This window comes from Phaenicophaeus curvirostris, chromosome 1, assembly GCF_032191515.1.
Source record: "Phaenicophaeus curvirostris isolate KB17595 chromosome 1, BPBGC_Pcur_1.0, whole genome shotgun sequence".
In the NCBI taxonomy this organism is placed as follows: Eukaryota; Metazoa; Chordata; class Aves; order Cuculiformes; family Cuculidae; genus Phaenicophaeus; species Phaenicophaeus curvirostris.
The window spans coordinates 84,048,038-84,186,978 of record NC_091392.1 but is presented as its reverse complement, the minus strand read 5'-3'; the positions used below and the strand labels follow the sequence as shown (position 1 = coordinate 84,186,978).

Genomic DNA, 138,941 nt, shown 5'->3' with positions numbered 1-138,941 from the left:
CTCAGAGGGAGGAAGTTTTTCCTTAAATCCAGTCTCAATCTCCATTTCAATTTATGACCATTGGGTCTCATTTTTCTGCCCCTCTGTAAAAATCCTGGCTTCTTGTAGACACTGGAAAGCTCTCCTCAAAGCCTCCTCTTCTGCAGGCTGAGCAAGCTCATTTTCTTTCTCTGCTCACAGCGCAGGTGCTTCAGCCATATGACCTGATGGTGGCCCTCCAGTGAGCTTGCTACATTTTATTAACATCTTTCTTGCATTGGGAGCCCAAAACTGGACACAGTATGGAATCATTAAGGTTGGAAAAGACCTCTGAGATCATCAGGTCCAGCTGTCAGCCCAATACCACAGTGCCTACTAAACCTTGTCCTGAAGTGACACATCTACGTGCTTTTTTAACACCTCCAGGGATGCACCACTGCCCTGGGCAGCCTGTTCCAATGCTTCACCACTCTTCCAGTAAAGAGATTTTACCTGATATCGAATCTGAATCTCCACTGGTGCAACTCGAGGCCATTTCCTCTATCTAACAAGTGCCAATTAAAGGGCAGTAATCACATCTCTCTTCTGGCTGGGCTCCTCCTGGTGCAGCCCAGTATGCTGTTACCTTTGTTACTACCAGGACGCAGTGCTGGCTTGTATTTAGCACACTGCCCACCAGGACCCCCAGATCTAGACCATGATCATGAACTAGCAGGGTGGGCTGGTAGCAGCCAGAGAGCATCACTGCAGAGAGCAGCACTCCCTGTGCCGTCCCTCCCTATACTGAATCAGGATACCCATTTGTCACATGCCGGGGTGAGTCATTGGCACAATGCACCCTGACTAACTTGCAGCCACATGTGGCACTGAGCTGTCTGCAGTCTTGGAGCACAGTGTTCAGCCTTCTGGTAGAAATTCAAAATGTACTGAGCCAGCGTGATGTTGAGACCTAAGAAACCAACCTTGCACAACTTCTGATAGGGTCAGTGGGATGCTTATGTCCGCCCTTTCCCCCAGTTCTTAAAATTTGTAAGAGTGCTGAAAACTGAAACCACTTGCTCCATCCTCTGACTCAGGAGAAGGGGAGGAGGGAGGACTGCATCCCTGCACTTTTGGCGCTCTGCCGTTCCTTGCATTGTACCATACAAAGTTGTTTGGTGTGCTTTGATTTCCATATGGCAAAACACATCTGTACAAAACATCCAAACATTGTTATCTTACTGTCTTACTGGTCACAGCACAGAATAAGCCTAGAGGTAGCACCTCTGAGAGAAGATGTACAGTATGGTCAAAGCTCCCAGGGACAGGATGGTCACTGATCAGCTATCTTGGAAAGGCACCAAAGTTTGGTTCTGCACCTTCTCGGTTCTGGAGTGGGAGAACATACCCTGTCGGAGAGATTGCTTCTGTTCCTACTTCACCTAGAGCAGCTGAGCAGCAGCAAACTGGCACCTGTTTTCCCCCAAGGAAGCTGGGGGATTTAAGGCAGGATAGCCAATATATTCATTCCCATTGTATTTTGGAAGAAAGGGAAGTTCACCGTATAGCTGGAAAATCTACTCAATGCTGGTATTGTTGCACTGAGACTGGAGGGTGGGCTACACAATGATGTAGTGCAGGAGGTAAGGCCTGCGTAGAACTGCGCTTACAGCAAGGACTACCAAGATTAATTCATACTGCCCTGTAAACAAAGCCTGTACTGTACAGCTGTGATGTTCTGGAGAGCCAAGTGTAGGAAATACGAGCTGCAGCTCCTGTAAGTTCATGCCCTCCCTCTAGGGTATTGGGCAAGTTATTCTGACTTCTTGAGCACTGGCTTTACACTCTGGAAACTGGGATGATAGCTCAGAAGGCTTTATGGTTTACTTAGTTTTTGGAAAATATTTGCAGTTTGAAAACATAGACTCCAGCAGATGTGCTGGAAGAACTGTCAAACAAATGTTGTAAATCCTCGGACTTGGGTAATTTGCTTTCAAAGCTTGATTTTTGGATGTCTGTCTGTTCTGTGGTGCCGGGTCTGTAATAACTTGTTCTGGATTTTAAAAGGTATCTAATGCTGAAGGTTGTTAGAATGATGCATATTAAAACCTTCTCTTTAAAAAGACCTGTAGCCTTGTGTATGTAGATACTGAACCACTTTGCGTTTGGCTTGGAGTATACAGGATGGAAAGGGAAGCTGAGACAATGATATAAGAAATCATTTGTCAAAATAAGTTTTCTAGTTTTTCACGCAGTTCTGTGTTGGAAGCTCCAGACGTGGTGTCAGTCTTTGGTGGCTGAATCACATCGCTGTCCTGGCTTTGCTGCTTGTCTAGGTTTCTGGTCTTTCTGTAACAGAAAAATTAACAATATTCATTTTGATCTTTTAATAACTTAGAAAAGCAGGAACTCTGTGGGTACTGAGCAGCAGTGACCTGAGGGGTACTGAGGCACGCTGAAAATGTGGGCCTTAAGTCCTAAATACTTGAATGTTGCATCAGTCTCAAATAACCTGTTGTTTCCTTAAGGTGAAACCTCAGCTAGAAGAAAAAGAAGGGAAAACATTTGATGTCTTCACTGCGGTGGAGTTTAAAACTCAAGTGGTTGCTGGAACAAACTACTTCATCAAGGTAGAGGACACTGGCAATTGGGATTTGGGTTTTTTTAAATTCAAATGCATAATAGTTGGAATGTGAGGTTTTTTTCTGTGCTTAACTACAGAGGGATGCTTATGATTTGAACTTAATAAAAAAAAACCTGGACATTAGAAAACAAAAATCCACTCCCAACCTCCCTGACTATCTCCCTGTCTGTATTAAATGCAGATAAGAGCGCTTCTCTATTTTCATAATGATTTTTGTCAGTTACTTTGTGAAATTTACTTTTGGGGATGATTACGTATTTGTGATGTTGAGCACTAATGTTCCGTTAAGCAAAGTCACAAGTGTAAAGACACAGTGAAGTGCCAAACCTGTAGTGGTAGCACACACAGAAGAAAGCAATGGTGATCAAAGCATTGAAGAGCTGCTTGTGCCAGATAAGATTGGACCATTTTTAATGTATTTAATATATTAATCACTTCTCTGCAACTCAGATTGCCTACCTGTATGTTCCCCATCCAAGAGATAGGGAAAGTTAAAAAGCATAGAAGGATTAGATGATATTTTCTTGCTGCTTTGCTGCTTCCCCGTCCTCAAAACATGCCAACCTACACCATCCTTCCCGCTGAAGGCTGTAGTGACTCCGTGGAACTCACTGGTTTTCATGCTTTGCAGGTCCATGTTGGCAATGACGAGTTCCTGCACCTGCGGGTGTTCAGAAGCCTCCCTCACGAGAACAAGCCGCTGAGTCTCCACAGTTACCAGAGCAGCAAGACCAAGGATGATGAACTGGCTTATTTCTAGCAAGCTGATCTTGGGGCCTTTTTCTAATTGTTTCTTACGTGCAATTTCTGTAGGCTGCAAAATGTTGATTCCTGTGCCAACAGAATAGAAAATAAAATGTCTTTTTTTAAACTTAATGCTGGGAAAAATCAATTGCTTTTCTGCCATTCCCTTCCTGTGCGATAGCTAAACTGTAGGCTCACACAGCTTTCCTTTTGCCTGCACTAACACAAACCCAAGTGTCAGCACTGACTTCAGTGCAACTGAACAGGAATTCCATTGTCTGAGTCCTGTTGGTGGATTCCTTGGTCTGGAAATTGAAAGAGGAGCGACACTGGCACTCCTGTTTGCAGGAAGGAGGGAGAGGAAACCTGAATCTTTTCTGTGCTGTTCTGCAGCTTTGAATCCATCTGAAGATTTAAATTGTAAGGCGTATCGCATGGGCAAAGACCTGAACAGAGACTTGAGCTGAAGCAGTTTTGAAAGCAAGAGAAAGAGGAAGATTATTGTCTTTGAAAGAAAAATTCCCGTCATCATGCTCATCCTCTTGCAGCAGCAGGACAGAGTGTCCAGTAGAGGGTGTACAAGTTAAAAAAAAAAAAACAACAAATCAACAGCTTGCTTATTTCCTCAGTCCTAAGGAAAGTTCCTGGAAAGGAACTCAAGCTGGACAAGCATGTCTGCATTAACAACAATAAACATTTCTCTTAACCTGAGATGGCAGATATGAGTGGTGTTTTGCTGTTCTCTTTACTGGTTCTCAATATCGGTTGTGTTGCTTAGAGGTTTTTTCCATGAGTGTTTTTCATATTCCAGATAACTTCACGTGTTTTCTATGTTATAGTTATAAATATTTTATTGTAGGCCTGTGAGAGACATGAAAGGCAGCCTTTACAGGTAAGACTTGCCTTTAGGAGCACGAGGTCCCTACGATGAGCAGGAAAGTCTGGAAACAGGAAGACTTCCCTCAGCAGAGCTGGATCAGACTGAAGGAATACTTAACAAAACTGGACTTAGACAATGCCATGGGACTTGAGGGGATGAATCCATGGATGCTTAGGGAGTTGCCCAATGTCATAGCAAGGCAACACTCAATACCCTTTGAAAGCTCATGGGCACTGGTGGGCACTGGTGGAGGTTCCCAAGGACTGAAGGAATCATAGAATCATAGAATCACCAGGTTGGAAGAGACCCACCGGATCATCGAGTCCAACCATTCCTATCAACCACTAAACCATGTCCCTCAGCACCTCATCCCCCCGTGACTTCAACACCTCCAGGGAAGGTGAATCAACCACCTCCCTAGGTAGCCTGTTCCAGTGCCCAATGACCCTTTCTGTGAAAAATTTTTTCCTAACGTCCAGCCTAAACCTCCCCTGGCGGGGCTTGAGGCCATTCCCTCTTGTCCTGTCCCCTGTCACTTGGGAGAAGAGGCCAGCACCCTCCTCTCTACAACCTCCTTTCAGGTAGTTATAGAGAGCACTGATGTCTCCCCTCAGCCTCCTCCAGGCTAAACAACCCCAGCTCTCTCAGCTGCTCCTGATAAGGCCTGTTCTCCAGCCCCTTCACCAGCTTCATTGCTCTTCTCTGGACTTGCTCCAGAGCCTCAACATCCTTCTTGTGGTGAGGGGCCCAGAACTGAACACAGGATTCGAGGAGCGGTCTCACCAGTGCCGAGTACAGAGGGAGAATAACCTCCCTGGACCTGCTGGTCACGCCGTTTCTGATACAAGCCACGATGCCATTGGCCTTCTTGGCCACCTGGGCACACTGCTGGTTCATGTTCAGTCGCTGTCAACCAACACCCCCAGGTCCCTCTCCTCCAGGCAGCTTTCCAGCCAGACTTCTCCTAGTCTGTAGCACTGCACGGGGTTGTTGTGCCCCAAGTGCAGGACCCGGCATTTGGCCTTGTTAAACCTCATCCCATTGGTCTCAGCCCAGCGGTCCAGCCTGTTCAGATCCCTTTGCAGAGCCTCCCTACCCTCCAGCAGATCAACACTTCCACCCAGCGTAGTGTCATCCGCAAACTTGCTAAGGGTGCACTCGATGCCTTCATCCAGGTCATTGATAAAGACATTGAACAGGGCTGGACCCAGCATTGAGCCCTGGGGAACCCCACTTGTCACTGGCCTCCAGCTGGATTTAACTCCATTTACCCCCACTCTCTGGGCCCGGCCATCCAACCAGTTTTCCACCCAGTGTGGAAAGTGTGCGCCTGTCCAGGCCAGAGGCTGACAGTTTCCAAAGCAGAATACTGTGAGAAACTGTGTCAAAGGCTTTACTGAAGTCCAGGAAGACCACATCCACAGCCTTTCCCTCATCCAGCAGCCGAGTCACTTTGTCATAGAAGGCGATCAGGTTAGTTTGGCAAGACCTGCCTTTTGTGAACCTGTGTTGACTGGGCCTGATCACCTGGTTCTCTTGCATGTGCTTCATGATAGCACTCAAGATCACCTGTTCCATGACTTTCCCTGGCACTGAGGTCAGACTGACAGGCCTGTAGTTCCCTGGATCCTCCCTGCGACCCTTCTTGTAGATGGGCACAACATCAGCCAGCCTCCAGTCCAGTGGGACTTCCACAGTCTTCCAGGACTGTTGGAAGATGATGGAAAGGGGTTTGTCCAGCACATCCGCCAGCTCCTTCTGTACCCTTGGGTGAATTCCATCTGGCCCCATAGACTTGTGGGTGTCTAGTCGGGCTAGCAAGGCTCTGACCACCTCCTCTTGGATCACGGGAGCCTCATTATGCTCCTCTAGCTCCTGGGTTTGTACACAGACGGAACGACCCTCCTTACGACTAAAGACTGAGGCAAAGAAGGCATTAAGTACCTCAGCCTTTTCCTCATCCCCTGTCACTGTTGTTCCTTCTGTGTCCAATAGGGACTGTATGGTCTCCCTAGTCCTCCTTTTATTATTTATATATTTATAGAAAGATTTTTTGTTATCTTTCACAGACTTTGCCAATCTGATTTCTAGTTGAGCCTTAGCCCTTCTGATTTTTTCTATACACAATCTCACTTCCCTCCTGTAGTCCACCCAAGAGGCCTGTCCCCTCTTCCAGAGCCCATAAACGTTTCTCTTCTTGATATCACTTAAGATCTCTCTGTTAAACCAAGCTGGCTTTTTCCCCTGCCGGCTTTTTTTCTGGAACATGGGGATGGCTTTCTCCTGAGCTGCTAGGATTTCCTTTTTGAAGAGCTCCCAGCCCTCATGGGCTCCCTTGCCCTTAAGTACTGTCTCCCATGAGACTTTGCCAACCAGCCTTCTGAAGAGTTCAAAGTCTGCCCTCTGGAAATTTAATGCTACTGTCCTGCTAACCACCCTCTTCACCTAGAACAGAAAACCTTATCATCTCATGATCGCTTTGCCCTAGGCGTCCACCTACTGCCACATCCCCCACAAGGCCTTCTCTGTTCACAAGGAGCAGGTCCAGGAGGGCACCTTCCCTTGTTGGTTCATTCACCAGCTGTGCAAGGAAGTTGTCTTCCACGCACTCCAGGAACCTCCTAGACTGCTTTCTTTCTGCTCTATTGTACTTCCAGCAGATATCGGGAAGATTGAAGTCTCCCACAAGAACAAGAGGTATTGATCTAGAGATTAACCCCAGCTGTTTATAGAAGAGCTCATCAGCTGCTTCTCCTTGGCTGGGTGGTCTGTAACAGACTCCCATCACAAAATCTACCTTCTTGTGTGGCCCCTCTGATTTTAACCCACAGGCACTCAATCTCCTCATCACCACAATCCATCTCAATGGAGTCCAAGTCCTCCCTTACAAAGAGGGCTACCCCGCCTCCTCTCCTACCCTTCCTATCCCGCCTGAAGAGTTTGTACCCCACCATAGCTGCACGCCAGTTATATGAGTCATCCCACCACGTTTCTGTGATGGCAACGACATCATAGGCTCCTTGCCCTATGACAGCTTCCAGGTCTTCCTTCTTATTACCCATGCTGCGTGCATTGGTGTAAATGCACTTCAGCTGAGCTGCTGAGCCTTCAGCCCACTAGATGGGAACAGAGTTCGTTCCCAATTGCCTGATAACTGGAGTAGCTAGCCCCAGATTGCCCGTATCTTGCCCATATCTCCCTTAGCACCCCCAGGTGTGTTCTCCCCCACTTTCTGTGTGGTGAGGTACTGGTGGTCCTCACCAGCACACCCTCTCCAAATCACCAGTGCCCCATGTCCAGGCTCGCTCCTGTCTAGCCTGGTCTCAATCCCCTCCCCCTTCACATCTAGTTTAAAGCTCGATTTATGAGCTTAGCTAGGTTTTTAGCGAGGGCTTTAGCCCCCCTAGGAGACACCCGTGTCCCATCCTTAGCAACAAAGTCTGGGGGTGCATGAGCCACCCCATGATCGAAGAAGCCAAAGCCCCTCTCCTCACACCAGGCTCGGAGCCAGGCATTAATCAAATTCTTCTTCCTGACTTCCAGCTCCTCTCTACTTAGCCTGGGGATGGAGCAGAACACTATTTGTGCCCCAGAGCCCTCTATCACTTTCCCAATGGCCCTGAAGTCTTTCTTGATGGCTTTGGTCTTTCTGTTTACTAGATCATCATTACCAGCTTGGACTGCTATCAGAGGATAGTAGTCTGTCTTGTGGACCCGGGAAGGAAGTTTCCTAGCTGCCTCCTTCACTGAGGAAAACCTCACTCCACTGTTCAAGAAGGGCAAGAAGGAGCATCTGTATCTCTACAGGCTCATCAGCCTCACTTCCGTCCCTGGAAAGGTGATGGAGCAAATTATGCTGCAAGCCAATTCCATGCATACTAAGGACAAAAAGGGTGCTTGGAAAGAGTCAGCATGGATTTAGAAAGGGAAAATCATGCTTACTCAACCTGATTGATATCCTGCTATGACTCAATATATGTCCTGATAGAGGAGAGAAGATGGACCTTATTGATCTTGAGTTTAGTAAGGCTGATTCTCTTCCATAACCTCCTCAAGGAGAAACTGATGATGTGCTAGATAAGTGGACTGCAAACAAGCTGAACTGCTGCACTCAAAGGTTTCATCGGCACAGAGTCTAGTTACAGCTCAGCCCCTAGCGGTGAACCCTAGGGATCAGTCCTGGGACCAATCCTGTCTAACACAATCACTGACCTGGATGATGGGACTGAGCACGCCCTCAGCACATTTGCAGTTATTAAAACGGAGAGGAGTGGCTGATAACAGCGTGTGGCTGTGCTGCCCTTCAGAGGAAGGCCAACAGGCTGGAGAAACAGGCAGAGAGTCATCTCACAAGCGTGAGCAAATGGGGATGCCAAGTGCTGCATCCTGGGAAAGACTAACTGGTAGGGGCTGGGCCTGCCTGGCTGGAGAGCAGCTCTGCAGAGGAGGACCTGGGAGACACCTTGTGGCAAAGGTGCCCTCTGGCACCCATGGGCTGCATTAGGAAGAGCTCTGCTGGCAGGGCCATTCCTCCCCTCCCTGCTATTCCACACTGATATCTACACCAGGGTCGCTGCCCCTGTCCTGGGCTCCCCAGTAAAAGTCCGGCATGGATGTACCAGGGCAAACCCAGCTAAGGGCCAGAGATTTGCTCTTCTCAGGTGTGCTCAGTGCAGTGAAGGGGCAAAAGAGGCAGCAGCCACAAACTGAAAGACACAAATTCCATGTAGATGTAGGGATTCTTTTTCCCCTTTAGCAATTGCAGGGATGGTCAAGCAGGGGGCTAGGCTGCCCAGAGATTTTGGTGGCTCCATCGATGGAGAATGCCAAAATTTAGGCTACATGCGGTCCTTAGCTACCTGGTTTAGTTAACCTCCCTTTTAGCCAAAGGGTTGGATGCTGTGCGGAATCTTCCAACGACTACCAGCCTGTGATTTGTGCATTTGTTTGCTTGTGTCAATATTGCTGGTTTTAACTGCTCAGAAAATGTTGTTACCAGGCTGAGCAGCTGCTAAGTGGAAAGCTCTTCAGAGCTGCCGGACAGAAAGCTGGAATGCATGTGCTCTGTCTTACAGCTCTAGTACCTCAGGTGGCAGGAACAGCCTTGAACAGTATTTCAGAGCCTACCTGAGCCTTAGCTAGGCAGCAAACCTAGATGTGACATACAACAGAAGGAGAAATAGCTTTCAAAATTTATTTTATTGTCCTGCATTTAGTGATGCAGGCAGAATCCACATGCAGTTTGCACAACTGAGGCACCACTCCCTGTGATCTCTCAGCACTCCAGAGGATCATCTCTGGTTTTGCCAGTCCAATACCTGACAAGTTTGGGATCTTGGTTCTCCACAGGAAGGGCCTGAAATACCCGTAAGTGGACACATTCGTCATCAGAAACTTGGACCTAGAAATAAAAACAGCAGGAAAGTGAGGAAGTGAGTGAAGCAGGTTCAAACAAAAGGATGTTCTTACATACTAGGAAAAATATCTTCTCTCAGGAGCAAAATTTTAGGTACGTCTCCATTTTTAACTTCAACACCTCTTAACAGTCCTGGACAGTGCCTGGTGACAGAAACTGTCTAGCACTGTAGAAAACAGTAATAACCTTCAGACTCCTGTGAACAGAAAAGAAGTAGGACTGCTTGGGTGTGGAAGCACTAGAAGGCACAACAGCAGAAAGGTTTCAATGGTGTTCTCTTTTAGTCGTCAAGATCCCAGCACATCAACTCATAGTTCCTTGTGACACTCCGTGTAGCAGAGAAGAGGCAATGAGGAAGTCTTGATGACTCAAAGTGGGGCAAGATGCAGACCATGTCAGCTCCCAGAAGGTAGAGAAAGAAGTATCCAAAACCTGCTTATGATCCTAAGAAGCAAGGACAACCTGAAAGCCAAGACTCCTTGTCTGTGAACATCCTCATAGAAAGACTTGCTACAAAGCTGTGCATAATTTGGTACTTGAAGAGTCAAGCACAAGAGATGCTAAGCTCTTCTGTTTGAGGCTTATGGTATTAAGGGAAAGTTTCATGCCTTGCACTCTAAGAGGTCTTTACACATTTTCTGGTGGCTGCAACGTGGCACTATGTCTGTATCAGACTGGATTACATCTCAGCTGTGAGTCTGTGAGTAAAATATCGGTGATGTGGAAAATTCAGAAGTACAAAAGAATCTTGTGATAGAGCTAAAATGAATACCTGTCTCCTGCCACTTGCAAGTCTGGGAACGAAGAGACAAACCATCTCTTTTCAGTGTTAGAAGTGGTTTTCTCCCAAGCTCAGTAACATGTTGATCTTGATTCCTAAGTAGTTTGGTCATGAGGGTTAGCACGAACTACAGGCAAGTATTTTACACTGCCTTGGTCAGCAATAAAATGGCATGAAGGGAACAAATGCAACTGGGTGTGACTTCTGGCTTTAGTGCAACCTCCTGTAAACTGTTCCGCTTCTTACTCAGTGCTTTGTCTGCAAAGTGACAGCATGCCTCACAGGAGCAAAGGAAGGAAACCACCTCTCATGTAAGAAATCCCTGGTGCCCAGAGAGCAGAAATATCTGTTAATAAGCATTACTTGAAGGAAGGACCCAGGAAAGAAGGTTTGGCAGTGTCTGTCCTTCCTGCGATCAATCAAGTATGAGAAGCACAGAGCAAATGTTCACAATGCCTCTCTGCAGAAATACTATCCCCCAAAACCTACCTGTGTCTTTTAATAAAAAGATCTTGACCCTTGTAAAGTGAACATATCCTACCAGGCAAACCTCTGCACACCTGTGTGGTTAAGATACAGTAGTCACATGTAACGTTTGCCCTGCTGCCACAAAGCCAGCCTGCCACTGAGCAAAGCCTTCTGGCATTCACTTGCAAAATATGCACAGCAACTTCTTAAATGTTCCTTCACAGAAAGCTGCTCAAATCCATGGGGCAGGTTTTCTAGGAGTAGAGGGATGGCATGACCAGAAGGCTCCAAATCAAGCATTACCCGTTCTTCCTACTCAACACAAAGAGGGTTTTGAAAATATAGAAAGAACTGGCAGGCAGGCTGTACCTCTGCCAAACTGGAATTTTAGAACCATCAGCAGATAGCCCAAAGCTCCAGTAGTCACTTCAGGTGGTTTCCCACAACAGCTGCTTCTCTTGCCTGCCCCTGTGCAAGTCACCTAGGTTCTTGAACTACAGAACACCCCCTCCTATAATGCATACAAACCTTAATCAAGTAGTTGGTCCCAACAAACATCTGACACCTATATAGCACAGCAAAAAAAAGGTGGGAAATGTCTTGCAGACCTCCCTTTCAAGTTGCCCCTGTGCAACCCACTTAGGTTCTTGAACTACAACACACCCCCTCCTATAATGTAAACAAACCTTAATACAGTAGTTGGTCCCAGCAACCACCTGAGACTTATATTCTAAGGCATTAAAGGTGGCATATGTCCTGTCCTCCTCCTTTTCAAGTACTGGCTTCACCTGTAAAAAGAAAGGGGAAAACGGTTGGCAGGTTCATACACAGACTTTTCTTTCACATCTACCATTCCAACTTTCATCCTTTCAAACAACACGCCCTTAAAGGAAAGAAATGCAAACCCCCTAAAAGAATTCCTTGTACACCTCCAGCCCTCGTTCCTAGCATTGCCTCCGGCATTCTTTAAAACTCTGTTAGAACTGGACTTCCCAGGCACCTGCCCCCTGCCCCAAAAGCTGCCCAGCTATGCTGTCTCCTGCTCAGCAGAGGGAAACTGCTACTTCTGGCCTTTCACCTTTTCATCAAAGCAGCAAGGTACCAAGCCGTGCTCCCTAGCAGGGTCCACCCCATGTCAACCACGCTGTTACGCAGCCGTGCAAGGCAGCCCCTTGCCCTTGCAACACCTGCGCCTGTGCCCATCAGCCTGCAACCCTGTTGTGTTTCACAGCCTTGGAGCTGCACTTCATCTCTTTAATGTTTTTCTTTAAGGATTGGCAAGAAACAGGGCTGTTTGGGAGTATCAAGACAACTACCTGATCAAGTAGTTCCTGAAAGTTATACTAGTGTCAGTGGAAGCTCTGCAGCTAAAGCTGTAATTTAAACTCAGCAGGCCCCCGGGCATCTAGAACTGTAACCATGAGTGGACACAGTTCAGCCAGATAGGTTTATGCACAGTACTCCATTTAAGCCTTTGTCACGGATTAGCCCTGGCCCAGCCTCAGCAGCAGCCACCTACAAACAGTTAAAGTCACTAATCCACAGCTCACAACCCAGAGAAAGGGGAAAGGGAAATGAAAGAGAATTGTGAGTTGGAAAATAAAATAAAAAGTGCTGTAGTGAAACTATTATTATTGTTGTTGTTGTTGTTATTGTTATTATTATTATGTACAAATATGCAAAATTGCAGCACTATTCAATGTCTCCGTCACCACAGATGCTGCAGAGGCATGGAGAAAAGGTCCTGGCAGCAGGAGGGAACTGGACTTAGGAACTGGATTTGGGGATACAGGGACCAGGGGCAAAAAGGAGCTTGCCCCTTATGATCCCTCAGTATATAGCATGTTTTCTGTTCTAGAGAGAAACCCAGCCTGAAAAGCATGCAGTTAACTTTCAGAGAATGAAGTTACTTAAACAAGGCTAGGCTGCAAAGTTAGAAAACTGATTCTACTTCAGCCCAAACCAGAACAGCCCTGTGGATCTTAACACCTGCAGACAGCTACCTTTCATGAACAGAGTTGAATTACAATAAAAACCTGCAGCAGCTTTCCCTGAAACCCACAAAGTGTAGGGAGAGTTTGAAATTCATTAGCAATCGCCATGGTACAGTCTAGGCTGAAAGGACAAGGAGGGAGCGAGGGAGACAGCAGTGATCAGCGGTGGAAGTCAGGCCAGTCGTCGGAGGCACCATGATTTATGGACCAGCTCCTGTTTGACTGCAGTTGTTTGCATCAGATGACACCAGTTCTCTACAGAAATGCAGCTGCAGTGAATGTAAACCAAAATCTTATTTGTAAGATGAGGAGACTGAATAAATAACATTCACAGCTTATGAAGAATGACTACAGACAAGGCACAGGCATAAGCAAATAATCATGTAATCCCAGGATCACATAGACCTTGGGACACCCAAGGCCTGCAGATGTTCTTCACAGCTTCACTCAAATCATAGGGATTGTTCCACCTCAAAGCAGAGCTTAAAATCCCACAGAATTGCATCATACAAGGGTCACACCATCATCCAGCTGGAGGCAGAGCTTGATTGCTCCAATGTAAGGTTTGACTCCACAAGACTGTTTCCTAGAAAACTACACCAAAGCCTCTGCAGTGGAGTGTGAGCCATTTCCAAGGAAAAGGACCAGGGAGAGCGCTCTCTCTCGTTCTCAGCACAACGGAAAAATGTCATACTGCAGACAATAAAGAGCAAAGATTTGTGCCCATACATAAAAGAGGATTTCTGATCTTTGCAAGTGCTGCTCCTTCCAGCCCTTGTGCCACTGCAGGAGGAACAGTGATACTGCTCCTAAGCAGTGTAGCCAGTGTCACTCAAAACAATTGTGAAGAATCCCTTTCAGTTCTGCAGTAAATGATCTCCTCTCTGATTGACCTGGTGTCACGTTCTCCAGCCCTCCTCCACGCACCTATGCCCTGCTCTGGCAATTCCAGCTGTGACTAACCAGGAAGGTTCTACAATGGAAAAAGGCGCAGAGGAGCTGAGCAAGAGGGATGAACCTGCGAAACTCAGAAGATAATGCAGGGTGTGACTGACTACAGCTTTTGCAAAGAACCTGACTTTATCTCAACAAAAAGTGGATAAGAGTAGGGTTGGTTTAGAAAAACAGCTGTTTCAGTGGAGTGGCTCATCTGGTGCTAGAAAAATGTGAACACCTCCCAGAACTGGCCTGACAGGCGTGGGGAGAGAGAATACACGGCCCCACCCAACACAGAGCACAAAAAGAGAACAAAATAAGTTCAAAGGAAACAGCAGGTTTGAACTGGCTTCAACTCACCTGCTCTCTGAGGACACCCGGTGTCGTGACAGTGAAACAGTGTAGGGCCAATAATGGAGATGACAGTGGTATTGTGACTGAACCATGTCTGGCAACTGCGGTGTTTTCGTAAGAGTAACCTACATCTGTATCCTGTTCCCACTGTATTTACAGAATCACAGAATAACCAGGTTGGAAGAGACCCACCGGATCACCGAGTCCAACTGTTCCTACCAAACACTAAACCATATCCCTCAGCACCTCGTCCACCCGTGCCTTAAACACCTCCAGGGAAGGTGACTCAACCACCTCCCTGGGCAGCCTGTTCCAGTGCCCAATGACCCTTTCTGTAAAGAATTTTTTCCTAACGTCTAGCCTAAACCTCCCCTGGCGGAGCTTGAAGCCATTCCCTCTTGTCCTGTCCCCTGTCACTTGGGAGAAGAGGCCAGCACCCTCCTCTCTACAACGTCCTTTCAAGTAGTTGTAGAGAGCAATGAGGTCACCCCTCAGCCTCCTCTTCTCCAGGCTAAACAACCCCAGCTCTCTCAGCCGCTCCTCATAAGGCCTGTTCTCCAGCCCTTTCACCAGCTTTGTTGCTCTTCTCTGGACTCTCTCCAGAGCCTCAACATCCTTCTTGTGGTGAGGGGCCCAGAACTGAACACAGTATTCGAGGAGCGGTCTCACCAGTGCCGAGTACAGAGGGAGGATAACCTCCCTGGACCTGCTGGTCACGCCGTTTCTGATACAAGCCAAGATGCCATTGGCCTTCTTGGCCACCTGGGCACACTGCTGGCTCATATTCAGTCGGCTGTCAACCAACACACCCAGGTCCCTCTCCTCCAGGCAGCTTTCTAGACAGACTTCTCCCAGTCTGTAGCACTGCATAGGGTTGTTGTGCCCCAAGTGCAGGACCCGGCATTTGGCCTTGTTAAACCTCATGCCATTGGACTCTGCCCAGCGGTCCAGCCTGTTCAGATCCCTTTGCAGAGCCTCCCGACCCTCCAGCAGATCGACACTTCCACCCAGCTTAGTGTCGTCCGCAAACTTGCTCAGGGTGCACTCGATGCCTTCATCCAGATCATTGATGAAGACATTGAACAGGGCTGGACCCAGCACTGAGCCCTGGGGAACCCCACTTGTCACTGGCCTCCAGCTGGATTTCACACCATTTACCACCACTCTCTGGGCTCGGCCATCCAACCAGTTTTCCACCCAGGAGAGTGTGTGCCTGTCCAGCCCAGAGGCTGACAGTTTCTCAAGCAGAACGCTGTGAGAAACTGTGTCAAAGGCTTTGCTGAAGTCCAGGAAGACCACATCCACAGCCTTTCCCTCATCCAGTAGCCGGGTCACTTTGTCATAGAAGGCGATCAGGTTAGTTTGGCAAGACCTGCCTTTTGTGAACCCATGTTGACTGGGCCTGATCACCCGGTTCTCTTGCATGTGCTTCATGATAGCACTCAAGATCACCTGTTCCATGACTTTCCCTGGCACTGAGGTCAGACTGACAGGCCTGTAGTTTCCTGGGTCCTCCCTGCGGCCCTTTTTGTAGATGGGCACAACATCAGCCAGCCTCCAGTCCAGTGGGACTTCCCCAGTCTTCCAGGACTGTTGGAAGATGATGGAAAGGGGTTTGGCCAGCACATCCGCCAGCTCCTTCTGTACCCTAGGGTGAATCCCGTCCGGCCCCATAGACTTGTGACTGTCCAGTCGGGCTAGCAAGGCTCTGACCACCTCCTCTTGGATCACGGGAGCCTCATTATGCTCCTCTAGCTCCTGGGTTTGTACACAGACGGAACGACCCTCCTTACGACTAAAGACTGAGGCAAAGAAGGCATTAAGTACCTCAGCCTTTTCCTCATCCCCTGTTACTGTTGTCCCTTCTGTGTCCAATAGGGACTGTATGGTCTCCCTAGTCCGCCTTTTATTATTTATATATTTGTAGAAAGATTTTTTGTTATCTTTCACTGACTTGGCCAATCCAATTTCTAGCTGAGCCTTAGCCCTTCTGATTTTTTCCCTACACAATCTCACTTCCCTCCTGTAGTCCACCCAAGAGGCCTGTCCCTTCTTCCAGAGGCCATAAACATTTCTTTTTTGTATCTATTTGTATCACTCTGCCTAACCAGCAACCTCCTGTAACATTAAGTAAGTCTGATAGCAAACATTATACCCTCCACATGTGGGCTATCTACAAGAAACTGGTCAGAGAGCACTGGGCTATGGCATTATCCTACACAGCCTGTTTATAGATCTCCTCTGGTGGCCCTGACCCTGTGTGGGCACAGCCCAGCTCACCTCAGTCAGCTTTAACCAATGCCTGGGCTCAACCTGCAAGCTCACAGGACATGTGAGTTGGTACCAGTGCACCCAGGAGGGTGCAGCACTACGAGGCAACATGGTCAGCCCCTCTTCTTCCTCTTTTGGTGTTTGCATAGCTGCTTCCAGGAGAGGATCACTGCCTGGAACCAAACACCATGGCAACTGGACTCACCTCTCTGCCTTGCAAGGACCTCACCTTACTCTGCTGGCTCGCCAGCAGCCCCTGCAGCACAGCTAGAACTGTGACGCCTGAAAACACTGGGTGCCGGCAGAGAATATGCCGTTTATCCGTAGCCTTTTCCTGTATGGATCTTTCCTTAGTGCATACTACTAGATGGTTTGTCCCATCCATGTCCTCCAGAGAGTTCATTCTACCAGGTAGGATTGCCTCTACTTCAAATACACCACCTTTAATTCAAAACAAGCAACCTACTGTCAGTCCAGGGGATTCCCATGTTCAGCCCTAGCCTCAGCATCACCACCTGGACTCCCAGCCTTTGCACAAGCTTCAAACTCAGCCCTTTGCACAGAGTGTTCATCTTCAGAGAGGCTGCAACTCACCTTCTTAGCAGTCTCCTGGATTTCTGGAGTAGCAGGCGCAGGATCAGTGCAGTGGTCAGACATGATGGTGACAGGTAATGTCTCTGCAATGAGGGATGTTTCTGAAGACAGGCCTTCAGCGCAGTCTGAGCAGAGGCACAGGGCACCTGGTATATACACAGGTGTCATGGGATCATATGACTTGTAACATAAGGAGCCAATATCTGTGTTTAGGAAATGGATTAACGTCACACCTAATATTTCCCTACACCATTTTGATTTGAATATCAGAAGCAAGCATGCAGTCATTTCCACAGTGCAGGTCCCATTCCAGTTGCAATTGCACTCTCTCCATAGCCTTCCAAGTGGGAAAGAGAAGCTGACTGTATTTCCCTCTGAGTGACTTTGCTTCCCTCTGCCTGACCAAAAAGGTGCCAAGGGAAACACCAGAACCAGAGGGGAAACCAAAAAGTACATCCTAGGTTCAGGTAAGTACTGCCAATAAGTTATTCCTGTTTCTTTCCCATCAAACCTACAGCTGCCTCCTGGCAAGCGCAGGAACAACTGAACATGCAGTACCAGTGGCATTGTCATTGCAACGCTAGTGCCCATTTCCCAGGGAACAAAGCACAATCCCTCTCACTCCAGGAGCTGCGTGTGCACAAGAGCTGTTCTCATTGCAAGACACTGCTCAAATCCCTAACGTGCAGAAAGTATAGTCAGGAGCATTCATTCTGCTGTTACAGTCACACACACTCATATTCATGACCATGTATGAAATCAGAGAGCCTAAAACATACTCAACCTGTTGAGGAAAGGCTCACAACTCCTAGCAGCCCTGCCTGCTAAGGGAGAACTCCCACTTCAGGAGCACAGGAAAGCGACTTTCAGTGTTCCTGCCATCCACCTCTGCAGCAAATGGGAGGAATGTTATTCTAGAGCCTAGATGACAGAATCAGCAACAGACCCGACAATCTGAAGTCCATAGATGGTTGGTTCAAGGAGAGGGCGTGAAATGAGAATGTGTGCGGCACAGGGGAAATGGGAAAGGTTACAGCTGCAAGTCTGCCATTTTCTCCAAATTCATCCCTACAGATGAGGAGCCCCTCACAGCCCAATTTGTGGAGGAACTGAATGACTGGAAGTGACAGCTCATCTCCCTGAGGCCACACGATGCACCCAGCACCCATGCAGCACCTGTGACAGACCAGGATATTTGATAAACTCCTCCACTCACTGCATGCAAATCTCACTGACTGCCCTAGGAAGGGACGCTGATGAGATCCCCAAGGCAGCACTGCCCCTCTGCACAACTCTGGATTCTGATGAGTAAGAAATGCAATGAGCACAATGACTCGCAGGGTTCATTTCTAACCCTGGTAAAACTCTACGTGTGAAACTCAAGCAATTAGAGCTGTGTGGATTCCATGTTTTCTGGGTTTTGACTTCAAAAGAGTAGAACTGGAAGGGAAATCAACACGAACTGTCAGCAAGCCGATGCTCGAGTTTACACCGGCAAATCAGCCTCTTTGCTTTCCAAGGGACTGGCAATGGCTGCCCCAAACCCCAGTGCTATTTCTAAGACTGGCACGCAGTACTCATCCTGCACACAGACTTCATCAAGTTGCTTGGATACCTGGATATATCAGAGACCTGCCACCAATGATGACCAGTGGCAACAGACTGTCCTAGGCAACGCTCACCTATACGTCTCTCCATTAGGGTTTGGATGCAATGAAACAGCACTCGGCTTGCTGCCTTGCAGAGAAGAGCTGTCCCCATTCCATCTCCTGCACCACATCCACAAGCTAGTGGGTGTCTCCATGTCAGTATTCCAGATGCGTTTGATGTCACACACTATTCCAGCTGCACTTACTATTTGCAAAAGTGGCCGTTTCTCCTTATGTATCCGTACTGCTGTTAACTTGATGGATCTGTGCTGGGAGAACAGGAGTGGGATTCTGTACACTGTGCACTATTCCAATAGTGAAGAAACAAATCTTTGCAGCTTGAAGGCCGATCTCTGGTCTTGCATATGCTTACTTCGTGAAATTGCTCAAGGCAATAAATGACGAGGGCAGGCACTGAAAAAAAATAAAGCTACTTCTGTTGCGGAAGTCAAGAGATTAATCTTCTACCAATCGAGGATCTTATCATCATCAAAGTAACAGCCCTGACTTTCAACATGCTGACCTGCAAAACATATTTCACTTCCTGCTCCCTACCTTAATTCCACAGAATTTCCAACACTGCCCATCACCTAGGATTAACAGAAACCTGAACTTCAGCAGAAATGGACTGTGTCCTATTTCATCAGTCGTGAGCACCTGCGGCCTGAAGAAGAACTCAGCATTCATCAGAAAAACCTCCCCCTTCCTATTTTACAGGAGGAAATAAGATGCACAGACTTGACAAGATGTTCCAAGGAACCAGGATCTTCCCACCTATAATCACCACTCCCAAGCAATGGAAAAGCCCAGGAGAGGAGAAAGCCACCCAAAGGAGATCCATGCTCTGGACAGGGGCTTCTGATAGGCTTTTGGTTCTAGTATCCTCACCTGCAGGAATAAAGTTAGAATCAGGAAAAGGATGGAAACCTGGTATTTGTGAGGTCCATTATTTGATGCACGTACATCAAGCAGCCCAGTAATTGTCTAACTACCTTGATGGTAAAGTTGAAACAGAAGTCAATCACAGAACAGACATGATCCTATGATGTGCAGGGGTCAGCGCACTAGAGACTTGACTTGCCTTTCTTTAGTACGGTGTGGTAGCCATTCCCAGCCCCATAGAAAGCAAAGAGGCTGAATTGCCCCTGTAAACTCGAGCATCAGCTTGCTGACAGTTGATTTCCCCAGTGTTGATTTCCCTTCCATTCTGCATAACCCAGTGCATGCTGGGGGGAAAAAAAGCTGTTCTTCTGCTTTGAAGTCAAAACCCAGAAAACATGGAATCCACACATCATTAACTGCTTGAGTCACCATCCCTGGAGGTGTTTAAAAGAAGGGTGGATGACATGCTCAGGGGCATGGTTTAGTGGTTGATAGGAATGGTTGGACTCGATGACCCTGTGGGGCTTTTCCAACCTAGTGATTCTGTGATTTTGTGATAACACTGATGTCCAAGTTAGGGACTGTTGACTTTAGGTGCCAGTGCAGTCCCAGTTTCTCCATCTCGGGTCCTTTGTGCCCGGAACAGGCCTTGAAGTTAGTCGTGAAGTACTTGTTTACAGGCTTGTTGCATCACTTGTCTCCTGTCAGGAGGGCCAGTGGGCTGGTTAGGACACTGACCAGCCCGTGCTGTGCAGTCAGTGCTGCACTGGCCAGGGACAGGTTTGTTTCCAGCAGATTCCCTGATGCTGATTCCAGCAGAAAAGCCCATTCCCCCTGTACAGCACATTCTCATTTCATGTCCTCTGCCAGAACCCACTGTCTACGGACTTCAGATTGTTTGGTCTGTTGCTGATTCTGTGGCCCAGGCTCTGGAACAACATTCCTCCCATTTGCTGGAGAGGCGGATGGCAGGAACATCAAAGGCTGGTTTGCTGTGCTCTTTTTCTGGAAGTTGATTTCCTGAACTCTAAGAGGGAGTTCTCCCTTAGAAGGCAGGACGGCTGAGAGTTCCAGGCCTTTCCTCAGCAGGTTGTGTGTGTTTTAGGCTCTCTGATTTCATACATGGTCATGAATATGACTGTGTGTGTGACTGCAACAGCAGAATGAGTGCTCCTGACTACACTTTCTGCAAATTACGGATTTGAGCAGTGTGTGAGCTGCAAGCACCTTGCAATGAGAGTAGCTCTTGTGCACACGCAGCTCCTGTAGTGAGAGAGATTGTGCTTTGTCCGCTGGGAAATGGGCACTAGCGTTGCCATGACAATGCCACTGGTACTGCATGTTCAGTTGTTCCTGTGCTTGCCAGGAGGCAGCTGTAGGTTTGATGGGGAAGAAGCAGGAATAACTTATTGGCAGTACTTACCTGAACCTAGGATGTACTTTTTGGTTTCCCCTCTGGTTCTGGTGTTTCCCTTGGCACCTTTTTGGTCAGGCAGAGGGAAGCAAAGTCACTCAGAGGGAAATACAGTCAGCTTCTCTTTCCCACTTGGAAGGCTATGGAGAGAGTGCAATTGCAACTGGAATGGGACCTGCATTGAGGAAATGACTGTGTGCTTGCTTCTGATATGCAAATCAAAATGGTGTTGGGAAATCCTGGGTGCCACTCTGATGTGCTGCCAAAACACAGAGACTGGCTCCTTATGTTACAAGTCATATGATGCCATGACACCTGTATATATACCAGGTGCCCGGTGCCTCTGCTCAGACTGCGCTGAAGGCCTGTCTTCAGAAACATCCCTCATTGCAGAGACATTACCTGTCACCATCATGTCTAACGACTGTTCTGATCCTGCGCCTGCTACTCCAGAAATCCAGGAGATTGCTAACAAGGTGAGTTGCAGCCTCTCTGAAGGTGAAGTCTCTGTGCAAAGGGCTGAGTTTGAAGCTTGTGCAAAGGCTGGGAGTCCAGGTGGTGATGCTGAGGCTAGGGCTGAACATGGGAATCCCCTGGACTGACAGTAGGTTGCTTGTTTTGAATTAAAGGTGGTGTATTTGAAGTAGAGACAATCCTACCTGGTAGAATGAACTCTCTGGAGGACATGGATGGGACAAACCATCTAGTAGTATGCACTAAGGAAAGATCCATACAGGATAAGGCTATGAATAAATGGCATATTCTCTGCCGGCACCCAGTGTTTTCAGGTGTCACAGTTCTAGCTGTGCTGCAGGGGTGCTGGTGAGCCAGCAGGGTAAGGTGAGGTCCTTGCAAGGCAGAGAGGTGAGTCCAGTTGCCATGGTGTTTGGTTCCAGGCAGTGATCCTGTCCTGGATGCAGCTATGTGACCAACACCTCTACAGACCCTCTAATGCCCTGTGGTGCAGCAGCTCTTCCAAGGGTATAAAGTGCATCCAGAGGAGAGGGAGGGAGACAACATGGCATAGGAAAGCTCCCTCATCCCTCTTGCCCAGCTCCTTGGAGCCTTCTTCCATTGGAGGACTTTCCAGGTCAGTCAAAGCTGGAATTGCCAGAGCTGGGCATAGGAGCGTGGAGGAGGGATGGAGTATATGATAAGAGGTCAGTCAGAGAGGAGATCATTTACAGCAGAACAGAAAGGGAAAGGGATTCTCTACAATTGTTTGTGGTGACCCCAACTGCATTGCTGAGGAGCAGTATCACTGTTCCCCCTGCGCTGGCACAAGGGGTGGAATGAGCAGCACTTGGCTCACACTCCACTGCAAGGGCTCTGGTACAGCTTTCTAGGGAGAATATTCTTGTGGACAGGAAGCTTACATTGGGGCAATCCTGCTCTGCCTCCAGCTGGATAACGGCCTGACCCTTACATGATGCAATTCTCTGGTATTTTAAGCTCTGCTTTGAGGTGGAGCAATCCCTAAGATTTGAGTGAAGCTGTGAAGAACATCTGCAGGCCTTGGGCATCCCAAGCTCTATCTGATCTTGGGATTACATGATTATTTCCTAATGCCTGTGCCTTTCCTGGAGTCATCCTTCATAAGCTGGGGAATGTTATTTCTTCAGTCTCCTTGTCCTACAGCTGTTCTATGGCTTTTTAGGTGACAGAAATAAGATCTTGGTTTACATTCACTGCAGCTGTGTTTCTGTAGAGAATTGCTGACATCAGATGAAAACAACTGTAATAAATCAAGTGCTGATCCATGAATCATGGTGCTTCAGTTTAGCTGGGCAGCTTCTGGGTCAGGGGGCAGGTGCCTGGGAAGTCCAGTTCTAACAGAGTTTTAAAGAATGCTGGAGGCAGTGCTAGGAACGAGGGCTGGAGGTGTTGATGGAATTCTTTTGGGGGGTCTGGGTTTCTTTCCTTTATGGGTGTGTTGTTTGAGAGGATGAAAATTGGAATGGTAGATGTGAAAGAAAAGTCTGTGTATGAACCTGCCAACCATTTTCGTGTTTCTTTTTACAGGTGAAGCCACAGTTTGAACAGCATAGCAGGAGGACATATCCCACCTTTTTTGCTGTGCTATATAGGTCTCAGGCAGTTGTTGGGACCAACTACTTGATTAAGGTTTGTATTCATTATAGGAGGGGGTGTTCTGTAGTTCAAGAACCTAGGTGACTTGCACAGGGGCTTACAGCAAGCAAGAGAAGCAGCTGTTGTGGAAAACCACCTCAAGTGACTAATGGAGCTTTGGGCTATCTGCAGATGCTTCTAAAATTCCTCTGCTTTGCACTACAGGTACAGAAAATCTTAATAGCGTGTGCACAGTGCTTGTCAGATATGAATATTCATTTCCTTAGGGCCATCAAAGTCATAAGTCTACTTCCCTGCTTCAAGGCCCAGTAGCTTTCCTGTCACTTTTAAGTCCTCCAAGTGTGTTTCTCATGCCAAATTGGACCTCAGCCTGAGGACCTGATGCAGAGTTAGAGTGATTTTTTTCATTTCCTTCAAGCATGTCGTACCTGAGGTGATGTGTATCGATGTTTGGTTCTGTGTCATGTGCTGCAGAGTTACAGCCTCCCTGATGGTTATTTCTCTATTTTCAAACCCCTCTTTTCTTTGTTTGGTTTGGCTGGTTGGTTTGGAGGTTTCTGACAGCGTCATTCCTCTTCTCCTAGAAAAGCTTATCGATGTACTTGAACAGCTTCCTGTGAAGCAAGGTTGAAGAAATTGCTGGGTCTGTTTTGCAAGTGAAGGCCAGAAAGCCTTGCTCAGTGGCAGGCCGGCTTTGTGTCAGCAGAGCAAACATTGCATGTCACTGCTGTATCTTAACCACACTGGTGTGCAGACATTTGCCTGGTCACCCATGATCCTCACTTTCCTCCTGTTTTCATTTCTAGGTCGAAGTTGCTGATGGCGATTATGTCCACTTGCTGGTGTTTCAGGCCCCTCCGGAGAGGAAACAAGGTCCTGAACTTGTCCAATATTGGACAGGCAAAACCAGAGATGATCCTCTGGAATGGTGAGAGACCATGGGAATGTTACCTCATTTGTGCAAACTGTACATGGATTCTGCCTGTGTCGGTAAATGCAGCACAATAAAATAAGTTTTGAAAGCTATTTGTCCTCCTGCTGCATGCCACGTATAGGTCTGCTGCCCAGCTAAGGCTCAGGTAGGCTCTGAAATGCTGTTCAAGGCTGTTTCTGCCACCCGAGGTACTAGAGCTGTAAGACAGGGCATATTCATTCCAGCTGCTCTGTCTGGCAGCTCTGAAGACAAAGCTTGGGCCTCCTCAGTCTCCTTTAGGTGTTATCAGGCTGCCTACTTCAGCGTGTGGCTTCTTGTGTTTGTTTACATGTGTTAAATACAGACCATTGGCCATTCCCCAGAAAGTGCTAGAATTTGTGGCAAGGCTGGGCTGAGAAGCCCAACTGTGTTCCCCTGTGGAAGTTCAGCTTCAGTGATGGGAGCAGGGCAGGGGTTAGGAATGAGCTCCTTGAAGAAGCTGAGACAGTGGAATGCCAGCACTCAGCCCTGGGAGCAGGGAGTGACTGCCCTGCCATCAAGGCTCTGCTTCAAGGGAAACTTGTGAAGCTCATGCCTTTTTTTGTAGTAGCAAACACCTTCAGTGTGAGCATTCTTCAGGTGAGGTCTGCAGTGACAAAGATGGAGCGCAGGTCCAATTCACAACAGAAATAACTTTCCTCTTAGCAGCTGATCAGTTGTGGCCTTTGCATCAGTTCCAGGCAGCTGGGACCCAGCTACAATATACGAAATAAGTAACAGGGTTTGAGGCCATGCTTTGCTTCTATTCCTGTTTTGGTGCTGTAGTGAAGGATAGGTATGTAGCTGTCACAGCAAAGAGTGCCTGGAAAGTTGTGGCATCTGCCCCTTCCTCTCTATGCCAAGCTCCTACATCAGATGTTTTAATTCCTCAAAGTGGGAAGACAGTCTATGGCTTCTTGTGACACTGATCCTTCCACTGTGCATCCTCCACAGGAGCTCACTCCTGCGGTGTAACATTACAAACCTTTGAGAAGTAGCAAGTCTCACATTAGCACCAGTAATGAACATCCTCTCGCAGAGGAGCACTTGGACATAAAGCTCAGCTTTCTGAGCCATGAAAACTCTCTGTGGTGAGAAGTTACCAGCACCAAAAAAGACGTTGTGGCTCCAAACTAATTTTATTTTAACAAAGCACCAATTGGTCTAATGCACCAGACTTACTCTCTCCCTTTATTTCATCTTGGGGAAATGGGGATGGGACTCTAGGGGCTGATAGGAGCAAAGGCATGTAAATCCTCCGTAGCAATCAGGAGGTAGAACATGCTCCTGCTAAGCAGTGCTGGTTCTACACTCAGAACACGCCTGCAACGAGAAGCCTGATAACACCCATAAGTTCACCGTGCCCTCTCCTCTCAAAGCTGCTTGGCCTTTCTTCAGGCTGTGGCCGAGAACACACAGCAGAGTCATCTCAGAGTGGGCTCTGTTGAGATTGTGCATCCCCTGTGCGACTCACAAATTAATGATACAAGGCAAACATCAACATTTCCAAGGCTGGTAACAGCATTTTCTGAGCAGTTAAAACCAGGAATACTGACACCACAAACAAACAAAAGAACAAATCACAGACTGGTGGTAGCTGGAGGATTGTGCACAGCATCCAACCTTTCTGCTCACAGCAAGATCAGCTAAACCAGTTGCCCACAACCTCTCTGGGCAGCCTGGCCCTCTGGGTGACCACCAATGCAATGGTCAAAGGGGCTGGGGGAACCCCTACGTGGCTGTTGCCTTTTTTCCCTTTCCCTGCACGGAACACCACTGAGAGGAGCCTGGCTCTTCACTGCCTCACCTTTCACTTGGCTTTCCCAGGGCTGAAGAAGCCCAGGTTTCCCAGCCTCTCCTTTGAAGTCACCTGCTCCAAGCAGTTGTCGGGCTGGCTGGATTTGCTCTGGTACATCCATGTCTGGCCAGGACAGGGGCAGTGGCCCTGGTGTGGATATCAGCGTGGAATAGCAGGGAGGGGAGGAATGGCCCTGCCGGCAGAGCTCTCCCTAATGCAGCCCATGGGTGCCAGAGGGCACCTTTGCCACAAGGTGTCTCCCAGGTCCTCCTCTGCAGAGCTGCTCTCCAGCCAGGCAGGCCCAGCCCCTACCAGTTCTTCTTTCCCAGGATGCAGCACTTGGCATCCCCATTTGCTCACACTTGTGAGATGACTCTCTGCCTGTTTCTCCAGCCTGTTGGCCTTCCTCTGAAGGGCAGCACAGCCACACGCTGTTATCAGCCACTCCTCTCCGTTTTAATAACTGCAAATGTGCTGAGGGCGTGCTCAGTCCCATCATCCAGGTCAGTGATTGTGTTAGACGCATATCGAGTCATAGCAGGATATCAATCGGGTTGAGCAAGCATGATTTCCCCTTTCTAAATCCATGCTGACTCTTTCCAATCACCCTTTTTGTCCTTAGTGTGCATGGAACTGGCTTCCAGCATAATTGGCTCCATCACCTTTCCAGGGACGGAGGTGAGGCTGATGAGCCTGTAGAGATGCTGATGCTCCTTCTTGCCCTTCTTGAACAGTGGAGTGAGGTTTTCCTTTCTTCAGACCTTGGGAACCTCCAGCAGTGCCCATGAGCTTTCAAAGGATAGTGAGTGTTGCCTTGCAATGACATTGGGCATCTCCCTAAGCATCCATGCATTCATCCCCTCAAGTCCCATGGCATTGTCTAAGTCCAGTTTTGCTAAATGTTCCCTTAGCCCGACCCGGCTCTGCTGAGGGAAGTCTTTGTGTTTCCAGACTTTCCTACTCATCGTAGGGACCTTGTATTTCTGAAGGCAAGTCCTCCCTGTAAAGGTTGCCTTTCATGTTCCTTACTGGCTTACAATAAAGTATTTCGAATTAAAATATAAAACACAAGTAAGTTTGTCTGGAATATGAAAAACGCACATGGAAAAAAACTCTGAGCATCATAAATGATACTGAGAACCAGTACAGACAAGAGCAAAACACCAGTCAGATCCGCCATATCAATTCCAGAGGAATGTTTATTGTTGTTAATGCAAACGTGGTTGTCCAGCTTGAGTTCCTTTCCAGGAACTTTCCTTAGGACTGAGGAAACAAGCATGGTGTTTGTATTTTTTAACTTGTACACCCTCTACTGGACATTCTGTCCTGCTGCTGCAAGAGGATTAGTGACATTGCAGGGGAAAGTTTTTTTCAAAATACTACAATCTTCCTCTTTCTCTTGCTTTCAAAACTGCTGCAGCTCAAGTCTCTGTTCCAGTCTTTGCCCATGCCATACGCCTTACAATTTAAATCTTTAGCTGGATTCAAAGTTGCAAAGCAGCACAGAAAAGATTCAGGCTTTCCTCTCCCTCCTTGTGGCAAACACATGAGTGCCAGTGTCGCTCCTCTTTCAATTTCCAGACCAAGGAATCCACCAACAGGACTCAGACAATGGAATTCCTGTTCAGTTGCACTGAAGTCAGTGCTGACACTTGGGTTTATGTTAGTGTAGGCGAAAGCGTATATATACTGGTATATATACAGGTGTCATGGGATCATATGACTTGTAACATAAGGAGCCAGTCTCTGTGTTTTGGCAGCACATCAGAGTGGCACCCAGGATTTCCCAACACCATTTTGATTTGCATATCAGAAGCAAGCATGCAGTCATTTCCTCAATGCAGGTCCCATTCCAGTTGCAATTGCACTCTCTCCATAGCCTTCCAAGTGGGAAAGAGAAGCTGACTGTATTTCCCTCTGAGTGACTTTGCTTCCCTCTGCCTGACCAAAAAGGTGCCAAGGGAAACACCAGAACCAGAGGGGAAACCAAAAAGTACATCCTAGGTTCAGGTAAGTCCTGCCAATAAGTTATTCCTGTTTCTTCCCCATCAAACCTACAGCTGCCTCCTGGCAAGCGCAGGAACAACTGAACATGCAGTACCAGTGGCATTGTCATTGCAACGCTAGTGCCCATTTCCCAGCGGACAAAGCACAATCTCTCTCACTACAGGAGCTGCGTGTGCACGAGAGCTACTCTCATTGCAAGGTGCTTGCAGCTCACACACTGCTCAAATCCGTAATTTGCAGAAAGTGTAGTCAGGAGCACTCATTCTGCTGTTGCAGTCACACACACAGTCATATTCATGACCATGTATGAAATCAGAGAGCCTAAAACACACACAACCTGTTGAGGAAAGGCCTGGAACTCTCAGCCGTCCTGCCTTCTAAGGGAGAACTCCCTCTTAGAGTTCAGGAAATCAACTTCCAGAAAAAGAGCACAGCAAACCAGCCTTTGATGTTCCTGCCATCCACCTCTCCAGCAAATGGGAGGAATGTTGTTCCAGAGCCTGGGCCACAGAATCAGCAACAGACCAAACAATCTGAAGTCCATAGACAGTGGGTTCTGGCAGAGGACATGAAATGAGAATGTGCTGCACAGGGGGAATGGGCTTTTCTGCTGGAATCAGCATCAGGGAATCTGCTGGAAACAAACCTGTCCCTGGCCAGTGCAGCACTGACTGCACAGCACGGGCTGGTCAGTGTCCTAACCAGCCCACTGGCCCTCCTGACAGGAGACAAGTGATGCAACAAGCCTGTAAACAAGTACTTCACGACTAACTTCAAGGCCTGTTCCGGCCACAAAGGACCCGAGATGGAGAAACTGGGACTGCACTGGCACCTAAAGTCAACAGTCCCTAACTTGGACATCAGTGTTATCACAAAATCACAGAATCACTAGGTTGGAAAAGCCCCACAGGGTCATCGAGTCCAACCATTCCTATCAACCACTAAACCATGCCCCTGAGCATGTCATCCACCCTTCTTTTAAACACCTCCAGGGATGGTGACTCAAGCAGTTAATGATGTGTGGATTCCATGTTTTCTGGGTTTTGACTTCAAAGCAGAAGAACAGCTTTTTTTCCCCCAGCATGCACTGGGTTACGCAGAATGGAAGGGAAATCAACACTGGGGAAATCAACTGTCAGCAAGCTGATGCTCGAGTTTACAGGGGCAATTCAGCCTCTTTGCTTTCTATGGGGCTGGGAATGGCTACCACACCGTACTAAAGAAAGGCAAGTCAAGTCTCTAGTGTGCTGACCCCTGCACATCATAGGATCATGTCTGTTCTGTGATTGACTTCTGTTTCAACTTTACCATCAAGGTAGTTAGACAATTACTGGGCTGCTTGATGTACGTGCATCAAATAATGGACCTCACAAATACCAGGTTTCCATCCTTTTCCTGATTCTAACTTTATTCCTGCAGGTGAGGATACTAGAACCAAAAGCCTATCAGAAGCCCCTGTCCAGAGCATGGATCTCCTTTGGGTGGCTTTCTCCTCTCCTGGGCTTTTCCATTGCTTGGGAGTGGTGATTATAGGTGGGAAGATCCTGGTTCCTTGGAACATCTTGTCAAGTCTGTGCATCTTATTTCCTCCTGTAAAATAGGAAGGGGGAGGTTTTTCTGATGAATGCTGAGTTCTTCTTCAGGCCGCAGGTGCTCACGACTGATGAAATAGGACACAGTCCATTTCTGCTGAAGTTCAGGTTTCTGTTAATCCTAGGTGATGGGCAGTATTGGAAATTCTGTGGAATTAAGGTAGGGAGCAGGAAGTGAAATATGTTTTGCAGGTCAGCATGTTGAAAGTCAGGGCTGTTACTTTGATGATGATGATAAGATCCTCGATTGGTAGAAGATTAATCTCTTGACTTCCGCAACAGAAGTAGCTTTATTTTTTTTCAGTGCCTGCCCTCGTCATTTATTGCCTTGAGCAATTTCACGAAGTAAGCATATGCAAGACCAGAGATCGGCCTTCAAGCTGCAAAGATTTGTTTCTTCACTATTGGAATAGTGCACAGTGTACAGAATCCCACTCCTGTTCTCCCAGCACAGATCCATCAAGTTAACAGCAGTACGGATACATAAGGAGAAACGGCCACTTTTGCAAATAGTAAGTGCAGCTGGAATAGTGTGTGACATCAAACGCATCTGGAATACTGACATGGAGACACCCACTAGCTTGTGGATGTGGTGCAGGAGATGGAATGGGGACAGCTCTTCTCTGCAAGGCAGCAAGCCGAGTGCTGTTTCATTGCATCCAAACCCTAATGGAGAGACGTATAGGTGAGCGTTTCCGAGGACAGTCTGTTGCCGCTGGTCATCGTTGGCAGCAGGTCTCTGAAATATCCAGGTATCCAAGCAACTTGATGAAGTCTGTGTGCAGGATGAGTACTGCGTGCCAGTCTTAGAAATAGCACTGGGGTTTGGGGCAGCCATTGCCAGTCCCTTGGAAAGCAAAGAGGCTGATTTGCCGGTGTAAACTCGAGCATTGGCTTGCTGACAGTTCGTGTTGATTTCCCTTCCAGTTCTACTCTTTTGAAGTCAAAACCCAGAAAACATGGAATCCACACAGCTCTAATTGCTTGAGTTTCACACGTAGAGTTTTACCAGGGTTAGAAATGAACCCTGCGAGTCTTTGTGCTCATTGCATTTCTTTCTCATCAGAATCGAGAGTTGTGCAGAGGGGCAGTGCTGCCTTGGGGATCTCATCAGCATCCCTTCCTAGGGCAGTCAGTGAGATTTGCATGCAGTGAGTGGAGGAGTTTATCAAATATCCTGGTCTGTCACAGGTGCTGCATGGGTGCTGGGTGCATCGTGTGGCCTCAGGGAGATGAGCTGGCACTTCCAGTCATTCAGTTCCTCCACAAATTGGGCTGTGAGGGGCTCCTCATCTGTAGGGATGAATTTGGAGAAAATGGCAGACTTGCAGCTGTAACCTTTCCCATTTCCCCTGTGCCGCACACATTCTCATTTCACGCCCTCTCCTTGAACCAACCATCTATGGACTTCAGATTGTCGGGTCTGTTGCTGATTCTGTCATCTAGGCTCTAGAATAACATTCCTCCCATTTGCTGCAGAGGTGGATGGCAGGAACACTGAAAGTCGCTTTCCTGTACTCCTGAAGTGGGAGTTCTCCCTTAGCAGGCAGGGCTGCTAGGAGTTGTGAGCCTTTCCTCAACAGGTTGAGTATGTTTTAGGCTCTCTGATTTCATACATGGTCATGAATATGAGTGTGTGTGACTGTAACAGCAGAATGAATGCTCCTGACTATACTTTCTGCACGTTAGGGATTTGAGCAGTGTCTTGCAATGAGAACAGCTCTTGTGCACACGCAGCTCCTGGAGTGAGAGGGATTGTGCTTTGTTCCCTGGGAAATGGGCACTAGCGTTGCAATGACAATGCCACTGGTACTGCATGTTCAGTTGTTCCTGCGCTTGCCAGGAGGCAGCTGTAGGTTTGATGGGAAAGAAACAGGAATAACTTATTGGCAGTACTTACCTGAACCTAGGATGTACTTTTTGGTTTCCCCTCTGGTTCTGGTGTTTCCCTTGGCACCGTTTTAGTCAGGCAGAAGGAAGCAAAGTCACTCAGAGGGAAATACAGTCAGCTTCTCTTTCGCACATGGAAGGCTATGGAGAGAGTGCTATTGCAACTGGAGTTGGACTTGCACTGAGGAAATGACTGCATGCTTGCTTCTGATATTCAAATCAAAATGGTGTTGGGAAATGCTGGGTGCGACTCTGATGTGCTTCCTAAGCACAGAAACTGGTCACCTGCACGTGGGTAGAGAGGCAAGAGGTTCTGGTTTCAGCTGAAACCAACTCTCTTTATTTGTGTGTGTCTGGGGCTGTTGTGTGATTTATTTTTATTAACGCAGTGCCTATATACATCTAAGATTTTTAAGTGATTTTTATATTTACTGTTAACATTATCCGTGCTCTGCATTGCTTTACCCCCCTTCTTTCCCATTGTCTCCTTCTCCAGTTCAGTAATGGTAGGCTCCATACATTACAAGTCATATGATCCCATGACACGTGTATATATATACCAGGTGACTGGTGACTCTTCTCAGACTGTGCTGAAAGCTTGTCTTCAGAAACACCCCTCATTGCAGAGACATTACCTGCCACTATGATACCCGGGGGCTTCACCGATCCCAGGCCTGCTACTCCAGAAATCCAGGAGATTGCTAACAAGGTGAGTTGCAGCCTCTCTGAAGATGAACACTCTGTGCAAAGGGCTGAGTTTGGAGCTTGTGCCAAGGCTGGGAGACCAGGTGGTGATGCTGAAGCTAGGGCTGAACATGGGAATCCCCTGGATTGACAGTAGGTTGCTTGTTTTGAATTAAAGGTGGTTTATTTGAAGTGAGACGATCCAACCCGATAGAATGAACTCTCTGGAGGACATGGATGGGACAAACCATCTAGTAGTATGTGCTAAGGGAAGATCCATACAGGACAAGGCTATGGATAAATGGCATATTCTCTGCCGGCACCCAGTGTTTTCAGGCGTCACAGTTCTAGCTGTGCTGCAGGGGCTGCTGGTGAGCCAGCAGGGTAAGGTGAGGTCCTTGCAAGGCAGAGAGGTGAGTCCAGTTGCCATGGTGTTTGGTTCCAGGCAGTGATCCTCTCCTGGAAGGAGCTATGCAAACACCAAAAGAGGAAGAAGAGGGGCTGACCATGTTGGCTCGTAGTGCTGCACCCTCCTGGGTGCACTGGTACCAACTCACATGTCCTGTGAGCTTGCAGGTTGAGCCCAGGCATTGGTTAAAGCTGACTGAGGTGAGCTGGGCTGTGCCCACACAGGGTCAGGGCCACCAGAGGAGATCTATAAACAGGCTGTGTAGGATAATGCCAGAGCCCAGTGCTCTCTGACCAGTTTCTTGTAGATAGCCCACATGTGGAGGGTGTAATGTTTGCTATCAGACTTACTTAATGTTACAGGAGGTTGCTGGTTAGGCAGAGTGATACAAATACAGTGGGAACAGGATACAGATGTAGGTTACTCTTACGAAAACACCGCAGTTGCCAGACATGGTTCAGTCACAATACCACTGTTATCTCCATTATTGGCCCTACACTGTTTCACTGTCACGACACCGGGTGTCCTCAGAGAGCAGGTGAGTTGAAGCCAGTTCAAGCCTGCTGTTTCCTTTGAACTTATTTTGTTCTCTTTTTGTGCTCTGTGTTGGGTGGGGCCGTGTATTCTCTCTCCCCACGCCTGTCAGGCCAGTTCTGGGAGGTGTTCACATTTTTCTAGCACCAGATGAGCCACTCCACTGAAACAGCTGTTTTTCTAAACCAACCCTGCTCTTATCCACTTTTTGTTGAGATAAAGTCAGGTTCTCTGCAAAAGCTGTGGTCAGTCACACCCTGCATTATCTTCTGAGTTTCGTAGGTTCATCCCTCTTGCTCAGCTCCTCTGCGCCTTTTTCCATTGTAGAACCTTCCTGGTTAGTCACAGCTGGAATTGCCAGAGCAGGGCATAGGTGCGTGGAGGAGGGCTGGAGAACGTGACACCAGGTCAATCAGAGAGGAGATCATTTACTGCAGAACTGAAAGGGATTCTTCACAATTGTTTTGAGTGACACTGGCTACACTGCTTAGGAGCAGTATCACTGTTCCTCCTGCAGTGGCACAAGGGCTGGAAGGAGCAGCACTTGCAAAGATCAGAAATCCTCTTTTATGTATGAGCACAAATCTTTGCTCTTTATTGTCTGCAGTATGACATTTTTCCGTTGTGCTGAGAACGAGAGAGAGCGCTCTCCCTGGTCCTTTTCCTTGGAAATGGCTCACGCTCCACTGCAGAGGCTTTGGTGTAGTTTTCTAGGAAACAGTCTTGTGGAGTCAAACCTTACATTGGAGCAATCAAGCTCTGCCTCCAGCTGGATGATGGTGTGACCCTTGTATGATGCAATTCTGTGGGATTTTAAGCTCTGCTTTGAGGTGGAACAATCCCTATGATTTGAGTGAAGCTGTGAAGAACATCTGCAGGCCTTGGGTGTCCCAAGGTCTATGTGATCCTGGGATTACATGATTATTTGCTTATGCTTGTGCCTTGTCTGTAGTCATTCTTCATAAGCTGTGAATGTTATTTAGTCTCCTCATCTTACAAATAAGATTTTGGTTTACATTCACTGCAGCTGCATTTCTGTAGAGAACTGGTGTCATCTGATGCAAACAACTGCAGTCAAACAGGAGCTGGTCCATAAATCATGGTGCCTCCGACGACTGGCCTGACTTCCACCGCTGATCACTGCTGTCTCCCTCGCTCCCTCCTTGTCCTTTCAGCCTAGACTGTACCATGGCGATTGCTAATGAATTTCAAACTCTCCCTACACTTTGTGGGTTTCAGGGAAAGCTGCTGCAGGTTTTTATTGTAATTCAACTCTGTTCATGAAAGGTAGCTGTCTGCAGGTGTTAAGATCCACAGGGCTGTTCTGGTTTGGGCTGAAGTAGAATCAGTTTTCTAACTTTGCAGCCTAGCCTTGTTTAAGTAACTTCATTCTCTGAAAGTTAACTGCATGCTTTTCAGGCTGGGTTTCTCTCTAGAACAGAAAACATGCTATATACTGAGGGATCATAAGGGGCAAGCCCCTTTTTGCCCCTGGTCCCTGTATCCCCAAATCCAGTTCCTAAGTCCAGTTCCCTCCTGCTGCCAGGACCTTTTCTCCATGCCTCTGCAGCATCTGTGGTGACGGAGACATTGAATAGTGCTGCAATTTTGCATATTTGTACATAATAATAATAACAATAACAACAACAACAACAATAATAATAGTTTCACTACAGCACTTTTTATTTTATTTTCCAACTCACAATTCTCTTTCATTTCCCTTTCCCCTTTCTCTGGGTTGTGAGCTGTGGATTAGTGACTTTAACTGTTTGTAGGTGGCTGCTGATGAGGCTGGGCCAGGGCTAATCTGTGACAAAGGCTTAAATGGAGTACTGTGCATAAACCTATCTGGCTGAACTGTGTCCACTCATGGTTACAGTTCTAGATGCCCGGGGGCCTGCTGAGTTTAAATTACAGCTTTAGCTGCAGAGCTTCCACTGACACTAGTATAACTTTCAGGAACTACTTGATCAGGTAGTTGTCTTGATACTCCCAAACAGCCCTGTTTCTTGCCAATCCTTAAAGAAAAACATTAAAGAGATGAAGTGCAGCTCCAAGGCTGTGAAACACAACAGGGTTGCAGGCTGATGGGCACAGGCGCAGGTGTTGCAAGGGCAAGGGGCTGCCTTGCACGGCTGCGTAACAGCGTGGTTGACATGGGGTGGACCCTGCTAGGGAGCACGGCTTGGTACCTTGCTGCTTTGATGAAAAGGTGAAAGGCCAGAAGTAGCAGTTTCCCTCTGCTGAGCAGGAGACAGCATAGCTGGGCAGCTTTTGGGGCAGGTGGCAGGTGCCTGGGAAGTCCAGTTCTAATAGAGTTTTAAAGAATGCCGGAGGCAGTGCTAGGAACGAGGGCTGGAGGTGTACAAGGAATTCTTTTAGGGGGTTTGCATTTCTTTCCTTTAAGGGCGTGTTGTTTGAAAGGATGAAAGTTGGAATGGTAGATGTGAAAGAAAAGTCTGTGTATGAACCTGCCAACCGTTTTCCCCTTTCTTTTTACAGGTGAAGCCAGTACTTGAAAAGGAGGAGAACAGGACATATGCCACCTTTAATGCCTTAGAATATAAGTCTCAGGTGGTTGCTGGGACCAACTACTGTATTAAGGTTTGTTTACATTATAGGAGGGGGTGTGTTGTAGTTCAAGAACCTAAGTGGGTTGCACAGGGGCAACTTGAAAGGGAGGTCTGCAAGACATTTCCCACCTTTTTTTTGCTGTGCTATATAGGTGTCAGATGTTTGTTGGGACCAACTACTTGATTAAGGTTTGTATGCATTATAGGAGGGGGTGTTCTGTAGTTCAAGAACCTAGGTGACTTGCACAGGGGCAGGCAAGAGAAGCAGCTGTTGTGGAAAACCACCTGAAGTGACTACTGGAGCTTTGGGCTATCTGCTGATGGTTCTAAAATTCCAGTTTGGCAGAGGTACAGCCTGCCTGCCAGTTCTTTCTATATTTTCAAAACCCTCTTTGTGTTGAGTAGGAAGAACGGGTAATGCTTGATTTGGAGCCTTCTGGTCATGCCATCCCTCTACTCCTAGAAAACCTGCCCCATGGATTTGAGCAGCTTTCTGTGAAGGAACACTTAAGAAGTTGCTGTGCATATTTTGCAAGTGAATGCCAGTTTACAGGAGGTTGCACTAAAGCCAGAAGTCACACCCAGTTGCATTTGTTCCCTTCATGCCATTTTATTGCTGACCAAGGCAGTGTAAAATACTTGCCTGTAGTCCATGCCAAACCTCATGACCAAACTACTCAGGAATGAATATCAACCTGTTACTGAACTTGGGAGAAAACCACTTCTAACACTGAAAAGAGATGGTTTGTCTCTTCGTTCCCAGACTTGCAAGTGGCAGGAGACAGGTATTCATTTTAGCATTAACTGGAATGAGCTCTATCACAAGATTCTATTGTACTTCGGAATTTTCCACATCACCGATATTTTACTCACAGACTCACAGCTGAGATGTAATCCAGTCTGATACAGACATAGTGCCACGTTGCAGCCACCAGAAAACGTGTAAAGACCTCTTAGAGTGCAAGGCATGAAACTTTCCCTTAATACCATAAGCCTCAAACAGAAGAGCTTAGCATCTCTTGTGCTTGACTCTTCAAGTACCAAATTATGCACAGCTTTGTAGCAAGTCTTTCTATGAGGATGTTCACAGACAAGGAGTCTTGGCTTTCAGGTTGTCCTTGCTTCTTAGGATCATAAGCAGGTTTTGGATACTTCTTTCTCTACCTTCTGGGAGCTGACATGGTCTGCATCTTGCCCCACTTTGAGTCATCAAGACTTCCTCATTGCCTCTTCTCTGCTACACGGAGTGTCACAAGGAACTATGAGTTGATGTGCTGGGATCTTGACGACTAAAAGAGAACACCATTGAAACCTTTCTGCTGTTGTGCCTTCTAGTGCTTCCACACCCAAGCAGTCCTACTTCTTTTCTGTTCACAGGAGTCTGAAGGTTATTACTGTTTTCTACAGTGCTAGACAGTTTCTGTCACCAGGCACTGTCCAGGACTGTTAAGAGGTGTTGAAGTTAAAAATGGAGACGTACCTAAAATTTTGCTCCTGAGAGAAGATATTTTTCCTAGTATGTAAGAGCATCCTTTTGTTTGAACCTGCTTCACTCACTTCCTCACTTTCCTGCTGTTTTTATTTCTAGGTCCAAGTTTCTGATGACGAATGTGTCCACTTACGGGTATTTCAGCCCCTTCCTGTGGAGAACCAAGATCCCAAACTTGTCAGGTATTGGACTGGCAAAACCAGAGATGATCCTCTGGAGTGCTGAGAGATCACAGGGAGTGGTGCCTCAGTTGTGCAAACTGCATGTGGATTCTGCCTGCATCACTAAATGCAGGACAATAAAATAAATTTTGAAAGCTATTTCTCCTTCTGTTGTATGTCACATCTAGGTTTGCTGCCTAGCTAAGGCTCAGGTAGGCTCTGAAATACTGTTCAAGGCTGTTCCTGCCACCTGAGGTACTAGAGCTGTAAGACAGAGCACATGCATTCCAGCTTTCTGTCCGGCAGCTCTGAAGAGCTTTCCACTTAGCAGCTGCTCAGCCTGGTAACAACATTTTCTGAGCAGTTAAAACCAGCAATATTGACACAAGCAAACAAATGCACAAATCACAGGCTGGTAGTCGTTGGAAGATACCGCACAGCATCCAACCCTTTGGCTCAAAGCGAGGTTAACTAAACCAGGTAGCTAAGGACTGCATGTAGCCTAAATATTGGCATTCTCCATCGATGGAGCCACCAAAATCTCTGGGCAGCCTAGCCCCCTGCTTGACCATCCCTGCAATTGCTAAAGGGGAAAAAGAATCCCTACATCTACATGGAATTTGTGTCTTTCAGTTTGTGGCTGCTGCCTCTTTTGCCCCTTCACTGCACTGAGCACACCTGAGAAGAGCAAATCTCTGGCCCTTAGCTGGGTTTGCCCTGGTACATCCATGCCGGACTTTTACTGGGGAGCCCAGGACAGGGGCAGCGACCCTGGTGTAGATATCAGTGTGGAATAGCAGGGAGGGGAGGAATGGCCCTGCCAGCAGAGCTCTTCCTAATGCAGCCCATGGGTGCCAGAGGGCACCTTTGCCACAAGGTGTCTCCCAGGTCCTCCTCTGCAGAGCTGCTCTCCAGCCAGGCAGGCCCAGCCCCTACCAGTTAGTCTTTCCCAGGATGCAGCACTTGGCATCCCCATTTGCTCACACTTCTGAGATGACTCTCTGCCTGTTTCTCCAGCCTGTTGGCCTTCCTCTGAAGGGCAGCACAGCCACACGCTGTTATCAGCCACTCCTCTCAGTTTTAATAACTGCAAATGTGCTGAGGGCGTGCTCAGTCCCATCATCCAGGTCAGTGATTGTGTTAGACAGGATTGGTCCCAGGACTGATCCCTAGGGTTCACCGCTAGGGGCTGAGCTGTAACTAGACTCTGTGCCGATGAAACCTTTGAGTGCAGCAGTTCAGCTTGTTTGCAGTCCACTTATCTAGCACATCATCAGTTTCTCCTTGAGGAGGTTATGGAAGAGAATCAGCCTTACTAAACTCAAGATCAATAAGGTCCATCTTCTCTCCTCTATCAGGACATATATTGAGTCATAGCAGGATATCAATCAGGTTGAGTAAGCATGATTTTCCCTTTCTAAACCCATGCTGACTCTTTCCAATCACCCTTTTTGTCCTTAGTATGCATGGAATTGGCTTGCAGCATAATTTGCTCCATCACCTTTCCAGGGACGGAAGTGAGGCTGATGAGCCTGTAGAGATACAGTTGCTAAGGATGGGACACGGGTGTCTCCTAGGGGGGCTAAAGCCCTTGCTAAAAACCTAGCTAAGCTCATAAATCGAGCTTTAAACTAGATGTGAAGGGGGAGGGGATTGAGACCAGGCTAGACAGGAGCGAGCCTGGACGTGGGGCACTGGTGATTTGGAGAGGGTGTGCTGGTGAGGACCACCAGTACCTCACCACACAGAAAGTGGGGGAGAACACACCTGGGGGTGCTAAGGGAGATATGGGCAAGATACGGGCAATCTGGGGCTAGCTACTCCAGTTATCAGGCAATTGGGAATGAACTCTGTTCCCATCTAGTGGGCTGAAGGCTCAGCAGCTCAGCTGAAGTGCATTTACACCAATGCACGCAGCATGGGTAATAAGAAGGAAGACCTGGAAGCTGTCATAGGGCAAGGAGCCTATGATGTCGTTGCCATCACAGAAACGTGGTGGGATGACTCATATAACTGGAGTGCAGCTATGGTGGGGTACAAACTCTTCAGGTGGGATAGGAAGGGTAGGAGAGGCGGCAGGGTAGCCCTCTTTGTAAGGGAGGACTTGGACTCCGTTGAGATGGATTGTGGTGATGAGGAGATTGACTTCCTGTGGGTTAAAATCAGAGGGGCCACACAAGAAGGTAGATTTTGTGATGGGAGTCTGTTACAGACCACCCAGCCAAGGAGAAGCAGCTGATGAGCTCTTCTATAAACAGCTGGGGTTAATCTCTAGACGACAACTTCCTTGCACAGCTGGTCAATGAACCAACAAGGGAGGATGCCCTCCTGGACCTGCTCCTTGTGAACAGAGAAGGCTTTGTGGGGGATGTGGCAGTAGGTGGACGCCTAGGACAAAGCGATCATGAGATGATAGGGTTTTCTGTTCTAGGTGAAGTGAAGAGGGTGGTTAGCAGGACAGTAGCATTAAATTTCCAGAGGGCAGACTTTGAACTCTTCAGAAGGCTGGTTGGCAAAGTCTCATGGGAGACAGTACTTAAGGGCAAGGGAGCCCATGAGGCTGGGAGCTCTTCAAAAAGGAAATTCTAGCAGCTCAGGAGAAAGCCATCCCCATGTTCCAGAAAAAAAGCCGGCAGGGGAAAAAGCCAGCTTGGTTGAACAGAGGGATCTTAAGTGATATCAAGAAGAGAAACGTTTATGGGCTCTGGAAGAGGGGACAGGCCTCTTGGGTGGACTACAGGAGGGAAGTGAGATTGTGCAGAGAAAAAATCAGAAGGGCTAAGGCTCAACTAGAAATCAGATTGGCAAAGTCTGTGAAAGATAACAAAAAATCCTTCTATAAATATATAAATAATAAAAGGAACTAGGGAGACCATACAGTCCCTATTGGATGCAGAAGGAACAACAGTGTCAGGGGATGAGGAAAAGGCTGAGGTACTTAATGCCTTCTTTGCCTCAGTCTTTAATTGTAAAGAAAGTCGTTCCCTCTGTGTACAAACCCAGGAGCTAGAGGAGCAAAATGAGGCTCCCATGATCCAAGAGGAGGTGGTCAGAGCCTTGCGAGCCTGAATAGACACCCACAAGTCTATGGGGTCAGATGGGATTCATCCAAGGGTACAGAAGGAGCTGGCGGATGTGCTGGCCAAACCCCTTTCTATCATCTTCCAGCAGTCCTGGAAGACTGGGGAAGTCCCACTGGACTGGAGGCTGGCTGATGTTGTGCCCATCTACAAGAAGGGCCGCAGGGAGGATCCAGGGAACTACAGGCCTGTCAGGCTCACCTCAGTGCCAGGGAAAGTCATGGAACAGGTGATCTTGAGTGCTATCATGAAGCACATGCAAGAGAACTAGGTGATCAGGCCCAGTCAACACGGGTTCACAAAAGGCAGGTCTTGCCAAACTAACCTGATCGCCTTCTATGACAAAGTGACTCGGCTGCTGGATGAGGGAAAGGCTGTGGATGTGTTCTTCTTGGACTTCAGTAAAGCCTTTGACACAGTTTCTCACAGCATTCTGCTTTGGAAACTGTCAGCCTCTGGCCTGGACAGACGCACACTCTCCTGCGTGGAAAACTGGTTGGATGGCCGGGCCCAGAGAGTGGGGGTAAATGGAGTTAAATCCAGCTGGAGGCCAGTGACAAGTGGGGTTCCCCAGGGCTCAGTGCTGGGTCCAGCCCTGTTCAATGTCTTTATCAATGACCTGGATGAAGGCATTGGCTGCACCCTTAGCAAGTTTGAAGATGACACTAAGCTGGGTGGAAGTGTGGATCTGCTGGAGGGTAGGGAGGCTCTGCAAAGGGATCTGAACAGGCTGGACCGCTGGGCAGAGTCCAATGGGATGAGGTTTAACAAGGCCAAATGCCGGGTCCTGCACTTGGGGCACAACAACCCTATGCAGTGCTACAGACTAGGAGAAGTCTGGCTGGAGAGCTGCCTGAAAGATAGGGACCTGGGGGTGTTGGTTGACAGCCGACTGAACATGAGCCAGCAGTGTGCCCAGGTGGCCAAGAAGGCCAATGGCATCTTGGCTTGTATCAGAAATGGCGTGACCAGCAGGTCCAGGGAGGTTATTCTCCCTCTGTACTCGGCACTGGTGAGACTGCTCCTCGAGTACTGTGTTCAGTTCTGGGCCCCTCACCACAAGAAGGATGTTGAGGCTCTGGAGCAAGTCCAGAGAAGAGCAATGAAGCTGGTGAAGGGGCTGGAGAACAGGCCTTATCAGGAGCAGCTGAGAGAGCTGGAGTTGTTTAGCCTGGAGGAGGCTGAGGGGAGACATCAGTGCTCTCTATAACTACCTGAAAGGAGGTTGTAGAGAGGAGGGTGCTGGCCTCTTCTCCCAAGTGACAGGGGACAGGACAAGAGGGAATGGCCTCAAGCTCCACCAGGGGAGGTTTAGGCTGGAAAAAATTTTTCGCAGGAAGGGTCATTGGGCACTGGAACAGGCTACCCAGGGTGGTGGTCGATTCACCTTCCCTGGAGGTGATTAAGGCAGGGGTGGACGAGGTTTTAAGGGGCACGGTTTAGTGTTTGATAGGAATGGTTGGACTCGATGATCCGGTGGGTCTCTTCCAACCTGGTGATTCTATGATTCTATGATTCCTTCAGTCCTTGGGAACCTCCACCAGTGCCCATGAGCTTTCAAAGTGTATTGAGTGTTGCCTTGCAATGACATTGGGCATCTTCCTAAGCATCCATGGATTCATCCCCTCAAGTCCCATGGCATTGCCTAAGTCCAGTTTTGCTAAGTATTCCCTCAGCCTGATCCAGCTCTGCTGAGGGAAGTCTTCCTGTTTCCAGACTTTCCTGCTCATCGTAGGGACCTCATGTTCCTAAAGGCAAGTCCTACCTGTAAAGGCTGCCTTTCATGTCTCTCACGGGCCTACAATAAAGTATTTCTAATTATAACATAGAAAACACGTGAAGTTATCTGGAATATGAAAATCACTCATGGAAAAAACCTTTAAGCAACACAACCAATATTGAGAACCAGTAAAGAGAACAGCAAAACACCACTCATATCTGCCATCTCAATTTAAGAGAAATGTTTATTGTTGTTAATGCAGACATGCTTGTCCAGCTTGAGTTCCTTTCCAGGAACTTTCCTTAGGACTGAGGAAATAAGCAAGCTGTTGATTTGTTGGGTTTTTTTTAACTTGTACACCCTCTACTGGACACTCTGTCCTGCTGCTGCAAGAGGATGAGCATGATGACAGGGGAATTTTTCTTTCAAAGACAATAATCTTCCTCTTTCTCTTGTTTTCAAAACTGCTTCAGCTCAAGTCTCTGTTCAGGTCTTTGCCCATGTGATACGCCTTACAATTTAAATCTTCAGATGGATTCAAAGTTGCAAAACAGCACAGAAAAGATTCAGCCTTTCCTCTCCCTCCTTTCTGCAAACAGGAGTGCCAGTGTCGCTCCTCTTTCAATTTCCAGACCAAGGAATCCACCAACAGGACTCAGACAATGGAATTCCTGTTCAGTTGCACTGAAGTCAGTGCTGACACTTGGGTTTGTGTTAGTGCAGGCAAAAGGAAAGCTGTGTGAGCCTACAGTTTAGCTATCGCACAGGAAGGGAATGGCAGAAAAGCAATTCATTTTTCCCAACATTAAGTTTAAAAAAAGACATTTTATTTTCTATTCTGTTGGCACAGGAATCAACATTTTGCAGCCTACAGAAATTGCACGTAAGAAACAATTAGAAAAAGGCCCCAAGATCAGCTTGCTAGAAGTAAGCCAGTTCATCATCCTTGGTCTTGCTGCTCTGGTAACTGTGGAGACTCAGCGGCTTGTTCTCGTGAGGGAGGCTTCTGAACACCCGCAGGTGCAGGAACTCGTCATTGCCAACATGGACCTGCAAAGCATGAAAACCAGTGAGTTCCACGGAGTCACTACAGCCTTCAGCGGGAAGGATGGTGTAGGTTGGCATGTTTTGAGGACAGGGAAGCAGCAAAGCAGCAAGAAAATATCATCTAATCCTTCTATGCTTTTTAACTTTCCCTGTCTCTTGGATGGGGAACATACAGGTAGGCAATCTGAGTTGCAGAGAAGTGATTAATATATTAAATACATTAAAAATGGTCCAATCTTATCTGGCACAAGCAGCTCTTCAATGCTTTGATCACCATTGCTTTCTTCTGTGTGTGCTACCACTACAGGTTTGGCACTTCACTGTGTCTTTACACTTGTGACTTTGCTTAACGGAACATTAGTGCTCAACATCACAAATGTGTAATCATCCCCAAAAGTAAATTTCACAAAGTAACTGACAAGTAAAAATCATTATGAAAATAGAGAAGCGCTCTTATCTGTATTTAATACAGACAGGGAGATAGTCAGGGAGGTTGGGAGTGGATTTTTGTTTTCTAATGTCCAGGGGTTTTTTTATTAAGTTCAAATCATAAGCATCCCTCTGTAGTTAAGCACAGAAAAAAACCTCACATTCCAACTATTATGCATTTGAATTTAAAAAAACCCAAATCCCAATTGCCAGTGTCCTCTACCTTGATGAAGTAGTTTGTTCCAGCAACCACTTGAGTTTTAAACTCCACCGCAGTGAAGACATCAAATGTTTTCCCTTCTTTTTCTTCTAGCTGAGGTTTCACCTTAAGGAAACAACAGGTTATTTGAGACTGATGCAACATTCAAGTATTTAGGACTTAAGGCCCACATTTTCAGCGTGCCTCAGTACCCCTCAGGTCACTGCTGCTCAGTACCCACAGAGTTCCTGCTTTTCTAAGTTATTAGAAGATCAAAATGAATAATGTTAATTTTTCTGTTACAGAAAGACCAGAAACCTAGACAGGCAGCAAAGCCAGGACAGCGATGTGATTCAGCCACCAAAGACTGACACCACGTCTGGAGCTTCCAACACAGAACTGCGTGAAAAACTAGAAAACTTATTTTGACAAATGATTTCTTATATCATTGTCTCAGCTTCCCTTTCCATCCTGTATACCCCAAACCAAACGCAAAGTGGTTCAGTATCTACGTGCACAAGGCTACAGGTCTTTTTAAAGAGAAGGTTTTAATATGCATCATTCTAACAGCCTGCAGCATTAGATACCTTTTAAAATCCAGAACAAGTTATTACAGACCCGGCACCACAGAACAGACAGACATCCAAAAATCAAGCTTTGAAAGCAAATTACCCAAGTCCGAGGATTTACAACATTTGTTTGACAGTTCTTCCAGCACATCTGCTGGAGTCTATGTTTTCAAACTGCAAATATTTTCCAAAAACTAAGTAAACCATAAAGCCTTCTGAGCTATCATCCCAGTTTCCAGAGTGTAAAGCCAGTGCTCAAGAAGTCAGAATAACTTGCCCGATACCCTAGAGGGAGGGCGTGAACTTACAGGAGCTGCAGCTCGTATTTCCTACACTTGGCTCTCCAGAACATCACAGCTGTACAGTACAGGCTTTGTTTACAGGGCAGTATGAATTAATCTTGGTAGTCCTTGCTGTAAGCGCAGTTCTACCCAGGCCTTACCTCCTGCACTACATCATTGTGTAGCCCACCCTCCAGTCTCAGTGCAACAATACCAGCATTGAGTAGATTTTCCAGCTATACGGTGAACTTCCCTTTCTTCCGAAATACAATGGGAATGAATATATTGGCTATCCTGCCTTAAATCCCCCAGCTTCCTTGGGGGAAAACAGGTGCCACTTTGCTGCTGCTCAGCTGCTCTAGGTGAAGTAGGAACAGAAGCAATCTCTCCGACAGGGTATGTTCTCCCACTCCAGAACCGAGAAGGTGCAGAACCAAACTTTGGTGCCTTTCCAAGATAGCTGATCAGTGACCATCCTGTCCCTGGGAGCTTTGACCATACTGTACATCTTCTCTCAGAGGTGCTACCTCTAGGCTTATTCTGTGCTGTGACCAGTAAGACAGTAAGATAACAATGTTTGGATGTTTTGTACAGATGTGTTTTGCCATATGGAAATCAAAGCACACCAAACAACTTTGTATGGTACAATGCAAGGAATGGCAGAGCGCCAAAAGTGCAGGGATGCAGTCCTCCCTCCTCCCCTTCTCCTGAGTCAGAGGATGGAGCAAGTGGTTTCAGTTTTCAGCACTCTTACAAATTTTAAGAACTGGGGGAAAGGGCGGACATAAGCATCCCACTGACCCTATCAGAAGTTGTGCAAGGTTGGTTTCTTAGGTCTCAACATCACGCTGGCTCAGTACATTTTGAATTTCTACCAGAAGGCTGAACACTGTGCTCCAAGACTGCAGACAGCTCAGTGCCACATGTGGCTGCAAGTTAGTCAGGGTGCATTGTGCCAATGACTCACCCCGGCATGTGACAAATGGGTATCCTGATTCAGTATAGGGAGGGACGGCACAGGGACTGATGCTCTCTGCAGTGATGCTCTCTGGCTGCTACCAGCCCACCCTGCTAGTTCATGATCATGGTCTAGATCATGATCAAGGTAACAGCATACTGGGCTGCACCAGGAGGAGCCCAGCCAGAAGAGAGACGTGATTACTGCCCTTTAATTGGCACTTGTTAGATAGAGGAAATGGCCTCGAGTTGCACCAGTGGAGATTCAGATTCGATATCAGGTAAAATCTCTTTACTGGAAGAGTGGTGAAGCATTGGAACAGGCTGCCCAGGGCAGTGGTGCATCCCTGGAGGTGTTAAAAAAGCACGTAGATGTGTCACTTCAGGACAAGGTTTAGTAGGCACCGTGGTATTGGGCTGACAGCTGGACCTGATGATCTCAGAGGTCTTTTCCAACCTTAATGATTCCATACTGTGTCCAGTTTTGGGCTCCCAATACAAGAAAGATGTTAATAAAATGTAGCAAGCTCACTGGAGGGCCACCATCAGGTCATATGGCTGGAGCACCTGCGCTGTGAGCAGAGAAAGAAAATGAGCTTGCTCAGCCTGCAGAAGAGGAGGCTTTGAGGAGAGCTTTCCAGTGCCTACAAGAAGCCAGGATTTTTACAGAGGGGCAGAAAAATGAGACCCAATGGTCATAAATTGAAATGGAGATTGAGACTGGATTTAAGGAAAAACTTCCTCCCTCTGAGGGCACTCTGGCAGTAGAGCAGGTTGCCCAGAGAAACTGTGCAGTTTCCATCCTCAGAGGTTTAAGACCTGGCTGGACAAAGCCCAGCGCAGCCTGGGGGTGCTGACCATGTGCTCAGCAGGAGGTGCGGTCCCTTCTCACCCAAACAATCCGTGATTCAGTCACCGCGCTGATAATTCTCATGACCTGAAGGCTCTTTGCTGTTCTGCACAGCCTGTAGCTTACTCCCAGAGCAGCTAATAAAAAGCAGATGGTTCCAAAATCACCCTGACTAATCTCTGCCACAGCTGCCCCTGAGAAGCCAAAGGCTGAACAGGCCAGGGTGTAAATCCTTGCCATGTGACATACCCCTACCCAATCTTGAAGCTGCTGAAGAGGGCTGCTGCTTTGCTGAGCCACGGGGAGGAGAGGAACGAGACAAAGGTCTGGTGGCCGCTCGATATCAGTGGCCCCATCAAAGCCCATGTGTGCAGCAAGGATGAGTCGGGGGGAATGAGCTAGCCATTATGTCTCTACCACTCGTTTGCCTATCAGGATGACCATACTGGCCGCTGGTCACTCCCTCCTGCATATAAACGCAGGTATGCAGAGTTACACCACAGCCACAGAACAAAGAATCAGAGGTCATCATGAAAACAAAAGTATTAATAAGATTTATGAATAGAAACCAATATATGTTGTACTTGGATGACTTATGGATGTGGAAACAGTGAGTTTTGTGTGTTTGAAATGGCTTGATGTATGACCCTGGAGTTTTTCGGATCCCTACACATTGGTGGGGGTTGCACTGGCAGGGGGGCCAAAGCAACCCACCATGTCCCTTACGAGTAGCGCCACTGGCCAAAGGTAAAGAAGATAAGGAGCTGGGCTGACTGATAACCCAGATGTTATCACTCCAGAAGGGACTATAGGAGGATTAGAGGAGTGGGTCATTACTGGAGCTCCCTCTCAGTTAATCTGAGACCCCCCAGCGATGTCAACATAACATCATGGATCCAATCCCTCCGAGCAGCGGAGCGTCTGGAAAACTTCACCTGCAGCAATCTCATGGAAACATCTAGAAAGACTTTATCACTGAACTCCAGACAGGTCATAGAGTCCCTCAGAAACCCTTCTAAAATGCTAACATTGGTCTAGACTTAAGCTTATATTCTTGACTTAGAATTGTAACATTATAGGTAATAAACTAAATGTTTAAGTGCAGTTCTGGGTCCTCCAGCTACTGTCTTTCTCGGTGTGATATCATGGAGAGGCAGCTCCTATGGAACTCCTGAGCCAGAGACACTGACAAATAGAAGCTGTCCTGCTCTGTCTCATGCTGTACCTGCTCTGGGTGAGTAGCACTACTTGCCAGGACCATGAAACTGAACAACATTCAGCTGTCACGGCAACTCTTATGAAGCAATACAAGAGATGAGAACTGGAAAAGCAGGAACAGGAAATGTGGCAAGCAAACTGGCAGGCTCTAACAAATCTCCACAAAGACTTGATTTTAAGCAAACAAAACAATTTGAGAAGTTCTATCTTGATTTAACAAAACTAATGTTTCCTTCACAGTCTGTATCCAAATGAGGATATGACTACATGGGCAAAAATATTCAGTTTGAGGTTTTCCTGCTTGTATTTCAGTAAATAATGCAACTTAAACTGGCATTCAAAACAAGCTGGACAAACTCTGAAATATTTATGTGACTTAAATGAAAATGCCAAAGTTTTGGTTAATTCTGTTCACTTCTGAATCCAACTGGGTTTCATTTTTCATGCTCTTCATCTTATTTTTGGTTTACCAGACCACTGTATTCTACCACAGAACAGACAGCCAGGATTTCAAAACTAGTTTTCAGTCCATCTGCAATGTTAATTGCATATTTGCATTATCTTTAACACGACACACAGACCTTCTCAGGTCAAAAGAATCCCTGAGACTCTCTCTACAATTCTCATTACTGCAAACTCAGGTTGGAGGTTAGGTGATGCACATGATGATGACTCATCAGGTTCTACAAGCTAAACGGTCATTTCAATGACTGCTGTGCTTTTGGGTGCTCTGTATGTGTTTAGAAACTGCTGCAGCCTGGGGAACAAATCCAGACAGTGACAAAGAGCAGAAGAAGCTGGAGCTTGTCCTTCATCTTTTTTTCACTGGCTTGACATACTCTAGCTGCTAAAACCAAAAAGCAGAAGGAACTTGAGCTCCCATGCCTGAACAAGACCACGTGCTTTGAGAGAATGTAGTTGTACATTGGCATTTTTAGAACAAAAGTCTGTGCTTCATTGACATGGACGTTAATTTAAGGAAGTAGTGTCAGGATTTGGAGCTGGCAGTGGTTAGAGTTGAATTCTGTGTCAGGGAACAGCAGAAACAGCAGAGAAATGTGCTTGCTTATTTCCCCAGCAAAAAAAAAAAAAAGTCTTAGTTATAAGATTCACTTTGCAAGAACCATCTGAGCTCCTTCCTCAAGTTCAAGAAAACGTGAGGCACAGGGGTTGTGGGGTGGCTCTGTACTGAAGCAGGCAGGTAGCACATCACCTGCACAGACAGGTAGCACATCACCTGCACAGACAGGAACCCTGGCTCCCTCTCAGCAGTCAATGCTGCCAACGGCTCCTCCCGAAGTCCCTCAAAAACATCCACTTAAAACCCTCAACCTGCTCCACTCAATCAAACTGTGCCAAGCCAAGCAGGCACAGAGAGGGTTCTGGAGAGCCAGTGACTGCTGAGTACATCTCCACAGTTTGTCAGGCTTCCTGCTTTTCTTCCAAAGAGGGAGGAAGGGCAGCCCTGCCGTCAGTGCACAGAAATGTAGAATGGATACCACTGGCTACCTTTGCTGCAAGGTGTCCTACAGGACCACTCCCAAGTTGTTCTCTGCAGACCTGCTTTCCAGCCATGCAGACCCACCCTGTACTGGATGTTCATAGAATGACCTGAGTTGGAAGGGACCCACAAGCATCACCAAGTCTAACTCCTGTGCCTGCATAGGAGAACCCAAACATTCACACCATATCTCTGAGGCTGTTGTCTAAAAGCTTCTGGAATATTGTCAGGGTTGGGACTATGACTGCTTCTCTGGGGAGCTGTTCCAGTGCTCCTCCACCCTCTCAGTGAAGAGACTTTTCCTGATGTCCAACCTAAACCTCTCCTCACACATCTCGGCTCCTATCATTGGTCACCAGAGAGAAGAGATCAGTGCCTGCTCCTCCTCCGCTTCCCCTCATGAGGAAGCAGCAAACTGTGATGAGGTCTCCCCTCAATCTTCTCTTCTCCAGGCTGAACAGACCAGGTGACTTCAGCCGCTTCCTCTCCAAACCCTTCATCAACTCTGTGGCCTCCTCTGGACACTGTCCAGTAGCTTGATATCCTTTTTATAGTGGGAAACCCAGGACCTGAGAAGGGGCCACACCAGTACAGAGTAGAGCGGGACAACCCCCTCCCTTGACCCACTGGCAATGCAGTGCTTGATGCACCCCAGGACACGGTTGGCTCTCTTGGCTGCCAGGGCGCTGCTGGCTCAAGCTCAACTTGTTCAACCAGAACCCCCAGATCCCTTCTATCATCCTTCTGTGATATTTAAGGAACGAGACAAGGAAGGCCGCAGAAGACAGACGCCGGGCCAGCCCTTCAGGAGCCAAAAGAAGACGGGAGATCAAGATAACCCTTATTTTGAACCTGACGTGGAGGCTTCAAAGGGGGAGGCAGATGCCAAAGGAACAGGGGAGGGGGTTGCTTTGCAGAAGCAGAGAATCGCCAGGTTGGAAAAGACCTCCCGGAGCATCCCGTCCAACCATTCCTATCGGGCATGCGCGAGGGGGCGGGCACCTATTATAATAAGCACTGCGAAACGCGACTAATAAGCGCGGCTCTGAGGAGAAATACAACGCGTACGTGCAAATTCACCGCATAAAACCCCGCTACTTGTAGTCCCCGGTAGAAAGACCGACCTCGCGGTGCCGAATAAAGAGAACGCTTGCTTCTTAAGACCCCCCAGACGGTGTTAAGGAGGTTTTTTCCCCAGCCCGATCTCGGCCGCTGCGTTCGCTCCGCCCCCCCCCATCTCCCCAGCCCGGGGTCCCTGCGGGCGCAGCCACCGCAGATGCCGGGGGGCCCTTCCCTCACCTCCTCCGCTATCTGCTGCGTCTCCTGGGTGGCGGCCCGGGCAGCCGAGGGTCCCCCGCACATCATGGCGCCGCGGCTGAGCTCGGCTTCGCTCCGCCCGCACAGGCGGGGCGGGAGAGGGGGATGCGGAGGGAGGGGGAGAGGGGCGGGTCTCGGGGCAGGGAGAGGGTGGGGAGGGGGACGTGCCGTGACACTTGGGGTTCAGCTAAAGTGGGGTTCGCTTTATCCGAATATCTGTATTTACAAAGCCATCCTGGGCTGCATCCAAAGAAGCGTGGCCAGCAGGGCGAGGGAGGGGATTCTGCCCCTCTACTCCTCTCTTGTGAGACCTCACCTGGAGGATTGTGTCCAGTTCTGGAATCCTCAACATAAGAAGGATATGGAGCTGTTGGAACGGGTCCAGAGGAGGGTTACAAGGATGATCCCAGGGCTGGAGCACCTCCCGTACGAGGACAGGCTGAGAGAGTTTGGGTTGTTCAGCCTGGAGAAGAGAAGGCTCCAAGGAGACCTTATAGCGACTTTCCAGTACCTGAAGGGGTTACAGGAAAGCTGGGGAGGGACTGTTTACAAAGGCTTGTGGTGACAGGACTGGGGGCAATGGGTATAAACTGGAGAGGGGCAGATTTAGACTAGACACAAGGAGGAACTTCACAATGAGAGTGCCGAGGCTCTGGCACAGGTTGCCCAGGGAAGCTGTGGCTGCCCCATCCCTGGAGGTGTTCAAGGCCACGTTGGATGAGGTTTTGAACAGCCTGATCTAGTGGGAGGTGTCCCTGCCCACAGCAGAGGGGTTGGAGCTGGATGATCTTTAAGGTCCCTTCCAACCCAAACTGTCCTATGATTCTATAATTTCTCAAAAGTGAGACAGAATGTCCCTCTGATAGCATGTTTTTTTTAAATATAAAGTGGGTTTTCTTACAGTATTTTTAATAGCACTTTTAATAGCATGTTTCTTATAGCATGTTTTTCTTATAGCATGGTGGTTTTTTTTGAAATAGTGATTTCCAGCCACTGTTATTTTTATGCTTGGTGTGATCTGTGCTGAACAGGTGTCTCTCCCTCTGCAGTCCCTGCTCGCAGCCTTTCCCTAGCTCAAAAGCAAGGTCAGGCAGAACTGGCTCCAAAGCTCCAAATTAGCAAGAGATTTGGCTGATGTGAAGTTCATAATAACATTAAAATGAGTCCTTGGAAAGTAATAGAATATGCATAAGATTTCTGGGAAAGTTTATCCACGTGCCTGTCAGTGGGAAATCTGTTCTGTCCCAGCTCCCGTCTGGCTGCAAACGAATGATGGAGATCGCTGCCTTGTGTTGCCTAGCCCTGATAAAGGGTGCTTGCTTTGTAAAACTCCAAAATGAGTCTTAGAGTTTATTTGCTGGCATTTTTGTTATCACTTTGACTCTTCAGAAGCACGGCAAGAAGGCCAACTGTGTCCTGGGGTGCATCCAGCACAGCTTTGCCAGCTGGTTGAGGGAGGTGATTGTCCTGCTCTGCTCCACACTGATGCGGCCCCACCTTGAGCACTGGGTGCAGTTTTGGATTTCAGAGTATAAAAAGTATAGAAAGCTACTGGAGAGTGTCCAGAGGAGGCCACAATGTTGGTAAAGTGTTTAGAGGGGAAGCTGTATGAGGAGCACCTAAAGTCACTTGGTTTGTTCATCCGAGAGGAGAGGGGACTGAGGGGAGACCTCGTCACAGTCTACAGCTTCCTCACAAGGGGAGGAGGAGGAGTAGGCACTGATCTCTTCTCTTTGGTCACCAGTGGTAGGACCTAAGGGAATGGCAAGAAGATGTGCCAGGTTTAGGCTGGATACTAGGAAAAGGTTCTTCGCCCAGAGGGTGGTGGAGCACTGGAACAGCTCTGCAGGGAAGCAGTAATGGCACCAAGCCTTACGATGTTCCAGAAGCACTTGGACAGCACTCTCAGACACATGGTGTGAATGTTGGGGTTGTTCCATGCATGAATAGGAGTCTTTGTGGGTCCCTTCCAACTCAGGACATTCTATGAATCTATTATTCTTTAGCAGCACAGCAATTTTCCCTCTATGTTCACTGTATTCCTCATTCCCTCTACCAGGCTCATTTTGCTGTTCCTCAGCCAGCACACTGAAGGTTGTGATGAATTACACAGCCTTTGGGAAATACCCTGGTGAGACTTCAGTCTGAATGTTCAGGCCCTTAGCAAAATTTCCCCCCAGTTTGAACATCCAGATTCTTTGGAAAAATAAAAAAAACCCAGAAACCTACCTTCCTCCCACTACTTCCTAGCACCCCTTGGTACATGTGTCAAATGCAACCCTAACTTTAACACCAGCAGGTATTTCCTACTGAATGGGCCTTCTGCACTGGCATGGAGGACATGATAAGAAGCATGAAACAGAATGGGGAAGGTGGATTTCTTTCTCTTGGTATCATCTCTCTCCTCTGTGGAGAGCAAATGAATGCTCTGCCTGGGCTCTGGACAGACAGAACTCAGCTGGGTTTTGAGCAGAGTGAGAGTAAAGTACTGAGCGGTTCACTAAAATCGCTCCCTGCCCATCAGCAAAGTTTGCCAATGGAAATCTCACCACAGAATTGATATACTCCATGCTTCTGTCCCCACTGTTGTTGTGTCACTACTGGATGGTTCAGGAGGCACCAACCTTGGCATATACTTTCCTGTAGGTTTTTGTGCTGTGGGGAGTGGCATATGACAGCCATTCACATGGGCGGCTTCTGGTGGGACATGCCAGTGGAAGCTCTCAGGCTTCAACTTTCAACAGAAGAATGTCACCCAACTTGTCTTCATCAGTATTGGCTTGTGTGGCAACAGACAGGCTTTTGGACAGGTGTGTAAGCAAACTTGCTCTTCTCCTGGGCTTGACGGAATGAGAACATATACCCTCCTCTGTGCATGGGGAAAAAGGGTCTGGTTGCAAATCTGCATGAAGAGGGTCCTTTTTTACTGAACTTCCCTTGCGTCTAGCATGTGTGTCCCTAGAACAGGCTGCAGCAGCATCTCACACAGCATGGGGAGCTTCAGGCTTAGAGCCGATGGGCAGGCGTGCAGCTGAAGGCGTGCATGCAAACAGAGCGTGGTCAGTCTGTTGCTGTGAAATTATGGTAGCTTTTAGAACCTCATCGTGTGCCAGGGTACAAATTCCTTTTAAGCAGATGTAAAGAACGAAAAACACCTCAAGGATGAAAACCATCCAGAGAAGAAAAAATACTCAGATTTCAACATTCCCTACTGTGTGCATAGCCCGTGAACACTGTTCTCTAAACAAGGCAGCCGATGGCGACTTTGTTGCTCACATTGCCTGTGTTCATGCACAGTCTTCGGTTTGTGTCCTGGTGTTATTTTCACTTCATTCATTAAGCACTTCTATGCTTTCAGTGCTGTCATCTTCACTTCAGGGGCTATTGTGCTGGTTTTGGCCTGTAGGAATAATTCACTGGCACTAAAACTATTCGGCTCTTGAGATTATTTGAAACGTAGCCCATAACCGAAGTATTTTTCTTTATCCCTTCCTGCCATCTAGTGCGCGGTTTTGGTCGTGCATTTATACTTCAGGAGACTTTGGGTCTTTAAGCCACAACCAGCAGCCACGGGAAGTGACTGACTTTTAAGAAGCAACGAGCAACTCCCCATGCATCCAGGGGCAGAATGTGGTTTCCAAAGTTGTGGCCACAAGGATTTGTGTTTTCAAACTCTCTCTCTCTTTTTTTTTTTTTAACCAGCTGTGCCATAGCTTTAATCAAAGATTGTAATTTGGAGACCTTACAATTAAAGTTGGATTAGTTCTTACATGGCATAATTAAAATTTGAGCCCACTTTGAGATGGATGTAACAGATCCACAAAAGGTCTGAAATATAATAACTTGTGTGAATAGCATGATTCTTGGGGTTATGGACTTCTACTGCGCTCTCCTAAGCCAAAGCTCCGCTTCGTCATCAGCAACAAGTGGAGGCAGCAAAACAAGGTTTTATGCAGTAATGTCACCTGTAAGTTTTATTCACCTGCCCTGGCAAAAGAACAACCAAGCAAAAACAGTAACAAGAGAATTATGGCATTTTCCCCAACACATTCACACCGTCCTTTCATCTCTGCTTACACTAAGCTTCAGGCCCATGCACCTTTCCACAGTGGTGTAGATTACCTTCTTGTCTGATGAGGAAGAGTACTGACATCTTCATGCCAGATGCTTGTTCTTACACGTGGAATCTGGGAAGGGAGAAATAAATTCTGCAGCATAACCCTACCCAATTCTGCCAGGCTGTCAAGGGGTACTTTTTCTCTCATCGGGCTGCAATAACAACTCTCTTACTTCCAAACTTTCCAGCATGGATGGAGGAGAAAGAGACATACCTTGTAAAACCAGAAGCACTTACGTCTGCTTTTGGGGGAGCGGGACAAGTGTCAAGAGTAATGAAGTTCTGCTATGTTCTTTACTGAAGTCCTTACTGTTTTTCTTTAGGTACAGTCCACCCTTCTTGTGCTAGGTGCCCTGTCTTCAAGATGGGCCAGGAAGAAAATAACCTAGCAGGAGGGCTGTAGGAACCAAAGCATATCCAATTTACCCATTTGTGTGTGTGCACATCTTAGAGCCCAGGCCTGTATATCTTCCTCATCCAGTCACCTACTAGCACACACGCTTCAGATATTCACCCACTCCTGCAATCATATTAGCACGTTTGGGGGCTATTTCTCCATCCCTAATTCCTCCATCTTCATCTTGTTTCATTTTCTTTGTATCAGGCCCACCAGTATCGTCACGACTAGTGCAATGCTCTGTGTAGGTGTGAGGCAGATTAATATGGCAAAGCACAACACTGATTATGGTGTGAAAGAGTTAGCCATGTATGCCATGTGGAATATTACAGCAGCAACACTTTGTTAAGCATACAACTACTAGCGACATAATCAATCAAGGATACATCTCATTGTGCTCTCACAGTGTTCTCTGGAGGAACTTAGAAGCTGTTCTCCCCCTCCACCAAAGCAGGCAGGCTGGAGGTAAAGCTACCTCAGCTGGAGGAAACCAGTAGGAACCTAGTAGCTTGGTCTAGTGCAATGGAGTCTATGAAGAGTATTGTCCAGTATTTCCAACTGGGCAGAAAGGAGAGACTGGGACATTACTAAATATAAATAGCAGGGCGCTCTGTCACATTAAATACTTTACATGTTCACACCCTTGGCTGTACACAGCATGCTGGATGTTGGGGGCGTTTTTATTTTCCTCACGACCATGCTTTCCCCAAACGAAACCGTGTACCTTGCTTTTGTAGAGCTGAGAGTCCTGATGCACATGGTTACAGATCACATATACTGGATAAAGAGGGAATATTATACATAGTGGGAAAGACGAATATTATACATAAATGTAAAAGCAGTGTATAGTGGAATTGCCTAGTGCCTCCCATAGTCAGCTGAGTTGCAGTCTGGCAGGAAAAGCTTACAGAGGCAAGGCAGCACGCAGACTTCTGCTTAAGCCCCACCAGAGGTGATCTTCCCTTGTCCTTCTGAGGTGTCCTGGTTTCAATAAAGCGAAAGCAAATTCAGTCCGAGGCTCCCCAGACACAGTCCTTCCTCTGGAGGCACGTGTGTTACCCTGCCGGTGCTAGCAGTAAGGTGTGGTGGGGCTGTGTCACAGGGCTGTGTCTTTTTTGTCTTTCCCATTCACAAGCAAGAGGTGAACAAGTTCCTCTTGGAGGGCTGGTGTGGTCTTCACAATCTTCTTTTGTTAGGAATGTACTGTGTTCTCTGTGACAGAGCCACCTCCAGTGCCTATAAAATTTCGGGAGTTAGCCGATGGCATGGAAGGCTCTGTCTCAGGGCTTGGTACCTCTTCTTTGGTTTCTCCCACTACTGACTCTTGTGAGCTGGTCTCTGGACTGGAAGCTGCCTGGAAGCTGGGCTCAGCACCGAGGGGCTCGTTGTTCTGCAGGGGAAGCAGGGCCCGGTGCCGCATCAGGCTGTCATCGCTGTTCTGGGCTTCCAGGGAGTTCCTATGCTTGGCATTCCTGTTGGCCATGGCGTTCTTCTGTGGCTCCTCAAAGCTCAGCGACAGGGTGACTGTGCCACTTCCGAAGCTGACTTTTTGCTTGCACCCACGCTGCTGCTGGCGCTGGCGCTCGGCAGAGGCTGGCAGAGGAAAAGGGTCTTCGTGGTTGCTTTTGCTGCTGATGGAGGAGGAAGGGGTGGAGCCGGTGGAGCCCCCCAGGCTGTTGGAGCGCTTACGTGACACGTTGCTCCGTCTCAGTGTGGCCCTGGCTGCCACCTTGAAAGCATGGGCGGCTGTACTGCAGCGCACCTCCTCAATTGTGTTGCGGGAGGGCTTGAAAAGGATGATGTAGACTTTGTTGAAAAAGATGCAGGCCAGGAGCCCAAAGCTGGCAGCCAGTATTGCAATCACCTCCACAGCAGAGACAAACTTGCCATATGTGCTGGCATAAGCAGGGATGAAGGAGATCCAGACAATGAAGAAGATCAACATGCTGAAGGTGATGAACTTGGCCTCGTTGAAATTCTCAGGCAGCTTTCGAGACTTGGAGGCAAAGAAGAAGCAGATAGCCGCCAAGAGGCACGTGTATCCAATGAGGAAGCCAAGGGCCATCAGAGAGCCTTCATGGCAGGTGATGAAGATAATCTCATCCTCCAGTTCGTGGTTTCGGTAACTGGATGGTGGGGCTGTGTAAAGCCAAATCACACAGATGACAATCTGCACAAATGTACACAAAAAGACCAGGAGGAACTGGAGGTTGAGGCCCCACCACTTTCGGTGGAGGCTTGTGGGGATCTTTGCCTCAAAGACAAGCAGGACACGGTTAGTTTTCACCAGGATGCAGGAGATGCAGAGGACAAAGCTGATGCCAAAAGCTGGCTGCCGCAGACGGCAAGTCCAGTTCTGGGGCTCACCGATGAAGAACAATGAGCTGGAGAAGCAGCAGAGCAAGGAGAAGAGGAGGAGGTAGGACAGCTCCCGGTTTGTGGCCTTGACAATGGGTGTGTTACGAAATTTGGTGAAGACTCCTAGGACAAAAGAAGTCAGGAAAATTCCCAGCACAGCAAAGAGAGTCAGAGCAATCCCAAAGGGCTCGGTCCAGGACAAAAATTCTATCTGCTTGGGGATGCAGGATGTGTGGTTCTCATTGGACCAGTGATCCTCAGGGCACTTGTCACAGGCACTTGCATCTGAAAAAAAAGTGACAGGGAGAGGGGAGATTTGTCAGAATGAGAGGCTGAAACTTATGGCAGGTAGCAGTGTCCTTCACCTTAAATACATGGAGTGTTCCCTTCGGGTGTCTGCAGGTTTCCAGAATCGTATGTTGGTGTCTCGGTGTTTTTTACACTGAAACAGCCAGCCTTCCATGGGCTATATAGCAAAACACAAAGCATGCTTAGTTCCAGCTTAAAAATGAGTCCTGCCCTGTACTCATGTTTTTTGAATTAATTTCTTGATAAAACTTGGATTGCTATCGGCTGTTACACAGGTTCTGTCCCTCTCTCTTTCTTGTTCCTTCATTTTTACCATCTATTTCTATTTCACACTTTTATCATCATTTGAAACATTCTGCCTGTCTCTGTTATAGAGAAAATTAAAAACGTGCTTGCCTCCTTAAGTGCTTTGAGAGCCTATTTCATATTCCATAGAGGCGAGTCTTACAGGTGTTTAAATTGCTTCCCTGAAGGCAGGCAATGCCCTCGACTTCCAGCACATCCTCATTTCATGTTGATATCGCTCTCCCCATACCCAGCAAAGCGTCCTACTGATACTTGCAAAGGGAAAATTGATGGCTCCATCTCCTTCCTCTACATGAACCTAGTTGTGCCTCCTGGGATGGCAACATAGATCTCCAATGGCTGCCAGGATCAAAAGGCAAGGACCTGCTGCTTCTGCTCTTCTTCTTTGACCAAATGGGTCTTGTGTGCTGGTGGGAAGAGTCATGACTCCCTAGATGGCAGTGGAAAGGGGCTGAGAGCAGTGAGTTGGAAGTCACAGGCTACCTCTGCCTTCAGGATCCCAGTGGCATATGGATGGGCTGCAGTGAGTTGTGGGAACAAACATTCAGAAACCTCCTTCAGAGCAACCTCTCCCTGAGGGCAGAGGATTTCAAGCTCTCTTGTTCTGGAGGGGTGGTTGGAGGGAGCATTTGTGACCTGATATGATAATGCTTTCCTAAGGACTGTTTGCCTTACCTAAGCTGTTCATGTGAAAAACTTGCACTCGAAGCAAAAGCTCAGTCAGAAGATCCCATCACCACATATTATTTAATTTACATCCATTCAGTTAATTTTTATTTTTCTTGTGCCTTTTACCTGGAGGCCTGTTGCAAACTGCAGGCAAGGAGGAGATAACTTCATATACCAGTCTCTGTTTCCTGGGTCATTCTTCACAGCTTCTGCTTAAGTGAAGAAGCTTTCCCACAGCAGCTGAGCAAACATCTGGATGGACAGAGGAGCATGGGGATTAACACTCACTACAATCCCTAGTTTCAACAGAAATACAAGACAAGCTCAAATTTCAAGACTATTGATGTCCACTCTGTGCCTGATGGCAGTTTCTAACATACAATTGGCTTCCAAGGACACTTTGTCCTCGCAGTTGTAGATCCAGGCCTTGGAGAGAACAAATAGTTTAGGCACCCATATTAGAGGTGAATATTAGAGTTCCAGCTTTGAAATCAAAACTAACGTTTCCCAACATCTCGGTAGTTGACAGCCTCCTCTGGAAATTATGTTACTGACAATTCAGCCCACTGTTCTGAGCAGTGTTTGATACCCACTTTGAGATAAATAATCATAAGAATTTAACAGCTCAAGAACAAACCTGTTTTCTGCTTTAACAGTTGCAGAAAAACAAGGAGAATGCCCTACAAATGAGACAAGTGCTCCAACTGAAATAAAGTTCTGCTTGGAGTAGTTGCAGTGCCTTGGGGAAAAATGAAGTTTGAACATTAGAACTTATATCCTCAGCCTCATGGGACCAAGTAATCAGAGTCTCTACCAGACAAAAACCTATCAAATAGATGATGCTGCCCAGGTCTCTGCCAGATTCCAGCAACACAGGTACAACTATCATTTATGTTTCATCCTGCACACATGCACAACTTTCAAGGATGCCAGAGCGTGCAGTTATTTCAGAAGGGACGATATAGGGTCACTGGGCAGTTAACTGTCTCATTCCTAAATGAGGTTATCTTTATCAGCAACCCAAAGCGGTTGTAATCAATACCACATTCACTATTTCAAGAGAAAAACCAGAAATTGGTAACACGGAAAACAGGACAGAACACAATAGATGCTGCCTGTCAGCATTGTGGAAACAATGGCAAACCTGCACCACATGCAGCTCTGAACCACTGCTGCTGTTCTTGAGCAATTCAGAACAAGGCTGGTAGCTTCTTCCTTTCAAGGATGATGAACCTCGTACTGTTATTGCCTTTCAGATTTTAGTAGATTATTCCTATAAACACACCATGTTCCCTGAGTCTTTGGCCGGCACCAGCTCAGGGAGGGCCCTGTCCTACCTCCTTAGAGCTGGTTTTTACTTTTGCTTCCCTTCCTTGGCTGCTGAAGCTCTAGAAATCCAGAAAGATGCCAGTTCCACATTCCATTTGAAAATTATTTTAATACTATAAAACTCATTTGTTCAAATATTTTGTACAAAAGATGAGTTGCTTTCTCTTAATTACAGGAAAATCGTTTCCACCTTAACATTTCCGCTCAGTAGGTCCAAAACAAAACAAGACTGGGTTCTACTGGTTCTGAAGGGTAACAAGCTCTCCCAAGGTCTCTTTCCAGTATGGCTTTCAGGGTTACGGACCACCTCGATGGAAAATACCTACATCATTGACTCTTTGGAGGCTTGTAGTGAATTCGGCAACGCTCATTAAATACCTGAGACACCAAAACAGAAGAACAAAAGCAAATCAGTCCCCATCCAGGAGATGAGCAGAACTTCAGAGCTAGTTCAGGCAACTCTCTCTTCATGTAGCACCCATCTCAAGCCACCCAGCCCTGCTGGACCAGTCAGTGGCACTTACCCAAGGACTCTGTCTCCATTCTCACCTTCTCTCCTGGCTGTAGGGAATCCAAAGTTTGCAGCCTGATGCTGGGGGCCTGGACAGCACTAAAAGTGCTCTCCCTCAGATAAGGTGGGCTCATAATCATAACAGTCTGTTATCCTCAGAGATGATGATGCCTTTCTTTTCATTTTATTTTAGTGAAGCAGGAGGGAATTTCTCTGTGGGAGCTCCTGAGCAGCTTCAACTCGGGCACCTTCTCTGGGTTAAGATTTAACACACAGAATCAGAGGCTGAAGATCTTGTTAATGTAGATGGAACCAGAGGCCTTGTCAAACAGACTGCTGACTGAAACCAAATTCTAACTTTAAGAGATTACTATAAAGACATTACCTATTTCATCCATCTTCAATGCCTACAGGCTGGTAGAAACCAGTTCCACTCACCTTGTTGTCATCTGTATCCTTGCTTAGAGAACCAATTAATCAGTTTCAGGACCAATCCTGTCTAACATCATCAGTGACCTGGATGATGGGACCAAGCACGCCCACAGCATGTTTGCAGATAACAAAAACTGACAGGAGTAGCTGATACATAGGAACAGAGAAGATAAACAAGCATAGAAGGTTTAGGTGGTGTTTGTACAACGTCATGACTCCCTGTCTGGTTTAAAACAAGAACACACCTTCTGAGGTGATAGATTTCCTTGCCACCTTGCTGCTGGGAAAAATCCATTGCTTTTATGCAATTCCCTTGTATTGCTTCTCCATCCTCAAAACACGTCAATCTACACCATCCCTCCCACTGAAGGCTGCAGTGACTCCAAGGAACTCACTAGTTTTCCTGCTTTGCAGGTCCTTGTTGGCAATGATGAGTTCCTGTACCTTCACAATATCTAAACTGTAGGGTCACACAGCTCTCCTTTGCCTACACTAACACAAACCCAAGTGTCAGCACTGACTTCATTGCAACTGAACAGGAATTCCATGGCTGAGTCCTCTTGGTGGATTCCTTGGTCTGGAAATTGAAAGCGGAGCGACACTGGCACTCATGTGTTTGCCGCAAGGAGGGAGAAGAAACCCTGAATCTTTTCTGTGCTGTTTTGCAACTTTGAATCCAGCTAATGATTTAAATTGTAAGGCGTATCTCATGGGCAAAGACCTGAACAGAGACTTGAGCTGCGGCAGTTTTGAAAGCAAGAGAAAGAGGAAGATTGTAGTATTTTGAAAAAAGCGTTCCCCTGCAATCTCGCTAATCCTCTTGCAGCAGCAGGACAGATTGAAAGCAAGAGAGTGTACAAGAAAAAAAAAAAAAAAACAACCAACACCTTGCTTCTTTCCTCAGTCCTAAGGAAAGTTCCTGGAAAGGAACTCAAGCTGGACAACCACGTTTGCACTAACAACAATAAACATTCCTCTGGAATTGATATGGCGGATCTGACTGGTGTTTTACTCTTCTCTGTACTGGTTCTCAGTATCATTTACGATGCTCAGAGTTTTTCTCCATGAGTATTTTTCATATTCCAGACAACTTTACTTGTGTTCTATGTTTTAACTAGAAATACTTTATTGCAGGCCCGTGAGGGACATGAAAAGAAGCCTTTACAGGTAGGACTTGCCTTCAGGAACACAAAGCCCCCACAATGAGCAGGAAAGTCTGGAAACACAAAGACTTCCCTCAGCAGAGCTGGATCGGGCTAAGGGAACACTTAACAAAACTGGACTTACACAATGCCATGGGACTTGAGGGGATGAATCCATGAATGCCTAAGGAGATGCCCAGTGTCATTGAAAGGCAACACTCACTATCCTTTGAAAGCTCATGGGCACTGCTGGAGGTTCCCAAGGTCTGAAGAAAGGAAAACCTCACTCCACTGTTCAAGAAGGGCAAGAAGGAGCATCTGTATCTCTACAGGCTCATCAGCCTCGCCTCCGTCCCTGGAAAGGTGATGGAGCCAATTATGCTGGAAGCCAGTTCCATGCACACTAAGGACAAAAAGGGTGATTGGAAAGAGTCAGCATGGATTTAGAAAGGGGAAATCACGCTTCCTCAACCCGATTAATATCCTGCTATGACTCGATATGCGTCTAACACAATCACTGACCTGGATGATGGGACTGAGCACGCCCTCAGCACATTTGCAGTTATTAAAACGGAGAGGAGTGGCTGATAACAGCGTGTGGCTGTGCTGCCCTTCAGAGGAAGGCCAACAGGCTGGAGAAACAGGCAGAGAGTCATCTCAGAAGTGTGAGCAAATGGGGATGCCAAGTGCTGCATCCTGGGAAAGACTAACTGGTAGGGGCTGAGCCTGCCTGGCTGAAGAGCAACAGCCACGTAGGGGTTCCCCCAGCCCCTTTGACCATTGCATTGGTGGTCACACAGAGGGCCAGGATGCCCAGGGAGGTTGTGGGCAACTGGTTTAGCTGACCTTGCTGTGAGCAGAAAGGTTGGATGCTGTGCACAATCCTCCAGCTACCACCAGTCTGTGATTTGTTTTTTTATTTGTGGTGTCAGTATTCCTGATTTTAACTGCTCAGAAAATGATGTTATCAGCCTTGGTAATGTTGATGTTTGCCTTGTATCATTAATTTGTGAGTCGCACAATATTCTCACTAGAAAGCTGTACCAGAGCCCTTGCAGTGGAGTGTGAGCCAAGTGCTGCTCGTTCCACCCCTTGTGCCAGCACAGGGGGAACAGTGATACTGCTCCTCAGCAATGCAGTTGGGGTCACCACAAACAATTGTAGAGAATCCCTTTCCCTTTCTGTTCTGCTGTAAATGATCTCCTCTCTGACTGACCTCTTATCATATACTCCATCCCTCCTCCACGCTCCTATGCCCAGCTCTGGCAACTACAGCTTTGACTGACCTGGAAAGTCCTCCAATGGAAGAAGGCTCCAAGGAGCTGGGCAAGAGGGATGAGGGAGCTTTCCTATGCCATGTGGTCCCCCTCCCCCTCCTCTGGATGCACTTTATACCCTTGGAAGAGCTGCTGCACCACAGGGCATTAGAGGGTCTGTAGAGGTGTTGGTCACATAGCTGCATCCAGGACAGGATCACTGCCTGGAACCAAACATCATGGCAACTGGACTCACCTCTCTGCCTTGCAAGGACCTCACCTTACCCTGCTGGCTCACCAGCACGCCCTGCATCACAGCTAGAACTGCGACCTCTGAAAACACTGGGTGCCAGCAGAGAATATGCCGTTTATCCATATCCTTGTCCTGTATGGATGTTTCCTTAGCGCATACTACTAGATGGTTTGTCCCATCCATGTCCTTCAGAGAGGAATTCATTCTACCCAGTAGGATCTTCTCCCTTCAAATCAACCAACTTTATCTCAAAACAAACAACCTACGGGCAGTCCAGCCTTTGGACAAGCTTCAAATTTAGCCTTTTGCACAGAGACTTCATCTTCAGAGAGGCTGCAACTCACCTTCTTAGCAATCTCCTGGATTTCTGAAGTAGCTGGAATTGGATCAAAGTAGTGGTCAGTCATGATTGTGACAGGTAATGTCTCTGCAATGAGGGATGTTTCTGAAGACAGGCCTTCAGCGCAGTCTGATCAGTGGCACCGGGCACCTGGTATATATACAGGTGTCATGGGATCATATGACTTGTAACATAAGGAGCCAGTCTCTGTGTTTTGGAAGCACATCAGAGTTGCACCCAGGATTTCCCAACACCATTCTGATTTGCATATCAGACACAAGCATGCAGTCATTTCCTTAATGCGAGTCCCATTCCAATTGCAACTGCACTCTCTCCATAGCCTTCCAAGTGGGAAAGAGAAGCTGACTGTATTTCCCTCTGAGTGACTTTGCTTCCCTCTGCCTGACCAGAAGGTGCCAAGGGAAACACCAGAACCAGAGGGGAAACCAAAAAGTACATCCTAGGTTCAGGTAAGTACTGCCAACAAGTTATTCCTACAGCTGCCTCCTGGCAAGCGCAGGAACAACTGAACATGCAGTACCAGTGGCATTGTCATTGCAACGCTAGTGCCCATTTCCCAGGGGACAAAGCACAATCCCTCTCATTCCAGGAGCTGCGTGTGCACAAGAGCTGTTCTCATTGCAAGGCGCTTGCAGGTCATTATCAGAAAGCTCCAAATCAACCAGCCAAATCAGACAAACTGAAGAGGAGTTTGAAAATAGAGAAATAACCATCAGGGAGGCTGTAACTCTGCAGCACATGAGAGAGCCGAACACCAACACACAACGAATCAGAATTTGACATGTTTGAAGGAAACGAAAAAATTCTCTCTAACTCTGCATCAGGTCCTCAGGCTGACTTCCAATTTGCCATGCTGTGACCATGTATGAAATCAGAGAGCCTAAAACACACACAACCTGCTGAGGACAGGCCCACAACTCTCAGTAGGTCTGCCTGGTATTGGAGAACTCCCTCTTTAGGTTCAGTAAAACATCTTCTAGAAAAAGAGCAAAGGAAAGCGACTTTTGATGTTCCTGCCATCCACTTCCCCAGCAAATGGGAGGAATGTTGTTCCAGAGCCTGGGCCACAGATTCAGCAACAGACCAAACAGTCTGTCCATAGACAGTGGGTTCTGACCGAGGGCATGAAATGAGAATGTGTGCTGCACAGGGGAAATGGGCTTTTCTGCTGGAATCAGCATCAGGGAATCTGCTGGAAACAAACCTATCCCTGGCCAGAGCAGCACTGACTGCACAGCACGGGCTGGTCAGTGTCCTAACCAGCCCACTGGCTCTCCTGACAGGAGACAAGTGATGCAACAAGACTGTAAACAAGTACTTCACAACTAACCTGAAGGCCTGTCCTTGACACAAAGGACTCGAGGTGGAGAAACTGGGACTGCACTGGCCCTAAAGTCAACAGTCCCGAACTTGGGCCACAGTGTTATTACAGAATCACCAGGTTGGAAGAGCCCCACAGGATCTTTTAAACACCTCCAGGGATGGTGACTCAACCACCTCCCTGGGCACCTTGTTCCAGTGTCTATTGAAGGTTTCCATGAACAACGTGGGACCAGACAAGATGCCTTTGTAGGTCTGAGACCACATCTTTCTCAAGAAAGAGAAAAATGTTCCCAGTTCTTGGGAATCAAGGGAATGGGAAAGGTTAGAGCTGCAAGTCTGCCATTTTCTCCAAATTCATCCCTGCAGATGAGGAGCCCCTCACAGCCCAATTTGTGGAGGAGCTAAATGACTGGAAGTGACAGCTCATCTCCCTGAGGCCACACGATGCACCCAGCACCCATGCAGCACCTGTGACAGACCAGGATATTTGATAAACCTCTCCACTCACTGGCATGCAGACCTCACTGACTGCCCTAGGAAGGGATGCTGATGAGATCCCCAAGGCAGCACTGCCCCTCTGCCCAACTCTGGATTCTGATTAGTGAGAAATGCACGGAGCAAGGACTAGCAGGGTTCATTTCTAGCCTTGGGAAAACTCTAGGTGTGAAACTCAAGTAGTTAAATCTGTGTGGATTCCATGTTTTCTAGATTTTGGCTTCAAAGCAGAAGCACAGCTTTTTCCCCCCAGCATGCACTGGGTTATGCAGAATGGAAGGGAAATACACACTGGGGAAATCAACTGTCAGCAAGCTGATGCTCGCGTTTACACGGGCAAATCAGCCTCTTCACTTTCTATGGGGCTGGGAATGGCTGCCCCACACCATACTAAAGAAAGGCAAGTCAAGTCTCTAGTGTGCTGACACATGCACATCATAGGATCATGTCTGTTCTGCGACTAAAATCTGTTTCAACTTTACCATTAAGGTAGTCAGCAAATTACTGGGCTGCTTGGTGTGGTATGTGAATCAAATAATGGACTCACAAATACCAGTTTTTCATCCCTTCCCTGATTCTACCATTCGGACTGTTGAGTTTAGGGCCAGTGCTGCCCCAGTTTCTCAATCTTGGGTCCTTTGTGGCAGATAAGAGGCGGGCAGATCCTGGCTCTTTGGAACATCTTGTCAAGTCCGTGCATCTTATTTCCTTCTGTAAAATAGGAAGGGGCACATTCTTCTGGCAGTGAATGCTGTCTTCTTCAGGCTGTAGGTGCTCACGACTGATGAAATATCGTAGAGTCCACTTCTGCTGAAGTTCAGGTTTCTGTTAATCCTACGTAATCCTAGGCAGTGTGGAAAATTCTTTGGAATCAATGTGGGGAGCAGGAAGTGAAATGCTTTTTGCAAGTCAGCATGTTGAACGTCACGGCTTTTACTGTGATGATGTTAATGATAAATTTCTCAATTGGTAGATGGTGGGCTGTGAAGACCCTGTGTCATCTCATCCAGCCACTGTGATATCAGAAGATTAATCTCTTGACTTTCACAATCATTTCTACAGAAGTGGATTCATTATTATCAGTTACTGCCCTCTTTATTTATTGCTTTGAGCAATTTTATGAAGTAAATGCGTGTACAAGCCCAGAGACATCCCGCCTGCAAGCTGCAAGGATTTGTTTCTTCGCTCTTGGAATAGAACATACTTTACAGAATCCCAGTGCTGTTCTCCCAGCACAGATCCATCAAGTTAACAGCAGTACGGATATGTGAGGAGAAACAGCCACCTGTGCAAATGGTGAGTGCAGGCTGCAATGGAGTGTGATATCAGACAAGCCTGAAATACTGACATGGAGACACCCACTAACTTGTGGATTTGGTGCAGGAGATGGAACGGGGACAGCTCTACTCTGCAAGGCAGCAAGCCGAGTGCTGTTTCATTGCATCCAAACCCTAATGGAGAGAGGTATAGGTGAGCGTTGCCTAGGACAGTCTGTTGCTGCTGGTCATCGTTGGTAGCAGGTCTCTGAAATATTCGGGTACCTAAGACACTTCATGAAGTCTGTGTGCAGGATGAGTACTGCGTGCCAGTCTTAGAAATAGCACTGGGGTTTGGGGCAGCCATTGCCAGTCCCATGGAAAGCAAAGAAGCTGATTTGCTGGTGTAAACTCGAGCATCGGCTTGCTGACAGTTTGTGTTGTTTTCCCTTCCAGTTCTTCTGCTTTGAAGTCAAAACCCAGAAGACATGGAATCCACACAGCTTTAACTGCTTGAGTTTCACACGTAGAGTTTTACCAGGGTTAGAAATGAACCCTGCGAGTCTTTATGCTTCATATATTTCTCACTAATCAGAATCGAGAGTTGTGCAGAGGGGCAGTGCTGCCTTGGGGATCTCATCAGCATCCCTTCCTAGGGCAGTCAGTGAGATTTGCATGCAGTGAGTGGGGAAGTTTATCAAGTTTATTAAATATCCTGGTCTATCACAGGTGCTGCATGGGTGCTGGGTGCATCCTGTGGCCTCAGGGAGATGAGCTGTCACTTCCAGTCATTTAGCTCCTCCACAAATTGAGTTATGAGGGGCTCCTCATCTGTAGGGATGAAGTTGGAGAAAATGGCAGACTTGCAGCTCTAACCCTTCCCATTCCCTTCATTCCCAAGAACTGGGAACATTTTTCCCTTTCTTCAGAAAGACTTTGTCTCAGGCCTACAAAGGCATGTCTTCTGGTCCCAAAGCACTACTGCCACGGTACTGGACCTTTGAGTTGTAGACTTGCAGCTCCAACTGTTCCCATCCCCCTATGCAGCACTCATTCTCATTTCAGGCCCTTTCTCAAAACCCACCATCTATGGACGTCACATTGTTTGGTCTGTTGCTGATTCTGTGTTCCAGGCTCTGGAGCAACATGCCTCCCATTTGCTGGAGAGGCGGATGCAGGAACACCGAACCTTGCTTTCCTGTGCTCCTGAAGTGAGAGTTCTCCCTTAGCAGGCAGGGCTGCTAGAAGTTGTGAGCCTTTCCTCAACAGGTTGTGTGTGTTTTAGGCTTTGTGATTTCATACATGGCCATGTATGTGCGAGTGTGTGTGCGACTGTAACTGCAGAATGAATGCTCCTGACTGTACATTCTGCCACTGGTACTGCATGTTCAGTTGTTCCTGCGCTTGCCAGGAGGCAGCTGTAGGTTTGATGGGAAAGAAGCAGGAATAACTTATTGGCAGGACTTACCTGAACCTAGGATGTACTTTTTGGTTTCCCCTCTGGTTCTGGTGTTTCCCTTGGCACCTTTCTGGTCAGGCAGAGGGAAGTACAGTCGCTCAAGGGAAAATACAGACAGCTTCTCTTTCCCACTTGGAAGGCTATGGAGAGAGTGCAATTGCAACTGCACTGAGGAGATGCTTGCTTCTGATATGCAAATCAGAATGGTGTTGGGAAATACTGGGTGCGACTCTGATACCTTTCTTAAACACTGAGACAAGTCATATGATGCCATGACACCTGTATATATACCAGGTGCCCAGTGCTCTGCTCAGTCTGCACTGAAGGCCTGTCTTCAGAAACATCCCTCATTGCAGAGACATTACCTGTCACCATCATGTCTGACCACTGCACTGATCCTGCGCCTGCTACTCCTGAAATCCAGGAGATTGCTAAGAAGGTGAGTTGCAGCCCCTCTGAAGACGAAGTCTCTGTGCAAAGGGCTGAGTTTGAAGCTTGTGCAAAGGCTGGGAGACTAGGTGGTGATACTGAAACTAGGGCTGAACATGGGAATCCCCTGGACTGCCTGTAGGTTGCTTGTTTTGAAATAAAGTTGGTTGATTTGAAGGGAGAAGATCCTACTGGGTAGAATGAATTCCTCTCTGAAGGACATGGATGGGACAAACCATCTAGTAGTATGCGCTAAGGAAACATCCATACAGGATAAGGCTATGGATAAACGGCATATTCTCTGCCGGCACCCAGTGTTTTTGGCATCACAGTTCTAGCTGTGATGCAGGGGGTGCTGGTGAGCCAGCAGGGTAAGGTGAGGTTCCAGGTAGGTGATCCTGTCCTGGATGCAGCTATGTGACCAACACCTCTACAGACCCTCTAATGCCCTGTGGTGCAGCAGCTCTTCCAAGGGTATAAAGTGCATCCAGAGGAGGGGGAGGGGGACCACATGGCATAGGAAAGCTCCCTCATCCCTCTTGCCCAGCTCCTTGGAGCCTTCTTCCATTGGAGGACTTTCCAGGTCAGTCAAAGCTGGAATTGCCAGAGCTGGGCATAGGAGCGTGGAGGAGGGATGGAGTATATGATAAGAGGTCAGTCAGAGAGGAGATCATTTACAGCAGAACAGAAAGGGAAAGGGATTCTCTACAATTGTTTGTGGTGACCCCAACTGCATTGCTGAGGAGCAGTATCACTGTTCCCCCTGCGCTGGCACAAGGGGTGGAATGAGCAGCACTTGGCTCACACTCCACTGCAAGGGCTCTGGTATAGTTTTCTAGGGAGAATATTCTTGTGGACAGGAAGCTTACATTGGGGCAATCCTGCTCTGCTTCCAGCTGGATAACAGTCTGGCCCTTACATGATGCAGTTCTCTGGGATTTTAAGCTCTGCTTTGAGGTGGAGCAATCCCTATGATTTGAGTGAAGCTGTGAAGAACATCTGCAGGCCTTGGGCATCCCAAGCTCTATCTGATCTTGGGATTACATGATTATTTCCTAATGCCTGTGCCTTTCCTGGAGTCGTCCTTCGTAAGCTGGGGAATGTTATTTCTTCAGTCTCCTTGTCCTACAGTTGTTCTATGGCTTTTTAGGTGATAGAAATAAGATGTTGGTTTACATTCACTACAGCTGTGTTTCTGTAGAGAATTGCTGTCATCAGACACAAACAACTGTAATAAAGCAGGAGCTGGTCCATAAATAATGATGGTGCTGGGCAGCTTGTGGGTCAGGGGGCAGGTGCCTGGGAAGTCCAGTTCTAACAGAGTTTTAAAGAATGCTGGAGGCAATTCTAGGAACGAGGGCTGGAGGTGTTGATGGAATTCTTTTGGGGGGTCTGGGTTTCTTTCCTATAAGGACGTGTTGTTTGAAAGGAGGCAAATTGGAATGGTAGATGTGAAAGAAAATTCTGTGTATGAACCTGCCAAGCATTTTCCCCTTTCTTTTTACAGGTCAAGCCACAACTTGAAAAGGCAGCGAGCAGGACCTATGGCATCTTTCTTGCTGTGCTATATAGGTCTCAGGCAGTTGTTGGGACCAACTACTTGATTAAGGTTTGTATTCATTATAGGAGGGGGTGTTCTGTAGTTCAAGAACCTAGGTGACTTGCACAGGGGCTTACAGCAAGCAAGAGACGCAGCTGTTGTGGAAAACCACCTCAAGTGACTAATGGAGCTTTGGGCTGTCTGCAGATGCTTCTAAAATTCCTCTGTTTGGCACTACTGTAGTACACGAATAGAAAAACTCAATAGCATGTGCACAGTGCTCCTCACATGTGAATATTCACTTCCTTAAGGCCATCAAAGAAGTCATAAGTCCACCCTCCTATTTCAAGACCCAGTAGCTTTCCTGTCACTTTTAAGTCCTCCAAGTGTGTTTGTCATGTCAAATTGGAACTCAGCCTGAGGACCTGATGCAGAGTTAGAGTGAATTTTTTAATTCCTTCAAGCATGTCATCCTCTGAGTCGATGTGTGTTGATGTTTGGTTCTGTGTCATGTGCTGCAGAGTTACAGCCTCCCTGATGGTTATTTCTCTATTTTCAAACCCCTCTTTTCTTTCTTTGGTTTGGCTGGTTGGTTTGGAGTTTTCTGATAGTGTTGTTCCTCTTCTCCCAGAAAAGCTTATCAATGTACTTGAACAGCTTCCTGTGAAGCAAGATTGAAGAAATTGCTGGGTCTGTTTTGCAAGTGAAGGCCAGAAAGCCTTGCTCAGTGGCAGGCTGGCTTTGTGGCAGCAGAGCAAACCTTGCATGTCACTGCTGTATCTTAACCACACCGGTGTGCAGACATTTGCCTGGTCACCCATGATCCTCACTTTCCTCCTGTTTTCATTTCTAGGTCGAAGTTGGTGATGAAGATTATGTCCACTTGCTGGTGTATCAGGCCCCTCCAGAGAGGAGTCATGGTCCTGAACTTGTCAGGTATTGGCCTGGCAAAACCAGACATGATCCTCTGGAATGCTGAGGCATCATGGGAATGCTGCCGCAGTTGCGCGCACTCCGTGTGGATTCTGCCTGTGTCAGTAAATGCAGCACAATAAAATAAGTTTTGAAAGCTATTTCATGGAATCATAGTATCATAGAATCACTAGGTTGGAAATGACCCACTGTATCATTGAGCCCAACCATTCCTAACGGTCACTAAACCATGCCCCTCAGCACCTCATCCACCCGTCCCTTAAACACCTCCAGGGATGGTGACTCAACCACCTCCCTGGACAGCCTGTTCCAGTGCCCAGTGACCCTTTCCGTAGAATATTTTCTCCTAATGTCCAGCCTGAATCTCCCCTGCTGGAGCTTGAGGCCATTCCCTTTTGTCCTGTCCCCTGTCACTTGGGAGAAGAGGCCAGCTCCCTCCTCTCCACAACCTCCTTTCAGATAGGTGTAGAGAGCAATAAGGTCTCTCCTCACCCTCCTCTTCTCCAGGCTAAACAATTCCAGCTCTCTCAGCCACTCCTCATGAGACTTGTTCTCCAGCCCCCTCACTGGTTTTATTGCTCATATCTGGACTTGCTCCAGAGCCTCAACATCCTTCTTGTGGTGAGGGGCCCAGAACTGAACACAGGATTCGAGGTGCGATCTCACCAGTGCCAAGTACAGAGGGAGAATAACCTCCCTGGGCCTGCTGGTCACACCGTTTCTGATACAAGCCAAGATGCCATTGGCCTTCTTGGCCACCTGGGCACACTGCTGGCACATGTTCAGTCGCTGTCAACCAACATGCCCAGGTCTTTCTCCTCCAGGCAGCTTTCTAGACAGACTTCTCCTAGCCTGTAGCACTGCACAGGGTTGTTGTGTCCTAAGTGCAGGACCCGGCACTTGGCCTTGTTAAACCTCATGCCTCTGGTCTCAGCCTAGCTCTCCAGCCTGTTCAGATCCCTTTGCAGAGCCTCCCTACCCTCCAGCAGATCAACACTGCCACCCAGCTTAGTGTCATCTGCAAACTTGCTAAGGGTGCAGCCAATGCCTTCATCCAGGTCATTGATAAAGACATTGAACAGGGCTGGACCCAGCACTGAGCCCTGGGGAACCCCACTGGTCACTGGCCTCCAGCTGGATTTCACACCATTTACCCCGACTCTCTGGGCCCGGCCATCCAAACAGTTTTCCACGCAGGAGGGTGTGCGCCTGTCCAGGCCAGATGCTGACAGTTTCCAAAGCAGAATGCTGTGAGAAACTGTGTCAAAGGCGTTACTGAAGTCCAAGAAGACCACATCCACAGCCTTTCCATGGTCCAGCAGCCGAGTCACTTTGTCATAGAAGGTGATCAGGTTAGTTTGGCAAGACCTGCCTTTTGTGAACCTGTGTTGACTGGGCCTGATCTCCCGGTTCTCTTGCATGTGCTTCACGATAACACTCAAGATCACCTGTTCCATGACTTTCCCTGGCACTGAGGTCAGACTGACAGGCCTGTAGTTCCCTAGATCCTTCCTGCGACCCTTCTTGTAGATGGGCACAACATCAGCCAGACTCCAGTCCAGGGAAACTTCCCCAGACATCCAGGACTGCTGGAAGATGATGGAAAGGGGTTGGGCAAGCACATGGATTTGTCCTCCTGCTGAATGCCATGTCTAGGTCTGCTGCCCGGCTAAGGCTCAGGTAGGCTCTGAAATGCTGTTCAAGGCTGTTTCTGCCACCCGAGGTACTAGAGCTGTAAGACAGGGCACATGCATTCCAGCTGCTCTGCCCAGCAGCTCTGAAGACAAAGCTTGGGCCTCCTCAGTCTCCTTTAGGTGTTATCAGGCTGCCTACTTCAGCGTGTGGCTTCTTGTGTTTGGTTTACATGTGTTAAATACAGACCATTGGCCATTCCTCAGAAAGTGCTAGAATTTGTGGCAAGGCTGGGCTGAGAAGCCCAACTGTGTTCCCCTGTGGAAGTTCAGCTTCAGTGATGGGAGCAGGGCAGGGGTTAGGAATGAGCTCCTTGAAGAAGCTGAGACAGTGGAATCCCAACACTCAGCCACTGGAGCAGGGAGCGACTGCCCTTCAATGTGGGAAGAGAGTCTGTGGCCTCCTGTGACACTGGTCCTTCCGTTGTGCATCCTCCACAGGAGCTCACTCCTGTGGTGTAACGTTACAAACCTTTGAGAAGTAGCAGGTCTCACATTAGCACCAGTAATGAACATCCTCTCGCAGAGGAGCACTTGGAGATAAAACTCAGCTTTCTGAGCCATGAAAACTCTCTGTGGCGAGAAGTTACCAGCACCAAAAAAGACGTTGTGGCTCCAAACTAATTTTATTTTAACAAAGCACCAATTGGTCTAATGCACCAGACTTACTCTCTCCCTTTATTTCATCTTGGGGAAATGGGGATGGGACTCTAGGGGCTGATAGGAGCAAAGGCATGTAAATCCTCCGTAGCAATCAGGAGGTAGAACATGCCCCTGCTAAGCAGTGCTGGTTCTACACTCAGAACACGCCTGCAACAAGAAGCCTGATAACACCCATAAGTTCACCGTGCCCTCTCCTCTCAAAGCTGCTTGTCCTTTCTTCAGGCTGTGGCCGAGAACACGCAGCAGAGTCATCTCAGAGTGGGCTCTGTTGAGATTGTGCATCCCCTGTGCGACTCACAAATTAATGATACAAGGCAAACATCAACATTTCCAAGGCTGGTAACAGCATTTTCTGAGCAGTTAAAATCAGGAATACCCACACCACAAACAAACAAAAGAACAAATCACAGACTGGTGGTAGCTGGAGGATTGTGCACAGCATCCAATCTTTCTGCTCACAGCAAGGTCAGCTAAACCAGTTGCCCACAACCTCCCTGGGCAGCCTGGCCCTCTGGGTGACCACCAATGCAATGGTCAAAGGGGCTGGGGGAACCCCTACGTGGCTGTTGCCTTTTTTCCCTTTCCCTGCACGGAACACCACTGAGAGGAGCCTGGCTCTTCACTGCCTCACCTTTCACTTGGCTTTCCCAGGGCTGAAGAAGCCCAGGTTTTCCAGCCTCTCCTTTGAAGTCACCTGCTCCAAGCAGTTGTCGGGCTGGCTGGATTTGCTCTGGTACATCCATACCTGCCCAGGACAGGGGCAGTGGCCCTGCTGTAGATATCAGCGTGGAATAGCAGGGAGGGGAGGAATGGCCCTGCCGGCAGAGCTCTCCCTAATGCAGCCCATGGGTGCCAGAGGGCACCTTTGCCACAAGGTGTCTCCCAGGTCCTCCTCTGCAGAGCTGCTCTCCAGCCAGGCAGGCCCAGCCCCTACCAGTTCTTCTTTCCCAGGATGCAGCACTTGGCATCCCCATTTGCTCACGCTTGTGAGATGACTCTCTGCCTGTTTCTCCAGCCTGTTGGCCTTCCTCTGAAGGGCAGCACAGCCACACGCTGTTATCAGCCACTCCTCTCAGTTTTAATAACTGCAAATGTGCTGAGGGCGTGCTCAGTCCCATCATCCAGGTCAGTGATTGTGTTAGACACATATCGAGTCATAGCAGGATATCAATTGGGTTGAGGAAGCATGATTTCCCCTTTCTAAATCCATGCTGACCCTTTCCAATCACCCTTTTTGTCCTTAGTATGCATGGAACTGGCTTCCAGCATAATTGGCTCCATCACCTTTCCAGGGACGGAGGCGAGGCTGATGAGCCTGTAGAGATACAGATGCTCCTTCTTGCCCTTCTTGAACAGTGGAGTGAGGTTTTCCTTTCTTCAGACCTTGGGAACCTCCAGGAGTGCCCATGAGCTTTCAAAGGATAGTGAGTGTTGCCTTGCAATGACATTGGGCATCTCCTTAGGCATCCATGGATTCATCCCCTCAAGTCCCATGGCATTGTCTAAGTCCAGTTTTGTTAAGTGTTCCCTTAGCCCGATCCAGCTCTGCTGAGGGAAGTCTTTGTGTTTCCAGACTTTCCTGCTCATTGTGGGGGCCTTGTGTTCCTGAAGGCAAGTCCTACCTGTAAAGGCTTCTTTTCATGTCCCTCACGGGCCTGCAATAAAGTATTTCTAGTTAAAACATAGAACACAAGTAAAGTTGTCTGGAATATGAAAAATACTCATGGAGAAAAACTCTGAGCATCGTAAATGATACTGAGAACCAGTACAGAGAAGAGTAAAACACCAGTCAGATCCGCCATATCAATTCCAGAGGAATGTTTATTGTTGTTAGTGCAAACGTGGTTGTCCAGCTTGAGTTCCTTTCCAGGAACTTTCCTTAGGACTGAGGAAAGAAGCAAGTTGTTGGTTGTTTTTTTTTTAACTTGTACACTCTCTTGCTTTCAATCTGTCCTGCTGCTGCAAGAGGATTAGCGAGATTGCAGGGGAACGCTTTTTTCAAAATACTACAATCTTCCTCTTTCTCTTGCTTTCAAAACTGCCGCAGCTCAAGTCTCTGTTCAGGTCTTTGCCCATGAGATACGCCTTACAATTTAAATCTTTAGCTGGATTCAAAGTTGCAAAACAGCACAGAAAAGATTCAGGCTTTCTTCTCCCTCCTTGCGGCAAACACATGAGTGCCAGTGTCGCTCCTCTTTCAATTTCCAGACCAAGGAATCCACCAAGAGGACTCAGCCATGGAATTCCTGTTCAGTTGCAATGAAGTCAGTGCTGACACTTGGGTTTGTGTTAGTGTAGGCAAAGGAGAGCTGCGTGACCCTACAGTTTAGGTATTGTGAAGGTGCAGGAACTCATCACTGCCAACAAGGACCTGCAAAGCAGGAAAACTAGTGAGTTCCTTGGAGTCACTGCAGCCTTCAGTGGGAGGGATGGTGTAGATTGACGTGTTTTGAGGATGGAGAAGCAATACAAGGGAATTGCATAAAAGCAATGGATTTTTCCCAGCAGCAAGGTGGCAAGAAAATCTATCACCTCAGAAGGTGTGTTCTTGTTTTAAACCAGACAGGGAGTCATGACGTTGTACAAACACCACCTAAACCTTCTATGCTTGTTTATCTTCTCTGGCTTCAAACCCTGTTAATTATTTCTTATGTTGTAGCTGGGTCCCAGCTGCCTGGAACTGATGCAAAGGCCACAACTGATCAGCTGCTAAGAGGAAAGTTATTTCTGTTGTGGATTGGACCCGCGCTCCATCTTTGTCACTGCAGACCTCACCTGAAGAATGCTCACACTGAAGGTGTTTGCTACTACAAAAAAAGGCATGAGCTTCACGAGTCTCCAGTGAAGCAGAGCCTTGATGACAGGGCAGTCACTCCCTGCTCCCAGGGCTGAGTGCTGGGATTCCACTGTCTGAGCTTCTTCAAGGAGCTCATTCCTAACCCCTGCCCTGCTCCCATCACTGAAGCTGAACTTCCACAGGTGAACACAGTTGGGCTTCTCAGCCCAGCCTTGCCACAAATTGTAGCACTTTCTGGGGAATGGCCAATGGTCTGTATTTAACACATGTAAACAAACACAAGAAGCCACATGCTGAAGTAGGCAGCCTGATAACACCTAAAGGAGACTGAGGAGGCCCAAGCTTTGTCTTCAGAGCTGCCGGACAGAGCAGCTGGAATGCATGTGCCCTGTCTTACAGCTCTAGTACCTCAGGTGGCAGAAACAGCCTTGAACAGCATTTCAGAGCCTACCTGAGCCTTAGCCGGGCAGCAGACCTAGACATGGCATGCAGCAGGAGGACAAATGGCTTTCAAAACTTATTTTATTGTGCTGCATTTACTGACACAGGCAGAATCCACGTACTGTTTGCACAAATGAGGTAACATTCCCATGATCTCTCAGCATTCTAGAGGATCATCTCTGGTTTTGCCTGTCCAATATTGGACAAGTTCGGGACCTTGTTTCCTCTCTGGAGGGGCGTGAAACACCAGCAAGTGGACATAATCTTCATCACCAACTTCGACCTAGAAATGAAAACAGGAGGAAAGTGAGGATCATGGGTGACCAGGCAAATGTCTGCACACCGGTGTGGTTAAGATACAGCAGTGACATACAATGTTTGCTCTGCTGCCACAAAGCCGGACTGCCACTGAGCAAGGCTTTCTGGCCTTCACTTGCAAAACAGACCCAGCAATTTCTTCAATCTTGCTTCACAGGAAGCTGCTCAAGTGCTTTTCTAGGAGAAGAGGAACGACGCTGTCAGAAACCTCCAAATCAACCAGCCAAACCAAACAAAGAAAAGAGAGGTTTGAAAACATAGAAATAACCATCAGGGAGGCTGTAAGCCTGCAGCACATGACACAGAACCAATCATCAACACCCATCGACTCAGAGGATGACATGCTTGAAGGAATTAAAAAATTCACTCTAACTCTGCATCAGGTCCTCAGGCTGAGTTTCAATTTGCCATGACAAACACACTTGGAGGACCTAAAAGTGACAGGAAAGCTACTGGGCCTTGAAACAGGAGGGTGGACTTACGACTTCTTTGATGGTCCTAAGAAGTGAACATTCACATGTGAGGAGCACTGTGCACATGCCATTAAGTTTTTCTATTCGTGTACTACAGTAGTGCCAAACAGAGGAATTTTAGAAGCATCTGCAGATAGCCCAAAGCTCCATTAGTCACTTGAGGTGGTTTTCCACAACAGCTGCGTCTCTTGCTTGCTGTAAGCCCCTGTGCAAGTCACCTAGGTTCTTGAACTACAGAACACCCCCTCCTATAATGAATACAAACCTTAATCAAGTAGCTGGTCCCAACAATTGCCTGAGACCTATATAGCACAGCAAGAAAGATGCCATAGGTCCTGCTCGCTGCCTTTTCAAGTTGTGGCTTGACCTGTAAAAAGAAAGGGGAAAATGCTTGGCAGGTTCATACACAGAATTTTCTTTCACATCTACCATTCCAATTTGCCTCCTTTCAAACAACACGCCCTTAAAGGAAAGAAACACAGACCCCCCAAAAGGGGGGATGCAACAAGACTGTAAACAAGTACTTCACAACTAACCTGAAGGCCTGTCCTTGGCACAAAGGACTCGAGACATAGAAACCGGGTCTGCACTGGCCCTAAAGTTAATGGTCCCAAACTTGGGCAGCAGTGTTATTACAGAATCATTAGGTTGGAAGAGACCCACCAGATCATCGAGTCCAACAAATCCTATCACACTCTAAACCATGCCCCTTAGCACCTCGTCCACCCATGACATAAACACCTTCAGGGAAGGTGACTCAACCATCTCCCCGGGCAGCCTGTTCCAGTGCCCAATAACCCTTTCTGTGAAAAACTTTTTCCTAATGTCCGGCCTAAACCTCCCCTGGGAGAGCTTGAGGCCATTCCCTCTTGTCTTGTCCCCTGTCACTTGGGAGAAGAGGCCAGCACCCTCCTCTCTACAACCTCCTTTCACATAGTTATAGAGAGCAATGAGGTCTCCCCTCAGCCTCCTCTTCTCCAGGCCAAACAACCCCAGCTCTCTCAGCCGCTCCTCGTAAGGCCTGTTCTCCAGCCCCTTTACCAGCTTTGTTGCTCTTCTCTGGACTCGCTCCAGAGCCTCAACGTCCTTCTTGTGGTGAGGGGCCCAGAACTGAAGACAGTATTAAAGGAGCTGTCTCACCAGTGCCAAGTACAGGGGGAGAATGTTGCTCCACCTCAAAGCAGAGCTTAAAATCCCAGAGAACTGCATCATGTAAGGGCCAGACTGTTATCCAGCTGGAAGCAGAGCAGGATTGCCCCAATGTAAGCTTCCTGTCCACAAGAATATTCTCCCTAGAAAACTATACCAGAGCCCTTGCAGTGGAGTGTGAGCCAAGTGCTGCTCGTTCCACCCCTTGTGCCAGCGCAGGGGGAACAGTGATACTGCTCCTCAGCAATGCAGTTGGGGTCACCACAAACAATTGTAGAGAATCCCTTTCCCTTTCTGTTCTGCTGTAAATGATCTCCTCTCTGACTGACCTCTTATCATATACTCCATCCCTCCTCCACGCTCCTATGCCCAGCTCTGGCAATTCCAGCTTTGACTGACCTGGAAAGTCCTCCAATGGAAGAAGGCTCCAAGGAGCTGGGCAAGAGGGATGAGGGAGCTTTCCTATGCCACGTGGTGTCCCTCCCCCTCATCTGGATGCACTTTATACCCTTGGAAGAGCTGCTGCACCACAGGGCATTAGAGGATCTGTAGAGGTGTTGGTCACATAGCTGCTTCCAGGAGAGGATCACTGCCTGGAACCAAACACCATGGCAACTGGACTCACCTCTCTGCCTTGCAAGGACCTCACCTTACCCTGCTGGCTCACCAGCAGCCCCTGCAGCACAGCTAGAACTGCGATACCTGAAAACACTGGGTGCCAGCAGAGAATATGCCGTTTATCCATAGCCTTATCCTGTATGGATGTTTCCTTAGCGCATACTACTAGATGGTTTGTCCCATCCATGTCCTTCAGAGAGGAATTCATTCTACCCAGTAGGATCTTCTCCCTTCAAATCAACCAACTTTATCTCAAAACAAGCAACCTACGGGCAGTCCAGCCTTTGCACAAGCTTCAAACTCAGCCCTTTGCACAGAGACTTCGTCTTCAGAGAGGCTGCAACTCACCTTCTTAGCAATCTCCTGGATTTCTGGAGTAGCTGGAATTGGATCAAAGTAGTGGTCAGTCATGATTGTGACAGGTAATGTCTCTGCAATGAGGGGTGTTTCTGAAGACAGGCCTTCAGCGCAGTCTGAGCAGAGGCACCGGGCACCTGGTATATATACAGGTGTCATGGGATCATATGACTGGTAACATAAGGAGCCAGTCTCTGTGTTTTGGAAGCACATCAGAGTTGCACCCAGTATTTCCCAACACCGTTTTGATTTGAATATCAGACACAAGCATGCAGTCATTTCCTTAATGCGGGTCCCACTCCAATTGCAACTGCACTCTCTCCATAGCCTTCCAAGTGGGAAAGAGAAGCTGACTGTATTTCCCTCTGAGTGACTTTGCTTCCCTCTGCCTGACCAGAAGGTGCCAAGGGAAACACCAGAACCAGAGGGGAAACCAAAAAGTACATCCTAGGTTCAGGTAAGTACTGCCAACAAGTTATTCCTGCTTCTTCCCCATCAAACCTACAGCTGCCTCCTGGCAAGCGCAGGAACAACTGAACATGCAGTACCAGTGGCATTGTCATTGCAACGCTAGTGCCCATTTCCCAGGGAACAAAGCACAATCCCTCTCACTCCAGGAGCTGCGTGTGCACAAGAGCTGTTCTCATTGCAAGGCGCTTGGAGGTCATTATCAGAAAGCTCCAAATCAAGCAGCCAAATCAGTCAAACAAAAGAGGAGTTTGAAAATAGAGAAGTAACCATCAGGGAGGCTGTAACTCTGCAGCACGTGAGAGAACCAAACATCCACACACAACGAATCAGAATATGACATGTTTGAAGGAAATGAAAAAAATTCTCTCTAACTCTGCATCAGGTCCTCAGGCTGACTTCCAATTTGCCGTGCCATGACCATGTCTGAAATCAGAGAGCCTAAAACACACACAACCTGCTGAGGAAAGGCCCACAACTCTCAGTAGGTCTGCCTGGTAATGGAGAACTCCCTCTTTAAGTTCAGTAATACGTCTTCCATCTGCTGGAACCAAACCTGTCCTTGGCCAGAGCAGCACTGACTGCACAGCACAGGCTGGTCAGTGTCCTAACCAGCCCACTGGCTATCCTGACAGGAGACAAGTGATGCAACAAGACTGTAAACAAGTACTTCACAACTAACCTGAAGGGCTGTCCTTGGCACAAAGGACTCGAGGTGGAGAAACTGGGACTGCACTGGCCCTAAATTCAACAGTCCCGAACTTGGGCCGCAGTGTTATTACAGAATCACCAGGTTGGAAGAGCCCCACAGGATCATTGAGTCCAACCATTCCTATCAACCACTAAACCATGTCCATGAGCACCTCATCCAACCATCTTTTAAACACCTCCAGGGATGGTGACTCAACAACCTCCCTGGGCACCTTGTTCCAGTGTCTATTGACCATTTCCATGAACAAAGTGGGACCAGACAAGATGCCTTTGTAGGTCAGAGACAACATCTTTCTCAAGAAAGAGAAAAATGTTCCCAGTTCTTGGGAATCAAGGGAATGGGAAAGGTTAGAGCTGCAAGTCTGCCGTTTTCTCCAAATTCATCACTACAGATGAGGAGCTCCTCACAGCCCAATTTGTGGAGGAGCTAAATGACTGGAAGTGACAGCTCATCTCCCTGAGGCTACACGATGCACCCAGCACCCATGCAGCACCTGTGACAGACCAGGATATTTGATAAACCTCTCCACTCACTGGCATGCAGACCTCACTGACTGCCCTAGGAAGGGATGCTGATGAGATCCCCAAGGCAGCACTGCCTGCCCCTCTGCACAACTCTGGATTCTGGTTAGTGAGAAATGCACGGAGCAAAGACTAGCAGGGTTCATTTCTAGCCTTGGGAAAACTCTAGGTGTGAAACTCAAGTAGTTAAATCTGTGTGGATTCCATGTTTTCTGGATTTTGACTTCAAAGCTGAAGGACAGTTTTTTCCCCCCAGCATGCACTGGGTTATGCAGAATGGAAGGGAAATACACACTGGGGAAATCAACCGTCAGCCAGCTGATGCTCGCGTTTACACGGGCAAATCAGCCTCTTCACTTTCTATGGGGCTGGGAATGGCTGCCCCACACCATACTAAAGAAAGGCAAGTCAAGTCTCTAGTGTGCTGACACATGCACATCATAGGATCATGTCTGTTCTGCGACTGAAATCTGTTTCAACTTTACCATCAAGGTAGTCAGCAAATTACTGGGCTGCTTGGTGTGGTATGTGAATCAAATAATGGACTCACAAATACCAGTTTTTCATCCTTTCCCTGATTCTACCATTCGGACTGTTGAGTTTAGGGCCAGTGCTGCCCCAGTTTCTCAATCTTGGGTCCTTTGTGGCAGACACGAGGCGGGCAGATCCTGGCTCTTTGGAACATCTTGTCAAGTCCGTGCATCTTATTTCCTTCTGAAAAACAGGAAGGGGCACGTTCTTCTGGCAGTGAATGCTGTCTTCTTCAGGCTGTAGGTGCTCACGACTGATGAAATATCGTAGAGTCCACTTCTGCTGAAGTTCAGGTTTCTGTTAATCCTACGTAATCCTAGGCAGTGTGGAAAATTCTTTGGAATCAATGTGGGGAGCAGGAAGTGAAATGCTTTTTGCAAGTCAGCATGTTGAACGTCAGGGCTTTTACTGTGATGATGTTAATGACAAATTTCTCAATTGGTAGATGGTGGGCTGTGAAGACCCTGTGTCATCTCATCCAGCCACTGTGATATCAGAAGATTAATCTCTTGACTTTCACAATCATTTCTACAGAAGTGGATTCATTATTATCAGTTACTGCCCTCTTTATTTATTGCTTTGAGCAATTTTATGAAGTAAATGCGTGTACAAGCCCAGAGACATCCCGCCTGCAAGCTGCAAGGATTTGTTTCTTCGCTCTTGGAATAGAACATACTTTACAGAATCCCAGTGCTGTTCTCCCAGCACAGATCCATCAAGTTAACAGCAGTACGGATATGTGAGGAGAAACAGCCACCTGTGCAAATGGTGAGTGCAGGCTGGAATGGAGTGTGATACCAGACAATACTGTTCAAGACTGTTTCTGTCACCTGAGGTACTAGAGCTGTAAGACAGGGCATGTGCATTCCAGCTGCTCTGCCCAGCAGCTCTGAAGACAAATCTTGGGCCTCCTCAGTCTCCTTTAGGTGTTATCAGGCTGCCTACTTCACGTGTAGGCAGCTTCAGCTTCTTGCGTTTGTTTTACCTGTGTTAAATACAGAACATTGGCCATTCCTTTGAAAGTGCTAGAATTTGTGGCAAGGCTGGGCTGAGAAGCCCAACTGTGTTCCCCTGTGGAAGTTCAGGTTCAGTGATGAGAGCAGGGCAGGGGTTAGGAATGAGCTCCTTGAAGAATCTGAGACAGTGGAATCCCAACACTCAGCCCCTGGAGCAGGGAGCTTTCTGAGGAATGGCCAATGGTCTGTATTTAACACATGTAAACCAAACACAAGAAGCCACACGCTGAAGTAGGCAGCCTGATAACACCTAAAGGAGACTGAGGAGGCCCAAGCTTTGTCTTCAGAGCTGTTGGGCAGAGCAGCTGGAATGCACGTGCCCTGTCTTACAGCTCTAGTACCTCAGGTGGCAGAAACAGTCTTAAAAAGCCTTTCAGAGCCTACCTGAGCCTTAGCCGGGCAGCAGACCTAGACATGGCATGCAGCAGGAGGACAAATCCATGTGCTTGCCCAACCCCTTTCCATCATCTTCCAGCAGTCCTGGATGTCTGGGGAAGTTTCCCTGGACTGGAGTCTGGCTGATGTTGTGCCCATCTACAAGAAGGGTCGCAGGAAGGATCTAGGGAACTACAGGCCTGTCAGTCTGACCTCAGTGCCAGGGAAAGTCATGGAGCAGGTGATCTTGAGTGTTATCGTGAAGCACATGCAAGAGAACCGGGAGATCAGGCCCAGTCAACACAGGTTCACAAAAGGCAGGTCTTGCCAAACTAACCTGATCGCCTTCTATGACAAAGTGACTCGGCTACTGGATGAGGGAAAGGCTGTGGATGTGTTCTTCTTGGACTTCAGTAACGCCTTTGACACAGTTTCTCACAGCATTCTGCTTTGGAAACTGCCAGCCTCTGGCCTGGACAGGCGCACACTCTCCTGGGTGGAAAACTGGTTGGATGGCCGGGCCCAGAGAGTGGGGGTAAATGGTGTGAAATCCAGCTGGAGGCCAGTGACCAGTGGGGTTCCCCAGGGCTCAGTGCTGGGTCCAGCCCTGTTCAATGTCTTTATCAATGACCTGGATGAAGGCATTGGCTGCACCCTTAGCAAGTTTGCAGATGACACTAAGCTGGGTGGAAGCGTTGATCTGCTGGAGGGTAGGGAGGCTCTGCAAAGGGATCTGAACAGGCTGGACCGCTGGGCAGAGTCCAATGGCATGAGGTTTAAAAAGGCCAAGTGCCGGGTCCTGCACTTGGGGCACAACAACCCTGTGCAGTGCTACAGACTAGGAGAAGTCTGTCTAGAAAGCTGCCTGAAAGAGAGGGACCTGGGGGTGTTGGTTGACAGCGACTGAACATGAGCCAGCAGTGTGCCCAGGTGGCCAAGAAGGCCAATGGCATCTTGGCTTGTATCAGAAACGGTGTGACCAGCAGGTCAAGGGAGGTTATTCTCCCTCTGTACTTGGCACTGGTGAGATCGCACCTCGAATCCTGTGTTCAGTTCTGGGCCCCTCACCACAAGAAGGATGTTGAGGCTCTGGAGCGAGTCCAGAGAAAAGGAACGATGCTGGTGAAGGGGCTGGAGAACAGGCCTTATGAGGAGCGGCTGAGAGAGCTGGAATTGTTTAGCCTGGAGAAGAGGAGGCTGAGGAGAGACCTTATTGCTCTCTACACCTATCTGAAAGGAGGTTGTGGAGAGAAGGGAGCTGGCCTCTTCTTCCAAGTGACAGGGGACAGGACAAGAGAGAATGGCCTCAAGCTCCAGCAGGGGAGATTCAGGCTGGACATTAGGAGAAAATATTCTACGGAAAGGGTCACTGGGCACTGGAACAGGCTGTCCAGGGAGGTGGTTGAGTCACCATCCCTGGAGGTGTTTAAAGGACGGGTGGATGAGGTGCTGAGGGGCATGGTTTAGTGACTGTTAGGAATGGTTGGGCTCGATGATACAGTGGGTCATTTCCAACCTAGTGATTCTATGATACTATGATTCCATGAAATAGTTTTCAAAACCTATTTTATTGTGCTGCATTTACCGACACAGGCAGAATCCACACGGAGTGTGCGCAACTGCGGCAGCATTCCCATGATGCCTCAGCATTCCAGAGGATCGTCTCTGCTTTTGCCAGGCCAATATTGGACAAGTTCTGGACCATGACTCCTCTCTGGAGGGGCCTGATACACCAGCATGTGGACATAATCTTCATCACCAACTTCGACCTAGAAATGAAAACAGGAGGAAAGTGAGGATTATGGGTGACCAGGCAAACGTCTGCACACCGGTGTGGTTAAGATACAGCAGTGACATGCAAGGTTTGCTCTGCTGCCACAAAGCCAGCCTGCCACTGAGCAAGGCTTTCTGGCCTTCACTTGCAAAACACACCCTGCAATTTCTTCAATCTTGCTTCACAGGAAGCTGTTCAAGTACATCAATAAGCTTTTCTGGGAGAAGAGGAACGACACTATCAGAAAGCTCCAAATCAACCAGCCAAACCAAACAAAGAAAAGAGGGGTTTGAAAATTGAGAAATAACCATCAGGGAGGCTGTTACTCTGCACCATGTGAAACAGAACCAAACACCAACACACATCGACTCAGAGGATGACATGCTTGAAGGAATTAAAAAATTCACTCTAACTCTGCATCAGGTCCTCAGGCTGAGTTCCAATTTGCCATGACAAACACACTTGGAGGACTTAAAAGTGACAGGAAAGCTACTGGGTCTTGAAATAGGAGGGTGGACTTATGACTCCTTTGGTGGTCCTAAGGAAGTGAACATTCACATGTGAGGAGCACTGTGCACATGCCATTAAGTTTTTCTATTCGTGTACTACAGTAGTGCCAAACAGAGGAATTTTAGAAGCATCTGCAGATAGCCCAAAGCTCCATTAGTCACTTGAGGTGGTTTTCCACAACAGCTGCGTCTCTTGCTTGCTGTAAGCCCCTGTGCAAGTCACCTAGGTTCTTGAACTACAGAACACCCCCTCCTATAATGAATACAAACCTTAATCAAGTAGTTGGTCCCAACAACTGCCTGAGACCTATATAGCACAGCAAGAAAGATGCCATAGGTCCTGCTCGCTGCCTTTTCAAGTTGTGGCTTGACCTGTAAAAAGAAAGGGGAAAATGCTTGGCAGGTTCATACACAGAATTTCCTTTCACATCTACCATTCCAATTTGCCTCCTTTCAAACAACACGTCCTTATAGGAAAGAAACCCAGACCCCCCAAAAGAATTCCATCAACACCTCCAGCCCTCGTTCCTAGAATTGCCTCCAGCATTCTTTAAAACTCTGTTAGAACTGGACTTCCCAGGCACCTGCCCCCTGACCCACAAGCTGCCCAGCTAAACTCCGGCACCATCATTATTTATGGACCAGCTCCTGCTTTATTACAGTTGTTTGTGTCTGATGTCAGCAATTCTCTACAGAAACACAGCTGCAGTGAATGTAAACCAACATCTTATTTCTATCACCTAAAAAGCCATAGAACAGCTGTAGGACAAGGAGACTGAAGAAATAACATTCCCCAGCTTATGAAGGATGACTCCAGGAAAGGCACAGGCATTAGGAAATAATCATGTAATTCCAAGATCAGATAGAGCTTGGGATGCCCAAGGCCTGCAGATGTTCTTCACAGCTTCACTCAAATCATAGGGATTGCTCCACCTCAAAGCAGAGCTTAAAATCCCAGAGAACTGCATCATGTAAGGGCCAGACTGTTATCCAGCTGGAGGCAGAGCAGGATTGCCCCAATGTAAGCTTCCTGTCCACAAGAATATTCTCCCTAGAAACCTATACCAGAGCCCTTGCAGTGGAGTGTGAGCCAAGTGCTGCTCGTTCCACCCCTTGTGCCAGCGCAGGGGGAACAGTGATACTGCTCCTCAGCAATGCAGTTGGGGTCACCACAAACAATTGTAGAGAATCCCTTTCCCTTTCTGTTCTGCTGTAAATGATCTCCTCTCTGACTGACCTCTTATCATATACTCCATCCCTCCTCCACGCTCCTATGCCCAGCTCTGGCAATTCCAGCTTTGACTGACCTGGAAAGTCCTCCAAGGAGCTGGGCAAGAGGGATGAGGGAGCTTTCCTATGCCACGTGGTGTCCCTCCCCCTCCTCTGGATGCACTTTATACCCTTGGAAGAGCTGCTGCACCACAGGGCATTAGAGGATCTGTAGAGGTGTTGGTCACATAGCTGCTTCCAGGAGAGGATCACTGCCTGGAACCAAACACCATGGCAACTGGACTCACCTCTCTGCCTTGCAAGGACCTCACCTTACCCTGCTGGCTCACCAGCAGCCCCTGCAGCACAGCTAGAACTGCGATACCTGAAAACACTGGGTGCCAGCAGAGAATATGCCGTTTATCCATAGCCTTATCCTGTATGGATGTTTCCTTAGCGCATACTACTAGATGGTTTGTCCCATCCATGTCCTTCAGAGAGGAATTCATTCTACCCAGTAGGATCTTCTCCCTTCAAATCAACCAACTTTATCTCAAAACAAGCAACCTACGGGCAGTCCAGCCTTTGCACAAGCTTCAAACTCAGCCCTTTGCACAGAGACTTCGTCTTCAGAGAGGCTGCAACTCACCTTCTTAGCAATCTCCTGGATTTCTGGAGTAGCAGGCGCAGGATCAGCGTAGTGGTCAGACATGATGGTGACAGGTAATGTCTCTGCAATGAGGGATGTTTCTGAAGACAGGCCTTCAGCGCAGTCTGAGCAGTGGCACCGGGCACCTGGTATATATACAGGTGTCATGGCATCATATGACTTGTCTCAGTGCTTAAGAAATGTATCAGGGTTGCACCTAATATTTCCCAACACCATTCTGATTTGCATATCAGAAGCAAGCATCTCCTCAGTGCGGGTCCCATTCCAGTTGCAATTGCACTCTCTCCATAGTCTTCCCAGTGGGAAAGAGTAGCTGACTGTATTTTCCCCTGAGTGACCGTGCTTCCCTCTGCCTGACCAGAAAGGTGCCAAGGGAAACACCAGAACTAGATGGGAAACCAAAAAGTACATCCTAGGTTCAGGTAAGTCCTGCCAATAAGTTATTCCTGCTTCTTTCCCATCAAACCCACAGCTGCCTTCTGGCAAGTGCAGGAACAACTGAACATGCAGTACCAGTGGCAGAATGTACAGTCAGGAGCATTCATTCTGCAGTTACAGTCGCACACACTCATATTCATGACCATGTATGAAATCACAAAGCCTAAAACACACACAACCTGTTGAGGAAAGGCTCACAACTTCTAGCAGCCCTGCCTGCTAAGGGAGAACTCTCACTTCAGGAGCACAGGAAAGCAAGGTTCGGTGTTCCTGCATCCGCCTCTCCAGCAAATGGGAGGCATGTTGCTCCAGAGCCTGGAACACAGAATCAGCAACAGACCAAACAATCTGATGTCCATAGATGGTGGGTTTTGAGAAAGGGCCTGAAATGAGAATGAGTGCTGCATAGGGGGGATGGGAACAGTTGGAGCTGCAAGTCTACAACTCAAAGGTCCAGTACCGTGGCAGCAGTGCTTTGGGACCAGAAGACATGCCTTTGTAGGCCTGAGACAAAGTCTTTCTGAAGAAAGGGAAAAATGTTCCCAGTTCTTGGGAATGAAGGGAATGGGAAGGGTTAGAGCTGCAAGTCTGCCAGTTTCTCCAACTTCATCCCTACAGATGAGGAGCCCCTCACAACCCAATTTGTGGAGGAGCTAAATGACTGGAAGTGACAGCTCATCTCCCTGAGGCCACAGGATGCACCCAGCACCCATGCAGCACCTGTGACAGACCAGGATATTTGATAAACTTGATAAACTTCCCCACTCACTGCATGCAAATCTCACTGACTGCCCTAGGAAGGGATGCTGATGAGATCCCCAAGGCAGCACTGCCCCTCTGCACAACTCTCGATTCTGATGAGTGAGAAATACATGAAGCACAAAGACTCACAGGGTTCATTTCTAACCCTGGTAAAACTCTACGTGTGAAACTCAAGCAGTTAAAGCTGTGTGGATTCCATGTCTTCTGGGTTTTGACTTCAAAGCAGAAGAACTGGAAGGGAAAACAACACGAACTCTCAGCAAGCCGATGCTCGAGTTTACACCAGCAAATCAGCCTCTTTGCTTTCCAAGGGACTGGCAATGGCTGCCCCAAACCCCAGTGCTATTTCTAAGACTGGCACGCAGTACTCATCCTGCACACAGACTTCATGAAGTGTCCTAGGTACCCGAATATTTGAGACCTGCTACCAACGATGACCAGCGGCAACAGACTGTCCTAGGCAACGCTCACCTATACCTCTCTCCATTAGGGTTTGGATGCAATGAAACAGCACTCGGCTTGTTGCCTTGCAGAGAAGAGCTGTCCCCGTTCCATCTCCTGCACCACATCCACAAGTTAGTGGGTGTCTCCATGTCAGTATTTCAGACTTGTCTGATATCACACTCCATTCCAGCCTGCACTCACCATTTGCACAGGTGGCTGTTTCTCCTCACATATCCGTACTGCTGTTAACTTGATGGATCTGTGCTGGGAGAACAGCACTGGGGTTCTGTAAAGTATGTTCTATTCCATAGTACATACAAGAGCGAAGAAACAAATCCTTGCAGCTTGCAGGCGGGATGTCTCTGGCCTTGTACACGCATTTACTTCATAAAATTGCTCAAGGCAATAAATAAAGAGGGCAGTAACTGATAATAATGAATCCACTTCTGTAGAAATGATTGTGAAAGTCAAGAGATTAATCTTCTGATATCACAGTGGCTGGATGAGATGACACAGGGTCTTCACAGCCCACCATCTACCAATTGAGAAATTTGTCATTAACATCATCACAGTAAAAGCCGTGACGTTCAACATGCTGACTTGCAAAAAGCATTTCACTTCCTGCTCCCCACATTGATTCCAAAGAATTTTCCACACTGCCTAGGATTACGTAGGAGTAACAGAAACCTGAACTTCAGCAGAAGTGGACTCTACGATATTTCATCAGTCGTGAGCACCTACAGCCTGAAGAAGACAGCATTCACTGCCAGAGGAATGTCCCACTTCCTATTTTACAGAAGGAAATAAGATGCACGGACTTGACAAGATGTTCCAAAGAGCCAGGATCTGCCCACCTCGTGTCTGCCACAAAGGACCCAAGATTGAGAAACTGGGGCAGCACTGGCCCTAAACTCAACAGTCCGAATGGTAGAATCAGGGAAGGGATGAAAAACTGGTATTTGTGAGTCCATTATTTGATTCACATACCACACCAAGCAGCCCAGTAATTTGCTGACTACCTTGATGGTAAAGTTGAAACAGATTTCAGTCGCAGAACAGACATGATCCTATGATGTGCATGTGTCAGCACACTAGAGACTTGACTTGCCTTTCTTTAGTATGGTGTGGGGCAGCCATTCCCAGCCCCATAGAAAGTGAAGAGGCTGATTTGCCCATGTAAACTCGAGCATCAGCTGGCTGACGGTTGATTTCCCCAGTGTGTATTTCCCTTCCATTCTGCATAACCCAGTGCATGCTGGGGGGAAAAAACTGTCCTTCAGCTTTGAAGCCAAAATCCAGAAAACATGGAATCCACACAGATTTAACTACTTGAGTTTCACACCTAGAGTTTTCCCAAGGCTAGAAATGAACCCTGCTAGTCTTTGCTCCGTGCATTTCTCACTAACCAGAATCCAGAGTTGTGCAGAGGGGCAGGCAGTGCTGCCTTGGGGATCTCATCAGCATCCTTTCCTAGGGCAGTCAGTGAGGTCTGCATGCCAGTGAGTGGAGAGGTTTATCAAATATCCTGGTCTATCACAGGTGCTGCATGGGTGCTGGGTGCATCCTGTGGCCTCAGGGAGGTGAGCTGGTTTCCAGTCATTTAGCTCCTCCACAAATTGGGCTGTGAGGGGCTCCTCATCTGCAGGGATGAAGTTGGAGAAACTGGCAGACTTGCAGCTCTAACCCTTCCCATTCCCTTCATTCCCAAGAACTGGTAACATTTTTCTCTTTCTTGAGAAAGACGTGGTCTCATGCCTACAAAGGCATCTTGTCTGGTCCCACTTTGTTCATGGAAACGGTCAATAGACACTGCTGCCCATGTTCGGGACTGTTGACTTTAGGGCCAATGCAGTCCCAGTTTCTCCATCTCGGGTCCTTTGTGCCAAGAACAGGCCTTCAGGTTAGTTGTGAAGTACTTGTTCACAGTCTTGTTGCATCACTTGTCTCCTGTCAGGAGGGCCAGTGGGCTGGTTAGGACACTGACCAGCCTGTGCTGTGCAGTCAGTGCTGCTCTGGCCAAGGACAGGTTTGTTTGGAGAAACCAGCAGACTTGCAGCTCTAACCTTTCCCATTCCCCCTGTGCAGCACACATTCTCATTTCATGCCCTCGGCCCTCGGCCAGAACCCACTGTCTATGGACAGACTGTTTGGTCTGTTGCTGCTCCTCTGGCCCAGGCTCTGGAACAACATCCCTTCCATTTGCTGGAGAAGCCGATGGCAGGAACATCGAAAGTCACAGAATCATAGAATAACCAGGTTGGAAGAGACCCACCAGATCATCGAATCCAATCATAGTCGCTTTCCTTTGCTCATTTTCTGGAAGATATTTTACTGAACCTGAAGAGGGAGTTCTCCAATACCAGGCAGACCTACTGAGAGTTGTGGGCCTGTCCTCAGCAGGGTGTGTGTGTTTTAGGCTCTCTGATTTCAGACATGGTCATGGCACGGCAAATTGGAGCTCAGCCTGAGGACCTGATGCAGAGTTAGAGTGAATTTTTTCATTTCCTTCAAACATGTCTTATTCTGATTCATTGTGTGTGGATGTTTGGTTCTCTCACATGCTGCAGGGTTACAGCCTCCCTGATGGTTATTTCTCTATTTTCAAACTCCTCTTCTGTTTGACTGATTTGGCTGCTTGATTTGGAGCTTTCTGATAATGACCTCCAAGCGCCTTGCAATGAGAACAGCTCTTGTGCACACGCAGCTCCTGGAGTGAGAGGGATTCTGCTTTGTTCCCTGGGAAATGGGCACTAGCGTTGCCATGACAATGCCACTGGTACTGCATGTTCAGTTGTTCCTGCGCTTGCCAGGAGGCAGCTGTAGGTTTGATGGGGAAGAAGCAGGAATAACTTATTGGCAGGACTTACCTGAACCTAGGATGTATTTTATGGTTTCCCCTCTGGTTCTGGTGTTTCCCTTGGCACCTTTCTGGTCAGGCAGAGGGAAGCAAAGTCACTCAGGAACATACAGTCAGCTTCTCTTTCCCACTTGGAAGGCTATTGCAACTGGAATAGGACCCGCACTGAGGAAATGACTGTGTGCTTGTGTCAGAATGATGTTGGGAAATGCAGGGTGTGACTCTGATGTGCTTCCTAAGCACAGAGACTGGCTCCTTATTTTACCAGTCATATGATCCCACGACACCTGTATATATACCAGGTGCCCAGTGCCTCTGCTCAGACTGCGCTGAAGGCCTGTCTTCAGAAACACCCCTCATTGCAGAGACATTACCTGTCACAATCATGACTGACCACTACTTTGATCCAATTCCAGCTACTCCAGAAATCCAGGAGATTGCTAAGAAGGTGAGTTGCAGCCTCTCTGAAGATGAAGTCTCTGTGCAAAGGGCTGAGTTTGAAGCTTGTGCAAAGGCTGGACTGCCCGTAGGTTGCTTGTTTTGAGATAAAGTTGGTTGATTTGAAGGGAGAAGATCCTACTGGGTAGAATGAATTCCTCTCTGAAGGACATGGATGGGACAAACCATCTAGTAGTATGCGCTAAGGAAACATCCATACAGGACAAGGATATGAATAAACGGCATATTCTCTGCTGGCACCCAGTGTTTTTGGCATCACAGTTCTAGCTGTGATGCAGGGGCTGCTGGTGAGCCAGCAGGGTAAGGTGAGGTCCTTGCAAGGCAGAGAGGTGAGTCCAGTTGCCATGATGTTTGGTTCCAGGCAGTGATCCTGTCCTGGATGCAGCTATGTGACCAACACCTCTACAGACCCTCTAATGCCCTGTGGTGCAGCAGCTCTTCCAGGGGTATAAAGTGCATCCAGAGGAGGGGGAGGGACACCACATGGCATAGGAAAGCTCCCTCATCCCTCTTGCCCAGCTCCTTGGAGCCTTCTTCCATTGGAGGACTTTCCAGGTCAGTCAAAGCTGTAGTTGCCAGAGCTGGGCATAGGAGCGTGGAGGAGGGATGGAGTATATGATAAGAGGTCAGTCAGAGAGGAGATCATTTACAGCAGAACAGAAAGGGAAAGGGATCCTCTGAGTCGATGTTTGTTGATGTTTGGTTCTGTGTCATGTGCTGCAGAGTTACAGCCTCCCTGATGGTTATTTCTATGTTTTCAAACCCCTCTTTTCTTTGTTTGGTTTGGCTGGTTGGTTTGGATCTTTCTGACAGCATCGTTCCTCTTCTCCTAGAAAAGCTTATCGATGTACTTGAGCAGCTTCCTGTGAAGCAAGATTGAAGAAATTGCAGGGTGTGTTTTGCAGGTGAAGGCCAGAAAGCCTTGCTCAGTGGCAGGCTGGCTTTGTGGCAGCAGAGCAAAAACTGCATGTCACTGCAGTATCTTAACCACACTGGTGTGCAGACATTTGCCTGGTCACCCATGATCCTCACTTTCCTCCTGCTTTTCATTTCTAGGTTGAAGTTGCTGATGGCGATTATGTCCACTTGCTGGTGTTTCAGGCCCCTCCAGAGAGGAATTACGGTCCTGAACTTGTCCAATATTGGCCTGGCAAAACCAGAGATGATCCTCTGGAATGCTGAGAGTTCATGGGAATGCTGCCGCAGTTGCGCACACTCCGTGTGGATTCTGCCTGTGTCGGTAAATGCAGCACAATAAAATAAGTTTTGAAAGCTATTTTATGGAATCATAGTATCATAGAATCACTAGGTTGGAAAAGACCCACTGGATCATCGAGTCCAACCATTCCTAACAGTCACTAAACCATGCCCCTCAGCACCTCATCCGCCCGTCCTTTAAACACCTCTAGGGAAGGTGACTCAACCACCTCCCTGGGCAGCCTGTTCCAGTGCCCAAATAAGATTTGAAAGCTATTTGTCCTCCTGCTGCATGCCATGTCTAGGTCTGCTGCCCGGCTAAGGCTCAGGTAGGCTCTGAAATGCTGTTCAAGGCTGTTTCTGCCACCTGAGGTACTAGAGCTGTAAGACAGGGCATATGCATTCCAGCTGCTCTGTCCGGCAGCTCTGAAGACAAAGCTTGGGCCTCCTCAGTCTCCTCTAGGTGTTATCAGGCTGCCTACTTCAGCGTGTGGCTTCTTGTGTTTGGTTTACATGTGTTAAATACAGACCATTGGCCATTCCTCAGAAAGTGCTAGAATTTGCGGCAAGGCTGGGCTGAGAAGCCCAACTGTGTTCCCCTGTGGAAGTTCAGCTTCAGTGATGGGAGCAGGGCAGGGGTTAGGAATGAGCTCCTTGAAGATGAGACAGTGCAGTGAGACTTTGCAGGTCCATGTTTGCAACGACAAGTTCCTGCACCTGCGGGTGTTCAGAAGCTTCCCTCACAAAAACAAGCCACTGAGTCCCACAGTTAGCAGAACAGTAAGACCAAGGGTGATGAACTGGCTTGTTTCTAGCATCCCTCCCACTGAAGGCTGCAGTGACTCCAAGGAACTCACTAGTTTTCATGCTTTGCAGGTCCTTCTTCGCAATGATGAGTTCCTGCACCTTCACAATATCTAAACTGTAGGGTCACACAGCTCTCCTTTTGCCTACACTAACACAAAGCCAAGTGTCAGCACTGACCTCAGTGCAACTGAACAGGAATTCCATTGTCTGAGTCCTCTTGGTGGATTCCTTGGTCTGGAAATTGAAAGCGGAGCAACACTGGCACTCGTGTTTGCAGCAAGGAGGGAGAGGAAAGCCTGAATCTTTTCTGTGCTGTTTTGCAACTTTGAATCCAGCTAAAGATTTAAATTGTAAGGCGTATCTCATGGGCAAAGACCTGAACAGAGACTTGAGCTGCAGCAGTTTTGAAAGCAAGAGAAAGAGGAAGATTGTAGTATTTTGAAAAAAATGTTCCCCTGCAATCTCGCTAATCCTCTTGCAGCAGCAGGACAGAATGTCCAGTAGAGGGTGTACAAGTTAAAAAATGCCAACACCTTGCTTCTTTCCTCAGTCCTAAGGAAAGTTCCTGGAAAGGAACTCAAGCTGGACAACCACGTTTGCACTAACAACAATAAACATTCCTCTGGAAATGAAATGGCGGATCTGACTGGTGTTTCACTCTTGTCTGTACTGGTTCTCAGTATCATTTACGATGCTCAGAGTTTTTCTCCATGAATATTTTTCATATTCCAGACAACTTTACTTGTGTTCTATGTTTTAACTGGAAATACTTTATTGCAGGCCCGTGAGGGACATGAAAAGAAGCCTTTACAGGTAGGACTTGCCTTCAGGAACACAAGGTCCCCACGATGAGCAGGAAAGTCTGGAAACACAAAGACTTCCCTCAGCAGAGCTGGATCGGGCTAAGGGAACACTTAACAAAACTGGACTTACACAATGCCATGGGATTTGAGGGGATGAATCCATGGATGCCTAAGGAGATGCCCAATGTCATTGCAAGGCAACACTCACTATCCTTTGAAAGCTCATGGGCACTGCTGGAGGTTCCCAAGGTCTGAAGGAAGGAAAAACTCACTCCACTGTTCAAGAAGGGCAAGAAGGAGCATCTGCATCTCTACAGGCTCATCAGCGTCACCTCTGTCCCTGGAAAGGGTATGGAGCCAATTATACTGGAAGCCAGTTCCATGCATACTAAGGACAAAAAGGGTGATTGGAAAGAGTCAGCATGGATTTAGAAAGGGGAAATCACGCTTCCTCAACCCAATTGATATCCTGCTATGACTCGATATGCGTCTAACACAATCACTGACCTGGATGATGGGACTGAGCACGCCCTCAGCACATTTGCAGTTATTAAAACTGAGAGGAGTGGCTGATAACAGCGTGTGGCTGTGCTGCCCTTCAGAGGAAGGCCAACAGGCTGGAGAAACAGGCAGAGAGTCATCTCACAAGCGTGAGCAAATGGGGATGCCAAGTGCTGCATCCTGGGAAAGAAGAACTGGTAGGGGCTGGGCCTGCCTGGCTGGAGAGCAGCTCTGCAGAGGAGGACCTGGGAGACACCTTGTGGCAAAGGTGCCCTCTGGCACCCATGGGCTGCATTAGGGAGAGCTCTGCCGGCAGGGCCATTCCTCCCCTCCCTGCTATTCCACACTGATATCCACACCAGGGCCACTGCCCCTGTCCTGGGCAGACATGGATGTACCAGAGCAAATCCAGCCAGCCCGACAACTGCTTGGAGCAGGTGACTTCAAAGGAGAGGCTGGGAAACCTGGGCTTCTTCAGCCCTGGGAAAGCCAAGTGAAAGGTGAGGCAGTGAAGAGCCAGGCTCCTCTCAGTGGTGTTCCGTGCAGGGAAAGGGAAAAAAGGCAACAGCCACGTAGGGGTTCCCCCAGCCCCTTTGACCATTGCATTGGTGGTCACCCAGAGGGCCAGGCTGCCCAGAGAGGTTGTGGGCAACTGGTTTAGCTGACCTTGCTGTGAGCAGAAAGGTTGGATGCTGTGCACAATCCTCCAGCTACCACCAGTCTGTGATTTGTTCTTTTGTTTGTTTGTGGTGTGGGTATTCCTGATTTTAACTGCTCAGAAAATGCTGTTACCAGCCTTGGAAATGTTGATGTTTGCCTTGTATCATTAATTTGTGAGTCGCACAGGGGATGCACAGTCTCAACAGAGCCCACTCTGAGATGACTCTGCTGCATGTTCTTGGCCACAGCCTGAAGAAAGGACAAGCAGCTTTGAGAGGAGAGGGCACGGTGAACTTATGGGTGTTATCAGGCTTCTCGTTGCAGGCGTGTTCTGAGTGTAGAACCAGCACTGCTTAGCAGGAGCATGTTCTACCTCCTGATTGCTACAGAGGATTTACATGCCTTTGCTCCTATCAGCCCCTAGAGTCCCATCCCCATTTCCCCAAGATGAAATAAAGGGAGAGAGTAAGTCTGGTGCATTAGACCAATTGGTGCTTTGTTAAAATAAAATTAGTTTGGAGCCACAGGGTCTTTTTTGGTGCTGGTAACTTCTCACCACGAAGAGTTTTCATGGCTCAGAAAGCTGAGCTTTATCTCCAAGTGCTCCTCTGCGAGAGGATGTTCATTACTGGTGATAATGTGACACTCGTTGCTTCTGAAAGGTTTGTAACTTTAGACTGCAGGAGTGAGCTCCTGTGCAGACTGCATGGGATGCACAACGGAAGGACCAGTGCCACAGGAGGCTGCGGACTCTCTTCCCACTTTGAAGGGCAGTCGCTCCCTGCTCCAAGGGCTGAGTGCTGGGATTCCACTGTCTCAGCTTCTTCAAGGAGCTCATTCCTAACACCTGCCCTGTTCCCATCACTGAAGCTGGACGTCCACAGGGGAACACAGTTGGGCTTCTCAGCCCAGCCTTGCCGCAAATTCTAGCACTTTCTGAGGAATGGCCAATGGTCTGTATTTAACACATGTAAACCAAACACAAGAAGCCACACGCTGAAGTAGGCAGCCTGATAACACCTAGAGGAGACTGAGGAGGCCCAAGCTTTGTCTTCAGAGCTGCCGGACAGAGCAGCTGGAATGAATATGCCCTGTACCTCAGGTGGCAGAAACAGTCTTGAACAGCATTTCAGAGCCTACCTGAGCCTTAGCCGGGCAGCAGACCTAGACATGGCATGCAGCAGGAGGACAAACACATGTGCTTGCCCAACCCCTTTCCATCATCTTCCAGCAGTCCTGGATGTCTGGGGAAGTTTCCCTGGACTGGAGTCTGGCTGATGTTGTGCCCATCTACAAGAAGGGTAGCAGGAAGGATCTAGGGAACTACAGGCCTGTCAGTCTCACCTCAGTGCCGGGGAAAGTCATGGAGCAGGTGATCTTGAGTGCTATCATGAAGCACATGCAAGAGAACCGGGAGATCAGGCCCAGTCAACACAGGTTCACAAAAGGCAGGTCTTCCCAAACTAACCTGATCACCTTCTATGACAAAGTGACTCGGCTACTGGATGAGGGAAAGGCTGTGGATGTGGTCTTCTTGGACTTCAGTAAAGCCTTTGACACAGTTTCTCACAGCATTCTGCTTAGGAAACTGCCAGCATCTGGACTGAACAGGCGCACACCCTCCTGGGTGGAAAACTGGTTGGATGGCCGGGCCCAGAGAGTGGGGGTAAATGGTGTGAAATCCAGCTGGAGGCCAGTGACCAGTGGGGTTCCCCAGGGCTCAGTGCTGGGTCCAGCCCTGTTCAATGTCTTTATCAATGACCTGGCTGAAGGCATTGAGTGCACCCTTAGCAAGTTTGCAGATGACACTAAGCTGGGTGGCAGTGTTGATCTGCTGGAGGGTAGGGAGGCTCTGCAAAGGGATCTGAACAGGCTGGACCGCTGGGCAGAGTCCAATGGCATGAGGTTTAAAAAGGCCAAATGCCGGGTCCTGCACTTAGGGCACAACAACCCTGTGCAGACCTACAGACTAGGAGAAATCTGTCTAGAAAGCTGCCTGGAGGAGAGGCACCCAGGGGTGTTGGTTGACAGCCGACTGAACATGAGCCAGCAGTGTGCCCAGGTGGCCAAGAAGGCCAATGGCATCTTGGCTTGTATCAGAAATGGCATGGCCAGCAGGCCCAGGGAGGTTATCCTCCCTCTGTACTTGGCACTGGTGAGATCGCACCTCGAATCCTGTGTTCAGTTCTGGGCCCCTCACCACAAGAAGGATGTTGAGGCTCTGGAGCGAGTCCAGAGATGAGCAACAAAACTGGTGAGGGGGCTGGAGAACAAGTCTCATGAGGAGTGGCTGAGAGAGCTGGGGTTGTTTAGCCTGGAGAAGAGGAGGGTGAGGAGAGACCTTATTGCTCTCTACACCTATCTGAAAGGAGGTTGTGGAGAGGAGGGAACGGGCCTCTTCTCCCAAGTGACAGGGGACAGGACAAGAGGGAATGGCCACAAGCTCCAGCAGGGGAGATTCAGGCTGGACATTAGGAGAAAATATTTTACAGAAAGGGTCACTGGGCACTGGAACAGGCTGCCCAGGGAGATGGTTGAGTCACCATCCCTGGAGGTGTTTAAAGGACGGGTGGATGAGGTGCTGAGGGGCATGGTTTAGTGACTGTTAGGAATGGTTGGGCTCGATGATACAGTGGGTCATTTCCAACCTAGTGATTCTATGATACTATGATTCCATGAAATAGTTTTCAAAACCTATTTTATTGTGCTGCATTTACCGACACAGGCAGAATCCACATGGAGTGCGCGCAACTGCGGCAGCATTCCCATGATGCCTCAGCATTCCAGAGGATCATCTCTGCTTTTGCCAGGCCAATATTGGACAAGTTCTGGACCATGACTCCTCTCTGGAGGGGCCTGATACACCAGCATGTGGACATAATCTTCATCACCAACTTCGACCTAGAAATGAAAACAGGAGGAAAGTGAGGATCATGGGTGACCAGGCAAATGTCTGCACACCAGTGTGGTTAAGATACTGCAGTGACATGCAAGGTTTGCTCTGCTGCCACAAAGCCAGCCTGCCACTGAGCAAGGCTTTCTGGCCTTCACTTGCAAAACACACCCTGCAATTTCTTCAATCTTGATTCACAGGAAGCTGTTCAAGTACATCGATAAGCTTTTCTAGGAGAAGAGGAACGACGCTGTCAGAAACCTCCAAACCAACCAGCCAAACCAAACAAAGAAAATTGAGAAATAACCATCAGGGAGGCTGTAACTCTGCACCATGTGACACAGAACCAAACATCAACACCCATCGACTCAGAGGATGACATGCTTGAAGGAATTAAAAAATTCACTCTAACTCTGCATCAGGTCCTCAGGCTGAGTTCCAATTTGCCGTGACAAACACACCCGGAGGACATAAAGGTGATAACAAGCTACTGGGCCTTGAAACAGGAGGGTGGACTTATGACTTCTTTGATGGTCCTAAGAAGTGAACATTCACATGTGAGGAGCACTGTGCACATGCTATTAAGTTTTTCTATTCGTGTACTACAGTAGTGCCAAACAGAGGAATTTTAGAAGCATCTGCAGATAGCCCAAAGCTCCATTAGTCACTTGAGGTGGTTTTCCACAACAGCTGCGTCTCTTGCTTGCTGTAAGCCCCTGTGCAAGTCACCTAGGTTCTTGAACTACAGAACACCCCCTCCTATAATGAATACAAACCTTAATCAAGTAGTTGGTCCCAACAACTGCCTGAGACCTATATAGCACAGCAAGAAAGATGCCATAGGTCCTGCTCGCTGCCTTTTCAAGTTGTGGCTTGACCTGTAAAAAGAAAGGGGAAAATGCTTGGCAGGTTCATACACAGAATTTTCTTTCACATCTACCATTCCAATTTGCCTCCTTTCAAACAACACGTCCTTATAGGAAAGAAACCCAGACCCCCCAAAAGAATTCCATCAACACCTCCAGCCCTCGTTCCTAGCACTGCCTCCAGCATTCTTTAAAACTCTGTTAGGACTGGACTTCCCAGGCACCTGCCCCCTGACCCACAAGCTGCCCAGCTAAACTCCGGCACCATCATTATTTATGAACCAGCTCCTGCTTTATTACAGTTGTTTGTGTCTGATGACAGCAATTCTCTACAGAAACACAGCTGTAGTGAATGTAAACCAACATCTTATTTCTGTCACCTAAAAAGCCATAGAACAGCTGTAGGACAAGGAGACTGAAGAAATAACATTCCCCAGCTTATGAAGGATGACTCCAGGAAAGGCACAGGCATTAGGAAATAATCATGTAATCCCAAGATCAGATAGAGCTTGGGATGCCCAAGGCCTGCAGATGTTCTTCACAGCTTCACTCAAATCTTAGGGATTGCTCCACCTCAAAGCAGAGCTTAAAATCCCAGAGAACTGCATCATCTAAGGGCCAGACTGTTATCCAGCTGGAGGCAGAGCAGGATTGCCCCAATGTAAGCTTCCTGTCCACAAGAATATTCTCCCTAGAAAACTATACCAGAGCCCTTGCAGTGGAGTGTGAGCCAAGTGCTGCTCGTTCCACTCCTTGTGCCAGCGCAGGGGGAACAGTGATACTGCTCCTCAGCAATGCAGTTGGGGTCACCACAAACAATTGTAGAGAATCCCTTTCCCTTTCTGTTCTGCTGTAAATGATCTCCTCTCTGACTGACCTCTTATCATACACTCCATCCCTCCTCCACGCTCCTATGCCCAGCTCTGGCAATTCCAGCTTTGACTGACCTGGAAAGTCCTCCAATGGAAGAAGGCTCCAAGGAGCTGGGCAAGAGGGATGAGGGAGCTTTCCTATGCCACGTGGTGTCCCTCCCCCTCCTCTGGATGCACTTTATACCCCTGGAAGAGCTGCTGCACCACAGGGCATTAGAGGGTCTGTAGAGGTGTTGGTCACATAGCTGCATCCAGGACAGGATCACTGCCTGGAACCAAACATCATGGCAACTGGACTCACCTCCCTGCCTTGCAAGGACCTCACCTTACCCTGCTGGCTCACCAGCAGCCCCTGCATCACAGCTAGAACTGTGATGCCAAAAACACTGGGTGCCAGCAGAGAATATGCCGTTTATCCATAGCCTTATCCTGTATGGATGTTTCCTTAGCGCATACTACTAGATGGTTTGTCCCATCCATGTCCTTCAGAGAGGAATTCATTCTACCCAGTAGGATCTTCTCCCTTCAAATCAACCAACTTTATCTCAAAACAAACAACCTACGGGCAGTCCAGCCTTTGGACAAGCTTCAAACTCAGCCCTTTGCACAGAGACTTCATCTTCAGAGAGGCTGCAACTCACCTTCTTAGCAATCTCCTGGATTTCTGGAGTAGCAGGCGCAGGATCAGTGTAGTGGTCAGACATGATGGTGACAGGTAATGTCTCTGCAATGAGGGATGTTTCTGAAGACAGGCCTTCAGCGCAGTCTGATCAGTGGCACCGGGCACCTGGTATATATACAGGTGTCATGGCATCATATGACTTGTCTCAGTGCTTAAGAAATGTATCAGGGTTGCACCTAATATTTCCCAACACCATTCTGATTTGCATATCAGAAGCAAGCATCTCCTCAGTGCGGGTCCCATTCCAGTTGCAATTGCACTCTCTCCATAGCCTTCCAAGTGGGAAAGAGAAGCTGACTGTATTTTCCCCTGAGTGACCGTGCTTCCCTCTGCCTGACCAGAAAGGTGCCAAGGGAAACACCAGAACTAGATGGGAAACCAAAAAGTACATCCTAGGTTCAGGTAAGTCCTGCCAATAAGTTATTCCTGCTTCTTTCCCATCAAACCTACAGCTGCCTCCTGGCAAGCGCAGGAACAACTGAACATGCAGTACCAGTGGCAGAAAGTACAGTCAGGAGCATTCATTCTGCAGTTACAGTTGCACACACTCATTTTCATGACCATGTATGAAATCACAAAGCCTAAAACACACACAACCTGTTGAGGAAAGGCTCACAACTTCTAGCAGCCCTGCCTGCTAAGGGAGAACTCTCACTTCAGGAGCACAGGAAAGCAAGGTTCGGTGTTCCTGCATCCGCCTCTCCAGCAAATGGGAGGCATGTTGCTCCAGAGCCTGGAACACAGAATCAGCAACAGACCAAACAATCTGATGTCCATAGATGGTGGGTTTTGAGAAAGGGCCTGAAATGAGAATGAGTGCTGCATAGGGGGGATGGGAACAGTCGGAGCTGCAAGTCTACAACTCAAAGGTCCCGTACCTTGGCAGCAGTGCTTTGGGACCAGAAGACATGCCTTTGCAGGCCTGAGACAAAGTCTTTCTGAAGAAAGGGAAAAATGTTCCCAGTTCTTGGGAATGAAGGGAATGGGAAAGGTTAGAGCTGCAAGTCTGCCAGTTTCTCCAACTTCATCCCTACAGATGAGGAGCCCCTCACAACCCAATTTGTGGAGGAGCTAAATGACTGGAAGTGACAGCTTCATCTCCCTGAGGCCACACGATGCACCCAGCACCCATGCAGCACCTGTGGTAGACCAGGATATTTGATAAACTTGATAAACTTCCCCACTCACTGCATGCAAATCTCACTGACTGCCCTTGGAAGGGATGCTGATGAGATCCCCAAGGCAGCACTGCCCCTCTGCGCAGCTCTGGATTCTGATGAGTGAGAAATACATGAAGCACAAAGACTCACAGGGTTCATTTCTAACCCTGGTAAAACTCTACGTGTGAAACTCAAGCAGTTAAAGCTGTGTGGATTCAGTGTTTTCTGGGTTTTGACTTCAAAGCAGAAGAACTGGAAGGGAAAACAACACAAACTGTCAGCAAGCCGATGCTCGAGTTTACACCGGCAAATCAGCCTCTTTGCTTTCCAAGGGACTGGCAATGGCTGCCCCAAACCCCAGTGCTATTTCTAAGACTGGCACGCAGTACTCATCCTGCACACAGACATCATGAAGTGTCCTAGGTACCCGAATATTTCAGAGACCTGCTACCAACGATGACCAGCGGCAACAGACTGTCCTAGGCAACGCTCACCTATACCTCTCTCCATTAGGGTTTGGATGCAATGAAATAGCACTCGGCTTGCTGCCTTGCAGAGAAGAGCTGTCCCCGTTCCATCTCCTGCACCACATCCACAAGTTAGTGGGTGTCTCCATGTCAGTATTTCAGATTTGTCTGATATCACACTCCATTCCAGCCTGCACTCACCATTTGCACAGGTGGCTGTTTCTCCTCACATATCCGTACTGCTGTTAACTTGATGGATCTGTGCTGGGAGAACAGCACTGGGATTCTGTAAGGTATGTACTATTCCATAGTACATACAAGAGCGAAGAAACAAATCCTTGCAGCTTGCAGGCGGGATGTCTCTGGGCTTGTACACGCATTTACTTCATAAAATTGCTCAAAGCAATAAATAAAGAGGGCAGTAACTGATAATAATGAATCCACTTCTGTAGAAATGATTGTGAAAGTCAAGAGATTAATCTTCTGATTTCACAGTGGCTGGATGAGGTGACACAGGGTCTTCACAGCCCACCATCTACCAATTGAGAAATTTGTCATTAACATCATCACAGTAAAAGCCGTGACGTTCAACATGCTGACTTGCAAAAAGCATTTCACTTCCTGCTCCCCACATTGATTCCAAAGAATTTTCCACACTGCCTAGGATTACATAGGAGTAACAGAAACCTGAACTTCAGCAGAAGTGGACTCTACGATATTTCATCAGTCGTGAGCACCTACAGCCTGAAGAAGACAGCATTCACTGCCAGAAGAATGTGCCCCTTCCTATTTTACAGAAGGAAATAAGATGCACGGACTTGACAAGATGTTCCAAAGAGCCAGGATCTGCCCGCCTCTTATCTGCCACAAAGGACCCAAGATTGAGAAACTGGGGCAGCACTGGCCCTAAACTCAACAGTCCGAATGGTAGAATCAGGGAAGGGATGAAAAACTGGTATTTGTGAGTCCATTATTTGATTCACATACCACACCAAGCAGCCCAGTAATTTGCTGACTACCTTGATGGTAAAGTTGAAACAGATTTCAGTCGCAGAACAGACATGATCCTATGATGTGCATGTGTCAGCACACTAGAGACTTGACTTGCCTTTCTTTAGTATGGTGTGGGGCAGCCATTCCCAGCCCCATAGAAAGTGAAGAGGCTGATTTGCCCATGTAAACTCGAGCATCAGCTGGCTGACGGTTGATTTCCCCAGTGTGTATTTCCCTTCCATTCTGCATAACCCAGTGCATGCTGGGGGGAAAAAACTGTCCTTCAGCTTTGAAGTCAAAATCCAGAAAACATGGAATCCACACAGATTTAACTACTTGAGTTTCACACCTACAGTTTTCCCAAGGCTAGAAATGAACCCTGCTAGTCTTTGCTCCGTGCATTTCTCACTAATCAGAATCCAGAGTTGCGCAGAGGGGCAGGCAGTGCTGCCTTGGGGATCTCATCAGCATCCCTTCCTAGGGCAGTCAGTGAGGTCTGCATGCCAGTGAGTGGAGAGGTTTATCAAATATCCTGGTCTGTCACAGGTGCTGCATGGGTGCTGGGTGCATCGTGTGGCCTCAGGGAGGTGAGCTGGCACTTTCAGTCATTTAGCTCCTCCACAAATTGGGCTGTGAGGAGCTCCTCATCTGTAGTGATGAATTTGGAGAAAACGGCAGACTTGCAGCTCTAACCTTTCCCATTCCCCCTGTGCAGCACACATTCTCATTTCATGCCCTCGGCCCTCGGCCAGAACCCACTGTCTATGGACAGACTGTTTGGTCTGTTGCTGCTCCTCTGGCCCAGGCTCTGGAACAACATCCCTTCCATTTGCTGGAGAAGCCAATGGCAGGAACATCGAAAGTCACAGAATCATAGAATAACCAGGTTGGAAGAGACCCACCAGATCATCGAATCCAATCATAGTCGCTTTCCTTTGCTCTTTTTCTGGAAGATATTTTACTGAACCTAAAGAGGGAGTTCTCCAATACCAGGCAGACCTACTGAGAGTTGTGGGCCTTTCCTCAGCAGGGTGTGTGTGTTTTAGGCTCTCTGATTTCAGACATGGTCATGGCACGGCAAATAGGAACTCAGCCTGAGGACCTGATGCAGAGTTAGAGTGAATTTTTTCATTTCCTTCAAACATGTCATATTCTGATTCGTTGTGTGTTGATGTTTGGTTCTCTCACGTGCTGCATAGTTACAGCCTCCCTGATGGTTATTTCTCTATTTTCAAACTCCTCTTCTATTTGACTGATTTGGCTGCTTGATTTGGAGCTTTCTGATAATGACCTCCAAGCGCCTTGCAATGAGAACAGCTCTTGTGCACACGCAGCTCCTGGAGTGAGAGGGATTCTGCTTTGTTCCCTGGGAAATGGGCACTAGCGTTGCCATGACAATGCCACTGGTACTGCATGTTCAGTTGTTCCTGCGCTTGCCAGGAGGCAGCTGTAGGTTTGATGGGGAAGAAGCAGGAATAACTTATTGGCAGGACTTACCTGAACCTAGGATGTATTTTATGGTTTCCCCTCTGGTTCTGGTGTTTCCCTTGGCACCTTTCTGGTCAGGCAGAGGGAAGCAAAGTCACTCAGGAACATACAGTCAGCTTCTCTTTCCCACTTGGAAGGCTATTGCAACTGGAATAGGACCCGCACTGAGGAAATGACTGTGTGCTTGTGTCAGAATGATGTTGGGAAATGCAGGGTGTGACTCTGATGTGCTTCCTAAGCACAGAGACTGGCTCCTTATTTTACCAGTCATATGATCCCACGACACCTGTATATATACCAGGTGCCCAGTGCCTCTGCTCAGACTGCGCTGAAGGCCTGTCTTCAGAAACACCCCTCATTGCAGAGACATTACCTGTCACAATCATGACTGACCACTACTTTGATCCAATTCCAGCTACTCCAGAAATCCAGGAGATTGCTAAGAAGGTGAGTTGCAGCCTCTCTGAAGATGAAGTCTCTGTGCAAAGGGCTGAGTTTGAAGCTTGTCCAAAGGCTGGACTGCCTGTAGGTTGCTTGTTTTGAGATAAAGTTGGTTGATTTGAAGGGAGAAGATCCTACTGGGTAGAATGAATTCCTCTCTGAAGGACATGGATGGGACAAACCATCTAGTAGTATGCGCTAAGGAAACATCCATACAGGACAAGGATATGAATAAACGGCATATTCTCTGCTGGCACCCAGTGTTTTTGGCATCACAGTTCTAGCTGTGATGCAGGGGCTGCTGGTGAGCCAGCAGGGTAAGGTGAGGTCCTTGCAAGGCAGAGAGGTGAGTCCAGTTGCCATGATGTTTGGTTCCAGGCAGTGATCCTGTCCTGGATGCAGCTATGTGACCAACACCTCTACAGACCCTCTAATGCCCTGTGGTGCAGCAGCTCTTCCAGGGGTATAAAGTGCATCCAGAGGAGGGGGAGGGACACCACATGGCATAGGAAAGCTCCCTCATCCCTCTTGCCCAGCTCCTTGGAGCCTTCTTCCATTGGAGGACTTTCCAGGTCAGTCAAAGCTGTAGTTGCCAGAGCTGGGCATAGGAGCGTGGAGGAGGGATGGAGTATATGATAAGAGGTCAGTCAGAGAGGAGATCATTTACAGCAGAACAGAAAGGGAAAGGGATCCTCTGAGTCGATGTTTGTTGATGTTTGGTTCTGTGTCATGTGCTGCAGAGTTACAGCCTCCCTGATGGTTATTTCTCTATTTTCAAACCCCTCTTTTCTTTCTTTGGTTTGGCTGGTTGGTTTGGATCTTTCTGACAGCATCGTTCCTCTTCTCCTAGAAAAGCTTATCGATGTACTTGAGCAGCTTCCTGTGAATCAAGATTGAAGAAATTGCTGGATGTGTTTTGCAAGTGAAGGCCAGAAAGCCTTGCTCAGTGGCAGGCTGGCTTTGTGGCAGCAGAGCAAACCTTGCATGTCACTGCAGTATCTTAACCACACCGGTGTGCAGACGTTTGCCTGGTCACCCATGATCCTCATGTTCCTTCTGTTTTCATTTCTAGGTCGAAGTTGGTGATGAAGATTATGTCCACTTGCTGGTGTTTCAGGCCCCTCCGGAGAGGAAACAAGGTCCTAAACTTGTCCAATATTGGACAGGCAAAACCAGAGATGATCCTCTAGAATGCTGAGAGATCATGGGAATGTTACCTCATTTGTGCAAACAGTACGTGGATTCTGCCTGTGTCGGTAAATGCAGCACAATAAAATAAGTTTTGAAAGACATTTGTTCTCCTGCTGCATGCCACGTCTAGGTCTGCTGCCCGGCTAAGGCTCAGGTAGGCTCTGAAATGCTGTTCAAGGCTGTTTCTGCCACCTGAGGTACTAGAGCTGTAAGACAGGGCACATGCATTCCAGCTGCTCTGTCCGGCAGCTCTGAAGACAAAGCTTGGGCCTCCTCAGTCTCCTTTAGGTCAGTGATGGGAGCAGGGCAGGGGTTAGGAATGCGCTCCTTGAAGAAGCTCAGACAGTTGAATCCCAACACTCAGCCCTGGGACCCGCGCTCCATCTTTGTCACTTCAGACCTCACCTGAAGAATGCTCACACTGAAGGTGTTTGCTACTACAAAAAAAGGCATGAGCTTCACAAGTTTCCCTTGAAGCAGAGCCTTGATGGCAGGGCAGTCACTCCCTGCTCCCAGGGCTGAGTGTTGGGATTCAACTGTCTCAGCTTCTTCAAGGAGCTCATTCCTAACCCCTGCCCTGTTCCCATCACTGAAGCTGAACTTCCACAGGGGAACACAGTTGGGCTTCTCAGCCCAGCCTTGCCGCAAATTCTAGCACTTTCTGAGGAATGGCCAATGGTCTGTATTTCACATGTAAACGAAACACAAGAAGCCACACGCTGAAGTAGGCAGCCTGATAACACCTAAAGGAGACTGAGGAGGCCCAAGCTTTGTCTTCAGAGCTGCCGGACAGAGCAGCTGGAATGAATATGCCCTGTCTTACAGCTCTAGTACCTCAGGTGGCAGAAACAGCCTTGAACAGCATTTCAGAGCCTACCTGAGCCTTAGCCGGGCAGCAGACCTAGACATGGCATGCAGCAGGAGGACAAATCCATGTGCTTGCCCAACCCCTTTCCATCATCTTCCAGCAGTCCTGGATGTCTGGGGAAGTTTCCCTGGACTGGAGTCTGGCTGATGTTGTGCCCATCTACAAGAAGGGTCGCAGGAAGGACCTAGGGAACTACAGGCCTGTCAGGCTCACCTCAGTGCTGGGGAAAGTCATGGAACAGGTGATCTTGAGTGCTATCATGAAGCACATGCAAGAGAACCGGGAGATCAGGCCCAGTCAACACAGGTTCACAAAAGGCAGGTCTTGCCAAACTAACCTGATCGCCTTCTATGACAAAGTGACTCGGCTACTGGATGAGGGAAAGGCTGTGGATGTGGTCTTCTTGGACTTCAGTAAAGCCTTTGACACAGTTTCTCACAGCATTCTGCTTTGGAAACTGCCAGCATCTGGACTGAACAGGCGCACACGCTCCTGGGTGGAAAACTGGTTGGATGGCCGGGCCCAGAGAGTGGGGGTAAATGGCGTTAAATCCAGCTGGAGGCCAGCGAGAAGTGGGGTTCCTCAGGGCTCAGTGCTGGGTCCAGCCCCGTTCAATGTATTTATCAATGACCTGGATGAAGGCATTGGCTGCACCCTTAGCAAGTTTGTGGATGACACTAAGCTGGGTGGAAGCGTTGATCTGCTGGAGGGTAGGGAGGCTCTGCAAAGGGATCTGAACAGGCTGGACCGCTGGGCAGAGTCCAATGGCATGAGGTTTAAAAAGGCCAAGTGCCGGGTCCTGCACTTAGGGCACAACAACCCTGTGCAGTGCTACAGACTGGGAGAAGTCTGGCTGGGAAGCTGCGTGGAGGAGAAAGACCTGGGGATGTTGGTTGACAGCCGACTGAACATGAGCCAGCAGTGTGCCCAGGTGGCCAAGAAGGCCAATGGCATCTTGGCTTGTATCAGAAACGGTGTGACCAGCAGGTCCAGGGAGGTTATTCTCCCTCTGTACTTGGCACTGGTGAGATCGCACCTCGAATTCAATTCTGGGCCCCTCACCACAGAAGGATGTTGAGGCTCTGGAGCAAGTCCAGAGATGAGCAACAAAACTGGTGAGGGGGCTGTAGAACAAGTCTCATGAGGAGTGGCTGAGAGAGCTGGGGTTGTTTAGCCTGGAGAAGAGGAGGGTGAGGAGAGACCTTATTGCTCTCTACACCTATCTGAAAGGAGGTTGTGGAGAGGAGGTAACGGGCCTCTTCTCCAAGTGACAGGGGACAGGACAAGAGGGAATGGCCACAAGCTCCAGCAGGGGAGATTCAGGCTGGACATTAGGAGAAAATATTCTACAGAAAGGGTCACTGGGCACTGGAACAGGCTGTCCAGGGAGATGGTTGAGTCACCATCCCTGGAGGTGTTTAAAGGACGGGTGGATGAGGTGCTGAGGGGCATGGTTTAGTGACTGTTAGGAATGGTTGGGCTCGATGATACAGTGAGTCATTTCCAACCTAGTGATTCTATGATACTATGATTCCATGAAATAGTTTTCAAAACTTATTTTATTGTGCTGCATTTACCGACACAGGCAGAATCCACACGGAGTGCGCGCAACTGCGGCAGCATTCCCATGATGCCTCAGCATTCCAGAGGATCGTCTCTGCTTTTGCCAGGCCAATATTGGACAAGTTCAGGACCTTGTTTCCATCCGGAGGGGCCTGATACACCAGCATGTGGACATAATCTTCATCACCAACTTCAATCTAGAAATGAAAACAGGAGGAAAGTGAGGATCATGGGTGACCAGGCAAATGTCTGCACACCAGTGTGGTTAAGATACAGCAGTCACGTGCAATGTTTGCTCTGCTGCCACAAAGCCAGCCTGCCACTGAGCAAGGCCTTCTGGCCTTCTCTTGCAAAACACACCCAGCAATTTCTTAATTCTTGCTTCACAAGAAGCTGCTAAAATACATCAGCAAGCTTTTCTAGGAGAAGAGGAATGATGTTGTCAGAAAGATCCAAACCAACCAGCCAAACCAAACAAAGAAAAGAGGGGATTGAAAATAGAGAAATAACCATCAGGGAGGCTGTAACTCTGCAGCACGTGACACAGAAACAAACATCAATACACATCGACTCAGAGGATGATATGCTTGAAGGAATTAAAAATTTCACTCTAACTCTGCATCAGGTCCTCAGGCTGAGTTCCAATTTGCTGTGCTGTGACAATGTATGAAATCAGAGAGCCTAAAACACACACAACCTACTGAGGAAAGGCCCACAACTCTCAGCAGCTCTGCCTGCTAATGGAGAACTCCCTCTTTAGAGTTCAGGAAAACATCTTCCAGAAAAAGAGCAAATGAATGCGACTTTTCGTGTTCCTCCCACCCGCCTCTCCAGCAAATGGGAGGAACGAAGTTCCAGAGCCGAGGTGACAGAATCAGCAACAAACCAAACAGTCTGAAGTCCATAGACAGCGGGTTCTGGCTAAGGGCCGAGGGCATGAAATGAGAATGTGTGCTGCACAGGGGGAATGGCTTTTCTGCTGGAATCAGCATCAGGGAATCTGCTGGAAACAAACCTGTCCTTGGCCAGAGCAGCACTGACTGCACAGCACGGGCTGGTCAGTGTCCTAACCAGCCCACTGGCCCCCCTGACAGGAGACAAGTGATGCAACAAGACTGTAAACAAGTACTTCACAACTAACCTGAAGGCCTGTTCTTGGCACAAAGGACCCGAGATGGAGAAACTGGGACTGCACTGGCCCTAAAATCAACGGACCTGAACCAGGGCAGCAGTGTTTTGGGACCAGACAACATGCCTTTGTAGGCCTGAGACCACGTCTTTCTCAAGAAAGAGAAAAATGTTACCAGTTCTTGGGAAAAAAGGGAATGGGAAGGGTTAGAGCTGCAAGTCTGCCAGTTTCTCCAACTTCATCCCTACAGATGAGGAGCCCCTCACAGCCCAATTTGTGGAGGAGCTAAATGACTGGAAACCAGCTCACCTCCCTGAGGCCACAGGATGCACCAACACCCATGCAGCACCTGTGCTAGACCAGGATATTTGATAAACTTCACTCACCGGCATGTAGACCTCACTGACTGCCCTAGGAAGGGATACTGATGAGATCCCCAAGGCAGCGCTGCCCCTCTGCACAACTCTGGATTCTGATTAGTGAGAAATGCACGGAGCACAAAGACTAGCAGGGTTCATTTCTAACCTTGGGAAAATTCTAGGTGTGAAACTCAAGCAGTTAAAGCTGTGTGGACTCTGTATTTTCTGGGTTTTGACTTCAAAGCAGAACAACTGTTTTTTCCCCCTTAGCACGCACTGGGTTATGCAGAACGGACGAGAACTCAACACAATCCATCAGCAAGCCGATGCTCGAGTTTACACCAGCAAATCAGCCTCTTTGCTTTCCAAGGGACTGGCAATGGCTGCCCCAAACCCCAGTGCTATTTCTAAGACTGGCATGCAGTACTCATCCTGCACACAGACATCATGAAGTGTCTTAGATACCCGAATATTTCAGAGACCTGCTACCAACGATGACCAGTGGCAACAGACTGTCCTAGGCAACACTCACCTATACGTCTCTCCATTAAGTTTTGGATGCAATGAAACAGCGTTAGGCTTGCTGCCTTGCAGAGAAGAGCTACCTCTGTTCCATCTCCTGCACCACATCCACAAGTAAGTGGGTGTCTCTACTTTAGTATTTGAGACATGCTTGATATTACACTCCATTCGATCCCACACTCACCATTTGCACAGGTAGCTGTTCCTCCTCACATATCCATACTGCTGTTAACTTGATGGATCTGCGTTGGGAGAACAACACCGGGATTCTGTAAACTATGTACTATAACAATAGTGAAGAAACAAATCCTTGCAGCTTGCAGGCCGGATGTCTCTGGGCTTGTATATGCACGTACTTCATAAAACTGCTCAAGGCAATAAATAAAGAGGGCAGTAACTGGTAATAATGAATCCACTTCTGTAGAAATGATTGTGAAAGTCAAGAGATTAATCTTCTGATTTCACAGTGGCTGGATGAGATGACACATGGTCTTCACAGCCCACCATGTACCAGTCAAGGATCTTCTCATCATCATCACAGTAACAGCCCTGACTTTCAACATGCTGACCTGCAAAACAATTTTCTTCCTGCTCCCCACCTTGAATCCAAAGAATTTTCAACACTGCCCATCACCTAGAATTAACAGAAACCTGAATTTCAGCAGAAGTGGACTCTATGATATTTCATCAGTCATGAGCACCTACAGCCTGAAGAAGACAATAGCATTCACTGCCAAAAAAACATGCCCCTTCCTATTTTACAGGAGGAAATAAGATGCGCAGACTTGACAAGATGTTCCAAGGAACCAGGATCTTCCCAACTATAATCACCACTCCCAAGCAATGGAAAAGCCCAGGAGAGGAGAAAGCCACCCAAAGGAGATCCATGCTCTGGACAGGGGCTTCTGATAGGCTTTTGGTTCTAGTATCCTCACCTGCAGAAATAAAGTTAGAATGGGGGAAAGGATGAAAACCTGGTATTTGTGAGGTCCTTTATTTGATGTATGTAGGACATCAAGCAGCCCAATAATTGTCTGACTACCTTGGTGGTAAAGTTGAAACAGAAGTCAATCACAGAACAGACATGATCCTGTGATGGGCAAGGGTTAGCACACACAGAGACTTGACCTGCCTTTCTTTAGTACGGTCCACAGCTCATACCAATGCCATTTACAAACCATCACAAAACATCCCACTTCACAGGCAGATCTTCCATACTCAAAAATAACAAAGCCTTTTTCTCCCTCCCCATGCCCTAAAGCATGGAATGCTATTCCACTTACCTTCATGTTCCACTAAGTTCTACAGCAATATTCAAACTGCCTCCAATTCACGTGGTTGGCCACGTACTGCAGAGACATCCCTCTGTCCACAGAGCAAACTAAACAGAGTAATTCAGTTGCATAGTGCAACCCCCTGGAGACAAGCTGCGAACACCTGAAGAAGGGATGCTTGGGACTCAGAAGTCTTCTTTCTTATGCCGTCAGGAGTTTTTCATAGACAGATTTGTATAGATCCAATTCTTTGACCTTACATTCATATGCTATGTTTGGCTTATTTTACACATTTTTCTTACAACAAATGCTTCGCTGGGCTACTAAAAGAAAAAAAAAAAAACAACCCTGGATATTTATCACCTCCATTTCCCAGGTCACTCTTTACTGCCTCTGCTTAAGTGAAGAAGCTTTCCCACAGCAGCTCAGCAAACATCTGGATGGACAGAGGAGCACAGAGATTAACTCTCATTACCATCTCTATTTTATGCAGAAATACAATACGCATTTAAATTTCAAGAGTATTGATGCCCACTGTGTACTCAATGGCATAAGTTTCTTACATTGGCTTCAAAGGACACTTTGTCCTCGCAGTTGTAGATCCAGGCCCTGGACAGAACAAGTATTTTAGGCATCCATATTAGAGATCAGTATTAGAGCTCCAGCTTTGAAATCAAAACTAACAGTTCCCAAGATCTCAGTAGTGGACCATCTCCTGTGGAAATTACATCGCTGAAAATTAAGCCCAGTGTTCTGAGCAGTATTTGATATTGACTTTGAGAATAAACAATCATAAGAATTTAACAGCTCAACAACAAACGTTTTCTGCTTCAAGAGTTGCAGAAAAACAATGCGGATACTTCACAAATGAGACAAGTGCTCCAACTGGAGTAAAGTTCTGCTTGGAGCAGTTGCAGAACCTTGGGGAAAAACGAAGTTTGAATATTACACTTACACCCTCAAAGTCTTCTTTTAAATGCTCTGTCAATGCAGGTCTGTTGCATGTAGAGCTTTCTAAATACAACACTATGGCTACAATCGACAAGATCGGGCAGACACACCTATTTTCTCAGTTCAAATGCAGTTCACCGATTGCCTTAATGGCAAAGGTTCAGAAGAAGGGACAATATAGGGTCACTGGATAGTTAACTGTCTCATTCCTAAATGAGATTATCTTCATCACCAACCCAAAGTGGTTTTAATCGACATCACATTCCCTATTTCAAGGAAAAATCCAGAACTTGGCAACACGGAAAACAATACAGAACACAATAGATGCTGCCTGTCAGCACCCACACGGAACTCTGAACCACTGCTGCTGTTGTTGAGCAATTCAGAACAAGGCTGGTAGCTTCTTCCTTTCAAGGATGATGAACCTCGTACTGTTATTGCCTTTCAGATTTTAGTGGATTGTTCCCCGAGTCTTTGGCCGGCACCAGCTCAGGGAGGGCCCTGTCCTACCTCCTTAGAGCTGGTTTTTACTTTTGCTTCCCTTCCTTGGCTGCTGAAGCTCTAGAAATCCAAGAAAGATGCCAGTTCCACATTCCATTTGAAAATTATTTTAATACTATAAAACTCATTTGTTCACATATTTTGTACAAAAGATGAGTTGCTTTCTCTTAATTACAGGAAAATCATTTCAACCTTGACATTTCCGCTCAGTAGGTCCAAAACAAAACAAGGCTGGGTTCTACTGGTTCTGGAGGGTCCCGAGCTCACCCAAGGTCTCTTTCCAGTTTGGCTCTCACGGTTATGGATCACCTTGATGGAAAATACCCAACATCATTGACTCTTTGGAGGCTTGTAGTGAATTCGGCAACGCTCATTAAATACCTGAGACACCAAAACAGAAGAGCAAAAGCAAATCAGTCCCCATCCAGGAGACGAGCAGAACTTCAGAGCTAGTTCAGGCAACTCTCTCTTCATGTAGCACCCATCTCAAGCCATCCAGCCCTGCTGGACCAGTCAGTGGCACTTACCCAAGGACTCTGTCTCCATTCTCACCTTCTCACCTGGCTTTAGGGAATCCAAAGTTTGCAGCTTGATGATGGGGGCCTGGACAGCACTAAAAGTGCTCTCCCTCAGATAAGGTGGGCTCATAATCGTAACAGTCTGTTATCCTCAGAGATGATGATGCCTTTCATTTTATTTTAGTTTAGTAAAGCAGGAGGGAATTTATCAGTGGAGGCTCCTGACCAGCTGTGTTCAGTTAAGTGCTATCTGGCATTCTATGTTGGATACTATATTCTTCTCTTTCCTCAGCAAAGGCATTTCACATTGCTGTGACAGCTAAAAAGACATGTTAGGGCTCACACTTGTAGTTATCTGACAGTGGATGCTGACAGCTCTCCTATCGCAAGGGACACACTGCTCTTGCCTCATTCACCTCTGGCTCCTTGTATGGTGCCATACACACAGAAGCAGAGGCTGAAGATCTTGTTCACTTAGCTGGAACCACAGGCCTTGTCAAACAGGCTGCCGACCCTAAGTAGAGCCAATAATTGTGACTGGATAAAGTAAGGCAGTCTGAATGCAAAGCTCAACACAGGCCCACACCAAAGTCAGAGGTGCTCTTTACAAGCAATTCAGTCAGTTATCATTTTGGCTCCAAACTTTGTCCAGCACGTGTCCTGAAAAGTGACACGAGCACCACCTAGCACCAAGCTGAGGCACTGGTGGTTATAGGTTCTCCATCCAGCACTCCTGCAAGAGCACATTCTGCCAAGCTGTCCAGAGACTTTTCAGATCCAAATGCCTGTGCTCTTCATGATGTCAACTTTCACGAACTCTCCCATTAGCTTCACACGCAAAGCGAATGGTCTTGTAATTTTCGGGAAGTTATGCATCACTTACATGTTATTTTAAACCACACCTTCCTAGAATCTTCTACTGATACAAATGATCTCCTTATTTAGAATTTAGAACCTATGACAACTTCAGCAAAAGTGATGTTTGCAGTACGAATTGTTTTTAGCATTGATTCTTAACAATTTTTCAGTCATTTTCCACTTATTGTCAGGTTTAATTGACTCTAAGGAACAACACATACCAGAAACTGTTTCATATTGTAGAAAACAAAAGTTGTGATACACTTTTCTTTTGCACAAAGACAGCCTGTCCCGCTACATTTACCACATGCAATGGAAACCTCTAGAAGAGTTAAGTGTATGTAAAGGCCTGAGATCAGAGAAGCATTAGAAGGAAACTGGAAATTAAGAGGCACAAAGTGTTCCCACTCAGAAGCATTTTAATACTAAGCAAACTGGACCATTTTTGTCCATTGTCTATCAGAAACATTTTAAGGACATATATATCTTAAGGGGTACTGGAAATATACTTAAAAAAAAAGGACTGTAAGGGTCTCTTCCATCAAACAACTCATAAAAAAAAAAAAAATAGCAGCTTCCAGCTTGCTATCACGTAGATTTTTAAGGTTTCTTTAACAGTACCTCTGCAGCCTATGGAAGGAATATCAATATTGAATGAAGCATTACTAATACTGCCTCCTACTTTTAGGATCATTAACCCACAGATCTCAGTGTGTTACTTGGGTCAACTACCTCCACTGATCTACCTGTGAAGTGCTATTCTTAGTTTTCAGACAGGAAAAACAGCACCTGAGAAACTTTTATATTCAACTTACTATGTAGAAGTTTGATTTTGCTCTATTTATGTATTAATACAAAACACTCCAACAATAAACTTCAGCGTGGAGATGCTGCACAGAGACTGATGCAAGTGTCCTGTTTTGGAAGTCAATTCCTTGTTTAGTATCAGCCAAACAGAATTTGTCTGCATGCATATCTATAAAGCAGCATCTCTCTGTGTTGTCACTAGTGCTACCACTACCAAGAGTAAGTGTTTGAAACTAACTTTGTTTCCTAAACAGATTTTTTCCAATCAGTTTGCAACTGCTTAAGGTTAATGTAAATAGGTAAGTGTATTTTCCAACTAAAAGTCTACAACAGTAAAAAAGAGTGGAGGTCCTCACCTGCGAACCAATAACCACTTCCATGTGACAAACTGCATTCGGTCCACAACTATGACTGGGTCTAATTCCTTCAGTGACATGCTTTTACAGGCAGCTAAAGGAGCCATTTATGCCTATATTCGGATGGAGACAATAGCAGAGCTGCACATAAAACCCAGAAATACTTTTCTCCTCAAGCCCTACTTTAAACACTAGCTTTCTAAGATATCCCTGCATCACAGGCATCTCACTATTTATAAATGAAACGTTCTCCATCTTCAGATAAAAAATGGCCATTTCTATCACTAGCAAAAGCTTCATGCAGCTACAGGAAATAACAGGCATCAGCGCTACCTTTGGTACCAACCTTGGGCTTCAGAATGCAGAGAGCGTGGATGGGGGGAAAACTCCCTGACAGCAGAGTTGCCATGAAGTGTTTGCCGCTGGTGGCCTGCAGCATGTCAGTAAGGCTGTGGTGTTGCTTAGCCATATTTAAGCTGGCTTTACGCTTAATTAAGATTCAGGCCATGAATAAATTTTTCAGACAATACAAAGGCACTATTGACAGTAAAGCATACCTGGAAAAATGTGTAGATGCTTATCTAAGCAGCCTGCGTTGAGCTATATTGTGGTGGCTACACCTCCAAGAATACACAGGCTGTATTGCATCTATGCTGATGCAATTTAGAGGACTAAAATCTTGAAGTTGAGATTAAAAAGGGAGATGCAGCTAGTACTAGCTATTTGCAAAAATCCTTTTTGCATTTAGAGAGGAAAAGAGGTTCTCTACATGGTATTGAAAGCTCTAAAAAGCTATAACAAATGAGAAAAGGATGCCAGTTGTGAAATGCTGCAGGGACAGAATATAGCCACCTCAGAATTTAAGCTCAGCATTAAGCTGACTTTATAACAAGACAGTATCTGGAGCTATCAACGCAGAGGATGATTTGCCCCCTCTCTCGACACAGAAGTGCAATGGCAAGCCTGCCCTTTGCACCAGGGAGCATCAGTCCAGCCTGCAGAAACTACAGCATCAAAAGATTCAACTTTTCCAGCTCCACTTTCATCTGGCCTCTGCTTACTCAGAAGCACGATCAGTACCAAAGAGACAAATTTGAAAGAGTCATCCCTCTGACCTTATCAGAGGCTAGGCAAAGCTTTTCAGGCAGGCCACCACAGAAAAGTCTACGAAGAAAGGGATCTGCACAGGGAGTACTCAACAGTCTTTCCTCCCCTCTAAATGAGTCGCTTTTCTTTCCTTTGCAATGCAACTGAAAAGCTTTGATCTCTGCACCCAGAAGTGGGAAAATGTTAAATTTACCCCAGCGCTGCCCTCACCTATTTCTAATTAACCTTCCTCATAAGGCACCAGTCCCACACCTCGGTGCAGGACTCTCTGTTGGGACAAAACATCAACACTGCTTTAAATGACTAAGTACCTTCCAGCTTCTGTCGTTTACCACTTCTTCAACATTCAGCTCCGACTGCATCAATTTTAACTGCAGAAAGGAACAGATAAAGAGGTTATTGTCAAACAGGCCTCCCTGCAACCTTTAGCATTTACTAGCACTGCAGCGTTCTAGATCACAACCCCAGTACCAGGTGTGCATCCAATCTGATGGTGCAAACTGAAGGGCACGATGTATAATGACCCTGAAAGTCTGGCCTTTGCCTTCAGCCAGTACACAGGGCAGATGAAGTTTGCAGAGGCATGGTGAAGGCAGACTCCCAATGCAAGCCTGGTAGAAGCAGCTTCTGATTATCAATGCTCTTCTTAAATATTGCCCATCAAAATTTGCTAGTAATTAACTGATTAACATTTTAATGGCTCCACACACAGAGATAACTATGCCTAATTCAAACACTCAGCACAGGGAATGCCAGTGACAGGGCTAGGTCTGCAGCTTTGAGTTGTTTTTCTTCAACACATACATTAGACTTCTATAGAGAGCTGGCAGCAAAAAAATAGGACTGAATGCACAGTTCTCAGATTTTGGATTTAGAATTAAGATCATAAAGTGATCCCCACCACTTAGTTTGCCATCTGCTTCATGCACTGACCAAAAAAAGGGTCTACAAGAATAGACCATGTATGTTCATGCATGTTCATGCTATCTGAACCAGTTAATATATAGAATCACAGAATCATAGAATGACCAGGTTGGAAGAAATATGTTACATGACAGCTGTGTTCAGGAGGCCTGCAATAGTTTGACCCCACCACAAGGCCCAACAGCAGGAGATCTAAGAACCCATCTGCCATTTTGGCTTACATTTTGGACATATTTTTGCTGGAGTCTTTAACACAACAGACTAAGGATGAGAGTTTATCCATTTTAAATACATGGTTCCAACTGGAGAGCTGGTGAACAGGTGTAAGTCAAAGGAGCAATCCCATCAAAAAGTTTCCAAGTGAGACTTTGAGACACAAGTAGCTAATACAGCTGCTGCATAAAATGTTACCTACCCAATAAGACCCCAAACTGTTTGAAATAACAATACCAGATCCACAGGGTGATTAAATGACCACGATCAGTCTCTCTAAAATAACCACTCAGAAGATCCATGGCAGTTTGAAGAAGGGTTTTTCCTGCTGGAGGATGTGAATAGACCTACAAGCATCTGGACTGTCACATTAATCACCTTTGACACCAAGGCTAAGCAAAACTACTATTTTAGCTTTTTCCTTTTAGTTGCAGACCTGAACAGCAATATAGTGTCAACGTGGCTATATGGGGGAGGGGCTTGTTGTTTTTAAAACATACTCTGACATGTCAACAAGCCTTACTAATTCACTTGATAAATCTAATAATCATTTTGCTGTATGTTTTTGATTTCCAGAATTTATTTGGTTGGATATTTTATGATACTTCATTCAAGTAAACTAAGGCAATAACAAATTAATACAATAATCAAACGATGTTTTAATGTAAGTGGATTAAAAGAATTGGCTGCCATACTGACACTACCCCAAGTTTTCTTATTCTACAATCCAGAAGTAATAATTTTAGACAAAGTCCTCCAATTTGTTCCATCAGCAAGATGAGAGTAACACAAATGAAAGAGAAAACAGATCTGTACTGCAACCAAGTGAATATACATTTGAAATGCATCAACTTAAATGTAGGAAGTGTTCTGTCAAGAGAGCTTATCTGAAGTGTAGAAAAAAAACAGCTCTCGCAGAAAACAAAAAAAAAACCAACTCAAAGTCAAATTTGAGGTCATCTCATTATAAGATTTCTGGGATGTACCCAAATCATGGATTGCTTTTAACATCTGAAATCACCTCCAATCATTGTGATCCTCCTAGTGGTTTCAGTGATAGGTTTTGGGCTCAACAACTCAATGATTTGAAGAACTGGCTCTGCAAACAAAATTTGTAGAAAATACTAATTTACCATTCTAATTTTCCAAGCTAATATGGATAATTGTTAGCAGTTCTGTAAGTGAAGGTTCACAAATAAAAGGCAGGCACTCGCCTGCCACCTGGTTCTTTAAACCTGAGCTCATGACAGAGCACTTCTCTGAAGAACACATGAACAAACAGTTCACTCAATGCCTGGGAAAAATCAGATCCTCGAGTTAAGTCATTCCCTCAGGAAACTCTTACTACATCAGCATTCAACTGCCTTTTGCAAGAGGGGCTACAACAGGCTCCTCTTGGAAGTAAAGGGGTAAGTGGATTTTGAGGTCTTAATAGTATTGCAGCAGGGAAAGCTGCACCCAGGATATGGGTCCATATATATTTATATATATATGTAAAATGTATATAAATACATAATATATAATATTAATATATATAAAATATATAATTATATATTAATATATATAATATATAATGTATATATGTATATATATTTTTTTATATATATATATGTAAAATAGAATGGTTTGGGTGGGAATGGACCTTAAAGCTCATCCAGCTCCAACACCCCTGCCATGGGCAGGGATACTTCCCACCAGATCAGGCTGCTCAAAGCCTCATCGAACCTGGCCTTGAACACCTCCAGGGATGGGGCAGCCACAACTTCTCTCAACAACCAGTTCCAGCACCTCACCACCCTCATATAAAAACATTTCTTCCTAATGTCTCGTCTAAATCTCCCCTCTTTCAGTTTAAAATCATTCCCCCTCACACTATCACTGCTCCCCCTGATAAAGAGCCCCTCCCCAGCTTTCCTGTAGGCCCCATACATATAGATGTACATATATGATGGTGGGACATCTGGCTGTTACGAGAAGAACTCACCATTACATTGGAAACTCAAAGGCCCTGGTCTAGCAGCCCTGGTTAAGACATCCCTCATCAGAGGAAGGCTCACTAAACTGCTGAACACAACAGAAACACCTGGCCACTGTATGCAAAAAAAAAAAAAAAAAAGTAATAAGCAAGCAGTCGTATTTGACACGTGCTGCAAGCATAGGGTGTGGAAAAAAAAAAAATGTAAAGTGAACATGAGCCACATAGAACAGGTCTGGAAGAGAAATCAATGGAACAGTTCACATCCCTGCAAAATTCCATTCCTAGACCTACGCATGCAGTATTCTTTTCCCTACTAAGGAGGCCCTGGAATAGGGGCAAGAACTTCAGTGAGGTTCCCTTCTCCCCTTCTGATACTCCATCTAGATCACCTCTGTTCACTGCTTGTGAAGTACACTTTCCATCCAGAGATCAGAAGGTTGAGAGAGCATTTGTACATTAAAATTCCTTATATACACCCAGAAGTCTCTCACACCATCACGAGGTGCTCAAAAAAATTAATCTAAGAAAAACTAAACAGCAAAAAGTTTGGATTCAAGGTTGCCCAACAGCTTCTTGTAGAGAACAGCAACTCCAGTTAACACATAGAACAAGAATGATACTTCTCAGGGCAATGATGACAAGCGACAATCCTCTTCCTCTCTAAAGTGATCTCTAAAAAGCTCCCCCACTCACCTTTGTCTGCTCTTTCCTTAGTTGCTTTAACAACGCTACGTTATCCTCTGCCTTTTCCCTCTCTTCTCTGAGGGTTTTCACTACACTGGAAGTCTGAGCAATGCAGTTTTTGATGATTCTCTCTCTGCTGGTGTGTGCATCCATCAGCTAAGTGGGAGAAGAGAATAAGTCACAACAACTAGTTCAGCAAAGAATAGACAAATCCGAGTTGAAAGAAAGACTTTCTAAAGTCAAGGTATTGCTGTGCCTACAGGAATTCCTTTGACTTGAAAATCTATATGTTGGAAGCAAAACTACTCCAAGCAGCAGCTACCAATTGGATCAAAAGACAAAGATACACATGAGCTAGAGCGTTGCAAAGTAGTGCTGAAGTGTGATAGCCGCCATTCTTACAAGAAAGAAGAGGGCTGGGCTAACACCACCCACGGAAGCCTAAAGTACACATGAAAAGCATTGCAGAACAAGTCCCCCACATGGTTTTAAACTGAAGTACCTGTTATATACATGGGGCTAAGCCACATATAAAAGTCAAGCATGCCAGTTATGGACATATAAAGCACAAATATGCTAAGGCAGTGGTTTCCTTAGAAGCTGAGGATGCTTTACTGGCCACTGCACATAACAGAACATAGGAAGTGAGCTGAAAGTTAAAGGAGTGGACACTCACAGACTGGTACAGCTCTCTACACGTCTGGCTGGCATCAATTTTCCCCACGAAGGAAGCTGTTGGAATCGTAGTGTTTAATTCGTGAACGATTCTGTCATCAATTGTCCTCATCACCCTGAGAAACTCCTGTATTAAATAGAAAATCGAAGTCTTTACTTATATCTCTGAGGAGAACTTACTGCAAAAAACGTTGCGTGAGGCTTTTACAGAAGGATTAAGTAGATCATAGAATCACAGAACAGTTTTAGTTGGAAGGCACCTTAAGGATCATCTAGTTCCAACCCCCCTGCCATGGGCAGGGACAACTCCCACTGGATCAGGCTGCTCAAAGCCTCATCCAACCCAGCCTTGAAAACCTCCAGGGATGGGGCAGCCACAACTTCTCTGGGCAACCGGTTCCACTGCCTCACCACTCTCACAGGAAAACATTTCTTCCTAATGTCTAACCTAAATCTCCCCTCTCTCAGCTTAAAACCATTCCCTTGCCCTATCCCTGCACTTCCTGATACAGAGCCCCTCCCTGCTTTCCTGTAGTAGCCTTTCGGTACTGGAAGGCCACTATAAGTTCAACCCAGAGCCTTCTCTTCTCCAGGCTGAACAACCTCAACTCTCTCAGCCTGTTCTCCTAAGGGGGCTCCAGCCCTCTGATCATCTTCATGGCCTCCTCTGGATTCATGCTTCTTGCCCCTTCCTGTGCTGAGAACTCTAGAACTGAACACAGGACTCCAGGTGAGGTCTCATCAGAGCAGAGTAGAGGGGCAGAATCCCCTCCCTCGCCCTGCTGGTTGCTCTGCTTTTGATGCAGCCCAGGACACCATTGGCTTTTTGGGCTGCAAGCACATATTGCCAGCTCCTGTTGAGCTTCTCACTCACCAGCACCCCCAAGTCCTTCTTCTCAGGACTGCTCCCAATCCATTCTCTGCCCAGCCTGTATTTACGCTTGCCATTGCCCCAACACGAATGTAGGACCTTGCACTTGGCCTTTTTGAATTCATGAGTTGCGCACAGGCCCACTTCTCAAGCCTGTCAAGGTCTCCACGTCCTTGCTGTGCTGAGGTCTCTAGAAATGTAAAATCCCACCCAATGCACAATTCCTGCAGGCAGGAGCCCACGCTGCACACCAATGTGTTTCCCCATCAGCCAAGGACTGAGTGGGGAGCAGGCAGGGCTGGGCAATGAAGAACCTGGACCCTGTCCACCCCAGCAGTGGGTCCCGCATGATACTGAAAACACCAGCAAATAAACACTCTAAGACTTGTTTTGTTGGTTTAGAATGCAAATAGCCTTCATCAGGGCTGAGCAACACGAGGAGTGATCTCCATCAACTGCGTACAGACAGACAAGAGCTGGTACCGAACAGATTTCTCGCTGACATGCACATGGATAAACTTTCCCAGAAACCTTATGCATACTATACTACTTTACAAGGACTCATATCAATGTTATTATGAACTTCACAACAGCCAAATCGCTTGTGAATTTGGAGCTTTGAAGCCAGCTCTGCCCGACCTTGCGTGTGAGGCAGGGAAAGGCTGCGAGCAGGGACTGCAGGGGGAGAGACACCTGTTCAGCACAGATCACACCGAGCACAAGGCGTTATCAGCTCCAGAGGAGGAGCAGCGCCTGGAGAAACCCTGCTGGAAAGAAAACGCGCTCTCAGAGGGACATTCAGTCTGACTTTCAAAGAACGCAATTGCTTAGATGCAACTCAACTTTAGCTTTAATTAAAACATATTTCACTTTTTGTGCCAGTAATCGCTTCTTATATCACTCGAGAAGGCCCCATCCCTGCCCCTTCACGCTTCCAGGCGGGAAACCGCGCACCACTCGCACCAAACTTGAATGGAAAGCAGCGTTTTGGTGACACGAGGTGTTAAAGAGCAGCCGGCGCGGACCCTGCACTCGGAGCTCCCTCTGCGCGGGCTCCCCCTCCCGGCAGCCGTCAGGCGCGGTGACCTCGCCCCCGCTCCCACCTCCGCCCGGGGAGGAACGAGGAGGAGGAGGAAGAGGAGGCGGCGGGAGCAAACGCGCCCCCGTCCCCGCGTTCGTGGCTCCTCACCCCCGCCCAGCCCCACGCGGGTTACCTGGAACTCAGCGAAGTCCTCACAGCTCGCCGCTCCGCTGGGCGCCGCCATAATGGAAAGGCCGAGGGCCGCGGCGGCGGCCAATCAGGGTGGAGGGCGGGGTGAAGTGCGGCAAGGGGGCGGGGCTTAGTGGGAAGGCGGCCAATCGAGCTGCGGGGGCCCCCAGCAGCAGCCAATCAGGCGGCGGAGCGGGGTGACGCGCGGCGAGGGGGGGGGCTCTGCGAGGGGCAGCCAATCAGGGTGGAGGGCGGGGTGACTAGCGGCGGGGGGGCGGGGCTTGGTGGGAGAGCGGCCAATCGAGCTGCGAGGGCCCCCGGCAGCAGCCAATCAGACGGCGAGGCGGGCCCCATTCAAAGGAGGGGCCTGGCGGAGGAGAAGGAATGAGGCGAGGCGCAGAACGCGGGCGGCCCCTGGCGGTGCGGGGATCCCATGAAGAGGCCGGGCCGGGGGGCGGCGCGGCGCGCTCGGCTCCAGCGTCGACCGAGCTGGCGGTGGGTTGGGAAGACAAGCGGAAAGGGGGCGGGGCTTGTTGCGCGGGCGGCCAATGATGCGGCGGGGCGGGGAGACTAGCATCAAGGGGGCGGGGCTCAGCGAGCGACGGCCAATCAGGAGGTGAGATGGGATCACGCGTGGGGAACGGGGCGTGGCTTGTCCAACGAGCGGCCAATTGGGCGGCGGGGCGGGGAGACGAGCAGCCAGGGGGCGGGGCTCAGCGAGCTGCGGCCAATCAGGCGGCGAGTTGGAATCAGACGCGGGAAGGTGGGCGGGGCTTAACCATCGGGCGACCAATCGGGCGGCGGGGCGGGAAGAAGGGGCGGGGCTCTTCCCTCACGCAGCCAATCAGGGCGAGCGCCGCGCGGGAGCGGGACGGGGCTTGCCGCGGGGGCGGCCCCTCGGGCCTAGCGGCTCCGCGCGCGTGCGGCCCCTGTCGGCGCGGAGGCTCCGTGAGGGGCCCGGCGGCGCGGGGTCCCTGTGTTCCGCCGCTCCAATCGCGGGGCGGGGCGCGGCGGTGACATTGAGAGACCGCGACATGTGGCGCCGTGGCGGTGAGCGGGTGGCCCGGGAACGGCGCGGGGAGGAGGGGTGGGGAGGCTGCGCCGTGCGGGGCCGGGAGAAGAGATGGCAGCCCCGGGGCCGCCGAGGAGCGAGTGTTTCTGACCCGCGGCGGGCGACAGGGCTTATAGCCGCGCCAGGGGAGGCGCAGGTTTTGATACGGGGAAATATTCCTTCGCCGAAAGGGCTGCCGGCCACTGGCAGAGTCCCCTTCCCTGGAGGGGTTTAAGAGATGGGCAGGTGAGGTCCTCAGGGACATGATTTCACAGAATCACAGAATAACCAGGTTGGAAGAGACCCACCGGATCATCGAGTCCAACCATTCCTATCAACCACTAAACCATGCCCCTTAGCACCTCGTCCACCCGTGCCTTAAACACCTCCAGGGAAGGTGACTCAACCACCTCCCTGGGCAGCCTGTTCCAATGCCCAATGACCGTTTCTGTGAAAAATCTTTTCCTAATGTTCAGCCTAAACCTCCCCTGGCGGAGCTTGAGGCCATTCCCTCTTGTCCTGTCCCCTGTCACTTGGGAGAAGAGGCCAGCACCCTCCTCTCTACAACCTCCTTTCAGGTAGTTGTAGAGAGCAATAAGGTCTCCCCTCAGCCTCCTCTTCTCCAGGGTAAACAACCCCAGCTCTCTCAGCCGCTCCTCGTAAGACCTGCTCTTTAGTAGAGGACAGGTCTGGCCAGACTCCATCTCAAAGGTCTTTTCCAACCAAACGATTCTGTGATTACAAAACAGTGGAATAGTTTTATTTAAGCTCAGGTAGATTTCAGCTCGTGCAAAGATCTGTATTTTTTGAAAGTCACACAGAATGTCCCTCTGAGAACGTGTTTTTTCACATAGTGTTTTCCCAGACACTGGGAATTTTCTGCTCGGTGTGATCTGTGCTGAACAGGTGCCTCTCCCTCTGCAATCCCCTCTGCTTGCAGCATTTACCTGTCTCAAACTCAGGGTTGGGCAGAGCTGGCTCCAGAGCTACAAATAAGCAAGAGATTTGGCTGTTGTGAAGTTCATAATAACATTAAAATGAATCCTTATAAAGTAATAGAATATGCATAAGATTTCTGGGAAAGTTTATGCTGCTCTTCATGCAGGGTCTGCGCCGGCAGAGGCACTGACACATCGCTGCTCCTTACATGCCTTGTCCCCAAAAAACTGCCTTTCATTCCAAGTTTGGTGCGAGTTGTGTGCAGTTTCCCACCTGGAAGCGTGAAGGGGCAGGGATGGGGCCTTCTCGAGTGATAGGAGAAGAGGTCACTGTCACGAAAAGTGAAATATCTTTAATTTAAACTAAAGTTGAGTTACATCTAAGCAATTGTGTTCTTTGAAAGTCAGACTGAGTGTCCCTCTGAGAGTGTGCTTTCTTTCAAACAGTGTTTCTCCAGGCGCTGCTCCTCCTCTGGAACTAATAACACCTTGTGCTCAGTGTGATCTGTGCTGAACAGGTGTCTCTCCCTTTGCAGTCCCTGCTCGCAGCCTTTCCCTGTCTCAAACACAAGGTCTGGCAGGGCTGGCTCCAAAGCTCCAAGTTAGCAAGAAATTTGGCTGTTGTGAAGCTCATAGTAACATTAAAATGAGTCCTTGTAAAGTAGTAGAATATACGTATGATTTCTGGGAAGGTTTATCCACGTGCCTGTCAGTGGGAAATCTGTTCTGTTCCAGCTCCTGTCTGGCTGCACCCGATGGATGGAGATCGCTCCTTGTGTTGCGCAGCCCTGATAAAGGGCGATCGCTTTCTAAAACTCCAAAACGAGTCTTGGAGAGTTTATTTGCCAGCATTTTGGTTATCACAGTGTTCGTGGCCCTGGGTGACGAGGAGTGCAGAGTGGGGTCTCCCCTGCCCATGCAGTCCGGTGCGGCTGCAGGTGGTGGGGCAGTGGTGAAGGGAGGTGAGATTGGCCCTGTCTGGTGGGCATCAGCACAAGAGGCCTGGCTGCATCCTCAGAGACTGCCAAAATGAAAAAGAAAGGAATGGATTTGTGCGTTTTTATCCTAGAGGCTCAGGGGAGACCTTACTGCTCTCTACAACTGCCTGAAAGGAAGTTGTGCAGAGGTGAGCGCTGGTCTCTTCTCCCAAGTGCCAGGCAGTAGGACAAGAGGAAATGGCCTCAAGCTGCACCACGGGAGGTTCAGTTTGGACATTAGGAAACATTTCTGCACCAAAAAGATAAGCATGCATTGTCACAGGCTGCTCAGGGAGGTGGTTGAGTTGTCATGCCTGGAGGTATTAGAAGATGGGTAGGTGAGGTGCTCAGGGATCTGGTTCAGTAGTGGGCAGGTATGACTAGACCCAGTGATCTCAAAGGTATTTTCCAACCGAGCGATTCTATGGTTCTGTGATTTTTTTTCCTTCTCTGAATACTGTGGGTGAGAAGCTGAACATGAGCCAGCAACGTGCACTTGCAGTCCAGAAGGCCAACCATGTCCTGGGCTGCATCAAAAGCAGAGCAACCAGCAGGGCGAGGGAGGGGATTCTGCCCCTCTGCTCTGCTGTGGTGAGACCTCACCTGGAGTCCCGCATTTAGTTCTGGAAGCACAGGAAAGGCATGGATCTGTTGGACCGAGTCCAGAGCAGAGATGATCAGAGGTCTGGAGCACCTCTGCTGTGAGGGCAGGCTGAGAGAGAGAGTTGGGATTGTTCAGCCTGGAGAAGAGAAGGCTCTGGGGGACCTTATAGTGACCTTCCAGTATTTAATGGGGGCTTATAAGAAAGATGGGGAAAAACTTTTTAGCAAGGCCTGTAGGAATAGGACAGGGGGTAATGGTTTTAAACTAAAAGAGGAGAAGTTTAGACTAGATATAAGGAGGACATTTTTCATACTGAGGATGGCAAAACACTGGAACAGATTGCCCAGAGAGGTGGTAGATGCCCCATCCCTCGTAGCATTCAAGGTCAGGTTGGATGGGGCTCTGAGCAACCTGAATGAGTTGATGATGTCCCTGCTCACTGCAAGGGGGGTTGGACTGGATGACCTGTAAAGGTCCCTTCCAACCTAAGCCATTCTATGGTTCTGCAATCTCAAAAACGGTTGGGTTTCGTTTGTGGGGTCACCTATAATGTAAGATAAAGGACAACTGTTTCTCATGAGCCGTTTTGCCATTCAAAGTTGTTTTTCTCCCCTCCAATTTTTTCATTATATTAATTAATGAACTAGAATCTCTTTCTTGAGATTATATTTTACTATATAAGATCCCTTGTCCTTTTCTAATACACTATGAAGGTGTTACCTTGATATTGCAAGGTGTTGCTTTTTTTTAGCGTTTTTCCTTGACTCTGTCAAATCAGTGACTTACCTTTGGGATGTGACCAGGACTGGTGTCAATGTCCAGGGTGTATCTGAAGTATGTGAATAGCTAAGTTCCTTGAAATCGTGATGTGCGTCGCTTGTTAAAAATTGCTTACAGGTTGTAGTTTTGCATTCCCGTGTTTCTAAATAAGGGTACTGGGCAAGCCCAAATCATAGATAATAGACAAGCTGTAATTTATTTGGCAGGCTCTGTTACAACTAAATCTGGTGTTTCTTGCACAATATTTGATTTGTACCTATTGTTTTTCTTTCTTTTTCTTCTTCTGTTAAAACAAACAAACAGAAAAACAAAACCCCTGAAAGATTTAAGAGCAAATATTCCTGCTTTCTACTACTCTTGAATTATATTTGTCCCCTTGGCTTCCTCTGCTTTCTTTTCCAGATAGAGCTGTTAAAATGCTGGGAAGAAATATGCCCTCGATTCTGAGGATGACTAAAGGAGTGGATCTGAAGATAAGCAGGAGGTTTTGCATTAAATCCCAGGAAGAAAGTCAACTTCAGCCAAGAAGTAAGAAGTTTTGATAAAGATCACACTATGTTTCGTGCCATGAAATAGTTACATACCCAGGCTGCACAGGAATTTCGCTGACATAGATGCCAATATCCCTGATTTTTGTGAGAGGGAACTCTGATCTTTAGACTGAAGATCTGAGCATTAAATTTAGCAATAAAATCTTGTTTTCTAACCAAGCCAGGGATTAGTATTTTTTCTTGTGATAATAACACAGCATTTACTTAGTAGCAGCTCAATACCTTCTTATCTGATGTGCAGTCCTACACTGAGCAGCTTCAGCCGTGCTGTAGAACAGTGTGTTCAACCCCGATGTAAACTATCAATGTTTAGAAATGTCGTACGAGCTAAAATGCTTTTGCATACTAGAACCAGCTCCAGCTGTTCACAAAATGGAATATGCCCTGCAGGAGAGAGAGTCAGTCAGAATCCTTGGCTTTGTTCATGTTTAACAGTGGAGTTAAGTAAATGAGGTCCCATATATTTTTGTGAAGACTAACAGGAATGATAGCCAATAGCAAGGATCTAAGGAAGTGAATGGGAACAGGACAAAACATAATGTTTCTCCCTAGACAGCTGTCCCAGAGGTGGCCTCTTTGTGTTTAATGGTCTTTACTGGACTTTTCTTCCATAAATTTGCCCAGTCTTTCGAAGCTGGATGTATTTTTAGCGCGCACATCCTCTGGGAAGGAATTCTTCAGCTGAAGCATGCTGCGAGAAGACAAGTACAGTCTTGTCCTTCTTTTTGACCCTGGTGTGTGCTAGTTTCAATCCGATGTCCTTTCATTCAGTACCCTTCCCAAAACAGCACCTGATCATTGTAACCCACACTCCCAGCGTCACTTTTCTGGTGCCCTCTGTGTTGAAAGAAGCTTCAGTTACCTGTTTTTCCAAACCAAAGCTCTCCATCTGTGATATCATTTCTTATATGGCAGCCACTCCAAACCTGTGCTTGTCCTTACCAGTTTTCTCCATACCCATTCTATTTCAACAGCTTCTGAGATGAGGGATGAGTATTTCACCTGTTTTTCAAAGTGCTGGAGTCGTGGTTTTGTACAATGGCATAAGAACGTCTGTGTTGCTGATCACTGCTAATAGTGCTGTTCTCCTTTCTGACTGTTACTGAACATTTTGCCAAAACCTCTATGAAACCCAGGTTGCTGAGTTACTCCTCAGCAATAATGGTTAGGTGAGAGTCTGTCTTCTGTATGTGAACTGGAATTATTGAATTATAGAACGGTTTGGGTCGGAAGGGACCTTAAGGATCATCTGGTTCCAACCCCCCTGCCATGGGCAGGGACACCTTCCAGGAATTGCTTTCTGATTGTACACATGGGGTTTTACTGACCATCTCTTCAACTCAGGATTCTGAAACTCTGTGGCTCTTCACGCTTAGCCCTCTTCTTTATGTTTCTGAATAACTTGGTGTTGTCAGCAAGTTGACTGTTATCCTAGGTAATTCATGAAGCCATGAAGCAGCACATTTCCATACGGGATACAGGATACCTCCCACTGTTTAAAAAAAGAAAAAGGAAAAAAATGGCTATCTTTGGACTTTGTTAGATTATAATGGTGTGTTATGCATGGAAACCTTTCCTGATACATTCTGAGTATTTTTTTATATGGAGTTTGAAAGACTGAGCTGAAAATTAAGGGTCTCATCTTTGCCTATAGTCATCTGCTTGTTTATACCTTCCGATAAGATAAAATCTTATTCTTGTTGGAGAAGTTAACATTCTGTGATTCAACGGTGCAGAATATTGGCTTTTCTGTAGCAGTTGCATTTATTTTATTTTATTTTTCTTAAACTAATTTAAATGTAATAGGAAGACTAGTGTCACAGCAGCTTAGGAAGTGCTGGAGCAGGTTCTGCAAATTTAGAGCGACAAATATAGAGGTTCTGGGCAAGGTTTGACTTTCCTTACATGGCCTCAGTTTAATCCACATTTACAGGTTTTTAATCTGACTGAGATGTACTTTTTGTTCCCTAACCAATCCTAGCAATCATACTGAACATTCAACATTGCTTCCTTTAACTGGTTTCATACAGCTGTGGCAATTCATCTTCTCTGACTGTTGTTTTTTCAGTAGTTTGATTGTTTTTTTTTTCATTTGTGTGTTTGCTTGGGGTTCTTTTTTCAGGTCGTCCTACTTTGAGGGTGCCTGGACACAAGCCTACAGACTGGGAGAAAAAATTTTTGTTGTGGGCAGGCCATTTCAAAAAACCAGAGGACATACCAGAAACTGTCTCGTAAGTGCCAGTTTCTCACCTGTAAAAGAGACACAGTTTACACAGGAATAAGCTACTTGAAAGTAGCTCCAGAATAACTTCTCTTAGATGGAATGGGTTTTCACAGCTGAAAAATTATAACTGCTGTGTTTGGTATATCATCTTGTGGCTGAGATGACCTGAGCGGTTCTGTTTGCTTTTTTTTTCTGAAAGGATGACCAGGATCTATCAGTTTTTTCATTAGAAGAACATCACAAATCAGCTAATTTTTTTTTTCTCCCAAACCAAAAAGCTTTTTGCAAATAGCAGGAGCTCTTTCTAGGGTTTTTCTTTATATATCAGTCTCCTGTTGTGTGAAAGTTTCATGACATAGCTATAAAAATAACTGAAACTCATTTAAAATCTTTATTCATGAATGTCTAGAGGGCATGGGCCAACTTTCTTTAATCTTGGAATTTAAACTAACAGTGGAAAGGCTCCCTAACAAAAAATATATATAGTCAAAATTTCCCTGTTGCTGGTGGAGTCCAAATGTCAGTGCTTTGCCCTGTGTAAAAAGAAGAAAATAAAACTGCATGTTCTAATTTGCCTGTCTAAAATGAAGATCAAACTCAATAAAAACAACAACAGGCAATTATTAGTTTAGAAAACAGTCCTGGTTGTAATGTTGTTATCTTTTAAAACACGCTTATAATGCTATTAAATATATATATATTTATTTAAATTAAAAAAATAACAGTAAATCTTGTTCTGCTTGGGTGAGCAAACTACGCAGCTGCCTTCTAAACCTTCGAGGTTCAGATTAGACATTAGGAAAAATCCCTTCACTGAAAGGGTTCTCGGGTACTAGCAGAGGCTGCCCAGGGAGGTGGTGGAGTCCCCATCCCTGGATGCATTTAAGAGATGGGAAAATGAGTTGCTCAGGGATCTAGTTCAGTAGTGGACAGGTATGGTTGGACTCAATGATCTCAAAGGTCTTTTCCAAGCAAGCAATTCTATGATTCTAAAGATGCCCTTTTTGTTTGAATGCTTAGTAATTGAAGATCTACCCACGTATCTCATTTTTTTTCTAAATGTATCACAATGGGTAAATATTGCTAAAAAAGAATTCTTCAGTTTTGTATGGAATCATTTTCCCTAAAATTACATTTGAAATACATAAAGGCGTAAATTGTTAAAACTTAATATATTGTCAGTTGGGATATTTTTGTTTAACAAACGCTTGTTACGAGTAGTGGTTTGAAGAAAACGGAGTTAGAGTGATTGAAGTCATTTCAACAGTTTATTGATAAAAGTGGATCATTTTTGCAAGTGCATGGGGAATTCTTGTTTTTATTTAGGCAAATTGTTCAGGCAAAGCTGAGAGGATGATTAAGAACTATAAAAGAACAAAAGCTTGTTTTCCTGTTCTTAGCTGAATTAAGAGTGCTTTGTAAGGGCTTGTGATATAACTCAGTGATCTTGCAAGATGTAGTGATCAGAAGTAACTCTTTTATTAAACAAATGTTAATCTTAGCCCCTGAACTTATTTAAAATTGTGTTCAGATAACTGCCTTATTGTCTTGCATATTCTAACACATCTAAGGTACTTCAAAAATAAGCTAATACAGTTTTTAAATCCTACTTCTGTGCATTTTGGCTTAATTACAGCCTGCACCTAAGTTGTTCACCACAGATTATTAGTACAAAGTATTTAAGTCCAGCTTCCATCGCTTGTTAAATTTCACAGTAGATGGATGTGTTCTTTACCATCAGAAATCTTGTACTCTGATCAGTACCCTGAAACCGTGATCAAATCGCTCTTGCTCTGCTCGACAAAAACAGGAACAAAACTCTACAGTTCTCAGGTCCTGTGTGATTTAATATTGAACTGTCATAGATCCTTCAATATCATTTTTCCTCTAAGTATAATGCTCAAAACACGGGGAGTTAAATATACAGGGCATAGGGCTTTGGTTACCGTATCTAAAAGCACTGTGTGTTCTTCTTGCGTTGGCATCTCCAATACGAACTTTACATTTGCTGTCCCTCAGATGGCATTTGGGTAATCTGCAGAGTTTAACCTAACTTCAATTATTTTTTATTTTAACTCATCACGGCTGCACCTGGAAGGCTTCAATAATTGATATGCTTCTTGTGGATGATTTCTGGGGTTTAAAAGATAACAGTAGACTAGGCAACAGGTTTCACAAAGGAGTGGTGCAGGTACTGACATGGCTAGATAAACCCCCTGAATTAAATAGATTTAAAGGAGTCCTCTGTCTAAAACTGATGTTGGAAAGCTTACAAGTGTCCCTGCCTCCTTAGTGTCTTAGGAAAACAGCCTACCTTGTGACTATTATTTACTGTAGCAACCACTGGTCTTTTAGCAAGTCCTGTTTGGAATTTCTGAGTGCTATATGCAGCAGCCAGTGCATAACCTACAGCGCTATCAGATCCTGTAGCAGAGGATGCTCAGCGAAGGCATCCCTCTCCTTTTCCTGTTCTCCCCACAGTGAACAAATATAAAAGAATACTGCAGCCTTTGTCCTCTGCGTTGCACTCAGGTGGTGTAGGCAGTGTTGTTGCTTAACAATTCAATCAGTGAAAGTTAAAAATGCTGGGTTTGTTTCCAGTTTTAAGAGGAACCCCTTTGTGACAACAAATCTCCCAAGGTAGCAGGGGATCAGCCTTTCCCATTCTTGTAAAACCTTTTTGTGAAGGGAGACAAGTACAGTCAGCGTTACAGGAGAAATCAAACAGTCAGGCAGATGATTTATTTGGGTCTCTGATACTGAGTCTGTTCTTTTATTGTTATTTCTTGAGGATTGAAACAATCAGAGCAGCAAAGACCACACTGCGTGTGAAATTCAGCTACGTAATGATTGCCTTGACAATATTGGGATGCATAATCATGGTCATTAAAGGGAAGCAGGTAAGCACAGATTTTTGCCTGGTGAATGCAAATTAGTGTTCACATAAACTTCTCTTTTCCTCCTATGGACTGTTAGTACTGTTCTGTTTGGGGGGTTTCTTTTTCATTCTGTCACTGAGCAAAAATTAAAAATTAGCTCCCCAGAACGATTCCCAGGTCAGAGGAGGGCAGTGTCGCTGTTAGACTGCATAGGTTTCCTCTAAAAGGGAAAAAAAGTCTTTTTCTCAGTGCAGTATTTAATTTTAGCTCATGCTGCTTTAACTCAATTTTGCTGGCTGGCTGCAGGAGTTTGAAATGAAAGAGCAAGAGCACCTTCTTTTCTGTGTGCGGGGCCGGAAGGTAAATGTTCCTTTGGCCATAAGGTCCCTGCAGTTGCTGCACAGACCCATTACAAATACCTTTCTACACGCTTCAGCACTTGCAGAATCAGCATTAACAGAAGTAGCAAATGAGCAGGTTTCTCCACAGACAGACTCGAGAATTCTCAAAACTTTTTAAATGGTGGGGAGCTGGGCAGAAATAGTTCTGTGCCCTTTAATTGCATTGGAAAATAGCCCTCCTTCAGTACGGATGGAACAACTTTTCTCAAACTATTCTTGTCTGCTGAATTGAAAAACTACTTCATAGAAAAGCTTTCAAGTCCTGTAGAGGCTGAGCATCCTTCACTTGCATGGAATTTGGCGTCCAAGTTCAGCACGTGGCAGGTCTATGATTTAATTTGCATCATAAGAAGAAGGGTAAGCATGAGGCTTAAGTTTCCAAGTGTGGTAAAGGTTAGTTGTGCTTTAATTTTACGTGGTTTTTAACATAGCTGGTGAACTATTAACTTTGTGGTATTTCTGTAAAGAAGCAAGGACTGCTTTTTGTGTACTGAAGCCAAGCTAAGGTCCTTGGCAACATTAGTCTCAAAGTCAAGGAACGTGAATATAATCTGTCCAGCTTGTTATGTTGCTTTCGATTAAAGCACAGCAGTAACAGAAACATGGTCTACATTCTTCTAAGGATGACTGGAAGCAGAAAACCCCGAGCTTAAAGCATCTATGTGCGCAGAACCTTACTTGTGTGCTGCCTTTCTCAGAAGCAGTTCTTCTGAGGACAACGTGCAGATCTTGTTTCTATAGACTACTCGGTGTTCTAGAGAAAGCTTTAAACTGGTGACAGTCTCAACCCCAGCACTGACAACTACTGAAGTGTTGAGCAACACTTCTACTTGTCATCATTCCCATACCAAAATGAAAACAATGCAGCACTGTGAAACAAAACAGTGAAAAGATTTTCCCTGGATTTAGCAGAAGAGATCAAACATTGACAATTCCCAGAATGTTTTCCTCTTACATCGTAGTAGTATGAATGCAAACACCAGAAAGAGAGGAGGTCAGCTGCTTTGGGACCCTTTTTTTCACAGCAGCTGGAATCTACTGCTTAATTTTTGGTTTGTTTCCAGTACCTCTGACTTTTGAAGACCAGAGATTAATTTTAAATACTGGCCAGAAACACAGACTACATTGGCCGGTGCCTTTAACAAAAGGGTTTAATTTATTCCTAGAGAAGTAATAAGTTTAAGACAAAAAAGACTGAATGTTCTGTCAACCCTCTCTCTTCCTGGCATTAAAGCTGACAGAACTGTGCCTTACTAAGGATAGGCCAAGTATTTTGTAAACTATTGATCCAAGTTGCATCTCTGCGGTCCTTTAGGTGATGCTTTCTGCTCTGGCTTTGTTATTCTCTTGTAGGCTGTAAAAAGGCATGAAACTCTTACAACCATAAACCTGGAGAAGAAAGCTCAATGGAGGGAGGAAGCTACTACATCTGCTAAACCTTAGACGAAATGAAGAGACCAAGGACTGGGAAAGAAAAGCTGATGTCCTTTTCAGCAATGGAAAGAGGATATAGTCTCATCTGTCCTGTGTGATAATTCTGTACTCTCATATTCAAGAAAGAACAAGTACATTATCCTGTAATCATTAAAACCAGAAATACCTATTTTCTTTTTCTAACATCCTCCTCTTTCCTCCAAACTCTTTTTCACGATTAGTCGAATGGGACAAGTGAGCAAACTGGATAGACAGAATAGTTGTTTCCTACATGTGCAACGCACAAGACCGAGCGCCTTTTAAAACCCCACAGGAGCTGCACCTGCACTCATGGCACCAAGATCCTTTACCAAGTCTTACACTCATACCTGCTACTTAGGAGACGATAACTGGGACACAAGAGGACTTGTAGATCATAACTTAAATAAATGAAGTACCTTTGCTGGGCAGTCATCCACTATCACTATTTCAGGTATCTTCAGGAAGATCCTGCTCTATGTATTCTGTATTGCTACAGGCTGCTTAAAATATTCCATAAGTTCCTCTTTGTGCAAGAGAGAATATTTATTAGAGGACCCCTTGAGTCAAGAAAATTGTATGACCTGCATCAACATCATTGAAGTTATTAGAAAGTTTGCTTATGTACCTGTTCTAGGCTCAGTATAGCCTGGCTGCATTTGTTTAAGTGAAGGACTTGCCTCCCTTTGATAAAAAGAGGGGGAGTGATAGTGAAGAGGCATTCCAGAGAACCAGCGTGTCGCAGATAAACTAACAGCTTTTTACACCAGAGCTGGTAGTGAGGTGAGGAAATGGCCGAGCTAAGGGAAGAGAGATGAGTATTTTGAGGAACACTGACCCTGCCCTCTGCTGCTGAGCTCTTTTCCAAACTACTTTTATTTGCATTTTTCCCTGCTTTACTTTGTCATCTGTGCTCTCCTGATACTTGCTCATTTAAAGATTTAGGCCTCAAGTTTTAGAAGCAGTAACATCTGCAAAGAGCAACTCCTATCAGCCCTGTATCTGCCATTCATCCCAGGAGAGTCAGATGCTGCTCACATTGAGCAACCTGCAGCAACTAGACACCAGTATTTTCCCTCCTCTCAGTTTGTTTGGAAGCAAATGGAGCTTGAGATTGTGAGAACTGTTTCAAACTGTGTTAACTCCCCAGGACTACCTGCTAGCTGGCCACAGGGGATACTACAAATGGAAGAGGCATGTGTTTGACAGGTTTCGTTTGTGAGCTTTCTGATAGTGGGAGGCAGATTTTTTTTCAAAGCACTTAACTTGACTAAAAATTAGCACTACTGCTAACAAAAAATTAAAAGCTCTACTGAAAATACAGGGTAAATCTCATCTTTACATCTAGAAAGGAGAAGTAATAAGATACCTAGAACAGTCTTCTCTAGTACTTTATTCCTTTTCTCTAGAGCTGGAAAGTAACTGCTGCAGTCCACCTTTTTATGAATTGCATTTATGGGCATCCCTCACTGATGAGATGTACCCAATCAAACAAATCACAATCATAGAATGGGTTGGGTTGGAAGGGACCTCAAATCCCAGCCAGCTCCACCCCTCCTGCCATGGGCAGGGACACCTCCCACTGGTCAGGTTGCTCAAAGCCTCATCTAACCCGGCCTTGAACACCTCCAGGGATGGGGCAGCAAAACAAGCTATGCAGTCATTCCACCACAGCAGTTACAACCTTCAGCTGATGCCACAGCCCATCATCAGACCCTCTGTAAGGCAATTATCACAAGTGCACTATCAGTCAAACAGAGCAAGCTTCCACAGATTTGTCCACTTGGCCCTAAGTATAAGTTGCCCTCAGTTCCACTGCAGGTGCATGAACAGATCTTCCATGAGAGCTCTAGTTCTTTGCCATACTACTAAGCAGACAGGATCTCTCTTCCCTCACAATGTTCCTGTGCTCCTTTATGTATTGCATGAGACCAAAAAAGAACAACATGCACTTCAGGCAGTATTTCAGGTTACCAGGAAAATAAATTCATGTTTTGATTTATGCTTGGTAATGGCAGACTTTAAATCCATGCAGCACTCAAAACTATCTCCCTTTCAATAAGCACTTTGAGTGCTCTCTGTGAGCAGAGCTGGCAGGTACCTCACCTAGTTTGGGAAACAGAACTATTTAGAGTTGTACAGCTGGTAAAGTATTAAAAAAAAAAATATGTAAAATACCACTTAAAAAGCAAAACCCCAGAGCAGCAGCAGTCACCAGTTTTTCATTTTACTTAA

General features: G+C 47.2%; 9 protein-coding genes and 2 long non-coding RNA genes across 16 annotated transcripts; 6 read left to right on the top strand and 5 right to left on the bottom strand.

The window, feature by feature from the left end:
- The first annotated feature begins 1,814 nt into the window (after positions 1-1,814).
- LOC138725382 (cystatin-B-like) lies at positions 1,815-3,478 on the top strand. The gene is made up of 3 exons (XM_069866276.1): positions 1,815-1,940; positions 2,487-2,588; positions 3,234-3,478. The coding sequence occupies exons 1-3, from the start codon at positions 1,893-1,895 to the stop codon at positions 3,360-3,362; spliced, it is 279 nt and encodes a 92-aa protein (XP_069722377.1). The 5' UTR covers positions 1,815-1,892; the 3' UTR covers positions 3,363-3,478.
- Positions 3,479-20,717: 17,239 nt separating this feature from the next.
- LOC138725460 (uncharacterized) lies at positions 20,718-24,102 on the top strand. The gene is made up of 3 exons (XM_069866410.1): positions 20,718-21,461; positions 23,008-23,109; positions 23,883-24,102. Exons 1-3 carry the CDS (start codon positions 20,871-20,873, stop codon positions 24,006-24,008), a joined length of 819 nt encoding a protein of 272 aa, XP_069722511.1. The 5' UTR covers positions 20,718-20,870; the 3' UTR covers positions 24,009-24,102.
- Positions 24,103-31,884: 7,782 nt separating this feature from the next.
- On the top strand, positions 31,885-37,318 carry LOC138725502 (cystatin-A-like). Its single transcript, XM_069866486.1, has 3 exons — positions 31,885-32,024; positions 35,445-35,546; positions 37,104-37,318. Exons 1-3 carry the CDS (start codon positions 31,959-31,961, stop codon positions 37,227-37,229), a joined length of 294 nt encoding a protein of 97 aa, XP_069722587.1. The 5' UTR covers positions 31,885-31,958; the 3' UTR covers positions 37,230-37,318.
- Positions 37,319-42,191: 4,873 nt separating this feature from the next.
- On the bottom strand, positions 42,192-50,458 carry LOC138725377 (cystatin-B-like). 2 transcript variants are annotated; one of them, XM_069866254.1, is made up of 3 exons: positions 50,316-50,458; positions 43,665-43,766; positions 42,192-43,015 (listed from the first exon to the last, which is right to left on the bottom strand). In XM_069866254.1, the coding sequence occupies exons 1-3, from the start codon at positions 50,379-50,381 to the stop codon at positions 42,887-42,889; spliced, it is 297 nt and encodes a 98-aa protein (XP_069722355.1). In that variant the 5' UTR covers positions 50,382-50,458; the 3' UTR covers positions 42,192-42,886. The 2 variants fall into 2 exon arrangements, with proteins under 2 accessions (XP_069722355.1, XP_069722361.1); XM_069866260.1 differs by lacking the exon at positions 50,316-50,458 and adding an exon at positions 44,313-44,453.
- A 4,391-nt stretch (positions 50,459-54,849) lies between these two features.
- LOC138717745 (extracellular calcium-sensing receptor-like) lies at positions 54,850-63,819 on the bottom strand. The gene is made up of 3 exons (XM_069851569.1): positions 63,757-63,819; positions 58,870-58,915; positions 54,850-57,490 (listed from the first exon to the last, which is right to left on the bottom strand). The coding sequence occupies exons 1-3, from the start codon at positions 63,817-63,819 to the stop codon at positions 56,040-56,042; spliced, it is 1,560 nt and encodes a 519-aa protein (XP_069707670.1). The 3' UTR covers positions 54,850-56,039.
- Positions 63,820-68,636: 4,817 nt separating this feature from the next.
- On the top strand, positions 68,637-71,348 carry LOC138725510 (cystatin-A5-like). Its single transcript, XM_069866499.1, has 3 exons — positions 68,637-68,745; positions 70,243-70,344; positions 71,129-71,348. The coding sequence occupies exons 1-3, from the start codon at positions 68,683-68,685 to the stop codon at positions 71,252-71,254; spliced, it is 291 nt and encodes a 96-aa protein (XP_069722600.1). The 5' UTR covers positions 68,637-68,682; the 3' UTR covers positions 71,255-71,348.
- A 5,478-nt stretch (positions 71,349-76,826) lies between these two features.
- LOC138716723 (uncharacterized) lies at positions 76,827-80,106 on the bottom strand. The gene is made up of 3 exons (XR_011336715.1): positions 79,707-80,106; positions 77,857-77,958; positions 76,827-77,083 (listed from the first exon to the last, which is right to left on the bottom strand). It is a non-coding gene; the product is annotated as an uncharacterized lncRNA (long non-coding RNA).
- A 4,813-nt stretch (positions 80,107-84,919) lies between these two features.
- Positions 84,920-87,585, bottom strand: LOC138716722 (cystatin-A5-like). The gene is made up of 3 exons (XM_069849894.1): positions 87,480-87,585; positions 85,892-85,993; positions 84,920-85,107 (listed from the first exon to the last, which is right to left on the bottom strand). Exons 1-3 carry the CDS (start codon positions 87,540-87,542, stop codon positions 84,982-84,984), a joined length of 291 nt encoding a protein of 96 aa, XP_069705995.1. The 5' UTR covers positions 87,543-87,585; the 3' UTR covers positions 84,920-84,981.
- A 4,628-nt stretch (positions 87,586-92,213) lies between these two features.
- Positions 92,214-93,736, top strand: LOC138725516 (uncharacterized). The gene is made up of 2 exons (XR_011338253.1): positions 92,214-92,449; positions 93,517-93,736. It is a non-coding gene; the product is annotated as an uncharacterized lncRNA (long non-coding RNA).
- Positions 93,737-100,095: 6,359 nt separating this feature from the next.
- MIX23 (mitochondrial matrix import factor 23) lies at positions 100,096-124,977 on the bottom strand. 5 transcript variants are annotated; one of them, XR_011338243.1, is made up of 7 exons: positions 124,854-124,977; positions 122,770-122,895; positions 122,103-122,249; positions 121,416-121,521; positions 118,606-118,665; positions 117,188-117,300; positions 114,740-115,029 (listed from the first exon to the last, which is right to left on the bottom strand). XR_011338243.1 is itself a non-coding variant. In XM_069866433.1 (6 exons), the coding sequence occupies exons 1-5, from the start codon at positions 124,902-124,904 to the stop codon at positions 118,634-118,636; spliced, it is 462 nt and encodes a 153-aa protein (XP_069722534.1). In that variant the 5' UTR covers positions 124,905-124,977; the 3' UTR covers positions 100,096-100,199; positions 118,606-118,633. The 5 variants fall into 5 exon arrangements, 3 of the variants coding, with proteins under 3 accessions (XP_069722534.1, XP_069722522.1, XP_069722544.1); XM_069866433.1 differs by lacking the exons at positions 114,740-115,029; positions 117,188-117,300 and adding an exon at positions 100,096-100,199; XR_011338245.1 differs by lacking the exon at positions 121,416-121,521.
- Positions 124,978-125,779: 802 nt separating this feature from the next.
- Positions 125,780-136,871, top strand: FAM162A (family with sequence similarity 162 member A). Its single transcript, XM_069866461.1, has 5 exons — positions 125,780-125,899; positions 129,602-129,727; positions 131,873-131,981; positions 134,766-134,874; positions 136,608-136,871. The coding sequence occupies exons 1-5, from the start codon at positions 125,884-125,886 to the stop codon at positions 136,695-136,697; spliced, it is 450 nt and encodes a 149-aa protein (XP_069722562.1). The 5' UTR covers positions 125,780-125,883; the 3' UTR covers positions 136,698-136,871.
- The last annotated feature ends 2,070 nt before the right edge of the window (positions 136,872-138,941 follow it).

Bases quoted from the DNA above. Each gene is read 5' to 3' on its own strand.
- LOC138717745 (XM_069851569.1), bottom strand. From the start codon at position 63,819: ATGACTGACCACTACTTTGATCCAATTCCAGCTACTTCAGAAATCCAG. The intron at 58,916-63,756 runs GTGAGTTGCAGC...GTTCTCTCCAAG, and splicing joins TCCAGGAGATTGCTAAGAAG to GCCTGGATCTACAACTGCGA. The intron at 57,491-58,869 runs GTATGTTAGAAA...CTTTTTTTTCAG, and splicing joins AGTGTCCTTGGAAGCCAATT to ATGCAAGTGCCTGTGACAAG.
- LOC138725382 (XM_069866276.1), top strand. From the start codon at position 1,893: ATGTGCTGGAAGAACTGTCAAACAAATGTTGTAAATCCTCGGACTTGG. The intron at 1,941-2,486 runs GTAATTTGCTTT...TGTTTCCTTAAG, and splicing joins TTGTAAATCCTCGGACTTGG to GTGAAACCTCAGCTAGAAGA. The intron at 2,589-3,233 runs GTAGAGGACACT...CATGCTTTGCAG, and splicing joins GAACAAACTACTTCATCAAG to GTCCATGTTGGCAATGACGA.
- LOC138725510 (XM_069866499.1), top strand. From the start codon at position 68,683: ATGTCTGACCACTGCACTGATCCTGCGCCTGCTACTCCTGAAATCCAG. The intron at 68,746-70,242 runs GTGAGTTGCAGC...TTCTTTTTACAG, and splicing joins TCCAGGAGATTGCTAAGAAG to GTCAAGCCACAACTTGAAAA. The intron at 70,345-71,128 runs GTTTGTATTCAT...TTTCATTTCTAG, and splicing joins GGACCAACTACTTGATTAAG to GTCGAAGTTGGTGATGAAGA.
- FAM162A (XM_069866461.1), top strand. The intron at 131,982-134,765 runs GTAAGTGCCAGT...TTATTTCTTGAG, and splicing joins GACATACCAGAAACTGTCTC to GATTGAAACAATCAGAGCAG. The intron at 134,875-136,607 runs GTAAGCACAGAT...ATTCTCTTGTAG, and splicing joins TGGTCATTAAAGGGAAGCAG to GCTGTAAAAAGGCATGAAAC.
- MIX23 (XM_069866433.1), bottom strand. From the start codon at position 124,904: ATGGCGGCGCCCAGCGGAGCGGCGAGCTGTGAGGACTTCGCTGAGTTC. The intron at 122,250-122,769 runs GTGAGTGTCCAC...TCTCCCACTTAG, and splicing joins GTAGAGAGCTGTACCAGTCT to CTGATGGATGCACACACCAG. The intron at 118,666-121,415 runs GTGAGTTCTTCT...TCCTTTCTGCAG, and splicing joins TTTGAGTTTCCAATGTAATG to TTAAAATTGATGCAGTCGGA.
- LOC138725460 (XM_069866410.1), top strand. From the start codon at position 20,871: ATGGGCACTAGCGTTGCCATGACAATGCCACTGGTACTGCATGTTCAG. The intron at 21,462-23,007 runs GTGAGTTGCAGC...TTCTTTTTACAG, and splicing joins TCCAGGAGATTGCTAACAAG to GTGAAGCCACAGTTTGAACA. The intron at 23,110-23,882 runs GTTTGTATTCAT...TTTCATTTCTAG, and splicing joins GGACCAACTACTTGATTAAG to GTCGAAGTTGCTGATGGCGA.
- LOC138716722 (XM_069849894.1), bottom strand. From the start codon at position 87,542: ATGTCTGACCACTACGCTGATCCTGCGCCTGCTACTCCAGAAATCCAG. The intron at 85,994-87,479 runs GTGAGTTGCAGC...TTCTTTTTACAG, and splicing joins TCCAGGAGATTGCTAAGAAG to GTCAAGCCACAACTTGAAAA. The intron at 85,108-85,891 runs GTTTGTATTCAT...TTTCATTTCTAG, and splicing joins GGACCAACTACTTGATTAAG to GTCGAAGTTGGTGATGAAGA.
- LOC138725502 (XM_069866486.1), top strand. From the start codon at position 31,959: ATGATACCCGGGGGCTTCACCGATCCCAGGCCTGCTACTCCAGAAATC. The intron at 32,025-35,444 runs GTGAGTTGCAGC...TTCTTTTTACAG, and splicing joins TCCAGGAGATTGCTAACAAG to GTGAAGCCAGTACTTGAAAA. The intron at 35,547-37,103 runs GTTTGTTTACAT...TTTTATTTCTAG, and splicing joins GGACCAACTACTGTATTAAG to GTCCAAGTTTCTGATGACGA.
- LOC138725377 (XM_069866254.1), bottom strand. From the start codon at position 50,381: ATGATGTGCGGGGGACCCTCGGCTGCCCGGGCCGCCACCCAGGAGACG. The intron at 43,767-50,315 runs GTGAGGGAAGGG...TGTTTCCTTAAG, and splicing joins CGCAGCAGATAGCGGAGGAG to GTGAAACCTCAGCTAGAAGA. The intron at 43,016-43,664 runs GTAGAGGACACT...CATGCTTTGCAG, and splicing joins GAACAAACTACTTCATCAAG to GTCCATGTTGGCAATGACGA.